The 104,477-nt window shown below is 38.9% G+C and overlaps 2 protein-coding genes across 6 annotated transcripts; one reads left to right on the forward strand and one right to left on the reverse strand.

Annotated features, from left to right (window-relative positions):
• Window positions 1–10,367: 10,367 nt before the first annotated feature.
• On the forward strand, window positions 10,368–65,705 carry PDE6C (phosphodiesterase 6C). The gene is made up of 22 exons (XM_019035646.4): window positions 10,368–10,847; window positions 18,278–18,430; window positions 18,537–18,626; window positions 19,578–19,718; window positions 23,195–23,269; window positions 24,260–24,324; window positions 24,426–24,492; window positions 26,889–26,936; window positions 32,375–32,524; window positions 33,110–33,253; window positions 34,605–34,673; window positions 37,675–37,821; window positions 38,055–38,162; window positions 38,519–38,628; window positions 43,542–43,629; window positions 53,272–53,372; window positions 56,398–56,505; window positions 56,601–56,664; window positions 59,563–59,637; window positions 60,058–60,141; window positions 60,526–60,676; window positions 62,861–65,705. The coding sequence occupies exons 1-22, from the start codon at window positions 10,368–10,370 to the stop codon at window positions 62,917–62,919; spliced, it is 2,577 nt and encodes an 858-aa protein (XP_018891191.3). The 3' UTR covers window positions 62,920–65,705.
• On the reverse strand, window positions 65,357–100,682 carry LOC101123909 (protein FRA10AC1). 5 transcript variants are annotated; one of them, XM_055352510.2, is made up of 16 exons: window positions 100,124–100,329; window positions 99,927–99,996; window positions 99,425–99,544; window positions 97,780–97,856; window positions 96,059–96,154; window positions 95,894–95,939; window positions 92,629–92,705; window positions 90,492–90,575; window positions 89,855–89,939; window positions 85,224–85,269; window positions 83,066–83,179; window positions 81,852–81,894; window positions 78,973–79,091; window positions 74,135–74,173; window positions 68,283–68,361; window positions 65,357–67,376 (listed from the first exon to the last, which is right to left on the reverse strand). In XM_055352510.2, the coding sequence occupies exons 4-16, from the start codon at window positions 97,854–97,856 to the stop codon at window positions 67,334–67,336; spliced, it is 948 nt and encodes a 315-aa protein (XP_055208485.1). In that variant the 5' UTR covers window positions 99,425–99,544; window positions 99,927–99,996; window positions 100,124–100,329; the 3' UTR covers window positions 65,357–67,333. The 5 variants fall into 5 exon arrangements, with proteins under 5 accessions (XP_055208485.1, XP_055208484.1, XP_018891100.1 ...); XM_055352509.2 differs by lacking the exon at window positions 99,425–99,544 and having other exon boundaries at window positions 100,124–100,332; XM_019035555.3 differs by lacking the exon at window positions 99,927–99,996 and having other exon boundaries at window positions 100,124–100,331.
• Window positions 100,683–104,477: the final 3,795 nt, after the last annotated feature.

Genomic DNA, 104,477 nt, shown 5'->3' on the forward strand with positions numbered 1-104,477 from the left:
CGACCTGAAATAAGAGGAGATCGGGGAAGAGGAAGGTGGCTGCCAAACAGAAATAAGGAGTTGATTGGTTCTCAGACCAATCTTTTATCTATAGGGCATTAGGGCTAATTCTGAGCATCCTGAAAAGATGACATCTGTGGCTTCCTTCCCCCCTGCTTCTCCATCTTTTTCCCACCTTCCCCTTCACTCTTGCACCCATTTGAGTCCCAGCAGTGTCTGGGGAGCCAACGGTGATGCATTTTACTCCTAACCGCCGCAGAGCTAGGAAAGCCTGTTTCTGGACAACAAGCTAACTAGGAAATCTTCAGATTGGGCCAGTTTTATAGAAGACTGTGTAATCCCAAACAGCTCAAATAAGTTCTGCTTCAGACCGTCTCCTGCAGGACCCTATGGGGTATGGATCTATGCACGCTGGGTGGGAAAGGATTTTAGGGCACCTCTCTATCTCCTGCCCAATGCTTGGATCCCCTCTTTGGCATTCCAGAGGAGAGGTCTTCCAGTTTTTGCTCCAAGTTCTTTAGTGATGGAGAGCTCCTAGCTTAGCCCAATTGCCTTTGGACAGTTATTCCTGCCAAAAACGTTCTCCTAATACCCCCTGGCCTTGCAGCCATTTCTCCTAGAACACATTCTGGTGGCCCTTGCACACACTGTAGGTTGAATAATGAAGGGTATTTCAGTTCATTTTGATGATGGTTTTGATGCAGCAACAAGTTTTCATTTATTTGTTGGGTGTTTAAAGGTTGTTTCAGAGTAAAAATTTGAGGTGAAAAAAGAAAAAAGAAAGTTGGTGTAACCATTCCTCTGCCCCTCCTCTTTTAATGATAAATCACGGGCCTTAGTGCTCCAGATACCAGCAGAGAAAAACAGTTTACTTTGGCATTCTTTCTAGGATTTCTTCATGATTACAAATAAGTTAATTCAGGTCAACTGATGTTCTTAACTTCAGTACTTTGGAAAAAATCCTCATACATTAACTTTTCAAATATGTGTATATGTAAAGTCAAAAGGAAAAATGTTCATAGTGAATATCTCTGTGAGATAGGATTAGGGACACTGAAAGATTTTTTCTTTGCGCCTTTTTGTATTTTTAAAATTTTCTATGATGAAAACGTTAATCAGAAAATAAAGCAAATATTTCCTTTACAAATATTTTTCTTGCTCCTTTTTCTGTAGGTAAAATTATGTTTTAAATTACATCGTATAGATCATATATAATGTACACAAAATTTCATTCATTTCCTTGCCATGCTTCATGGAGAGACAGACCATGTTTCTTTCATTCATCTTTGTACCTGTCCCCACTCTCCCCACTTTTCCACTGGGTGTATCAAGAGACTTGTTCATAGTAGGTGCTTAATCAATAGATATAATTTCTTTTACTGAAATTAGTCACTCTATGCAAACTCCATAAAACATTTATTTTTAAAGACCTGTTCAGAGTTCACCCTTTCTAATATATAATTCCTCAGGATTTAGTACTTGTAGCAGAGGTGGCTACTTGGCCTTTCACCAAAAAATGTGCAGTCCCCTTCCATGCTGTAAAGTTGGGGACTACCAGTCTGCCAGCCCCTGCCTTCCCCGTCCCCACTTCCCGAAGCTCTATAAGGCCACGACCTTTCTGGCCAGCGGAAGGGGCTGTGTCACTCCCAGGCAGAGCTCAGAAAAGCTGCCTGTTCAATTGTTCACATCCTCTCTTTTCTTCTCTTATCTGCCAGGGTCCCCACTGGTGACTGACTTTATGTGAATGAGAGATGAGCTTCCACTGGATGAAGCTACTGAGATTTGAGAGGTTACCTGTAACAGAAGTTGCTGTTACCTTAACCTTCACAGCATCAAACACATCACTAACTCCTAAAAAAGACTGAAAAGGGTTTTACCATAACTCACAGAACTAATGCAAGACATTTGTGTCCTTACCCTCATGAAAATTAAGCACTTGCAACCAGCTCCATTTTATACAAAGTAACATTTATACCCACATCTGGACCGAGGCCAAGAAAAATGAAAAACAAGGAAGTGGAGCAGCATTTATCTTCTGACTGCATTTAAAAGATGTCAAAATAATTGGTTGAAAAATGGAAAGGTTAGTCAGTCCATGTTTTCAGGTACAAAGAGATATATTAATTTTTTCAATATGGTGTTCTCAGTGGTTGCAGTCATCAGATCATCACATCAATTTGGATAAAAATAATATGGTTTTCACCAACCAAATTGTCTCTGAGATACCTGGTTATACACCCAGTTAAGTGCAGGCACAGGGCTTTCATGAGAGCAAATGTGCAGATGGAAGGGTCCTGTGCAGTTGGCTGCCAGATGTGCCTGAAATTCCTACCTACAGGGGGTCCTTTCCATGATGGGTAATTATAGGAACAGATAATCTGGCTAAGGTGGAACTGAAGAGTGGGTTCAGTATAATAATGTGAAATACACTTAATTAGCCCAGGATATTGTTGATTTCTGTGTTGGTGCTTCTACCTCGTAGGCATATGTTTTGGCTATTGTATAAGCATAACTTCCTGTAGAAGTCATTAACTGCAGCAAAAAAATTTAACAATGATGGAATTAGAAATTACACGTGCTCATTTATGTAGAGTACTACTGAAAACTTGTTTAAGCAGAAAGTTTAAGGAAGTTAAATCGTTCTTTGGTGGATTTTTAAAAAGATTGTCTGGAATTTTTATTTCACTCTTGTATTAGTATTTAACATTTTATGATATTTGTCTAGATTTCAAAATCTTCAAAGAAAGAGTCTTTGTATATCTCCCTCTAGCATCAAGTACGATGTCTAGTTCACCTCATGTGCACATTTTTTAATTGAGCCATATTTAAACTGGTAGTTTTAGAGTAGGTTACTATCACTTGCTGGCTATGACCTTGGGCAAGCTAACTTAATTTCTGTGTGCCTCAGTTTCTCACCTGTAAAGTGATAATGGTACCTACCTTATAAGATTGTAAAAATTAAATGAGATAGGCCGGGCACGGTGGCTCACTCCTGTAATCCCGGCACTTTGGGAGGCCGAGGCGGGAGGATCACCTGAGGTCGGTAGTTCAAGACCAGCCTGACCAACATGGAGAAACCCCGTCCCTACTAAAAATACAAAATTAGCTGGGCATGGTGGCGCATGCCTGTAATCCCAGCTACTTGGGAGGCTGAGGCAGGAGAATCACTTGAACCTGGGAGGTGGAGGCTGTGGTGAGCGGAGATCATGCCATTGCACTCCAGCCTGGGCAACAAGAGTGAAACTTTGTCTCAAAAAAATCCCCCCAAAATTAAATAAGATAATATATGTAAGGATCTTAGGAGGGTACCTGTCACAGAGTATATATTTTGTATGTTATCTATTCTTATTATCCTTTTATTATTACCAGGTGGTTTACATTTCTTAAAAAAATTCTATGTAAATGCAGTGGAGTTTTCACATTGACTTAGTTATCATTTCAGAGTTTATCTAAGTAAATTTATTGTCATTAAAAATATTAGCATCTAAGATTTTGACTTTTTCCTTCATTTTCTCCATCAGTTAATATTCTATCCAAAAAAACAAACAACAAATCTATGCTTTGAATGAAACAGAAGCACTGATGTAAAAATTAAACAGTGAAGTCAACATTTTGTCATGTTAAAAATTTATTCTAAGTGATCTGTTTGGTAAGTTTAAATTTTAAGATATGTCATTTTCCATCCTATTTAATAAATAGTGCTGGGAAAATTGGCTAAATATATGCAGAAGAATGAAACTTGACCCCTACCTCTCACCAGCTACAAAAACTGACTCAAGATGGATTAAAGACTTAAATGTAAGACTTCAAACTATAAAAATCCTAGAAGAAAACCTAGGAAACACTCTTCTGAACATCAGCCTAGGCAAAGAATTTATGACTAAGTCCTCAAAAGAAAACACGACAAAAACAAAAATTGACAAGTGGGACCTAATTAAACTAAAGAGCTTCTGCACAGCAAAAGACACTATCAACAGAGTAAACAGACACTCTACAAAATGGGAGAAAATATTAGCAAACTATGCATCTGACAAAGGACTAATATCTAGAATCTATAAAAAACAAATCAACAAGAAGAAAACAAATTACCCCATTAAAAAGTGGGCAAAGGACAGGGACAGGTATTTCTCAAAAGAAGACATACAAGCAGCCAACAAACATATGAAAAAATGTTCAACGTCACTAATCATTAGAGAAATGCAAATCAAAACCTTTCGCATCAGACAGTATGGCTGTTATTAAAAAGTCAAAAAATAGCAGATGTTGGTAAGGTTGTGGAGAAAAAGGAACACTCATATGCTGTTGGTGGGATGGTAAATTGGTTCAGCCCCTGCGGAAAACAGTGTTGAGATTTCTCAAAGAACTAACAATAGAACTCCTATTTGACCCAGCAATCCCATTACTGGGTGTCTATCCAGTAGAAACCCAAAAGAAAATAAATCATGCTACCTAAAAGACACCTGCACTCACAAGTTTATCACAGCACTATTCACAATAGCAAAGACATGGAATCAACCCAGGTGCCCATCAGTGGTGAACTGGGTAAAGAAAATGTGGTACATATGCACCATGGAATACTATGCAGCCATACAAAAAACAAAATCATGTCCTACGCAGCAACATGGATGCAGCTGGAGGCCATTATCCTAAGTGAATTAATGCAGGAACAGAAAACCAAATACCACATGTTCTTACTTATAAGTGAGAGCTAAACATTGAGTATACATGGACACAATGATGGGAACAATAGGCACTGGGGCCTCCAAAAGGACAAAGGAAAGGGTTGAAAAATTACGTATTGAGTACTATGCTCCCTATCTGGGTGATGGGTTCAACTGAAGCTCAAACCTCAGCATCATGCAATATACCCATATAAAAACCTACACATGTACCATCTGAATCAGACATTTTAAAAAATAAAATATGTTATTTTCTGAAATTGATTTTGTTTTTTTCAGTGCCTGGTAGCAGACAGCCAATAAGAGACACAAAGATCTTGCTAACACTGGCAAGAAGCTCTGCAAAGAACTATCCCAAGAGGAAGAGCTATGGAAATCACAGGACTTCATCAAGAACAAGAAAGAAAGAAAAGGCTGTTGATGTGTGTGCTAAAAGGAGGCTTCTAATATTACCCATTTAAAAATCTTTGATAAAATATCATTTGTCTTAGTTCAGGTGGCTATAACAAAGTGTCATAGAAGGAGTGGCTCATAGTTCTGGAAGCTGGAGGTCTGAGGTCAGGGTGCCAGCATGGTCAGGTTCAGTGATGGCCATCTTCCTCTTCCAGGTCACAGACAGCCATCTTCTCCTGGTATCCTCACATGGAAGAAAGAGGGCTGGAGAGCTCTCTGGGGGCCCTTTAATAAGGGCACTAATACCACTCGTGAGGGTTCCATCCTCATGACCTAGTCACATCCTGAAGACCATACCGTCTAATACCATCACATTAGAGGTTAGGATTTCAACAGATGAGTTTTAGGGGAATACAAACGTTCAGTCCATAACTTTGCTCAACACTCAAAGTAGTTAACAGTGACCCCTTCTCTTGTGTGCTTTTTCTAACTAATCAATTGCCTCGTCCTGTCAATTGTCGTGACACATTTGCTGGATTGTGTCTCACATCTGTCCTTTTCTTTTTCATTCCCAAGCAACTTCACCCATAGACTGCAGAGATAACCTCAAAATCTTTGTTTATGAATGACTTAATTTCTTTATTACATAAAGTATATATGTTCATTGTAGATACTTTACAAAAATCAGGTAAGCAAAAAAGAAGAAAAAAATTAATGTCTTGAATCCCACCACCTTGAAATAACTTTTTTTTCTGAGATAGGGTCTTGTTCAGTCGTCCAGGTTGGAGTGCGGTGGTGCGATCACAGCTCCCTGCCTCCTCTACCTCCTGAGCTCAAGCCATCCTCCCATCTCAGTCCCAGTCTCAGCTTAGACTACAGGCGTGTGCCACCAAGCCCAGCTAATTTTTGTATTTTTTTGTAGGGCGGGGTTTCACCATGTTGCCTAGGCTGCTGTCAGACTCCTGAGTTCAAGTAATTTGCCTGTCTCGGCCTCCCGAAGTGCTGGGATTATAGGCATGAGCCACCATGTCCTGCCTTGAAATAATTTCACTTAATATTTTGGTATATATACCTCTGTCTGTGCATATTAATGGAATTATGCTGCAATACTGTTTGTAATTAACTGCATATCATAAATATTTTTTCATGTCAATAGACTTTAACAATATTATTAGGTTGGTGCAAAAGTAATTGCGGTTTTTGCCACTAAAAGTAATGGGGAAAATCGCTATTATTTTTGTACCAACCTAATAGCTGCGTAGCTTTCTATTTTAGAGATCTAATACCATTTATTTACTCAACCTCCTACTATTAAGTGTCTAGGCTATTTCTGATCTTTTACTTTTATACCCACGCTCATGATAAGCACCCTTGCAACTATATTAATCACATACATTCTTAATTATTTCTCTAAGATGAATTCATAAAAGCAGAATTGTGGGGTCAAAGCCTATACACATTTTTAGGTTGTTTGATAATGAGCCAAATGCAATAAAGTATCTTAATCTGTATCCCAATGTCCAGTATTTTGTTTTCCTCCAAGTTATCTTCCTCATTAAGTTTGTAAAGAAGAACACTAATAATGTTGCCTCCCAATTCAAAAATTTTCCAGGATTCAAAATCCTCAGTCTAGGCTTTGAGGCCCTTCTAATCTGGGCCCGACCCACCTTTCCAGGGTCACCTCTCACTGTCCTCCCTGTATTACCCTACACCCCATGCTATTGCTTCTGACCACTCTTGATTTCTACCCTGTCTTCAGCCACACTAGATATGATCCCTTTCGTGAACTCCGATAGCCATGTACATGTACCTCACTTCCAGCATTAATTGTATTCTGTTCTATGTCTCATGGCTTTTTATGCACTAGTCTTATCTCCCTTCCCACACCACAAGTGCTTGTAATGCTGGGACCACCCCCTGAGTCCCCGACAGTAGAAGTGTAACTGTCAGAATTGTCTTGGTAATGCTGCAGTAACAACAACCCTCAGGTCTCCGAGGCTGAAAACAAGACAAGTTTATTTCTCATCATGCTACATGTCCATCTCGGGTCATCCAGGGGCCTCTGTTACATGACATCCTCACTCTGGGATTCAGGGGCCCTTTCATCTGAAACTGATGTGGCAGCAGAGGGAACAGAGACCTGGAGAGCCTCCCGTTGGCAATTAATTGTTCCTGTCTGAAAGTGATATTTCTGCCCACAAACCATTTGTTAAAATCAGTCATATGGCTGTACCAGAGGGAGGAAGAGTAATCTTCCCATGTAACTGGGAGAAGGAAACAATCATATAATATAAGGGGAACTTGAAGTCTCTATCACAATAGCTAGAATGGTGCCTTGCTTATAACAGAGAATCAATAGACAAATGTTGAAAGAATGAACAAATGAGGCCAGGTGAAGTGGCTCACACCTGTAATCCCAGCACTTTGGGAGGCCAAGGAGGGCAGATTACCTAAAGAGTTCGAGACCAGCCTGGCCAACATGGTGAAACCTTGTCTCTACTAAAAATACAAAAAAATTAGCTAGGTATGGTGGCATGCACCTGTAATCCCAGCTACTCCGGAGGCTGAGGCAAGAGATTCGCTTGAACCCGGGAGGCGGAGGTTGCAGTAAGCCAAGATCGCGCCTGGGCAACAGAGGGAGACTCCATCTCAAAAAAAAAAGAAAGAATGAACAAATGAATGAATCTCTAACTAGTTATAAAAACAAAAGAATGCTGACTATAATAGGATGTTTCTTTTTCAAATTAATATTCACTTTTATAAGATTATGAAAGATGGGCCGGGCACGGTGGCTCACGCCTGTAATCCCAGCACTTTGGGAGGCCGAGGCGGGTGGATCACGAGGTCAGGAGATCAAGATCATGCTGGCTAACACAGTGAAACCCCGTCTCTACTAAAAATACAAAAAATTAAGCCGGGCATGGTGGCAGGCACCTGTAGTCCCAGCTACTCGGGAGGCTGAGGCAGAAGAATGGCATGAACCCAGGAGGCAGAGGTTGCAGTGAGCCGAGATCGCGCCACTGCACTCTAGCCTGGGCAATAGAGCAAGACTCTGTCTCAAAAAAAAAAAAAAAGAGATTATGAAAGTTGAACATATATGGGCATTTTGTTTTTTCTTTTTCTGTTAAGTATAAGTCTGTATATGAAATGCAAATACGTGTTTTTCCCTCTCTGTTTCAAGAGGGAAGGATGAAACCAGGAAATCGTGAGCACACCACATACTTACAGGACAAGTAGGAACTGTATCATGAGTCACACAAAATAACTAGGTAAAAAAGAGTGTCCAAAATTGTTAGATAAGGAGGATGGTTCCATAGGAGGGGTGACTCAGTTGACTCAACTCTCTCCTGGGAAATACACTTCTGCATTATCCTATTTATAATAACACGGTGTTATGAAGTAAATAGTCATCCAAAGAGGAACCTCCTGAGAGTAGAGTTGAGTGTGACATAGGACAGTCCAAGAAAATGTGTGCACCTGACAAGGTGCTTTGAGGTAGCAGATGAAGCTCAATCACAAGAAGTGGCATAACTCAACAAATGACTCTTTCTGTACCCCTGGGAAAACCATGTTTCCCACCAAGAATCTCTCAATTCATGACAGGGAATGTGCAGCCTCAACGGATCTCTTTTTCTTTTGTGACTATTAAGATTACTATCTCTCAGGCTGACACAGGTGGATCACCTGAGGTTGGGAGTTCAAGACTAGCCTGGCCAACATGGTGAAACCCCATCTCTACCAAAAATACAAAAATTAGCTGGGCGTGGTGGCACCCACCTGTAGTCCCAGCTACTCGGGAGGCTGAGGCAGGAGAATCACTTGAACCTAGGAGACGGAGGTTGCAGTGAGCTAAGATCGCACCACTGCACTCCAGCCTGGCAATAGAGCGAGACTCAGTCTCAAAAAAAAAAAAAAAAAAAAAAAAAGAAAAAGAAAAAGATTACTATCTAGAGAGGTAAATCTTAGAGAACTCAATGAAACTCATAGGGTTTCTATTTTTGAAGCAAACTTAAATGTGGGTGTAACAATAATTTTTAGAGTCACTGTAACGTGTGTGTTTTCCACTTAAGAGAATTTGTCATATTAGGTTTGTAGCTTTATTGAAGTGTTTAAAACACCTTGACTAAGTTTGAAACCAACATTTAAGTATCGAAGGCAATTGGTTCATGAATTAATAGTTTGAATTATTAGTTGCATAATAGTGTTTAAATATTTGAGGAAATGTGTTTAATAGATGTAAAAGCTTAGTAAAGTGAACATTAAACAAAACTAAGTAGTGGTAAGTGTTCTTTCTATGCCAGTAGCCCCTGAGACGTTAAGGATCCTAGCAACGGACAAGATATCTATCATCTAGTAGATTTAGTAGACTGTATGTTGTAGCAAAATCGCATGACCGCTGGCTATTACTGTTGAAAACAAAATCCTAACTAAGATACTTAGCAGAAAAACCCAGCCAGCAACTATGTAGGTTACCTTTTGTAATTATAGTCTCTCGACAAGGGTTATTATTCAATTCATGACTTGATTAGGTTTGGATCATTGGCAAATATTTTGCTATGTTCACCTCTTTAGTAATAAGCTTGAGGTTTATTCCTTTAAAACACTTCTGAGGTCAAGCTTTCTAAAGTGACAGGAATTGAGAGGTGAAGGTTCTAGAGAAAGAGGAGGCCAAGCAACCTTGGTGATCAAAAGACTTTTAAGAAAAGGAAAGATTAATATTCACCTTTATGTTGCAGTGATGCAAACTGTTCCATATCTCCCAGATGTTCATTACAGTTGCTATATAAACAAAAAAAATCCAAGCACTTCCGAGGTCTAAATAGTTTTACTTCCTATAGCTATCATACAAGAACGATTCAAAGTGCCCATTGTTGCCAATGTCGTGTCATTCATGGATATGTCAGTGATTCTTCCTTGCTGTGGACAGCAGCCGACATTCAGTTATTTTTCTGGAATAGACACCTCAGCTTGCTACTTGCTGGGCTGATCTAAGATACTCTGAAGATTCGCTAGGGACTTATGAGCTACTAATGCTCAGGGATTTAGTGTCCTGAAGAACTCTTTAATCCTGTGCTTCCTGAATCCCACCCTAAGCCAGGGCCTTCTGTCACATCCCAAGAGTTACAGGCAGTTTGAAAGCTCTGCTTTCTGCTTGACCTTTGGAAGTCCTATGAGGGACCACTTACGGTTTCCTCAGTAATTTCCACCAGGATGAATTTCCTTCTCATCACTCTGCCTCAGGTAGTGCTCTGAAGGTCGTCCTTTCTGAACAAACGCAGCAAAGCAAGCCACACCATGGGTGAGATCAACCAAGATGCCGTGGAAAAATACCTGGAGGAGAACCCTCAGTTTGCCAAGGAGTACTTTGACAGGAAGTTGCGGGTGGAGGTGCTGGGAGAAATCTTCAAGAACAGCCAGGTGCCAGTCCAGTCCAGCATGTCCTTCTCTGAGCTGACCCAGGTGGAGGAGTCAACCCTGTGCTTGGAGCTGCTGTGGACCGTGCAGGAGGAGGGGGGCACCCCAGAGCAGGGGGTTCACAGGGCCCTGCAGAGGCTGGCCCACCTGCTCCAGGCTGACCGCTGCAGCATGTTCCTGTGCCGGTCCCGGAACGGCATACCTGAGGTGGCCTCTAGGTTGCTGGATGTCACCCCCACCTCCAAGTTTGAGGACAACCTGGTGGGCCCTGACAAAGAAGTTGTGTTTCCATTGGACATTGGGATAGTGGGTTGGGCTGCTCACACGAAGAAAACTCATAATGTCCCAGATGTGAAAAAGGTAGGTGGCCTTATGACAGTGGGGCAGAGGTCTTGGCAGGGTCAGGGAGGAACAAATGGGAAAGAGAGATAGTGCTATCCTTGTGGCATTAGTTTGGCAATAACCGGGGGAATGTGGGTGGCAGGGAAGAGGATCACCCAGGCCTAGTGTTGCCAAATTTAGCAAATGAAATTTCAAGTTGCCCAGTTGAACTTGAATTTCAGATAAACAGTGAATTATTATTTTCTGAAGTATAAGTATGTCCCATGTAAAGTTTGGCATTTTATCAGGTGGTCCTACCTGGACCTGGTGCATTCCACACACCCTCCCTTACGCCTCCTCCAGTGCTCTGGGGGACTTTCCTTCTCAGCAACACCAGCAAAACAAACTACCCCACTAGGGAGATGGGCCAACGTGCCCAGATGCCAAGACTTGTGAACTGCTCCCCATGCCTCTCATTCACAGTCCTTTGAAAACATTCAGGTTTTTTGGATGGATTTGCTAGTAAATCAATTCTTTCATCTATCGACCAAATGTGCAAAAAGAAAAAATGATGCCATTTGAAAGTTCAGATGTTCAAATTTGGAATTCATTACATATGTGAATTTAGGTGATGGTTAAGTGCAATTGACCACTCCCACTGCTCCATAACCCAGATCTTTCAAGAATGAATTCCAATCATGTAAGCGGGACATTTGGACCCTCTTGAAGACCAACAGCATACTGCACAAATACAAGGCATTGAGATGCCCCTTATAGAAATAGAAAAACTTTATTCTTACCATTAGAGTACATGTTCATTTTTAAACAATTATAAGATACAAATAAACCAGAGGAGGAAATGCTAATCACCCATCATCCCTCCCCTCAGCAATAATCAAGGGTACCAGCTTGGAGATTCTCCTGGCAGCTCCTTCTCTACACATGTGGTCCATTATTACAGTTTACCATTAACAAAAAGGGAAAAGTGGATTATGATGGAACAGAGTTGAATGGGAACAACTTGTGAAATGCTTTCTGTGCAGGGGTGAATAGGGCAGCTGGAGAGGCAGGAGGATAATCTCCTAAATGCCTCCTGAAGCTGATTATAGGGGGAGGGTCACATGGACCCAAGAGGTGTGGAAGTCATCAAACACGAGCGACTCTCTGCAAACAACCACAGAACACCGCTCAGGTGCAAGGGTTACCATGGGACCTGGTAGGGCTTCAGTCCTGAATAATTCCTCCTTTCAGTAAGTTTAAGCTGGGTTAAGTTTGCTTTTGAGCCTGACTGCAGCTGCTTCAAGTGTCTAAATGGATGCTCATCCTTAGGGCAAAGTTCTCTAGACAACCAACTGGAAGGCAATGCTGCACATCCTGAGGTTTTTCTCATGGGAATACGCTCCTTGAGGGTCCCCAATTGAGCCCATCCCTGCTAGCACATCAAACTTGAAAAAGTGACATTCAGCAATTTTTTGAAAGGCTTTTAAAGAAGAGATGGGTAAAATGATTTCTGCTGTTATACTTTGATGAGCCCAGTTCTCTGTGGTGAGAAGGAAATAAGAGCCTGGAGCTGCTTGGAGGTGGTTTTGGTCTGCGGCTGTCCATGGTGAGCATCACGGCATGGACGGAGCACTTCATCTGGGAGTGGGGAGTCTCTCCTCTCTTCTCTGGAGGACTCCTGGCTGTTCTGGGTGGGACACAGAGAAACGTGTGTTGAAGACAGATACGGTTCTGTGCTCCCGAGAAAGACAGAGACCTCATTGGTTCTTCATTTCAACTGCTTCTTCACATTTTTTTCTCTCTAGAGTGGGGATTTCCAACTCTGGCTGTACATTAAAACCATATTAAGCTGTGTGCAGTGGCTCACGCCTGTAATCCCAGCACTTTGGGAGGCCAAGGAGGGTGGATGGCTTAAGCCCAGGAGTTCGAGACCAGGCTGGCCAACATGGGAAACCCCCGTCTCTACCAAAAATACAAAAATAAGCCAGGCATGGTGGTGTGTGCCTGGAGTCCCAGCTACTTGGAAGGTTGAGATGGGAGGATAGCCTGAGCCTGGGAGGCCAAGGCTGCAGTGAGCTGTGTTCACACACTGCACTCCAGCTTAGGTGACAGAATGAAACCCTGTCTCAAAAAATAAACACAATCCACAAAACCATATTGGTGGCTTTATTGTTACAGCGGACTCTCAAAGATTAGAATTCAGGCATTAGTATTTTTATTTTATTATTTATTTATTTTTGAGACAGTCTTGCTCCATCACCCAGGCTGGAGTGCGATGACGCTATCTTGGCTCACTGCAACCTCTGCCTCCCAGGTTCAAGCAATTATCCTGCCTCAGCATCCTGAGTAGCTGGGACTACAGAGGTGCACCACTATGCCTGGCTAATTTTTGTATTTTTAGTAGAAATGGGGTTTCACCATGTTGGCCAGGCTGGTACTGAACTCCTGACCTCAGGTGATCCACCCGTCTCGGACTTTCAAAGTGCTGGGATTACAGGCGTGAGCCACTGCACCTGGCCCAGGCATTGGTATTTTTAAAAAGCTCCCCCAGCTACTTCTAATATGCAGCCAATGTTGAAAACCACTGGTCTCTTGGGTAAGCAGATACAGGAGGAGGAAGTGAATTTCAAATCAACTGTGGAATATTAGAGATGGAAGGGGCTTATGAAGTCTTTAGCCCAACTCTGTCCTATGGAGGACAGGAAGTTGAGGCCATAGGAGTTGTATCTCCGCCCCGGTCCATGGTGTGTGTCTGTGGATGAGAAGGGTTGGAACGGAGGTGGCTGAGTATGTGTCCAGTGCTGTTTGCCTACCTTACACCCCTGCAGTTTCACGTGCTTTAGCCGCTGCAGTAAGATTTGCAACGGGAAAGGAAGTAGAAACCAATGTTTCAAATGAAATGTCTGATTAATTCTTCCTCTTTTCATTGCACTTGACAATTTAAACAACGTTCTCTGATAAGGATCATATTTTTTATTTCCAGCCTGTGTAGTAGGAATCGTTCAAAGTTAGGTAGACAGGAAGTGGCAGATCTGGGGCAATAACTCAGGTCTCGGAGGCCTCCCTCTTTCTACCATATCCCTGACCACACAGAACTTTCCTCTGGCTAGCAGTGTGGGCGCAGGTGAGGGAAAGACTTCTCACACCTAGACAAAGGTACAGAACTACATACTCCCAACCTTGGAGGGTCCATGAAGGTAACAGGGAAGCCACTAGTATAGGGAGAGGGCTGTGGCATCAGACAGACCTGGGTGAAGATCCATGTCTGTGACTTAGTAACTGTGTGATGGAGTTTCTACCCCTAAGAAATGGAGATAAGCAAATGTACAGATTAAATGTATATAAAGGACCTGACTCATAGTAGATGCTCAATAAATGATAGCTGTGATAATATTGTCATTATGCCAGTAGGCGTTTAGGAGCTGGATATGGTTGGCCAAAAAAGGGTCAATGATTATTGGCTGTTTTAAAACAAGTTGAAGGCAGGAAGACTTTTTTTTTTTTTTTTTTGAGACGGAGTCTCGCTCTGTCACGAGGCTGGAGTGCAATTGCGCGATCTCGGCTCACTGCAACCTCTGCCTCCCAAGTTAGAGCCATTCTCCTGCCTCAGCCTCCCCAGTAGCTGGGATTACAGGCATGCACCACCATGCCCAGCTAATTTTTGTATTTTTAGTAGAGACAGGGTTTCACCATGTTGGCCAGGCTGGTCTTGAACTCCTGACCTCGTGATCTGCCCACATAGGCCTCCCAAAGTGCTGAGAGGAAGACTTTTAACAACAGGAAACTGAGAGATATCCTCTTTAAGTTGTTTTTTTCTCTATTCGGAAAGCTGTCCATAAACTATGGGTGATCCTGATTCTGACTGTGGTTTAAAAGTCCTCCTTCCTCTCTCTTCCTTTCCTCCTCTACTTCTGCTTTGGATCTCAGGGGTTAAGGGTGTTTAATCAGGATTTAGCAATACTGACATCTGATGAGGGATCAGGCCTCCTGTTGCTCTAAACAATGTTCTCCAGCTGCCTTCAAGGGCTTCTCTGAAGAACCATCAAGGGACACACGAAGGATTTATGCAAAGAAACTTCGCTAAGGATTTTTTGAGCTAGTGAAAATAAAACACAAAAACCCCTCCCCCATCCCCATCCTGTAACTTAATGGCTGGTTTATCTAGGGCTTTCAGATGCAATAATAAGCAAGTATCAAATTTTGAAACTTACAAGCCATTTTCTCAAAACAGTCCATTGAACTTAACATTTCCTTGTGTTTAGAATCTGGAATAAAATGGCATTAAGTTTGAAGCTGCAGAGTGAAATGTGTTTGCAAAGAAGTGCTGCCAGCTAAGCGTGGTGGCTTACACCTGTAATCTCAGCACTTTGGGAAGCTGAGGTGGGCGGATCACCTGAGGTCAGGAGTTTGTGATCAGCCTGGCCAACACGTCGAAAACCTGTCCCTACTAAAAATACAAAAATTAGCCAGGTGTGGTGGCAGGTGTCTGTAATCCCAGCTACTTGGGAGGCTGAGGCAGGAGAATTGCTTGAACCTGGAAGGTGAAGCCTGCAGTGATCAGAGATCACGCCATTGCACTCTAGCCTGGGCAACGAGAGCGAAACTCTGTCTCAAAAAAAAGAAAAAAAGAAGTCCTGGCTAACTTCACCCCATGGTGCACATTTCTGGTATTTCGATGATTCCTTTAGTGCCCAGGCTGTGTAAATGAAGGTGATGTGATCAGCATGGATAACAGGGTGGAAGGGAAACAATGGGAGCCGGCCTAGACAAGCAGTGGATTAAGAGAAAGAATCTAACAAAAACTGCAGACACTTTGGTCTGAGGGTGAAGATGCTATGGGGAAACAGAGAGAGGTAACAGATAAAATGGATAGAAAAGAAATGTGGTTCTTGGTGGCATGAGTGAGGGAGTGTGCTGGCCTTCTGGAGGAAGGGTGCTTTGCGGTATGGGAGGCCTACATCCAGCTACGGGCATCTGATTTCTTCAGTGATTTGAATTGGCTAGAAAAATTAAAACTAGACGCAAAATGGTAATTGCAAAAGAACTACTTCTCATTCAGGAAAGCCTAGAAAAGTACTAAGTTTCTCTTCCTAGTACTTACTGAATACTATGTGCCAGACACTCTTTTTTTTTCTAAGTGCTCAGCCTATACTATGTTATTCTATCTTCACATCAGGAATTCTAGGCAGTAGATGGAAGCATTACCCCTATTTTCAGATTACAAAACGAGGACACAGAAGGTAAGTAACATGCCCAGGACCATACAGCTAGTACACTGGGGCCCAGTTTCAGCCAAGAAAGTCTGACTCCAATACCTTCCTTGCCTTTATGCAATGCTGATGCCTCAAGAGTTGGTTTGTGTGTTTCCACTTTGGGAAAGGTATAGAAGAGATCTGGAGTGAGGGGCTGCCTTTATCCCCTTTACATCACATATTTCCTCTGAGAGCGGTACCATTTCTGGTGATCCTCTGCAGGAGTGATTCCCCATTGGGTTGAGCCTAAGAATTACCTGGGCCACGTAAAAGTGCAGGTTCCACTGTAGGAGATTAGGATTCAGTGCATCTGCTGCATCAATCTGCAGGTGATTCTGAGGCATATCTCAGGACTGCTAATCTCATTTGAGCTCTGTGAGTTCTATTGGCCAACCAGCCCTTGTTCCCTGGTGGAAACTCTGGCCTGGAAATGACACACCCAGAAAATTCTCACATTTTTTTCTGTGGGAAACCAGACAGAATCCAGTCTGCAAGGTTTGTGCTGCTTTTAGAAGCACTGCCAACATAGGGAAATGAAAATAATACAACTGTGGGAGGAATACCTCACTAATTTTGGCCAACGAGTCTCAGAGTTAAGGCTGAAGTTCAGTTCTAATTGAAGAAGTCCTAGGTTCAAAGGGAAGAATGTCATGACCCAAGGAAGGCTGGGTCTAAACCCACCGTGAGTGGCTATTCTCTGAAATGATAGCTAATAAGATAATTGCCTTCCTTGACCTTTTTCTCAAGCCCTTCCATTTGTGTGCTTCTCCAGACTCATTACTCAGCCTCTGCTATGGCCAGTGGATTAGAATTATCTCTCGAGTCTACTCTATGAGGTCTGAATCTGGGAAGATCCACTTTCCTCTCTCCCAGAGAAAGAAAAAAAAATAGGAATGGAAGACATAAGCTTGGTAGAACATTAAAAACCTGATAAGCATCTGATGCTGGCAAGAGGGTAGTCCTTGGTCCTTTCACACAGGGTCAGTGGAAGTTAGAATGTGAACCTTTCTTTTTCTTTTTCTTTTTTTTTGAGACAGAGTTTTGCTCTTGTTGCCCAGGCTGGAGTACAATGGCGCGATCTCGGCTTACTGCAACCTCCGTCTCCCGGGTTCAAGCGACTCTCCTGCCTCAGCCTCCTGAGTAGTGGAGATTACAGGGGCGTGCCACCACGCTTGGCTAGTTTTTGTATTTTAGTAGAGACAGGGTTTCATCATGTTGGCCAGGCTGGTCTCGAACTCCTGACCTCAGGTGATCCACCTGCCTTGGCCTCCCAAAGTACCGGGATTACAGGCATGAACCACCCCGCCCAGCCTCAGAATGTGAACCTTTCGTCAAAGTAATCTATGTAAAGAAAAACTGTATGTTCCTGTGGATCCAGCAAAAGGGATTTCCTTTTTTGGGAATCTGTCACATAAAAATAAAAGCAAGAAAGATTAGTGCGTTATTGTTGGTAGTGGGGAAACTATACACAGGCAAAATCAGTAAAGGACAGTTGAGTGGATCGTAAAGCACCCAGGGTGGAGTAGTGTGCACAAATCTAAGAGGTGAGTTCCCATCTGTATGCATTGGTCTTCAGGGAAGTCCCTAAGACATTGTTAAGTGATGAAACTATTATAAGCAATTAGAAAAGGAAATTTTAGAAAAAATCGAAAACTCTTTGTTCAAGCATAGAGAAAGGCATAGGAGACACACCAGCTGTTAGCACGGATTTCTTCTAGTGGGCTAGATTGGAAGGAACTGGGGGCAATGATAATTTTTGCTTTATGTTATGACATATGGGTTGATGATTTCAAGTGCATGTTTTCCCTTTGTAATGAGAGAGAAGCGCTCTATGAACTGTGTCTGTATTCCTAGCTGTGCTCTCCTTCCCTGCATGTACTTGCTGTCTATTGTAACCTTGTGCCTTCCCCTCTCTTCCTCTTAGCACCTCACTTTCCACTTGGCTGTCTGAGCACCTCTTTTCTTCTGGCTCAACCTCAGCCTAACCTAAATAGGCCATAGCTCAGGTTGGCAGTGCTTATTCTGAAATGGGCAATTCCATTCTATGCAGTCGTAGGATGGCAGGTGGAGTGGGATTGTTTACTGGGGACCACTGTACTGGAGCCCTGGTTATCTGTTGGTAGCATTTAAATGAGAGAGAATGATCTGTCATCATCCCTAGATCTACCACTCTATGATTTTGTGCCACTTTGACAAATATGTGACTGTCTCTTTCAGAACAGCCATTTTTCTGACTTCATGGACAAGCAAACTGGGTATGTCACTAAGAACCTGCTGGCAACCCCGATCGTGGTGGGCAAGGAGGTTCTTGCTGTGATCATGGCAGTTAACAAAGTAAATGCATCTGAATTTTCCAAACAGGATGAAGAGGTAATGCTAACCCTGGGCATCTGGTTGGAGGCTCAGGAAATTTATTTGTTGTATAACCAAAGAAAAGATGTCACAACCATAACTTGTTATTCTCTGCCGTCTGTAGGTCTTTTCCAAATACCTCAACTTTGTGTCTATCATCCTAAGGCTTCATCACACCACCTACATGTACAATATTGAATCCCGAAGAAGCCAGGTAAAAGGAAGGCAGCATTAGTCATTCCATGCTGACCTATTCTGACAAAGCCGCCCAGAGACAACAAATTCAGACCCCTCCTATTCCTCCTGGGGGTTTAAGCCACATGGAGCAGATCCCCAAACTTCAGTCCCACGTGTCCTCTCATGATCTTCCTGCCACTCTCCCCACCCACACTCCCCTGCACCCCAAGCTCTCCAATTGTGTGCACAACTGGCTTGGCTTTCTTCAATCTAGATCCTGAGTGGACTTGGCATTTCTGTCTATGAGATGGTGATGACAATTATGGTACCTACTTCGGATGGTTGTTGTGACTATTAGCGATTAGCTCTCACATAAAGCTTGTAGAAATTCCTGGGTCATGGTAAACCTATTAATTTGAGGAGCATATTATTCCTAACTCCATGAGACAGAGGGATAAAGGGCACTATTAGTACCTAAGATACCTAGGTCTGGCCCACTCTCTGGACCTCAGTTTCCTCACCAGTACAATGCACGAGTAGAGGTTGAGAGGGAGGTCCCTTCCTGTTTGAACTCTCCAGGTAAGGTTACCTCCAACTAGCTCAGGATGCATGGAAGGAGGTATGTGGCTCTCTCCACATCAGGGCCAGCAGGAGCCAGTGGGCCACCAATACTGGATTCTCCGCCCAGGGACCATCCCTGCATCCCATTTCAGGGCACTTCCCCTTTGGAGCCAAAACATCTAGACACAGGAACCAATCATAGCTTCTCTCTCTCCATAGACCCGCAGCCTTGCAAAAGTCTACTCATCATCTCACCTAGAGGATCTGAGTAGTTTGTTGGATGTACACATGTTCAAAATCAGAATTGCACTTTCCAATGATATGCATTTATTTTATTTGATGCACCTCATGCTTTCTTGTGGTGAATGCTCTATCTCTCCATAGCATACTTTATTCTAACTGTTTTCTTTTTGATACCTACTTTCAGATCCTTATGTGGTCAGCCAATAAAGTATTTGAAGAACTCACAGATGTTGAGCGACAGTTTCACAAAGCACTCTACACGGTTAGAACATATCTGAACTGTGAACGATACTCCATTGGACTGCTGGACATGACCAAGGAGAAGGTTCTTATTATTCTACACATTTTGTCTCATCTAACATCGCCTATAAAACACACACCACAGGAAATGTGATCCTTAAAAAACAGATACACTATGTAAATAATTAGTCATGATTGATGACAAGAATAGAGGTAAAAGTGTGTGTCTTGGAGCAAAAAAGATGTAGGCTTGAATCTTGGTTTTTCCACTTCCTAGTAGTATGGGTTTTCAGCAAGTCTGTTTTTTTTTTTACATTAATTAATAGACAATTTTTAGAGTAGTATTGACAGAAAAATTGATTAGAAAGTACAGAGTTTCCTCTTCCCTCCCAGTCTCCTCTCCCAGTTTCCCTGTTATTAATATCTTGCATTAGTGTGGTGTGATGAATCAATATTGATATATTATTATTAACTAAAGTCCATAGTTTACATGAGGGTTCATCCTTTGTGCAGTTCTCTGGGTTTTGACAAATGTGTAATATCATATATCTGCTATTACAGTATCAGACAGACTAGTTTCAGTGCCTCAAAGCCCTCTGTGCTTCACATATTCAACCTTTCCTCACCCCTTCCAAACTTCTGGTAGCCACAGTTTTTTTTTACTGTTTCTATAGTTTTTGCCTTTTCCAGAACGCCATATAGTTGGAATCATACAGTATGTAGCTTTTTCAGAATGGCTTTTCACTTTGAAATATGCATTTAAGTTTCCTCCATGTCTTTTCATGACTCAATAGCTGATTTCTTTTTATCACTGAGTAATATTCCACTGTATGGCAGGTTTGTGTATCCAGTCACCTGTTGAAGGGTATCTTGGTTGCTTCTAATATTTAGTGATTGTGAATAAAGCTGCTATAACCATTGTAGGTAGGTTTATATGTGTCTACATGTTTTCAACTCAATTGGGTAAATACCAAATAGGGCAATTGCTGGATTATACTGTAAGACAAATTGATCTTTGTAAGAAACTGGCAGACTGTCTTCCAAAGTGACTTTACTGTTTTGCATGTCTACCAGATGCACTTTCTCACCAGCAGTTGTTAATGTCAGTATTTTGGGTATTAGCAGTCTGATGTTAGTATTTGGGGTATCAGTTGTGGTATCTCATTGTTGCTTTAATTTTCAATTCCCCAATGACATATGATGTTGAGCATCTTCTCATATGTTTACTTGCCATCTGTATATCTTCTTAGAGAGATAGCTGCTCAGATTTTTTGCCCACATTTTATTATGTTGTTTTCTTATCATTCAATTGTAAGAGTTATTTGTATATCATGGGTCCAAGTCCTTTACCAAATATGTGATTAGCAAATACTTTCTCCCAGTCTGTGGCTTATCTTTTCATTCTCTTAACAGTGTCTGCTGCAGAGCAGAAGGTTTTAATTTTAATGAAGTCCAATTTTTCTATATTTTTTCTTTCATGGATTGTGCTTTTGGTGTTGTATCTATGAAGCCTCATTAAACCCAAGTTCACCTAGATCTTCTATGTCATCTCCTAGAATTTTTATACTTTTGTGTTTTACATTTAGGTGTATAATCCATTTCGAGTTATTTTTTGTGAAAGGTACAAGTTCTGTTTCTAGATTCACTTTTTTTACATGTAGATGTTCAGTTGTGCCAACAAAATTTGTTGAAAAGACTATCCTTTGTTCATTGCCTTTGCACCTTTGTCCAAGTTAACTATGTTTGTGAGGGTCTATTTCTGGGTTCTCTATTTTGTTTCATTGATTCATTTGTCCATTCTTTCACTAATACCACACTGTCTTGATTATTGCAGCTTCATGGCAAATCTTAAGTCAGGTAGTGTCAGCTTTTTTATTTTGTTCTTCTTGTCAGCAAGTCTTTTAACCTACCTGATTCTTGGCTTCTTCATCTGTAAAATGAGGACATCTCTCTTAGCAATTGTGAGAATTAGAGATTTTATATATATTTTTTATATATATAAACACTATATGTACATAGTGTCTAGAATTTACATAGTAGGTGGATAATCAATATTATCTTTACCAACTTTAGGTTTTTGTATTCTAAAAAATTTAATTAAAGTAGAAATATTGAAACATGTAATATTATTCACAATATAATGCCCTTGTGTCATCTTCTTTAATTCTGTTGCTACCCTTCTAGTTCAAAATAACTAATGATACCATATTATTTATATATTTTTTCTTTTCTTTCCTTTCCTTTTTTTGAGACTCTGTCTTGGTCTGTCACCAGGCTGGAGTGCAGTGGCATGATCTTGGCTCACTGCAACCTCAGCCTCCCAGGTTCAAGCGACTCTCATGCCTCAGTAGCTGGGATTATAGGCCTGTACCACCACGTCCACTGATTTTCGGTATTTTAGTAGAGATAGGGTTTCGCCATGTTGGCGAGACTGGTCTCGAACTCCTGTCCTCAAGTGATCCGCTCGCCTTGGCCTCTCAAAGTGCTGGGATTACAGACATGAGCCACCGCACCTGGCCTTATTTATATTTCTTCATATTCATGTGATTGGAAGTTATTTTTTCAGAGTAATTGTTCTAAGTGGATAAACATAGGATGAAGCACTAGGAGAGCTGGGTTCTGATCTTGGTTCTGGGACTTTCTAGCTGAGTATGTTGGTTAGGATTCTTTTGGCTGTAAGAAACATCAGACACAGCCAAAAGCATCTCTAACAATATGATATTTATTCTCCCACTTAACAAGGTAGGGCAGCGCTAGTACTGGTTGATTCAGAGATCAGTGCAGTCATTAAAGTCCAGGTGCTTTCTCTTTCTTCCTGGCAAGGTCTCTGCTACCTGCAGCGTGTTGGTGAGGCCTCCTCTTGTGGTGGAAAGATGGCTGTTGCAGCTCAAATCATGGCACATAGACATGACACAACTGGGAGGCATTTTCTCCAAATGTCACTCTCATCAGCTTTTATCTGAGGAATACTTTTTGCCAGTAGTCCCTCAGCAGACTTCTCCCCCTTCTTCATTGTCCAGAGCTGGGCCACATACCTGCCCTTAAACTGATCTAGGCACCTCATGTAGACCACTCATGGGCTGTGGTCTGATGGAAAATTACCACCTGATACTCAAGTCGTATCAGGTTATGCTAGCAAGGAAAAGACAGAGAATGAATGTTGGGTAAAGCAACCAACATTTGGCCACTCTGTGTGACCTTGGCCAAGCCTCTTAATCAAACCAGATTTAGCTTAATTGTCTACGAAAGAATTGCTATACATTGAGTATTTTGAACTATGTGCCAGGGTAGATGTTACATATGTATTATTCATTTAATCCTCACAACAATTCTTTAGTACAAATTCTATTGTTATCCCTATTTTACAGATGTAAAAGGTTAAGTAACATGTTAACAGTCAAAAATTCCTAACCAGTATTGCTGGGAATTGTAGATCTTTCAGCACTAAAATTCCAGAATTACGTAGATTAGCATAAAATATACAAACACATAAAATTCATATAAGATATGGTAGGTCATGGAACAGTGTGTTTAATGATACTTAAATCTAATTGCCTCCAGGAATTCTACGATGAATGGCCAATCAAGCTTGGAGAAGTAGAGCCTTATAAAGGTCCAAAGACACCTGATGGCAGGGTACGTGCAAATGTCTTCCTTGATGCCATCTGTGCATGGTGTCAGGTGCTAAAATTAAGAGGCCACAGTGCATAGAGCACTGGCCTGGGAAGACCTGGAGTAGTAGAAACAGCACTAGACAAGGAGTTTGAGGTTCTAGTCCCAGCTATGCCCCAAGCTAGAGCTGATTGGCCCCTGCCTTAACTCCTTGTTGAACCTCTCCGTTTCCTTTTCTATAAAGCCAGGGCTTGGTAGACCAGTGGTTCTCAACAGGGAGGGATGCATCAGAGCCACCTGTACAACATTTTAAAGAAGTACCTGGGCCCTTCTTCAGATATGTGGGATTAGAATCTCTAAGGAAGGGTTGGGTTAGGTTTACTTTCCCCCTTGACTGCAAGCTTCATGAAGGCAGAAACCCCTGTGTCCATAGCACACAGGAAAGAGAAGGGGATGGACTGTGTCCAGGCCTCAGGTTCATCATCTGCCCCATGAAACAGAGAGAATAATTCTCTAGTCCCTTTCAGCTTTGGCAGTGTAACCTCCTGTTTCTGAGGCACTTGTTCAGATAAGTCACTGATGAAAGGAGGGTACGGGTCACTATATATAATGTAAAACTGACTACAGTTGAGAAATTATGTGATTTGTTCTAGTGAAGTTATTAATGTCAGGTATTTCTGGACAACAAAAGGGATCACTTGAAAATAAAAACAGACTATCTGATGATTTGGTAGCCAAAGATCCCCCCCACCCCAAAAGCTGTTTGGGGGCAATTCAACTTTTTAAAAACAAAATTTATTTTAGCCTGTTCATGTAGATAAACAGCCAATAATATTTCCGGTTTTATTATAAGTTTGTAGTCAGGATATAAGTAGTTTGATAATTTATGTTATAATATAATGTGGTTGGGAAATAAGGTTCTATTTGTAAGAGTTTTAAAGTACAAGTTCCCCAGTGAAAAATGATTTCTTTGGGAAATAACATTATTCCCATAATATCCTCTTTCTTTCTTAGGAAGTCAACTTTTATAAAATCATTGATTACATTTTACATGGAAAAGAAGAGATCAAAGTGATTCCGTGAGTATTGACAGGAAGTTGCTGCCACAGTTGCCGTTGTATTTTTGCACATATTGCATTTCTCTAAATTTCAATGATTTTTTTTTCTTCTCTTCCCCAAGGACGCCTCCTGCAGACCACTGGACACTCATTAGTGGGTTGCCAACATATGTTGCTGAAAATGGATTTGTAAGTTATTGAACAAATTCAAATTTTAAATAATATTGCAAGAAACTCTTATTAGCTAAGAGATAGATACAATTGTGAAAGCAAGAATGCATCCAATAAAAGCTAGATGGGCCAGGCACGGTGGCTCATGCCTGTAATCCCAGCACTTTGGGAGGCTGAGGCGGGTGAATCATCTGAGATCAGGAGTTCGAGACCAGCCTGACCAACATGGTGAAACCCCGTCTCTACTAAAAATACAAAATTAGCTGGGTGTGGTGGCACATGCCTGTAATGCCAGCTACTTGGGAGGCTGAGGCAAAAGAATTGCTTGAACCCAGGAGGTGGAGATTGCAGTGAGCCAAGATCGCGCCATTGCACTCCAGCCTGGGCAACAAAGTGAAACTCCACAAAAAAAAAAAAAAAAAAAAAAAAAAAAAAAAGCTAGATGATCACTTCCTTTGGCATAGGACAAAGGAGAGAAGAATCTTGACAGTCAAATGTAGGTTAACTGGAGACTTCTGAAGTCTACACAGAAATATTTAGTCAGCATGAGAAAGGTTCCTCCATCCCTCAATTTCTTATTCTGCAGCCACACACATTTCAGATATCCTTTGGAATCCAATGACTATGATTTAATGACTGGGTTTAATTCTATCTCAAGTACATCAGTCAATTTTTTAAAGCGTAAATGTGGGGGATGGAGTGGGGATGGTGTGGGATGTGGAACTTTTCAATATTGAGTTAAAAGCTTGGGCCTCTAAGGTCTTGACCCACCTGTAAATGTTCTTCTAACATTTAGAACATAATGTTCTTCAAAGAAAGGACTAAAACAGATAATTGCTGATGAAAAGTTCAGAAAAGAAGAATAGGCTGCTTTTTGTCTCTTCAAAAACACAGTTGAAGGGTGCTCAGCCCATCAAATGATGTAATTTATTCAAGTTAGATCATGAAATTAATGCATGGCATGAAACGTTGCTTAAATTCTTAGGCTATATATGCTTATAAAAACTTTGAAAGATTCTCGCATTTTCTGTGTAAGAGTACTACAAAAATAGTAGACATGGTTCATTCAATTATTCTCAGAAAGCACTTACCTTGGGGCCGAGAGGCAGGCAGAGTTTGGTGAGGTGGGGATTTAAGGAGGGAGCCCACTTAGATCTTGTTAGATTGTTAGTTTTTTAGGACTTTTGTGAGCAAGTCGTTAAACTGTTGGCAGCTTGAAATCTCCCATGGCAAGAGAATTGGGACCATGGAAATTGGCAACTGATACAAGCCAAGGATTTCCCCAATTCCCAGCCAGGAGAGCTGATTTCCCCAGCACCCATTCTGGAGCTCACAGTTCTAGTTCCATCCCATAGATTTAAACAAATCACTTAACCTCTTTAGGCTTCCATTTGTTCATTTTTTTTTTAAAGTATGAACTTAATTGCTAAGATCCCTTCTGGCTTTAAAATGCTATGATAGCTGGGTGTGGTGGCTCACGCCTGTAATCCTAGCACTTTGGGAGGCCAAGGCAGGTGGATTGCCTGAGGTCAAGAGTTCGAGACCAGCCTGGCCAACATGGTGAAACCTCGTCTTTACTAAAAATACAAAAATTAGCTGGGCTTGGTGGTGGGTGCCTGTAATCCCAGCTACTTGGGAGGCTGAGGCAGGAGAATTGTTTGAACCCAGGAGGTGGAGGTTGCAGCGAGCTGAGATCGCGCCATTGCACTCCAGCCTGGGAAACAGAGCAAAAACTTCATCTCATAAAATATAAAAAATAAAATCAAATAAAATGCTATGATTTTAATTATCTCTTGGAAAGACATGGTCTTTTATTAAGATCCATTTGTGATTATGACCCAAGGTACAGAAAACTTAAAATGGCCCAAAGTTGAGTGATTTCTTGTCCTTATAGATGTGAGCAATAGTCTGTGAATTCCACTAAGTAAAGTGATATCTCTCACTGAATCCTTACTTTGGTGTAACTAAAAACTTATCTGGCTGTTTCCTCCTGCCTCTTAACCATCATCTTCTAACCCAAATCTCACTTTAGGAAGAAGAAGAAGAAGAAGCAAAGCAATCCTAGCTTTGCTGCTCATACTGGCTGTAGCAGAGCTAGGATTTCTCAGCTTTCTCCTCCCCTTGGCCTGAGCAGCCTGTTGCTTTGAATTTGAAGGGGATTCCCTGGAGTCTGGGGGAATGGGAAGGGGCAGAGATGGTACCACATATCCTCCAGTGATTTAATTAGCAGCAGGGAAGCCATCTTGAATGAGTTGTTAGCAGCTGTGGCCTAGTTGAGGTCCATTTGCCCACAAGCAGTCAAGAGCCACGTAGGAAATCCTCACTCCCAATGCGTTCTTTCTTATTCTGCTTTGTGGATCAAGAGGGCTCCACTACACAATATTTCAGAACATTTGTCTCCTCTTGCCTTCCAGATCTGTAACATGATGAATGCCCCTGCGGATGAATACTTCACATTTCAGGTAACTGCACTCTGGGTCAGGCCTCACCTCTCGGGGCTGGGGTAGAGGGGTGGATGCTCTCGCCTCTCCTCCACCCCCAGAGTCCGCCTGATGCTCAGGTGTGGCCACAGGCACACACGGGTCCATCTCCCACTCACCCTGGCTGGGCCAGCAAGTAGCAGATTCTTCAGTGAAGGAAGAAAAGAAAGATAAGACAGAAGGCCAGGGAGGGGACCTGCCACTCCTCCATTTGCTCACACTCCTGGTCATTTAGGGCAGTGGTCCCCAACCTTTTTGGCACCAGGGACCGGTTTTGTGGAAGACAATTTTTCCACAGAATGAGGGTGGGGTGGGAGATGGTTTTGGGATGAAACTTCCACCTCAGATCATCAGACATTAGTTAGATTCTCATAAGGACGGCACAACCCAGATCCCTCACATGCGCAGTTCACAAGAGGGTTCACACTCCTATGAGAATCTGATGCTGCTGATGATCTGACAGGAGGTGGAGCTCAGACGGTCATGTGAGCAATGGGGAGTGACTGTAAATACAGATGAAGTGTTTAGTACCCACTGCTCTCCTCCTGCTGTACAACCTGCTGGTTCCTAACAGGCCATGGGCCAGTACTGGTTTGCAGTCCAGGGGTTGGGGACCCCTGATCTAAGGGCTCAACAGTTCCTGGCACAGTATTCATGCTCAATAAACGTTCTCTGCATGCATGAATGGCTGGCTACCTCCTACATCCTGAATCCTGCTCTCCTGGTGGTTTTCTCAGCAGCCCTTCCCTGCAGCTTATTGCAACTGTTCTCAGGAAAATCAACAATTCTGATTGAGCCTTTAGAGCTTCTCCTGCTGTTAGACTTGGTTGTATCCTTCCTTCTCCACTGTGCAGAGACCCACTGCCTGGGGAATCTGCCTCCACTCACCACCAGATGCTCCCAGGAATCAGCTTCTGTATGTGCTACTCTAGCTGACCCACTTCTCCCCATCAGGGCTTCCTGCTGGAACCTGGCTGCAGACCCGAGTTGATCCCTCCCTGCCCCCCGAGTTCATCCAGCCCACCAGAAGGGCCAGCCTGTCATCTTCACCACCCTGTCCCCAACTGTCACCCCCCACCTGTCATCTCTGCCACTCCCTTCTCTACCTGCCCATCCCTCCTCACCTGTCATCTCTGCCACCCACTCCCCACCTGTCACCTCCTCCCAACCTGACTGTTAGAGATAAACTGGCATTTGGCTCCACAGCCTCTTATTTTCTGCCTCTGGGCACTTGTTATTCTGTGTCCTGTATTTAAAAAAACATCCCCTTAGAGCCCTGATCTCAGTCACAAATAGAGACTGCCCTCCCCGGTGGGTACCGTTGGGGTCTGTTTTTCTGTCTCTCTCACATACAGAGCCCCATCTCTGCCTTTTAGGAAAAGCCAGCCTTCCCCAGGCTGCAGCGTGCCACCTTAGCGGCAGAACCACACCACACCTTGGGGAAAGCTGTACACACTTGCTTCGTTACGTGCATCTGCCTGCTCCTCCCTTTGCTGATTGACGTGGAAAACATGTAAACACCATATGGCTGCTCTAGCTCCTTCCTCCTTGCAATTGAAGCTTATTTGTGACCATGCTGTGCCCAGGCCTGACCCCTATATTTATGGCAGGTGGATGTCAGAATAGGATGCATGCCAGCAAAAGGGGGACAATGATTTTCTAGAGTCTGAACCTTAAGCAGTCATTGTCTAAACAGGGAGTGGGAATGGAGCTGGCCCAGGAGAACGCAGGCTGCTCTGAAATGTGAGGCCCTTTGCTTTCTCTCGTGCTCCACTGCAGCTACTGCTCTGATGTGCTCTCATGGCCTGGGCAGAGAGGAGGCCTGGGGCCTCCCTGGGGCCTTGGGGAGTCCCCAGTGTGGGATAAACCTCCAGGCTACAGGGATTTCCCAGTTCTCTGGGAAACATCATTGTGGTGCCCATGAAAATGTGCTTCTCAGATCTCCACCTGTGGGAAGTGTAGCCGTGCAATGGCTGCTGGCCTGAAATCCATGGTCACATCTGTGCTGAGGCCACACGCTCCACAGGCCACTCCCAATTGGTAACTAAGTGTGGCAGGGACAGTAAAGCAGGCCTGCTCCTGGAAGACAGCCAGATCCCCTGCCAGGCAGCTTGGGCCCTAGGAATGCCTAACAGCTCTGCAAACAGTTTCAGAACAGCACGGTGGTCTAAGGGGCTCCCCTCAACCTTCCATCCTTCCGTTTCTCCTTTGCAAAGGGTCGGGACTGCATCTCTGTCTGATGTCTCTCTCAGCACCCACAGCCTCCCTCCCCACTGCTCCTCAATGGCATCACCTGTGCATCATTCCGCACAGCGGACTAGGACGGGTGACCGCCCTCCCCAAACCACCACCCTCCTTTTGTGCTCCGTCTTCTGATTCTGTCTCTCCCTGCTCAGGCCCCACCCTGATTCTTACGATTCCTTTTTGCACCTGAGAAGTTTGATAGACAAGCCAATGATATAAAAAGAACTGCCATCAGAGCAAACCTGCAAAGGCAGTGGTTCTCACACTATGTTTCTTGGGGGCATAATGGATTCATTTCCTATTGCTGCTGTCACGAATTGCCACTGAGTGGTTTAAAACCACACGAAATGTATTATCTCACAGTTCGGGAGGTCAGAATTCCAAAATGAGTCTTCTTGGGCTAAAATCACGGCGCTGGTGGGACTCTTGCTTTCTGGAGGCTCTGGGGATAATTCATCTCCTTGCCTTTTCCAGCTTCTCAGGGCCGCCTGCCTTCCTTGCCTGGTGACCCTTCCCCTGGCAGAGCCAGCAGCACCATCACTCTGACCTTGCTTTTGTCATCATAGCTCCTTCTCCCATTCTGATTCTAACCTCTCTTCTACTTTTAAGGATCCTTGTAATTACATTGGGTCCACCTGGAACATCCAGGCTAATTTCCCCATCTTAAGGCCAGCTAATTAGCAACCATCATTCTATCTGCAACCTTAGTTCCCCTGTGTTGTGTGAGATAACATATTCACAGGTTCCAGAGATTAGGATATAGACATCTTTGGGGGCCATTGTTCTGCCTGCCATAGGGTTCCTCGAAGTGGACTAAGGGGTCTTCCTTTAACATCAATTAAAGTGGTCCTAATTCACAGGAGGAAAAGTGTATAGAATTTCCTCAGTTTTTTGTCCTACTAATTTTTCTTAAACCTTGGCTTCCTTCTGTCACTTGTCTGTCAGTAAGCTCTAACTAATGGCAAAGCACAAGAATATGAACTGGTAGCAAATGAATATTTCCTGAAACACTGAGAAGCAGTCAGCAAAGCTTATTTTGGGAGCTTTAACAAATACGCATGAAGTTCTTTCACACGCATGTGATATATTTTCTATTACTGATTTTGTCCTTGGTTCGTATGATGGTGTAAGTACATAAATACTTCTTATTGTTTTTCAAAGATGCAGGCTTTGCAAGCACTATGCACTGCATCCTTTTTCTAAAGCTTTGGCCGTCAGGAGACAGATGTTGAGGTTTGGTTCCTCTGCTTTTCATTCCATGTATAATGACTACATAGAGTAGTAACAAGTTACTTAGATTGAGCACTTATTACATGCTCAGTCTAAATGTTAAATTGTGGTTCAGGCTATAAGTGCAGTTGGAATTCCAAAACAGAAAAGTTCTTTATGAGTTAGAAAAATTAGAAAGGCTTCATGGGAGAGCCAAGACTTAACAGGGGCCTGTAAGGATGACTAAGTAAGCCAAGGGAAGTCTTCAAGAACAAATAATGTGGTGTGTTGAGTGCTTGTCTATCTTTGCCTTAGCTACATACTGTGCAAATGCTACATCATGGTTCTCAAACTTCAGAGGGCATCAGAATTACCTGGGAAGCTTATTGAAGATGCATGCCCAGGCTGGGCGTAGTGACTCACGCCTGTAATCCCAGCACTTTGGGAGGCTGAGGCGGGCGGATCACTTGAGGTCAGGAGTTCAAGATCAGCCTGGCCAACATGGTAAAACCTCATCTTTACTAAAAATACAAAAATTAGCCAGGCTTGGTGGGGCATGCTTGTAATCCCAGCTACTCGTGAGGCTGAGGCAGGAGAATCACTTGAACCTGGGAGGCAGAGGTTGCAGTGAGCCAAGATTGTGCTGTTGTACTCCAGCCTGGGTGACACAGTGAGACCCTGTCTCAAAAAAAAAAAAAAAAATTAAACAAACTAAAACAAATCTGTTACACATGGTCCTTGGACCACACTTTGAGAAACACTCCTAAACTTTTGTGCCTGCATCCCTCGACTAGACCCTAAGCGTCTTGAGGGCAAGGCCTGTGATTTATTCTTTGTACCTTCAGCAACTGCCCCAGTTCCTGGCATACCACAGAGGCTTGACAAATGTTTACTCAATTCAACACACCACAGAATGAAAGACTATCTTCATGGATCAGTCAGAAAAACAAAAACCACACTAGTATTTTAACGGGAGAATTTTATTTAAGGAATTAGCTAAACAGGTGTTAGAAGACAGAAAAAGTGTAAAGGGAACAGTGAGGTAACATAGTGGTAAGAAGCACTTCCCATCACTCGGGCTTGGGAAAGAAAGGGAAAAGGTTAGAATTGTCAGAAAACAGACACTTGGTTCTAGTTCACGCTATTGGATGTGCTAGAGTACATATAATGGCTGTATGGTCCTAGCCATGTTCTGACACAAAGTAGGAATTGCACATCTAACACCAAAAGATTACTCTTTCTTTTTTTTTGAGATGGAATTTCACTCTGCTGCCCAGGCTGGAGTGCAGTGGCACGGTCTTGGCTCACTGCAGCCTCTGCCTCCTGGGTTCAAGCAATTCTCCTGCCTCAGCCTCCCAAGTAGCTGGGATTACAGGTGCCCACCATCACGCCTGGCTAATTTTTGTATTTTTGGTAGAGATGGGGTTTCACCATGTTGACCAGGCTGGTCTCGAGCTCCTGACCTTAGGTGATCTGCCTCCCAAAGTGCTGGGATTACAGGCTCCAGCCACTGTGCCCAGCCTTTTTCTTTAAATTAAAAATAAACTAAGTGACAGGTGGTTGGGTGGTAGCTAGAAGGGAGGAGTACAGGACAGTCTTGTAGTGATGGAATAGTGTTGTATCTTGATTCTAATGGTGGTTGAAAATCTACACAAGGGATAAATTTGCATAAAACTATATGTATACACACACATATATGTGCAAAAGTAACTGCATACAAATCTTGGTAAAATCCAAATCAGCTCTGGATCATACAATGTCTGTTTTCTGGTTTCGATATTGTACTATAGTTACACAAGACAGTAGAAAATGTATTGTAGTTGTCTAACCATCATTACCATTGTGTGAAACTGGGTGAAGGGTACCTGAAATCTCTCTGTACATTTCTTTTGTAATATCCTGTGAATCTATGATTATTTCAAAACAAAAAGGCAAAAAAATAACTTGAGGTCCCTTCTCGTTTGTAGAAAGGACCTGTAGACGAAACTGGTTGGGTCATTAAGAATGTTTTGTCCCTGCCTATTGTCAACAAGAAAGAAGATATTGTGGGAGTGGCTACATTTTACAACAGGAAGGATGGAAAACCTTTCGATGAGCATGATGAATACATTACCGAGGCAAGTGCAATAATAAGATAATGGAAGTCAATGCAATTCACAAAATAAGAGAGGGCACGTAATTATTTGTTATTCTGGAATGATATTTTGAAGGGCCATTAAGACATGAGTCACACATAGCTGTAACCAATATGTTGTTATTTTGTCGTTTCTATTTCCTGACTTCTATAAACTGCAACATTTTCTACCAAAGTATAAAATTTTAGCTTAACCAAAATTTGGTATAATACTCAGAAAACAGGAAAGAGGATTTTCTTCTTCTTTCTCCCACTCCTCCTTCCTGTTCCCTCTCATTCTTATTCTTATTCTTACGCCCAGCCCCCTGCCTAATTTTTAGGTCCTGCTTGACTATACTGGTGTTGGTAACACCTCTTCTATTCATGGTGCATGGTACACTTTAAAAAGCAATAATTCAGCCAGTTTTATTGTCTGAAGCTGATTATTAGTATGTTTTTCTTAAATTAAAAGAAGGAATGGGGTGGTTGATGATGGAAGGGAGATGGATAGAAAAGCGTGCAGATTGTTGCCTCTAAACCAATTTTCCTTTCACTGAAGAGAATTAGAATCACCTTTTATCCGTTTCAGACTCTCACACAATTTCTTGGATGGTCTCTTTTAAATACTGACACCTACGATAAGATGAATAAGCTAGAAAACAGAAAGGACATTGCTCAGGAAATGCTCATGAACCAAACCAAAGCCACTCCTGAAGAAATTAAGTCCATTTTGGTAAGTGGGAAATTCAGTCCTGTGGACATAAGATGTTACCTAACCACATATTCTAGAAGTCATCTAATTACCCAGGGGTCTGACAAATGCAAATGGTTTACTCCTGAGCTGAGAGAGAGAGACAGGGAAGGAGGGGTTGGAAGAAGACATGGATGGCCCAGTGTACAGAGACCCTTACTGGAAGTACAGCTGCTTGGCTGGAATAGCACTTTGTTCAAAACAGCCCTGGGGCTATGGGAGCTATAGCAAGAAAAATATATATATATTTTAGGAAGGGAAATATATCAGTCAGCTATTGTCATATAATGCTGCATAACAACAACCCTAACTCCTCAGTGTGATGCAGTAATGAACCTCTATCTCTCACTCACATTTGTGGGTTGACCAGGCTTTGATTGACAGTGGCTGGACTTGGCTCCAAGCTGTGAATTTGGTTTGCTCTATGTGTCTCTCATCCTTCTTGGACCAGGAGCTACCTGATAGATGTCCTTCTCACAGAGATGACAGAAGTGCAAGAGAGCAAACCTAATTGTGCAGGCATACTTCAGGTTTTCGCTCACATCACATTCACCAAAATGCTCATTGGCCAAAGAAAGCCACATCACGAAGACCAACCTTATAGATGATGGGGGAGCAAGTGGGTATTTGCTAACCATGTTCTAATCACCACAGAATGAAGGGAAAATATCATGTGCCCACCATCTCTATTTCTTTTATTTCCCTGGCTGAGTGTGTGTGTGTGTGTGTGTGTGTGTGTGTGTGTCTGTGTAGTTTTGCTGGAGTGGGTTGGTTTTGGTGAGCATGTTGGTTTTTGGTTTTGCCGAGTGGTTTGAGTGTAATTCAGTTTGACAGTTTGAGATGTTAAAGATGAGAAGATCTGGGGGTAATGAAGGGAACTGTGATAAGCTAATAGAAAAATAAATGTAAGCCACTCATTTTTTCTTTCCTACATGCAAACAACCCACACCTCTTTAAAAAAAACCAGCTACTGTAATCATTTTGGGGGAATTTTAAAAATCAAATATATTAGATTATTTCTTGAAAAAAGTCTTCATAATCAGGTGCTATAGGTCTTTGTATCCATGACAAAGAATGCATCTTTGCCATGGAACTCATTGTAGTATATTTTATTTATTTACTTATTTTTAGAGATGGGGTCTCACTCTCTCACCTAGGCTGGAGTGCAGTGGTGCCGCTCACTGCATCTTCCAACTCCTGGGCTCCAGGGATCTTCCCGCCTCTTCCTCCCACATATTTTAAATATATCTTAACTAAGATTGTAATAGCAGAGGAATCAGATGGAAATCTTCTCCTTTAGGAATTTCACACCTCAATTGCTTTTACATTTTAGAAATTTCAAGAGAAGTTAAATGTTGATATAATTGACGACTGTGAAGAAAAACAACTTGTTGCAATTTTGGTAAGTGTTTTCTTTCTAACCTTAATGCCTGTTAAATAGAGGCATTATAAATCAATAATATATTAGGACATGCTTTCTTGTTTTTCAAGTAAATGTTGAGTTTTCTCTTTCCTGATATTTCTCAAGGCTAAAAAGAAAAAATTCTTCTAAATATTGATCTTCTGATTCCCTGCTTTTCTTCATCTTTGTCGCCTCTGGTCCAATTCATACAGATAATTTACAATTGTAGGTAGCCTAGACTACTGCTTAGGGGACTTCAGGCACAGAATCTAGGGATATCAAGGCATAGTTTATTTTAATAGCTTTGGATGACACCATGGCCACCACAGAGAACATGACAGAGTTAGCGTGGAGCATGGATCTTTCTAGGCACTGGCACCCCCTGCCATTTCTAGCTTCTCTTCTGGAGTCTGAAGGCTCCATTCTTTCCTGTTGTTGCCAGTAGGCCATCCCTATTATTTTTCTTTGAAATTAACTTTTGCACTTCACTAATTCTGTCTTTTGTTGTGCCCAATCAACTGTTAAACTCACTCAATAAGTTCTTAATTTCAGAGATTTTTTTCAGTTCTAGAAGGTATATTTAATTATTTTGTTAAGATTCTAACTCTGTGTTAAAACTTTTCATCATTTGATCTGTTTTGACTATTTTCCCCTGTATTTTAATAAATGTATTGATGTGTATTGAGGTACCCATCTTAATACCAGAATCACCTGTAGATCTGATTGTACTGTTTATTTTTACACCTGGGTTCTAGTCATTTGATCCTGTTTTAAAGCATGCCTTATGCTTTTAAAATAAAAAATCAGATATTGTAGATAAAAACGTGTAGGGGCTCTGAGTGATATTATCCTTCTGCAAAGAGCCTTAGAGTTTCTTCTGGCAGGTGAAAGAATTGTTTTAGATTTCATTTGGGATGATCTTTTTTGGTTTTATTCCTGCTATTAGGGTGGAGCCCTTGTTTCTAGAATGTGGCTCTTCTGGAATCCATGAAATCCTGGGATATTTACGAAGACCCCAAGACCTTGAATTTCAGAGGATTGAATTCCATCTGATTGAAATGGAAATATCACACTTAATTTCCTTACTAACTGCTATAACCTGTTTTCCGCCGTCTCTTTCCGATCTGTGATGTGAGCGTTCTTTCTAAACTAAGACACATCGACTATCTCACCTTCTCCCTTTCCATCTTTTGTGGGCTGTGTCCTCCCACCCAGGGCCTTTGCTCTGCTACCATAAGACTGTTGGTCTTTGACCCTTTTTTGGGGCTTACTTCCCACCCCCATGTTTTCATGTCATCTGAGGTTCCCTTTTCTCCCATTTTGCTTGGCTCCCCCTTTGGCACCATCCTCTCAGCCTGGCCCAGAAGACCACCCTTTCTTCTCCCCACCTGCCCTCAACAATAGGCATCTTCTTGGAAAACAAAACTTTTATTGACATCCGTGTCACTGGAAATTCTCTAATTTCTTATTTAAAGGAAGAAGGATCTTATGTTGTAGAAGCAATAAAGTGGATAAAGAACCAGTAGACTTCCTAAAAAACCAGCCAATTTTGAATGTAAAATCTACTCAGGGCAAATCCCAAATCATTGTTGCATAAAATTGAGGAACGTAACAAATATTTCAGAGGAGTTTTCCAAAATTATCCTGGCATCATTTCCCAGCTACGTAATTATTTGTCCATCTTCACGTACCTGAGTCTCTCTCCAGGCCTGCACTTTCGTGTTACCTCCAGGGAAGGCTCAGCTGATTTTCTGGGTGTAGCAACAGTTCTGTGCAAGAGTGTGAGGGGCCAGCCCAGGCTCAGGGGCTGGGGGTACCAGAAACCGTAATTTTGTTTTAAATAGCTATATACCATTCGGTGTTGAAATCTGTGTAAATAGAGCATGGCTGTCCCCTGAAAAACATTAAACTTACTAAGGGGAGTGACCTCCCTTTCCCTATGTTTGTGTCCTCCTCAGTGCACTAGTAAGGACATACTACACATTCAAATAAATACCCATTGAACTGAATCTCTCCTGCAGATCTGTCTGGTAGACCCACATAGTTGTTGCTAATTTCTGCCTCTTAGCACTTTCTCACCCACATGGAATCGTCTCTCCGCTTCCTTCTGCCAGCTCAGCTGCATGCATGTCCCTCCAGCATCTCTCCTACTTTAATTTCCCCACCTGTCCAAGGACATTCAGTTTTTCCCTCGGCATGGAGCACTGGCCATACTCTCTGATTATTCTAAGTGCTTACTTTTCACTCGTATATATTTTATAGCCACTTTAATAAGTTAAGTTCGTTAAGGGCAAGATCCATATTTTTATTTCTCAAGTCGCACCAATGCCATGTGTCTACTTGGCTATTTTTTCACATAATCCGAAATCCTAACCAGATGTGAGTTAAATGAAATGTCTGCAAGTATACCTATGTACTGCAGGGCAATCATTGGTTTATCCATCCACTCATTCATTCAACAGGCATTTCCTGAGCACCTTCATGGGACAGGACCTGCAGATTTGGGATATGGCAGCAAATAAGCAGATGATCCCCACCCTCGGGGAGCTCACATTCTAGTGGGAAACTGTCACTGAGCACATAAAGAAAATTCAAGAGAATTGAATTAAGCAGTCGTTTACTGTTTACTGAATATTTCTTGAACAGAAAAAAAGTTGAGTATCAAAAATGAGTAAGGTTTTTGTAACTAAACATTTTATTTTGCATCATAGAAAGAAAAGAGCTACTGGAGTTGGATTTAGAATGGTAATCCATCACTTAGAAAGTCTTTAATATAGCCAAGTCTCAGTTTCATCACCTGTAAAATGGAGATAATCGTGTAGGCCTGCCGTGAGGATAATCTGTGCAAACTGCATCATCCAGTGCCTGGCACATGGTAGTTCAGTGAATCACACATTGTGTTCTTTTATTGTAATTTTGGTTTACACCCAATGTTGGCTATGGGAGTGGAAAGGGAAAACAGATGAATGTAATCTGAAACAACCCATCCTTATTTCAACAGAAAGAGGACTTGCCAGACCCACGCTCAGCAGAACTGTATGAATTCCGCTTCAGTGACTTCCCCCTTACAGAGCACGGATTGATTAAATGTGGAATACGACTGTTTTTTGAAATAAATGTGGTGGAGAAATTCAAAGTACCTGTAGAGGTCAGATGGTATTTAATTTAAAATACTGTGTGATTCTGTGGCTCTGCTTCACTGATGTTTTCTGTGGTTCAAAAGATGGACTCAGTTTGAATTTTAAATTATTATTAACTTTCTAAATACATCAGCTTAACCCCTGTCAACAAGACCAACACATCTTTTTAGATAAGATTGCCACAGACCTTCTAACCTTTAGAATTCTATTCCAAAGTCTGAATGGTGTCATCTTCTTTTAGGTTCTTACCAGATGGATGTACACTGTGAGGAAAGGGTACCGAGCTGTCACTTACCACAATTGGCGGCATGGGTTCAACGTGGGGCAGACCATGTTTACTTTGCTGATGGTAGGTACAGAGGGCTGTAAATCCTTGTAAACCTGCAGATTTCCCATTTGAGCATGATGAGAAATAGGTATGGTCCATCATTTTAGATCAGTAATTTAAAAATTCAGGGCACAAACCCCTCTCCGCTGCAGATGAGTCCCAGTATCCTTGAGCACCGGTGGGATGATCATTCAGACATTCACACACTTACCTTCTTAAAGGAAGGTTCAGTCTTCACCCACAATACTACAATACTCACAACAAATAAAGTGAACTTGCTCGGGAAACCTAGTGGGCCTATTCTCTATTGCAGGCTGCACTTGGTATAGAGATATATTAATTCAAATAAATTATAGATATATATGTTATTTTTTTAGACAGGAAGATTAAAGAAGTACTACACAGATCTCGAAGCCTTTGCCATGCTTGCTGCTGCTTTCTGCCATGATATTGACCACAGAGGCACCAATAATTTGTACCAGATGAAGTAAGTGAACACATGTCCAATGTTGACACATATTGGTGGACATTGGAAAGTACTTAGGGTGAGAAAAACGCTTCTCCCTATTCCTTGGCCCAGTCAATGCCTCTTTGCCATGTTGGAAATTCCAGGGCTGGATTCTATTCCCTCCCAAGCTTCCGCCTTCACGATAACGTTGCTCTTTCTCTCTAGGTGCTTGCGTCCCCCTTTCCTTTCTGTTTTCATTTCCAGATGTGCCTCTGCCTTCTTCCTATAGGCCTTCAGGCTTTCTTCTCTCAACTTTGTTTAATCAGAGTATTGAATTCCTATATTAAAGTGCATGAATCTGGCTGGGCACAGTGGCTCGCACCTGAAATCCCAGCACTTTGGGAGAGTGAGGTGGGCGGATCAACTGAGGTCAGTTCAAGACCAACCTGGCCAACATGGCGAAACCCTGTCTCTACTAAAAGTACAGAAATTAGTCGGGTGTGGCACACCTGGGATTATAGGCACATGTCTATATAGGAGGTAGACATGTGCCTCTGAGGTAGGAGAAACACTTGAACCCAGGAGGCAGAGGTTGTAGTGAGCCAAGATTGCACTACTACACTCCAGCTGGAGCGACAAAGAGAGACTCTGTCTTGAAAAAAAATTAAAAATAAAAAACAAGTACATAAGGTACATGAATGTTAGGCTTACACTTGTACACTCCTATGGAGCACTCCCCAGCTCAGGCTAGAGAATACTACCCCTGGGCTCACTACCCTTCACTTCCCTGGTCTTTTTGCTTCTGCCAAACTCTCCTTCGGCTGGTCTTCTATCTTAACATCAATGCCATCTTTCTCTCTTGCCCCAAGAAAGGAAGTACAATAAGAAGGGTGCAAGCTCTGGGCTCAGGCAGATTTGGATTCACTGGGTCACAAATTATTTAAACTTTCTAAGCCTCAATTTCCTCATCTGGAAAGTAAGAATTATAATAATGGTACCCAGCACATAAGGTTGTTGTAAAGATTAAATGTGATCATGCATATAAAGCCCTCAACTCATGGTAGGATCTTGGCAGTTAATAAATATTAGGTATGATTGCTGGGCGCGGTGGCTCACGCCTATAATCCCAGCACTTTGGGAGGCTGAGGAGGGCAGATCACGAGGTCAGGAGTTGGACACCAGACTGGCCAACATGGTGAAACCCCATCTTTACTAGAAATACAAAAATTAGCCAGACGTTGTGGCGTGCACCTGTAATCTCAGCTACTTGAGAGGGTGAGGCAGGATAATTGTTTGAACCCAGGAAGCAGAGGTTGAAGTGAGCTGAGGTCACGCCACTGCACTCCAGCCTGGGTGACAGAGCAAGACTCAGTCTCGGAAAATAAATAAATAAATAAATAAACTTTAGGTATTATTATGATTACTATTATTGTTGTGATGTCATTGGACTATTCATTCACCAGTATTGCTTGTGGCCAGCCCAGTTCCTTGATAATGGGTTTTAAGATGGTCTATCTGCCTTAGCCACACTTCATTCTCATTTCTGACACATGAACTACCCCTCTCCAGAAGTAGTGAAGTGTTGTAGACAGACTGAATGGGCTTTGGAGTCTTGGGTTTGTGGGGACCAACTACTTCTTGGTTGGGGGATCTTGGACAAGTCATTTAATCTATTTGAGATTCAGTTTCTCAGCCATGAGATGTATAAAGTGTTGACCTCTCAAAGATTGTTGTGAGAATCCAGTGAAATTACATATGTGAAACCTACTTGAGAAAGTGCCTGCTAGGCAGGTTTCACATATATAATTTCATTGAGCGAAAAGCACTTTGTAAGCAGTGACTCCTCATCTTCAGCAATTCTACCTATTATTAGGCTTTGTCTTGAAAAGACGATCTCTATCCAGACTTGAAGCAAGAGACATCTTCATCTCAAAGGTTCCAGCCTACACTGGCCGCTCGCTCCTCCAGAATGCAAGTCCCCTGACAGTCACTGAAGTCCTCATCCTCCTTCTTGATCAGTAGTATACTAGCCAATTCAGTTCCAAAGGAACAAATTGAGCATCTATTGTGTGCTAGTAAGGACTTGATACCTACTGCCTCATTTAACCTTCACAGCACAGTGAAGGGAGGTGCCATATAGGAGGTACTGGTATCCCCCACTTTAACTGGTGAGCTCAAAAGATGAAGTCAAACCTTCCCTAGGTTATAGGAAGTAGCAGGATTGAAGTTGCCATCTTGCCTCCAGGTTTGCAGGAGAGATGCATGCAGCCATACCCTGCCCTCTGCATTGGCCTGGTTTTCTTTCATCATTCCTCCTCTGTAAACTCAACTGTAGGGGCATGTGGTGATGGAAGGGCTTCCTGACTGCAGACTGTCAGTGTGTGTGAATGTCTGTGTGTGTATATAAATAATATATATATATATTTTTGAGACAGGGTCTTACCCTGTCACCCAGGGACTGCAGTGGCATGATCACGGCTCACTGCAGCCTTGACCTCTGGGGCCCAAGCAATCCTCCCACCTCAGCCTCCCAAGTAGCTGGGACTACAGGTGTATGCTACCATGCCTGGCTAACTTTTAAATTGTTTTTGTAGAGACAGGGCCTCCCTATGTTGCCCAGGCTGGTGTTGAACTCCTGGGCTCAAGCAATCCTCTTGCCTCGGCCTCCCAAGGTGCTGGGATTACAGGTCTGAGCTACTGTATGTGGCCAACTAATTCTTTTTTTTTTTTTTTCACTAAATCATTTGTGAGTCGGCTGTAATACTAGATTTCATTCCTAAATATTGCTGCATATATTTATTAAGAATTAGGAGGACATTCACCTACCTAAACACAATACAATGATCACCCTCAGTATTGGTACAATAATATTATCTAATATAAAGTGTTTATTCAAAATTTTCCAATTACCACAATAATGTCCTTTATAGCTGTTTTTCCTTCTAATTCAAGATCTAATCAAGGAGCACACTTTGCATTTAGTTGTCAAATATCTTTAATCTCCTTTAATCTGGAGTAGTTGCTCAACCTTTTTGTGTGTTTCAGGATGTTGATGTTTTTGAAGAGTCTAGACCAACTATTTTGCAGAATATCTTTCAATTTGGATTTAACCACTTGTTTCCTGATTAATAAATTCAGACTGAACATTTTTTTGGCAGGAATACTACATAGATGATGCTGTGTCCTTCTCAATGCATTGTGTCAAGAAGCCCATGATATCAATTTTATTTATGGACAATGTCCAGAAGATCTCTTTATGTAAAGGAACATTTTCTCCTTTGCAATTAATAAGTAATATGTGAAACGTTATTTTGAGATCAGATGAATATCCAGCTTCCCTATAACATTTTTTAACTAATGTTTTTAAACCTAAAGGAATTAAAGATACCACTCCTTTCTGACTAGAATTGAGCTTTATTCATTTTTAAAAATATACATTTTAAATTGCTACATAATAGATATACATACTTTTGGGGTACGTGATATTTTGATACATTCATATGATGTGCAATAGTCAAATCAGGATAATTGAGATATCCATCACCTTGGACATTTATGATTTCTTTATGCTGGGAATATTCAAATTATTCTTTACTAGCTATTTTGAAATAACAATGGATTGTTGTTTGCTATAGTTACTCTGTTAATTTATTGAACAGTAGGTCTTATTTCTTCTACCTACCTGTATATTTGTACCCATTAATCAACCTGTCTTCATCCTTCCCACCTCCCTACCCTTCCTGGCCTCTGATAACCACCAAACTACTCTCTATCTTCAAATAAAGAAAATGTGGTGCATGTATATATATATATAGTATATCTATATAGTACATATATATAGTATATCTATATAGTATATCGATATAGTATATATATACACTATATCGATATAGTATATATATACACTATATCGATATAGTATATATATAATGGAATATTATTCAGCCACCAAAATAATGAAATCTTGTCATTTGCAGCAATATGGATGGAACTGGAGATTATTTTGTTAAGTGAAATAAGCCAGGCACAGAGAGTCAAATATCACATGTTCTCACTCATATATGGAGGCTTCAAAAGTGGATCTCAGAAGATAGAAAGCAGCTTGGTGGTTATAGAAACTGGGATTTACTCATTTTTTTAAAAATCTCCAATGCCAACACAGAGTAGTTGTTTAAATATGTGTTAAAATTATGATCGATTGTAATATTGATCAGATATGGCCTAATTATTCCCCAACTAAAGTATTTGCTTTCCCTGACCTGCCAGTAACCTGGCAATGACCTCTCCCAGCCTAAAGTTTTGTTCTCCATGAAATAAATAAAGCTTCTCTACTAAGGCTACCAGCCATGTTTTTTATTTCTTCTTTCTTTAAAATTATTTATTCTATATTTTCATGAGAGTCTTCACATAATCTCTAGACCTTTGACATCAGCCTCTTTTACCCTGAAGGCATTGAAGAAAAACAGGGTACAAAAGACTGGGGCCCCTACTTATATAAAGCTGTGATCTAATCGTTAATAAATGGGAAGGAACAGGGAGATACATTTATCTCACTGTCTTGGGAGAGGAGAGAAATGTTACCTTATAGTGCTTTTCATCTTGGTTCTATGCAGATAACCTATGGGCCTCCACATGTTTGCTATACGTTTTATAAGTCAAAGTCCACCGCCATAATCCCCGGGGAACTTAAAGAATTTAGATACAAGGAGCTGAACTCCTTAGTTTAAACAATTCAATCATTTATGCATTCAACAAATTAAGGTTTTTTTTTCCAAAAGAGCATATTCTCATCTTCTAAATCTAGAAAATCTTTTCCAATATGTTATTTTTGACCACTTCACAGATAATTGAGTGAGGAGGGAGAAGAGAGACATTAAGAAAAATCCTGAATTGTATGAACCTATGTGTAATTTTTAAACAGCTAGAATCATGGCATGTTGTTTTCCTTCTAGATCCACGTCTCCATTAGCAAGACTTCATGGTTCTTCTATTTTGGAGAGGCACCACCTGGAGTACAGTAAGACTCTGTTGCAGGATGAGGTACGTAAACCTCTCTTTAGGACAGCTAAACACAAATTCTGGATCAAAGCACTAACCCACAGAAAATGCTTGGAAAAAGGGTGGCCTTGAGTTACAGCAGTTGATAGTGTATACCCTTGTTGAAGTCAATTGATAGAAATTGCTATATTGAAGGAAGTAGCTGAGACAGGTGAAGAGAGCCATGGAAAGTCACGGAATCTCTGTGGGTCTGTAGGGAAAGAAGAAAAAAGCTTATGGTGGATGCAAAAGGGCTCCGTGCACCCCAAGCATATGTAAATGTAAAGACGAAAGGAGGCTACATGGTCACTGATTTTCTTATTCATTCATGGGGCATATGCTTTAGAGCATGGTCTATGCCTTTAAGAAAGTCAAGCTTTCATAGTGGAGTGTATTCACACATTCTTGCATTGCTATAAAGAAATACCTGAGACTGGGTAATTATAAAGAAAAGAGGTTTAATTCACTCCCGGTTCTGCAAGCTGTACAGGAAGCATGGCAGCATCAACCTCTGGGCAGGCCTCAAGGAGCCTACAATCATGGTGGAAGCTGAAGGGGGAGCGAGCACTTCTTATGGCCAGAGCAGAAGGAAGAGAGATGCGGGGGAGGTACCACACACTTTTAAACAACCAGATCTCATGAGAATTCACTCAGTATCATGACCAAGGAGGATGGGGCTAAACATTCATAAGAAACACTGCTCGCAAAATCCAATCACCTCCCACCAGGACCCACTTCCAACATTGGGGATTACAACTGAACATGGGGTTTGGGTGGAGACACAGGTCCAAACTATATCATGGAGATAGGCATGACTTAGCCACCATCAGAGAGGCACTGAGCCATGCTCCGAGAGTTCCACAGGGAGAAACCACATTTGTGTGAAGACTGTGGCAGCGGAAAGGGGCAAAGAGGGTGGGATCAGAGATGGCTTTCTGCAGGAGCGGCTCAGCCCCTTGAATTCATTGTGAATTGCACATATTACGTACTACTAATCTTCCAGAGAGGGTAGTCATTCTTCTTCCCTTGATCAATTTTATTGAAGGGATATATGGGCATGTGGAAAGTTGTGGATGTTGTCTAATTATACTTTCTTAAGAACGTTCCAAACCAAAAATGATTAAGGTGAGTCATTAGACTGAGGGGAGCACTGTTTTGTCGCAGGCAGTGAACTTGTTCAGAATCACATGCTCATTAGGATACATGAGCCCTCTGGAGAGTGGGCTTTTCTCAGTTTTAATAATAATCTTTTATTAAAAGCTCAGGGAGAATATACAGAAAGATATCCAAGTTTAGAGAGAATACTAAATTCTTGTAGGTAATGAAAATCCAAGATGGTCCTCATAAGCCAAGCAGGAAAATCTCATAAGGCAGAGCAACTGGGCAGAAAAATGGAAAAAGAAGAAAACTGCTTGCGTTGTTTTAACAATGTGTGATTGACACAGCACCCAACACCATTGCCATCCCAGACCTGCTGTGGCATTTCTAATTCCGCAATGCTCTTGGCAAGGCGCTAACCTCATATAAGTCCAGATGGTGGTTCTCAGACATGGGTACCTGGACCAACTCTTTCGGACTCACTAATTTAACAGGGCGGGGGCAGACAGGCTGTTAAGGCACAGATCCCGGGCCCCATTCTCCACTTACTGACCAGACTCTCTGGAGTTTGGGCCTGGGAATCTGTATTTTGAACCAGAACCCTTTTAATTCTGATATGCAGACAGAATCTCTCCCTGCAGCAGAATTCACAGCATAGGTAACACCTGTTCTATGAGAATTAAAAGAAGGAGCGGAACCGAAAATAACTCAGGAATGTAAGAGTAAATTGTTATTACCTAATTTGTTATAAGTCTTTATTTTGCTGGTTGAGACAATCTTTGGTTTCTGAGTAAGAATTTTCTGTAAATCCCACTGTTTATGTGACACCACAGTGAGGTAGCATCAAATGTCACGTATCGCATAATCATACAGTTACCTACTAAAACAAAATACTGTTTTAAAACAGCTGCCAAATATCTACATGCTTAACACTGGAAGGCTCCTAGTTTCTTAAATGTTTTTCCTTCTGGGATTTGGCAGTTTAGAGTTACAGTTTTCCATCTGAATTTTTTTTAATGTTATTTACTTTGCAGTCTGAACTGGCTTTGATGGCTATATAAAGACTTATTATTCTTTCTAAAAAGGAATATTGCATCTCAGTAATCTATACCATCTTTTCAAGGACCTCTCTGTAATACCATTCAACCTGCTAATTGCAGACTTTTAAAGCCTTGTCAATAGAGTCGCTAGGCAATGCAGTCACACAGAGCCTGTTTATGAGCAGTCAAATTGGACACACACACAAAAAGATTGTTACCTATCAGATATTCTTTTTACATTTTGGGGAGACAATGTAGTTCTTGTATTTTTTTCATTCTCTAAAGAAAATACACACATTAAAAATTTTAATTTTTTTAAATAAGGGAAATCCTTGGGATTTATCCAGTAATTTCAGCATCTGTGGGCATTACTCAGACATTTTGTTTTGCATATTATAAGGCTTTGAACGGCAATGTCCTTCTATCCTAGCAGAGATGGATTCACTGCTTTGAGGAATAGAACTGCCTGTACTCTAAACCAGACAGAAATCAATGCTTTAACCCAAATGAATGGATGGAAATCTTGTTAGCCAAATTTGCACAAGTATAAATTTTAATACTAGAATTTACTGTAGAAATGACAAAACATATTGCTCAGCATAAATAACAAAATCTTGTTATTATTCAGAACATCTCTTTCCAAAGTGTATGATAATTTTATTTATGCTTTTTCATATCAACTGCATCAGCCTGCCCCATTTTACACATAGAAATGTGAAGGAGAAATCAAATACCTTGTGTACTGGCACTAGCAAGGCAAGAACATGTTGGCAATATTCTCTTGCGGGCGTCATAGGCACCATGCTGAAGACTAGAACGGCCTGTACTTTCCCTGGCCTCAGCTAGCTCGAGAGCCACGATCTGAATGAATTAAAGCCATTTCTACCTGTTTGGGGTGTGCTATGCAGAATTCATATTTCTATCGCCATTTTAATAGTCAGGGAAAATAAAAAAGATTCTTTCCTTGAGCAAATGAAAGCAGCTGAGCAAGTCAGGGCCCGTTGCCAGGGGCTGGAAAGTAGGTCTCCTTTCTCGTCTAGTGCACCTGTCTCCACATAATGTCTTCAACACAATGCTCAAAAACAAATGGAATATTACATATTTATACATGTATTCAATATTCATTAATAGTTGCAAAAGTTACATAAGCCCACTATAAAAATTCAAACAATAGGAAAAACATCAAAGACAAATATTTCTTAAATTGCTTCAAATCCTACCATCCAGAAATCGATATTTCATTAACGTCTAATGAACCTCATTGCAGTCACCCTGTGGATATACACAGGAAGCATGGAGAGAAAGGACTCCATGTGTTCCCACTACCCAAGCTATTTTTTTAAGCCAGAGTTGGTTTTTAATCAACTTCATTGAAGTATATGTACAATAAACTGCATCTCTTATTTTATTTTATTTTTGAGATGGAGTCTCATCCTGTTGCCCAGGCTGGAGTACAGTGGCGTGATCTCAACTCACTGCAACCTCCGTCTCCTGGGTTCAAGAGATTCTCGCACCTCAGCCTCCCAAGTAGCTAGGATTACAGGCATGCACCACCACTCCCGGTTAATTTTTGTATTTTTAGTAGAGGCAGGGTTTCACCATGTTGGCCAGGCTGGTCTCGAACCCCCAACCTCAGGTGATCCCCCCACCTTGGCTTCCCAAAGTGCTGGGATTACAGGTGTGAGCCACCATGCCTAGCCTAAACTGCATCTCTAGAGTGCCCAGTTCCATGAGTTTTGACTATTTTATATACCTGGGAAACCAGCACCACCATCAAGATGCAGAACACGTCTATCATCCAAGTAATTGCTCGTATCATGCCCCTTCACAGCAAATCCCACTGTCCACTCCCAGCCCTAGGCGGCAACCTTTGAAATGTTTTCAGTTGCTATGGATTAGTTTACATTTTCTAGATTTTATATAAGTGCAATCACACAATTAGCGCAATAATAGAATAATCATGCAATCAATCACACTCTTTTGCATTGGTTTCTTTCATGCAGAATAATAATTTTTAGATTACTCATGTTGTGTGTGTCCATGATTCATTCCTTTTTTTGGAGATGGGGTCTTGCTCTGTTGCCAAGACTGGAGTGCTGTGGCACAGTTATAGCTGTCTGCAGCCTCAACCTCCTGGGCTCAAGCAAACCTCCTACCTCTGCCTCCCAAATAGCTAGGACTACAGGCATGAGTCTCTATACCTGGCTAATTTTTTGTATTTTTTGTAGAAATGCATTCTTGCTATGTTGCTTAGGCTGGTCTTGAACTCCTGAGCTGAAGCAATCCTCTCTCCTTGGCCTTCCAAAGCACTGGGATTACAGGTGTGAGTCACTGTGCCCAGTCAATTCATTTTTTTTTTCATTGCTAAGTAGAATCCCTTTATCTTAAAAAAAAGGTATTGCATTTGGCTTTATTTGAATTTAACAGAAGAAATGTTTTTGAAATGGAAAGAATTGCAGAACTTCACATGATGGTGTCTTTATCACAAGAAATGTTAGCGCTTAAAGAGCCCTCTAAAATGAATAACAAATGACTATGAAAAATTATGAAAAGTTGTAGCTGAGCATTTAGATGTTTGACATTTTTAAGCTATATGTGTTAACTTTACAGTATCTACTAACTCCCTTCTATGAAATATGAAGGAATTGGTATACTTTTTCCCACATGTCTGTTTTATATTATATATTTTTTTACCATTATCAATATTTATAAAATTACATTTTGCTCTGTAATTTCCACTATTGTTTATTTTAATTCAACTTTTAATTGAGTCCGGTACTTATTGACTCTACATTTTCATATAAATTTTATAATTGATTTGTCAATTTACAAACACACATACACAAACTTGTTGGTATTTTGGTTGGAATTCCACTCGCTCTATGGATTATTTTATGTTCTTGTGGTCATTATATGCATAGGTTTTGCACTTGTTCCCCTCTGAAAATTACTCATCCCTGAGTGGAGCCAACTATCTGCCGAGTACCGTGGAAGAAGGGCAGGAATGAGCTGGGGAAATCCTCAGCTTCCAATTTGTTGTCTCAAACATTCTCTCACCAATTCTAAGGAGCACACCTGTATTAGTCTGTTTTCACACTGCTATAAAGCTACTACCTGAGCCTGGGTAATTTATAAAGAAAAGAGGTTTAATTGACTCACAGTTCTGCACTGCTGGGGAGGCCTCAGGAAACTTACCATCATGGCTGAAGGAGAAGGGGAAGCAAGGCATGTCTTACATGGTGGCAGGCAAGAGTGTGTGAGAAAGAGTGAGGAAGTGGCACACTTAAAACCATCAGCTCTTGTGAGAACTCCCTCACTATCATGAGAACAGCGTGGGAGAACTGCCCCCATGATTGAATCACCTCCTTCCAGGTTCCTCCCTCAACACCTGGGGATTACAATTCGAGATGAGATTTGGGTGGGGACACAGAGCCATATCAACACCTCTTTGATTTTGTTTTCCGGAAGTTGGTAAAGCTCACAGTGAGCAAAGCCCATGAAGCTCCAGGCCTTCTATTTGGGATCTGGCCATTGCTGTCTGCCTTCCCTCCTTCACTTCTTGTTACCTATGGCAATGTCTTTGGTCTAGGAGATTGAATATCAGAAGTCAGTACAAATGTACATCAGCATAACTTCTCCATCAACTCCTCTTTTGCTGTTGTTTTGTGTTGTCAAAGTAGGTCTTGAAAGGAATTCCTTGCTTCTCCTGTGTGCTGGGCACATCTTGAGACCTCTTGCTCTAATTAAAGAATCACTGAGTCTGTGTTTACTTACTAAACAAACAAAAAACCCAACTTGTGTGCAAGTGTGTGTGTGCGTGTGTGTGTGTGTGTGTGTGTGTATGTCCCACTTTGTTCCAAAGAGGATTTGATGGAGCTTCGAAGAATACATACAACACTAAAGAAAAAGAAAATGAGGACTAATGGAAAAATAAGAAAAACGAGGTGAGCATAGTGAAGGCCGTACATACCCAAAATATATATCAGAGATGGGCCACAAATTTGGCCAAAACGTTTATCAGACACAGGCCACAAATTTGGCCAAGTGCTTTCTAGCAACTAATACAAAAACTGGAATGGGATCTTTTATATGAATCTATATCCACAACTTAATAAGTCAATTAGAAGCTCTTCTTTCAAGAACCTCAGGTGTGAAAGGGAGAACAGAGAAAATCTTAAATAATGTAGAATTAAGAAAGAGTTTTTCAATTAGGAGGCTTGTACATGTTTTTAGATAAAAATAAAAATGAGTGAGAAGAAAAAGGTATGCATGAAATGCAGATATGTAGTGCTATATACAAAAGAAGCAGTACTGAAATGGTGACTATAAACCCTTTTTCTTCATTATATCAATTTCTAAAAATCCAGTATTGACTCATTTTGAAAAGTAAGATAGTTTTTGATAATCTATCAACTTTAATACAGCTGTTTTATTATTTTGGATTGGAAAAAGGTATAAGAGTAAACAGTATTTGTCACATATGTTTCTATGTATTTATATATAGCGTTTTCTTTCACGTTTATTAAATCGCAACAAGTGTCCAGGTTTACACTAAGCAATATGCACTAAAACAATTGGTGCATAATAAATTTGATTTATTTGATTTGTTGTAGATTATATACTCTGCACAATCTGACACTTGGTAGAGACGAGGAAGTCTCTGTCCCAAGGAATTGTTTCTCTGAATTCAGCAGTCTGATTTGCTTCTGTAAATGACTTAATGTGCTATAAATATTAACTTGTCTAAAAGTTTAAGGCATTTTCACACATTCCTCCCCTCCCCCTGCTTTTTTTCCTAGTATAGCAATCAAGGTTGGCTTCAAATATTATTAATTTGCCAAGTATGTATCTGAGTCACATAATAAACATCGCTTTGGGAACATAGCAATGTTCATCAGTGAACAAATAAAGGCAGTGATTCCCTGATGTCAGTATGCCACTGGATCACCCCAAGTCCAAAAGGAAGGCCACCATTGTTCCAAAATCAGGGGCAGGTTAAGTGGGATCAAAATGACTCCATTTACTTTTCCCCTCCCTGGTAATCCAGACCAGGTTGAAAATAACCTGTATCCAGATTTGGTTCAGAGATTCTGCACTGATATGTACAATAGGCTTCTGTGAAATGTCCCAAGTAAGAAATTGATTTGGGGGCCGGGCATGGTGGCTCATGCCTGTAATCCCAGCACTTTGGGAGGCCAAGATGGGCGGATCCCTTGAGGTCAGGAGTTTGAGACCAGCCTGGCCAACATGGTGAAAACCCATCTCTACTAAAAAATACAAAAATTAGCTGGGCATGGTGGTGGGTGCCTGTAATCCCAGCTATTTGGGAGGCTGAGGCAGGAGAATCGCTTGAACCCAGGAGGCAGAGGCTGAAGTGAGCTGAGATTGTGCCACTGCACTCCAGCCTGGGCGACAGAGTGAGACTCCATCTCAAACAAAAACAAAAACAAAAACAAAAAAAAACATTGATTTTGATCCAGATAATCTCTCTTTTGTTTTTGTAATTTAGACTGGTTAATACCCATTGCTTCATTCTAGCTATTTTAAAAGTTTAACTGTAGTTGCTATGATGAACTCATTATGTTGACAAAACAAATAACAATTTTCCCTTCTATTACTTATATATGCTTTGCAAAACACCACTTTTCTTGTCCTAGAAAATGTTATAAAAAGATGACTTAAGTGAAGATTTATATAAGGCATAGTGTAGTGTCTAAAACTTGAGTTCTTGTCCAATTATTGCTTTCTAATATTTCAATCTTCTGAAATGACTGAGCCATATTTGGTCTTAGGTTTGCAATTCTATTTCTACCTGGAGCTAGCCTCATAACTTTACGTAATAATAATAATGATACAACGATAAATTTTAACAGTGATTTACAGTTTTAAAATGCATTCCCAGTTGTTATTTCATTTGATTCAGCATTCCACAGATATTAATTGAGCATAGACTAAGTGCTAGGCAGTTAGGCAGGGCAGCTGTTATTATGCCCATATGAGAAAACAAATACTCACAGATGTTAAGTGAAGTCTCTAGGATTATACGACTGCCAAAGTGGGGAAGCCAGGAAATTAACCTGGGTTCCCTCTTGAGAGGTAATGTAGTGTGGTGCAGAGATTAGGAGCACAGACTCTGGAACCATGCTGCACTGGCTTAGACACCAGTTCGGCCACATTCTAGCTGTTTAACCTCGGGCAAGTTACTTCACCTCTCTGTGCTGGGGTCTGTTGTGAAGAGATTAAGAATATTCACAAAGCACTTAGAGCCTGGTAGGTAGTAAGAACTAAGTGAGTGTTTACTGTTATTATTTGGTGTTCAGGCCAGTATTGTTTTTGGCATTATGCTACTTCTCTCTTTATATAGTTTGATAGACTATCTCCTCTTTCTTTCCAGTGGAGTTTTTCTGTATTTTGTAACTGTCAAATTCATTTGGCAAAATCACTATATATCTGTCATTTGGCCTGTATGACTAAAATGGTCTATTTGGAATAACTGGGCTTTAAGAAACCACCCCCAGCTTATATTCTCATTTCCTTTCTTTCTTTCTTTCTTTCTTTTTTTTTTTTGAAACAGGGTCTCGCTCTGTCACCCAAGCTGGAGTGCAATGGCACAGTCTCAGTTCAGTGCAACCTCCAGTCCCCAGGGTTAAGCAATCCTACCACCTTGGCCTCCTGAGTAGGTGGGACCCCAGGCACATACCACCACACCCAGCTATTTTTGTATTTCCATATTTTTAGTAGAGACGGGAGTCTCACCATGTTGCCCGGGCTGGTCTTGAACTCCTGAGCTCAAGCTATCTACCCACCTCCGCCTCCCAAAGTGCTGGGATTACAAGCATGAGCCACCATGCTCGGCCTATATTCTCATTTTCTAGAATGCTAAGAAATGAAGCTGATCCTTATGTGAAGAGATGTAATGAGAAACTCTTTGAAGAAAGGTCTAGTTAAGTCTTGGTAAAATAGAATTGCATGAAAACATTTTAAGGACAATGTGGAAGGATTTCATTATTTTTTCCTACATATACACGAATATGAGTGTAATTTGCAATTTCTGAAAGACCGGTGGTTTCTATGATCACTCTAAAATTACCTGATAGATAAAGTAACATGTCTGACAGTTGGACTTCTCCCAGAAATTCTTTATTGAAGCTTCTCAATTAATACAAGCACATTTTTAATCTATTGTTATTTATTTTAATGGTCCTAGAAGAAAACATTTATTTACTCCAAAAAGTTAAACACTGATTACATGAATATTGGCTAACAGTATCTATTTTTATAGTTTAATTAAATTATCTTACTTAAAGTATAGTAGAGGGGTTTACTTAGTCCATGAGATAAAAACTAAAAGCAAGCCAAAAAAAAAAAAAAGGAAGGAAAACAAAAAAACAACCAAACAAAAAAGTGTTGAAAGACTTTTAGATTTTCTTCTTGTTAAGCATAGTTTCATTTGTTCAATCAGAGGCAAATTATTGATAGCATTTTATTGTGAATTTTCATCTTACAGAGTTTAAACATCTTCCAGAACCTAAATAAGCGGCAGTTTGAAACAGTTATTCATTTGTTCGAGGTCGCAATAATAGCAACTGACCTGGCTTTATATTTCAAGTAAGTACATAACTCTGCACAGTGGAATGCCCTATACTCTGTGTGGTTTTACCTTCCATAAATTATCTGTTGCGTTAATGTTAAAAGGCATTTATTCACACACATACACACACACAGACACACACACACACATACACACACACACACACAATTTGCTCTCCTTTTGGATTACCAAGTAGAGTATCTTCAAGACAGATGCCTGCCAGTAAATTTACTAGACCTCTGGGAACATATTTTAAAAACATAAGCTCCTAATATTAAGTAGGTTGCTCTCCGAAGAAGTTTGAATTGCAGAATGTGCAGCCAAGTTTGTGCCTTGCCAAAAGAGTGAAGCCAAGAGACCTCTCAAGGTGGCTTTTTGTCCAGGTGAATTCTCTATGGTCCAGAATCTGGCATTTTAATGTTTCAGCATCAGAAATTTAATTCTGTCAAACTCTGGGAGCTGAACAATTTTGGTGGCATTGACACAAATTAACCAAACTTACAAAACTGAGTCGTACATAACAGAGAGCCAGCCTATTTACAACAGTAATATTGCCAAGGAGACCAGATACTCTCAGTATCTCCACATTTTCTCATAAGTGAACTATAAAGTTGCTTGATGAAAATGGGTTAGAACAAGATGAACTAGTTGTAGGATTGAAATATTCAGTGGCTTGGGCATTGTCAAATTATGCCTTTCTGATCCTTCTTCATTAAATATTTATTTATTATTTATTATTATTATATATATTATTATACAGGTCTCACTCTGTCACCTGGGCTGGAGTGCAGTGGCACAACCTTGGGTCACTGCAATCTCGGCCTCTGAGGTTCAAGCGATTCTCCTGCCTCAGCCTCCTGAGTAGCTGGGACTTCAGGCTCCCACCACCACATCTGGCTAATTTTTATATTTTTAGTAGAGATGGGTTTCACCATGTTGGCCAGGCTGGTCTTGAACTCCCGACCTCAAGTGATCTGCCCACCTCGCCCTCCCAAAGTGCTGGGATTACAGGTGTGAGCCGTTGCACTGGGCCTGAATATTTAATTATTAAATAGTTCAACGTGAAGACAAATACTAAGAATAATAAAATGGATATCCAAATATCCATAGCCCAGATTTAACAAATGCGAAATTTTGCCATATTTGCCTCAGATTTTGCTTTATAAGGAGAAAAAAACTAGTGATGCAATTGAGGTATTCCACCCCTACTCCACTATGAAAAATCCCTTCCCTTCTTCCACAAAGATATCACCATCTGACGTTGATGTGTATTCATCATTTCCATCCATGTTTTTATATGGTATTGTTGTGTGTTGTTTTTTTTGTTTGGTTTCTTGGTTTTTTTGCGACGGAGTCTCACTCTGTCACCAGGCTGGAGTGCAGTGGCGCAATCTCGGCTCACTGTAATCTCTGCCTCCTGGGTTCAAGTGATTCTTCTGCCTCAGCCTCCAGAGTAGCTAGGACTACAGGCACACGTCACCACGCCTGGCTAATTTTTTTTTTTTTTTTTTGTATTTTAGTAGAGACGGGGTTTCACCATGTTGGCCAGGATGGTCTCTCTATCTCCTGACCTCGTGATCCACCCACCTTGGCCTCCCAAAATGCTGGGATTAGAGGCATGAGCCACCTCGCCCAACCTGTTGTGTGTTTTCAAATTGTCCATAAGTGGTATCATACTGTCTGTACATACCTTTCTGCAACTTGCTTTATTCATGCAACATTGTGTTTCAAAGATTTATCATTGATAATAAATGGAGCTCCAATGCATCCATTTTAACTGAATATTCAACTGTTGAATATTCATAATTAATTTACCCAGTCTTCTATTCATAGACATTTCAATTGTTTCTAATTTTTCATCATTGCCTACAATGCTACCTTGTATGTCCCTGTATATATATGAGAGTTTCTCTAAGAAATGTAAAAGTGACAATGCTGTGGGATTTGCATGTCTTCAATTTCATGCTACATTACAAAACTGCACTCCTGAGAAGTTGTGCCAGTTAGCACTCCCACCCACAGTGTACAAGAGTTCCAGCTGAGTGAGGTGGCTCATGCCTGTAATCTCAGCACTTTGGGAGGCCAAGGCAGGAGGATCACTTGAGGCCAGGAGTTTGAGACCAGCCTGGGCAACATAGCAAGACTCTGTCTCTACAAAAAAATTAAAAAATTAGCCAGGCATGCTGGAGCATGCCTGTAGTCCCACCTACTCGGTAGGCTGAAGTGGGAGGATCCCTTAAGCCTAGGAGTTCAAGGCTCCAGTGAGCTAGGATCAAGCTATTTCACTCCAGCCTGAGTGGTAGAGCAAGATTCTGTCTCAAAAAAAAATAAATAAAAGAAAAAAAAGAGAAAAGAAAGAAAGAAAGAAAAAGAAAAATACCATATCTGAAATACTCTTGAACTCAGCAAATTGAAATTTTATTTTGCTAATATGATGAGTGTGAGATAATATCTTATTGTTCAAATTTGTAGTTTCTTGATTAGCAGTGAGACCAGCTGGACATCCATGTGTTTTGGGTTCCAACTTTTTGTTGGCTATATGTGTTGTGATATCTTATCATAGTTTGGGGCTTTATTTTTAGGTTATGGTCTCTTTTCTCATATGTAATTTTGTATTTACTTTCATTTTTAAAGAGACAGGGTCTTGCTTTGTTGCCCAGGCTGGTTTAAAACTCCCGGCTTCAAGCAATCCTCCCACCTTAGCCTCCCAAAGTGCTGGGATTATAGATGTGAGCCACTGCACCCGGCCTTATATGTAACTTTTTCGTTGTAATGTATTCCAAGTTACCTGTTTTGTTTTGTTTTGTTTTGTTTCCTCTCTCTCTCTCTCTGTATGGTTTGTGCTTTTTCTGCCTTAAACCCTTTCTGAGCCAAAGTTATACCACCATTCTCTGCTCTCGTATTTTCTGGCCCTGTAGACTTTGCTATGTGGACATCACAATGCAAAGTGGGAACGTGAAATCTGAAAAGCATGTATTTAAGATATTTTTTCTCTCTGTTTTCATATGCTAAAATTGTTGCTCACAGCTGTATCTTTTCTAGGAAGAGGACCATGTTTCAAAAAATTGTTGATGCCTGTGAACAAATGCAAACAGAAGAAGAAGCCATCAAATATGTAACTGTTGATCCAACCAAAAAAGAGATTATCATGTAGGTAGTTAAAACTGTATTTCTCTCTTGTTTTTTGTAAAAATAACTTATTTTGTACTTATTTCTATTTTAAAATTTTTTGTTTTCTTCCTAAGGGCAATGATGATGACGGCATGTGACTTGTCTGCTATCACCAAGCCCTGGGAGGTACAAAGTCAGGTGAGTCCAGTTAAGTTTTCTTTTCCGTCACACTGTCGGGTACTGCCTAGGTCCCATGTAAATGTCCACCTAAAGATCTTAGGCAACCTCAGAATTCTGAAAACTTACAAATATTAGTGAGACAGTAGGCAATTTGATTAGGCCCTAGAATAAAGCAAATAGAAGGAGCTTTGGAAGGAAAATGCTTTCTTGAAAGAATTCTTTAACATTGAAACACTGTAAACAATTTATATAAAATTATCCAAGAAATGTTTGAGTTTTTAAATAGAGGAGTGTATTAGCCTGTTCTCATGCTGCTGCTAATAAAGACATACCCGAGACTGGGTAATTTATAAAGGAAAGAGGTTTAATGAACTCACAGTTCCACATGGCTGGGGAGGCCTCACAATCATGGTGGAAGATGAAGGAAGAGCAAAGGGATGTCTTATGTGGTGGCAGGCAAGAGAGAGCGTGTGCAGGGGAACTCCCCTTTATAAAACCATCAGATCTTGTGAGACTTACTTAATATCACTAGAACAGCACGGGAAAGATTTGTCCCCATGATCCAATTACCTCCCACTGGGTCCTTCCCATGAATTGGGAATTATGGGAACTACAATTCAAGGTGAGATTTGTGTGGGGACATAGCCAAACTATATCAATGAGGTAAGTCAGAACAAGATCAGGATGCATCGTTAGTGTTTTCCTCTATCAAGGCTATTTTTGCTCCTACAGTCTCTTCTTCAATGTGCTGTGAATTATAAGAAGGCACTGACTGTGAGATGATGTCTAAGTTTGCCTTCCGCTGAAGTTCTTCCCCCACCTTGGGGAGGCACTAGTCTACCACTTGCTTTCTTACTAATTGGATGAAAAAACCTTCCTTTTTCCTCCAATAATTTCTAGGGAAACCCCTAAGCAGAAGAGAGCCCAGAATTAAATGGATTTAACTGTAAAAGTGGGTTGTATCTTTTTAAAAAGATAGAATTAGAACTCAGTGTAGGGGAGAAAAAATATCTATTTCTCACCCATCCTAGCTTCATGACTGAGGCCCCTGTAACAAAAGACAGATTAACAAGAGAAAAGTGTACACATTTATTTGTTTTACATGTAATACAGGAGCCTTCGTGAGGAAACAAAGACCCTAAGAAACAGTTAAACTTGTATGTTTTATGCTAGGTTGGATGAATTAGATAGTCATGGAGAAATAGAATTCAACAAAGAGGGTATGATCTAATCGTGAGGCAGCTTAGCAAGGCCGATTTGTTCAGATTCTTCTTGGCATCTTTGTGTCTCTGGCTCCTTTCCTCCAGGAATAGGGAGGGCACCTCTTGAATGAAGGTCTTATGATCTGCTTCAGGGGAAGGTCAGAAAATCCTTACCTGGTTTTATGACCTACTTCAGGGGAGAAGGTGGGGGGAAGGTGAGACTGATCTTCCTGCTGCTTTAGTTTCCTCAAATTCCGTCACCTTAAAATATTTTGGGGCAGGGTGTCCTGAACTCCGTCACCATCAAGTCCAAAACCAAACACTTCACCAAACACTTCCTCTCCTTCCACCTCGACGTGCCTGCTCTTCTTCCTCTGTTCTTTATCGATGAGGTCACCGAAGCTAGAAACCTGGGGTCTTGCTTGAGCTTATCTCCCTCATTTCAAAATCATTTATATCAGCCTTGCTAGTACCTCAGTTCTGACTTTTATCAGAACTATGGTGGCAGCCTCCTAATAGATGCTCACATCAACTCCGCAAGTCATCCTCTGACTTGCTGCCAGGATGCCTCTAACCAGAGCTCAACTCAGCCATTCTACTCCTTAAAAGGCTCATACTCCCCATTGCCAGAGGTTTCCAACTTTTTTCCCAAAGAAGCAAAGTCTATTTTCTCCCAACAAAACTTGCCCAAAGATCACTTTATAAAAGAGAAAAAAGCAAAGCTACTTTAGCTTTCATCTCTCTTGGCCTCCACCTTCTTGGGCCCTAGAGCACTTCAGGGGAACCCTAGACTCCAAGAGTAAACAGCACTGGCCTAGAGAATCAAATTCAAGCTTCCCGGCAAAATTTACATGGCCTGTCACTGCCTGTCCTCAACTCACACTCCCAGCATCAATTCCCATCACCACCTCCCATGTCATTGCTTCACACTCTAAGCCTGCACTCACAGAAGCTTTGTACGTTCCATTTTATCTCTGCAAATATTCTTCCCCTCCTCTTTTCCTGGAAAACTACTCGTTCTTGACAATACAACATAAATGCCACCTCCTTCCTTCATGAAACTTATCTTTACTCCCTTCTCCCTGACCCATAGCACTTACACTATTATTGTTACAGCACTTACCACATTGTATACATGACTGTCTTCACTAGACTGTGATCATTTTAAAGAAAAAGATCACGCCTTATTCCTCTTGGCAAGCCTGGCTCACGCCAATGTAAAGGCAGCTAGCAGGTGTTCAATGAACTTGATAAATGTTTTTTTTTAGTGATATAAATTAATGCTGGAATATCCTCACACTGTAATTAGGTAAAGCTACATACTAATGGGTGTATGTCACATGTGCATTCACAGACATATGCTAGATGCTAACAGATAGACAGGACAAAGAACAACCTGGGAAGTGTTAGAACTTGAGGCATAATATTTAATCCTCCTATTTCTCCTTTTCGTTGATAAGAAGTGGTGGCAATAGTAAGTGGGAGATAGATACTCCCAGAATAAGCCTAGAACACTGAAGTAGGAAGAAAAAGCTCCCCTTTCACATTTCAATATAATCTGTAAATAACCTCTTTTTAAAACTTAAGAGCATACGGTTTGATAGCACCTCAAACATTGACTGTAAACTCGATCCTTAAATGTCACTTGTACTAATAAAATGCAAGTTCTCTATTCATAAGTGGATTTAGTGAACCAAGCCTTTCTCATTTGCAGGTAGCACTTATGGTTGCAAATGAATTTTGGGAACAAGGAGATCTGGAGAGAACAGTGTTGCAGCAACAACCCATTGTAAGACCTTGACATAAAAATGTATTACTTATTAAAAGTTATCAGGACAGGCCGGGCGCGGTGGCTCACACCGGTAATCCCAGCACTTTGGGAGGCTGAGGTGGGCAGATCACGAGGTCAAGAGATCGAGACCATCCTGACCAACATGGTGTAACCCCGTTTCTACTAAAAATACAAAAATTAGCTGGCCATGGTGGTGCATGCCTGTAGTCCCAGCCACTCAGGAGGCTGAGACAGGAGAATCACTTGAACTCAGAAGGCGAAGGCTGCAGTGAGCCGAGATCGTGGCACTGCACCCAGCCTGGAGACAGAGTGAGACTCTGTCTCAAAAAAAAAAAAAAAAAAGTTATCAGGACAAATCAGTCTGTTTTGTTCATACATCTTAGAAACCTGTCTTAAAGGATTTATTTCTCTTTCTAGCCTATGATGGACAGAAACAAAAGAGATGAATTACCTAAACTTCAAGTTGGATTTATTGATTTTGTTTGTACTTTTGTATATAAGGTAAGTAAGCAAATTATTTGAATTAAATACACAAACATTTGGATGAGAAATTTTCTTTCAAACTGTCACCAAAATTTAGAAGTCACCCATATGGAAAGCCATTGGGGTGTCACTGTTTCTCCAAAGCAGTTTGAGGTTTTACCCTAATCTCATTCAGGGCTGGAATAAAAGGAGGGAACTCAGATGTGAGCGAATTGAACACTTCCTTAGGCAGGCAGTAAAGACAGCACGTGTCTCTTTCCCAAACTTCATAGGCCCGTGGTTAAAGTTATCCTAGCAGCTCTGAGTGCTGTAACAATTCCTTACAGCTCATTCTCTGCATATGAAAGATCCTGAAAATTAACTGTATGATTTATGTAGTTTCTGACCTAAAATTCTTTTTAGGAGTTCTCACGGTTTCACAAAGAAATCACACCTATGCTGAGTGGTCTTCAGAATAACAGAGTAGAATGGAAATCACTAGCTGATGAGTATGATGCAAAGATGAAGGTCATTGAAGAGGAGGCAAAAAAGCAAGAAGGAGGAGCCGAAAAAGGTTAGATGGGCTCTGTTTTTGCTCCCTGTAATGTAGCCAGAAGCTAGGCTGAGCTTAATGGCATGTGACAAAGGCATAAAGAGTCACTACAAACAGAAAACCTGCTTTACTGGTGCAGACTGATCATTTTAACAGGCCGATTAGTGGTTTTCAGGTCCCCCGGGCCCTGCCACAGACAACATCTTATGTATAACTCCAGATCGAATTGACCGGTACAGTTGAAGTAGAGGTTGGAGCTAGGCTTCTTCATCTTGCTAGAAGGTGGCTCCTCTGCAGAACACTGGGTGCTTAGGGATAATATGTAAACCACAGAATCTGGGGGATTAGAGTTAGGTGAGAAAAAACTTTTTGTCCCAACATTATACATTAGCTGTGAGACCTTGGGCAGCTTAACCTCGCTGAGTTTAATATTCTTCTCCATGTAATGAGGTGGTTTTACAGATCTTCAGCTTAAGGAAGCCCTACATGTAGAATAAGGCTGAAATTGCCGGTCTCCCAAATGTCTCCACATTGGGAGATGTTTTTCTGGCATGAGATTCCTGTGCCATTTTTTTCTGGCATGAAATTTCTATTCCTAAAGTCACTTTGTCAAGTTTAATGTTGTTTTTGGATTCTTAAAATGCTTAGGATTAACTATTAGTTCATCAAATGGCCCAAACATCATTTTGAAAGTGGAATGCTAATTTCTGTCTTGAAAGTTTATCACTCTGAAGGTTTTGTAAGCAATTGTTATTGCTTAACAAAGAAATCATCTCTATGTGGAAAGGCCCTGACATGTTCCTTTTAGGTGGCTCTATTGCATTTAGTGAAATTTTAAATAATTCATAGGAGAAAATATTTTTCTTAACAAAGTTAAGGATGTCCTTCAGAATAAAAGCGGGAGTTTTTGACTCCTTGATATCCATTCACTTATGTATTTATCAGATGTCTTCTCTGTATAAAGCCCTGTGTTAGGCAGGCCCTAAGGAAAGATGGGATCCTTTATCTTGAACAATTTACCATTTGGTGGGGGAACTGAACATTGTGAACCAATGCACAATTAACGATCTCGAAGAAAGCATTAGTGTGTACATGGGCCATGGAGAAGGCTTTCCTGAAGAATGCTTACGCTAACCACAGAAAGCAGGCATTGGGGAGGAAGAGTAAGAAAATATGTACAAAGGCTTGGAGTAGGAATAAGCTTGGTGCAATTGAAAAATTTTTAAGCTGATATAGCTGGAGTCTAGAGAGTAAAGAGTGCGAAGTACATATGAAGCTGGTAGTGCAGGTAGCTGCCAGATACTGTATTGCCTTGAAGGCTGGGCTAAAAATGTTCATGGGTCATTTGAGAGATTTAAGGTAAGATATGATTTGCATTTCAAAACGATAAGTGATTTTTACCAAGCAAGTGAAAAGTGAGGGTATTTCTTAGTACTATTAGATTTAACCTTTATCTCAACTTTATTATGAAGAGATGATCAGGTCCTTTAAGTGACATTGGATATGGATCTATATTTTATTTGCACAAAAATTTACTTCTGAGTTTTTTTGCTACTACATAGAGAATTCTTTGTGGACTAAGATCATTATTTTCTATCACCAGGCATGGAGCTTTGTGCATCAAGCTCAGATTTCCAGACTGCATTGTCTCAGTGAGAAACTAAGATGTTAACTGGCCAACCATTGATCAGCTTCTGTTTTTTATTTATTTAATTTATTTTTTTGAGACGGAGTCTCACTCACTCTGTCGCCCAGGCTGGAGTGCAATGGCATGATCTCAGTTCATTGCAACCTGTGCCTCCCAGATTCAAGCGATTCTCCCACCTCAGCCTCCTGAGTAGCTGGGATTACAGGCACATGCCACCACACTCAGCTAATTTTTATATTTTTAGTAGAGACAGGGTTTCACCATATTGACCAGGCTGGTCTTGCACTCCTAATCTCAAGGGATCCACCTGCCTCGGCCTCCCAAAGTGCTGGGATTACAGGCAGGAGCCACTGCACCTAACCCAGATTTTATTTTTTGAATGGACCAACTCTGAATATTAATTCAAGTTTTTACATGGTCAAACCCACAGTACTTGCTAGGTTAAAATGACTAATTAGTCTACAAAGTTGACACTACTATCATGGGAGTGTTAGAATAAAAACACTGTATATCCACTAACTCCTAATAAATAATATTGCTTTCCTTGATTTTACTAGCTGCTGAAGATTCAGGAGGTGGTGATGACAAAAAGTCCAAAACATGTTTAATGTTGTAATATTATCTAACTGGTCTAAACTTCAAATATCATTTTACCTTTGAAGAAAACCAGAAAACATTAAAAAGAACTTCAACAAATCATCAAGTAACAGGATCTTCAGAAAAACTACCCTGTGACTATGAAGAAAATATATATTGCTAGCCCAAAAACCCCAGGGGCAAAATAAAGTTCAACAAAAGTGCAAAATATGACAAAAATAGGTACATTTTTTGGTGCCAATTTATTTTAAATTAAAAAATATGCAATCCTGAAACTAGTCAAATTCTTTTTTAAAACATTAATTGTATTTATTTGCTAAGGCTGCTATAACAAAGTACCACAGACTGGGTGCTTAACCAATAGAAATGTATTTTTTCAAAGTCCTGGGGGCTGGAAGTTCAAGATCAAGGAGTTGGCAGGGTTGGTTTCTTGGGAGGCCTCTCAACTTGGTTTGCAGATGGCCATCTTCTCCCTGTGTCTTCACATGGTCTTCCCTCTGTGTGTGTGTGTCCTAATCTCCTTTTCTTATAAGGACTCCAGTAGGACTGGATTAGGGCCTACCCATGTGACTTCATTTTAGTCTTAATTACCTCGTTAATGGCCTTATCTCCAAATACAGTCACATTCAGAGGTACTGGATATTGGGGCTTAAATATATGAAATGGGTGAGGGGTGGGGGAGACACAATTCACCCATAACATTCGTAATTGTGATTCATACCTCAAGCCACTCCCCAAACTAAAATCTCTCAACATGTCTTAATAAAAGAGTAAACGCAGTATAGAATGTATAGTGTTCTAAATATGATATAGAAAATAATGATGTCATTTTATTCAACGTCATTCCATCTGAAATGCTTATCTCTTTCCTCTACTTTTACCCTTGATAATAGAATGATGAAGACCAAACTATTTTTTGGCAATTTATTAAAACTATGCCTTTGACCTACACTCCTCCTTCAACGTTTGAAATCAATTATTTTGGGTGTAACTAAGAATATTTTTTACAGTTCAGAACTATTCTTTTCATTAAAAAGATTATCAATGCACAAGATTCTAACTGGATAATCATAATGCAAGTTAAAGCAGCTAATGAATATTATGCATTAAGAAGCATGTGATTGGATTATGCAAGAACCTTATCAAAAATAGTACAGAAAAACTTCAACCAAGATGACTTTCTAAAAATGATTACTAGACCTACCAGGCATTCTAAATATTAAACTGTTAACAGAAACTAAAGGCAATCAACTACTTTGACCGCATGGTATATGTCTGTCTGGATATTCGAGAAATTTAAGATTTCTTCCTTTAGAAAATAGAATAATATAGTTATGCCATATATTTTATCATAGATTTCTTTTTGTCACAAGCTATCTATATTCTAAAGAATTGAACATCAATGAACCTATATATTTTGTAATAGACAAGATAATGTTCAATTTTGAGCAGCCAAGAAATGAATCGCCATTTGTTTTATAAGTTAGGTACTTAGAATTGTCAGACTGCTTCTCTCACATTGGAATGTAAAATTTATGAGGAAAGATTTTGTCTATTTTGTCTGTTTTGTTCACAGCTCTATCCCGGCACCTAGAGCAGTGCCTGGCACAAGGTAGGCACTCAGTAATATGAATGAATACTATGTGAATCAATGTTACAACAAACAGATATAAATAAGGTATGACAGTAAGTCATATGTACACTCAAATGAGTATTGTTTATTAAAGTAATCAACTTAGCTAAGTGATGCATGCTCCCTTATTTCCATTGCTTAAAATAATTTTGAAACTCCACTTCCAGAAGCACTATTATTTTAAAAACCACGTAAGAAGCATTATTCCTTTAGCCCTATGTAATTCTGGACCCCAAAACATCAGTCAGCTCAAACAACTTCCCCTCCTTAGTCACCAGAAATTGTATTGAGGGTAGAGATGTCCACCACTGAAGGTCTGCCAAATACATGAACTCTGCATAAGAGCAAGTATAAGAAGGCCTAACTTCAACACCCCCAGACCAGTGGTCTGCTGACCACCACTGACCGCACTATAGCAAAGTTTGAGATAGGTATGTAAGAGAATTACTTTTTAAACTCATCATGTTAGAGGCCTTTTCAAGACTCCTTAAAAACATGACTCCCATTATCTGTCACTGTGTATGCATGGATTAAGTATTGTGATTTTATATAAATTTATAAATGAGCCTGATGTCATAAACCTACTTGAAATACCAAATACACTGATCTATTTTTAAAGGGTCTTTAGATATTCTTCCTAGTTAAATTCCTAATTTTAATTTTGCAGGAATTTTACTTTCTGACAACCACTAAACAATGGACATATTTTTACCATAAGAATGTTTAACTGCATATATTCTACTACTACTATCAGTCTTGCGGCTGGACATTTCAAACACTTTTTCCCCAGAAATATAGATTCATTTTTACACACTACAAGTAGTGAGGTGAAAAAAAACAATTTATTCAAGAAGTGAGGGGACTATCAAACAATGTTAAACACTGATAAACCCAACACTGATTTACTTTTCTGAAACAGGTTCAGAAATGATTGCATAATTACTTCCTAGATGGTTCCTTTACAGCCATGCCCAGCTCAGTGCCTCACATATAATAGAAGCCTGATAAATATTTGTGGAATTAATGAATAACTGTTTAATAAAAGGAAAATCTCTGATAATAACCATTTTTAAATGATACCAAATTACTCATTTTGCAGTTTATTGCCAATCATTCCGTGTTTAAATGTTATTTAAAATAGTATATCTTCAATAAAATACTTGCTTATGTTCAGTTCATTTTCTATATGTCCTTTCTCTTATTCATCAAGTCAAGCATCTTCTCCTATATCTATCCATCTATTTGCTCTTTATAAAAGCAGATCTTTGCTAGTTTTCAGAAATCAATAAATCCTTTTGAAAATCTGATTTTTGAAAATTTGAAATTTATGGACTTTTCCTCCAAAACACATACACAGAAGTTTGCACATAGATTCTAAAAAGGCTTGGATCTCCTGAAGCACCTCCATAGACCCTTGCGACTAGGACCTTATGTTAAGAAGTTACATTTTATATTTCTGCATAGAAGTTCTATTAGTCCATTTTCACACTGCTGATAAAGACATACCAGAGACTGGGGAAGAAAAAGAGGTTTAATTGGACTTACAGTTCCACATGGCTGGGAAAGCCTCAGAATCATGGTGGGAGGCAAAAGGCACTTCTTACATGGCAGCAGCAAAAGAAAATGAGAAGGATGCAAAAGCAGAAGCCCCTGATAAAACCATCAGATCTTGTGAGACTTATTCACTACCACAAGAACAATATGGGGGCAACTGCCTCCTTGATTCAAATTATCTCTCAATGGATCCCTCCCATAAAATGTGGGAATTATGGGAGTACACATTCAAGATGAGATTTGGGTGGGGACACAGAGCCAAACCATATCAGAGGTATATTCATATTTGCATGAGTGTATCTGAGGCAAGATACATGCCCATAGTATTATTCAGTTAAATTATCTTACTGCATAATCTCTGCCGGGGAGTCAATTTTTGTGAACACATGAACTGTTTTAGACTACTAGGACCTCACTGGCTCCCTGTGGTAATAATTTACTTAATAGTAAATTAAGTTAATAATTTACTTAATAGTAAATTATCCACAGGCTAGGAAGTCAAATTTGATTATAACAAACTCTCTTAAGTGGTAGACGTTAAGAAGGAAGCAAGAGACAGGCAAGCAAAAAACCTCAAAAAGCATCTGGAAATAGGTGGTAATGGGAGAGCAGGTACTTAAAAGAAGGGTGCCAGTTTATCAATGGGAAAGAAAGAAGTTAAAGACATACATAATCTACTTTAATCCTAGTAATTTAAAATAATTGGCAGAGCATGGTGGCTCACACCTGTAATCCCAGCACTCTGGGAGGCCAGGGTGGGAGGAATGCATAAGGCCAGGAATTTGAATACCAGCCTGGGCAACACAGGAGGACTCCGTTTCTACAAAAGAAAAAAATGAAAAACAAACAAACAAATCCAGTATTGGTGGCTCTAAAAAAAAGAAAAAGAAGAAATAATAAAATAAAATAATGAAGGCAAGAGAAGATACATAATGAAGGCAGTGGAAAAAAACCTACAAAATGTAGGAACAATGGAATCTGTCCAGCTCTATCCTCTAGGAGCTACAAATAAAACAGAATTGTAGATAAGCAATTGAAAAGATATTTAAAGGACAGGAAAGTCTTTAATTGAACTAATGAACTTCCAAAGCCTCTCACATTCTGAGAGAACCCGGATTTTTATTTCCAAAGACAAACCACATAAGCTGTAACTTGCAGATAAAAACTTATATGGAATTTCAAATTGCATGAAGTTTAAAACTTCATGAAGTTTCACATTAAGGAGTGGAGGCTTCTCTCTCTCATCTCACAGAAACAAATCCTGAAAATACTCATCAAATTCTTCTTCCCTATTTAAAAAAAAAAAGCATACATATTAAGATCAATAATTAGAGTAAAAAAATTACATGATACATTATATGAGATTAATAAAAATACAATACTTTAAGTCAACATATTGGCTGATTCTGCTATATATCAATATATTCCCATGATTCAGCCATAAAATAATTCTTAGTTTCTAGAATAATCATAACTATACCCAGATTGATTAAAATAAAAATATTTCATATGTTGGCACCTCTCCCTAAATGTATTACCTAAAATTTTGCTTTGAAATACTTGTGAAATGTCATTGCTTCTCTTTACTTTGTGGGCTTAATTTATAACTTCTCTGTTCATTCTCATTTTAAATTATAGTCTGCTCAAGAAGTGAATAAAAAAGAAACTATTTTTAAGGAAAAATGTAAGCCTAAGTTATACTGGGGAATAACTAAGGGGAATTGGGTAAATCTCCTTAGGCTGTAGTTTTTTTACTACACTGAGCATAGTAAATATATTATGTATTTGTAACAGTAAATATTATTATTTTACTTTTTAAAAGACCAGTGGGATAGCAGTATAGAAGTGTACTTCCCATGCAAGGGACTCCCTTGCATAGGTTTATGATAATCACAGTATGATGGAATAGGCTTCTCTGGAAGCTTAGGAAACAGCCATCTCTGAAGAAATCCAAGCAAGGACCAGAGGTTCATCTGTTAAAGTGAACTGATGAAAGATTTATTTACCAGGAGGAAGCTGGATGTGTTGGCTGCTTATGACAATGGCTGGGAATAAGCTCTAATCTTACCAGGCTAGGCAGTCCTTGGCATTAAATAGATCACCATGATGTTGTATTTTTCCATTAATAAAGCTGTGGTTATAGCTTCCTGAACTGATTGAAAAGGTACATATTCTCTATTAATATCAGCACTTACTGTGATTTTTCATCTGTCTCTGGTAGTGGACCCTTCCAAAGTTCAGATTCTGAAGCACTTTCTTCCTCATCAGAGTTTCCTGTTCATTTAAAAAAGATGATTTTTAAAAATCTATTATACTTAAAGCACATTTTGAATTATTCGCCAATACAATTAACTTTTTATTTAACTCAGCTTCAACTTTTATGGCTCTCTAGAAATTTAATTCACTCTCACAGGTACAATAAATTCTTTTAAAACATATATAAATAAGCCAAGGGTTACCAAAGAATCTCAGCAAAAAGGCCAAGGATTTTAAGTCTCATCGAAACTTCTCTAAGTTACAATGAGTTAAAGTAGCAATTCCAATATTCTCTTATAAGTGAATTATCTCTTGCAATATAGTTGTCTCTGATCTAGTTTCTTCTTTTTCTTGGTTACACAGAAGACACACAAGTTAAGATTTACATTTGTAGAGAACATGTTTACATTAGGATTAGTACCTTAAGAACTGAGCTAGTATGTAAGACCAGCTAGTTAAATTATTTTAAAAAAAATTGTCAGACATTTTAAAAAACCAATGCTGATTACATAATGAGAAGAAGCCTGTTTCAGGGAAGAAACTGGCATTCTCACACATTGCTGGGAGTGAAAATTCTGTAAACCTTTTTCTGGAGAAAAATCTGGCAATATAGATCAGTTTAAAACACATACCCTTTGACCAGCAATGCTGCTTTTAGGAATTTGATTACTTACATACATAAATAAGCACCTCTGATACATATGTACAAAGATGCACACTGTATAACAACAACAACAAAAAACCTAATTCCCCACCAATTAGGGATTAAGGACTGGTTAAATAAATACTATACAGCTGTTTAAAAACATTAGCATATCTGTATGTACTGCAATAGAAAAATGTCCATTCTATATCAAATTTTTAAAAAGTTACAAAAAGTATGCATAGTATAATAGATATGTTAAAAACATATGCACATTATATACATACATGTAATTTTATATATGTATTGTAAGTTTGCAAAAGCCAACCAAATTTAACAGTGATTATATTACCTGTGGGCCTGGAATACTTTTACTTTCTATTTTAAACATTTTCAAATTGTTTGTATTTTAAACAATGAGCATGAATTACCTTCAAAATCAGTAAAAACAATAAAGACACTTTATTAAAGATGACAAAATAGACATGTTTCAAATAAATCACCTGTATTAGTCAACTAAAAATTTTAAAATACTGCAAAATTATCAGACAATAACACTATAACCCACAAAGTAGTTACATCAGCAGACAACTCCTCTCCAATAATGATTATTAGTCTAAAAAAGAAATGGCACAAATGTGGCCCGTCAATACAGAATGTCCTTTAGTTAAACACAACGTAAAAATAAAACAGCATTGATTTGTTACGGTGGTTCTAGCCTTTTACCTGTTGGACTCTGATCCCTGAATCAACATGTGTGTCTGAACTTTGCTCCTAACTGAATCTATTCTGACACCAATTCTAGCAAAAATGGCAAAAGTGGGGGAGGGCATTTTGTATTCTAATGATCTACATACAAATGATAAAATTTTAATCTTGAAAACAAGATTCCTGACTCAATGACAGCCATCACTGGAATGGCCAGTGTCCCAAATTGATAATGTGAGGGAAAAAAAGAATTAAAATCTTCTCTTATTTTTATGAAAACTCATTAATATGAGATAAAGAAAGCAGAGAAAAACTAATTAGGCCTAGCAAGGTTATTACTATTGTATTACTCTGCTAATGTTAATGATGCCAGGGAACGAAACCTACAAGGCCTTTAGAAGTGGACAGCTGTTATCCTGTTCCTTTCCAAGAGTACTTCCCACATGCCAGCTTTCTTACACCAGTTTTCAGATACCAGTCAATTTTACTAAAAAATCAAGTCAGTTTAGAGTAACATTATAAACTAACTGTCTTAAAAAATACCCACTAAAAAAGTGGCCAGATATCCCTAGAGAATCAAGTCTACAAGACTGGACTAAATGACCTTTAAGGTCCCTTATAACCCTATGAATCTATAGTATCCTGGTTCCCTGAGGGTTGGTAGTCACTACAAATCATTGCTATCATAACTGTTACAACCTGCCAGGGGCGGGAGGAGTGTTACTAAGGAAATAACAATTGGAAGAACAGGCAACACAAAAGAATGCATCACTGTCAAATCTATTCAGTAATTATTGGTAAGCAGGGATCAGAATTTAAGTCACTGACTTTCTGAGTTGAAAGGGGAACCTGGAGGTCATTTAATCCAACACTTATCCAATGAATGAACCTTCACTGCAACACCTCCAATAAGTGCCAATCCAATCCATGCTGGAACACTCGCTACTCCAGAGGCAACCCATTTCTCCATTCCTTTTGTCAGACAGTTCTAAGGGACAAGTTTTTCCTTAAATTAAGGCAAAAATCTGTCTTTGGGCAGTTCTGCCAACCCAGAGTCATAAAAAATAAGTCTCCTACATAGTAGCAGCCTTGCAAATATCCACACAGTAATTTCCATGTCTACTTCCTCACCTCTTCCCTCCCATCCTTTCACTCTTCTCCCAGGTAAACATCTGCAGTTCCTCCAACATTCTTCCTACAATATAATTTCAAGTTTTCTCCATACCTCAGTTTTTTTCTTCTTGACCTGCTTCAAGTTTTCAATGTTCCCTTTAGAGTGTGGTGCCTAAAATTATATACAATTTTTCCTACATGTTTTGAATAATGAAAGTAGGTCTATCATCTTGGTTTTTGTGGATATTATATGGTAACTAATAACTTGCACTACTGAAGAAATGGCAAATGTCTCCAATAATCATGGTAACAAATGGACAGGTCAGATTTTTATAGACTTAACTTTTGATTTCATCAATTCTAGAGAACAAACACAGGATTTATATGTCTGTATTTTTCTTTTCTCTGATAACAATGATAGCTACAGGTTATCAAGGACTTACTTTGCGTCAGGCACATACTTTACATGTATGTTTTCTCATTTGATTCTGATAATAATCCAACGAAGTAGGTTTCTTTATACCCATTTTACAGACAGAAGTGAAACATAGATCAAATCATTTAATGTGGATCTGTACAATGCATATGCCAAAACTGAGGTATAAAGAATAGACATACAGTTGATTTCACTGATGAACAGTTATTGATTGATGATACAGGTAAAGGGCATAGACTTTGGAATTATAAACTTATGTTTAATCCCAGCTTTGCCATTAACTATTTGACCTTGGGCACTTTACTTCAATTCTTTGGTTCTTGGGCGATCTCATGTGCAAGGTGACTAAAGATAACAATACTTGAAATTTGTTAAGAGGGCAGCAAATCATCAAGTTGTATACTTTAAATATATATATTTTTAAAAATTGAGTTTCTTCATTCATTTAAAGACATTCTCTAGGTCTTGATTTTTCTCATCTACAAAATGAGGATATTATATGCATATCTAAAGCACTTGTTACTGTCCCAACAGAAATTGAGTTTTTCTCCATGGATTTGGTTTTAATAATCCAGATGTCAAATGGGTTAAGAAGGTAACTGAGTATTGTCCAAATGGAAATAAAATAAAGAGCAAAATGTGAGGTCTGAAATTGCCAAGACCATGTAATACAGATGACTGACCACCTGAGAGGATATCTGGGGTTGGCATACCATAACAATGTATATGTTTCATGCTTGCTACGGTAAATAGCTTTCCGGCTGCCAAACAGCAGGTCAGCTTGAAGTGGATAGTTTGTTTTTTCAAGACCAAATTAGCTAGGGGTTTCTCAGATTGGATATAGTCTTCACAGTATTCACCCTGCTTCTACTAGTAAAAATTTGACTTAGCTGAGGAGAGGTAAAAGAGCACTAAGGGCTATTTCTAGGAGGCAGGGAAGGATTCAGAGGGCAGGGGTGAAAGACAGTGGGAAGGAGAAGGCAGGCAGAAGAAATAAAAGAATAATATATATCAGTGATTCAAGAATTTGCCCCAAAAGACTTTTTAAGGATAAAAAATTAGAACTGAAAAAGGGGAATTTTTTCTATATTGCATAAGCATTCACACCTCTCATTGTTGGAAATGGATGAAAACTAAAATACACTTTCCCACTTTAGCCTGTGTACACCTTTGTTGAAGTATGTATCTATGATTTCATCCTGAGATAACATTGGTCCACTGGTCTTATACTTGAATGTATTTTCGAAACTGTCACTACATTTTACCTAATTTAGGAAAGGACCTCCTGATAAATTAGAATTTACGTGGAGAGAAAGAGTCAGTGCTTTAAGACACTTCAAATATGTTGAAAACAAAGTTGGTACAAGCAAAATAATTATAAGGAATATACTATATTCCTAAGAGAGGAATACCTCCATCAACATCTCCCTCTCTGCTAAATTTTTAAACAACAAATATCTTAACATTTCTATTTTTCTCAGTGCAAAATTTCTGATCATTGAATATTTAAAATTTCTTAAGAATTATACTAAATGCAAATAATGTTTATATTTGAGTTTTGAAATTTAGAATAATCATCAAACTTTTTTCCCTGAGTTTGCCACAATAAATATTATTTTAAAGTCATAAAAAATTTTTTTCTTAATTCTTAGGTTTATAAATAACCAAGTGACCAGGTGTGGTGGCTCACGCCTGTAATCCCAGCACTTTGGGAGGCCGAGGCAGGCAGATCACAAGGTCAGGAGTTCAAGACCAGCCTGGCCAACATGGTGAAACCCCGTCTCTACTAAATATACAAAAATTAGCTGGGCATAGTGATGGGTGCCTGCAGTCCCGGCGACTTGGGAGGCTGAGGCAGGAGAATCACTTGAACCTGGGAAGCAGAGGCTGCAGTCAGCTGAGATCACGCCACTGCACTCCAGCCTGGGTGAAAGAGCATGACTCCGTCTCCAAAAAAATAAAATAAAATAACTAAGTAAGCCTAGAAATCTCAAGTTTCTAAATTTCTATAAGTCCAGAGAGTATAAAATGAATTAGATATGCTATTGAACTACACCTTATTATTAGGCCTTGAGCCTACTACAAGTCTTTAAAAAATTCAACATTATATTACTGTTTAGATTCAAAGCTACTGTTTGTTATGACACAAATGGATGTACCCTTTTATAAACCCATAGAAGACTCTTCTCTCAAAACTGCCAGCAAAAAGCTGAACACTCCAGGAGTTCTCATTATTATCTTATGGGTACAATTAATCTTTCTATTGCTGGTTTCACTCAGGTTTGGTTGTTAGGAAGAACACTGACAAATCTGTGATCTATCTCTGCAATTATGCAGGACTTTTTGGAATACATTAGTGTGTATAAATTTCACCTGTAGCTTTACATTGCTATTCAACCTTATTTTTCCATTATTCTGACTTTTTTAACCTTAAAAAAACTTATTGTGTATGTTTTTATAAGTCATTGTGAATACTTTTTGGAATACTGCAGGGAAAAAATAATAAAATTTGCAGCAAATACTCAACGAAATCCAATCTGTTTTGATCCAAACTAGTGAAAACCATAGGCCTAATTTAAATCCATTTCAACCTCATCCCTTTATCTTTCTTCCTTCACATTTTATAACATGAAATTGAAAGATATATCCATTGCATTTACTGGAAACATTTTTAATGCTCTCTATACTTAAAATAAGAAACTTCTTAATGCCCTTAATTGGGGAATAAATCCTATACACTTTTGGCCTTTTTTCTACAGTTTTTCTCATGTACAAAAATAATTAACAAAAACAAAAAATAATTCACATCACAGCAAGATACGATTCATGGGAAATCTAAATTGCAAATACCTCAAATGCATATTTTTATTAAATAAACACTTGTTACTTACTAAGTAGAGAATCTTCAGATTTCTTTGAAGATGAATGTCCTGAAAAGGAAACATCATTGATTTATTAACTATCATCTTGTAATAGTGCAATCATTGTAGCTATAACCAGAATTCTTAGCAATATTCTAGTTTGCTTATAGTCTTACAGATAAGCACTTCACTGTTTTCTAATCTTTCATGTTCCTTAGTCTTATCTCCCTCATTAAAATGTTACGTTCTTTTAGGCAGAGATCATATCTTATGTGCTCATATGGTCTGTAATAGCCAGCACAAAACAAAAAATAATGAATACCTGCAAAAAAAATCTCATACTGCTAAAAAGAAAACCTCACAGATAATTAGCTGCAATATAAGCAATAATTTATTATCTATAGAAATGGTCAACATTTGAAAGCAGTTTACAAATAAATACTTGCTTTTTACAGTATCTTTTCTAAAGTCATATATGCAGGTAAATATTAGTTCTCAGAAACTGATAAGAACACAACACAATTATGTCATAAAACAAAAATTCTCAGCTCTGCAATGGTCATCCAGTGAGAGAAACAGAGAGAGAAAGGCACTGAAGATCGGTCAGTGTAATTTAAAAAAAAAAATCACCACGATACAGAGCTTCCTGCAATAAGACCTCAGGGAAAATATTTCTGAAGGATGATAAAGTAAAAAAGGGCAGGTGACAGATGGACAGTAACAATTCCTCCAATGTTCCTGGATAGGAGGCCTCGTAACCCAAAGTTTTTGGCCCCTTTAGACCAGATGAAGAGTATAAGAACTACAGGGTAAGGAAACAGGAAATGTATTCTTTCCTGTCATCCTCTAATGAGGAACATGATACCTGCTTCCCAATATCCAAAGGTCCATAGGTAAAAAAGATGTTAGGCTTAATTTGGAGGCCCAAGAACATAATTAGAACCAAAGGAAGGAAGCTGTAGATTTTGGCTGAATGTTAAGAGAAACGTGCTAGCAAATACAACTACCTGAAAATGTAAAGCTTTATTTTTGATAGTAGTGGGTTCCTTTTCCCTGGAAATGTTGAACCAATGCAGAACAATCACATAATATACAGCAGTGCCTCTCTCAAACTTTAGTGCATATGATTCGCCCTGGGAACTTGTTACTAGATCTGGAAGGGTCTGAGATTGTGAGTTGCTAACAAGTTCCTAAATGCTGCCCAGAGGACTTTACTTTGAAAAGCAAAATTAAAGAATATCCTTTCAGTCGTGATTCCAGGACAGATCTCTGAAGTTCCTTTCAACTTTGAGAAAATGTGGTTGAATTCACTGATTCACTCACCTACACTTATTGAATGCCTACTATGGGAGCAAGCACTATTAGGAATTAGAGATAACGAAGTAAACATGTCACACAGTCCCTTCCCTTACAGAAAATAAACTATTTATTCCAAGGATACTATGTATTTCTAAAGGAGAAGTGACAGGTATTATTGGAATATGTAAGAGGAACATAATCTTATTTGGAGAAGTGAGGAGAAGGGTGTCAGGAAGGGCCTTTCCAAGAAATTGAGCTAAGCAGAAACCTGAAGGATGACGTAGCTTTTGGGAAAGGGGTGATGGTGAGACAGATAAGATTCTGAACATTTTGCCAAGACAGTCTACCTAAATATCTTGTTCTCCTCATACCTGCCAAAGCAGACTGGTCCTTAAAGTCAGCTACTGATCTTTCTTATTTTTTCTCTCTATCCATTCATTCAGCTATCTAGTTCATCCATCTATTACTTATTTAACATTTTCTAAGACGGTAACCTAAAGCTATGAGAGTTGATGGGATTACACTGGGAGTACAGAGAGAAACTAGAGAAATCTAGGTAACAGCCCCGAGGAACTCTAACAGCTAAGTGTAAGACTGAGAAGGAACTTCAGTTAAAAGCAGCTAAGGAGGTCGGGTGTGATGACTCATGCTGGTAATCCCAGCACTTTGGGGGGCCAAGGTGAGAGAATTGCTTGAGGCCAGGAGTTTGAGACCAGTCTGGGAAACAGCAAGACCCTGTCTCTGCAACAACAACAACAACAAAAAAAAAATTAGCTGAGTATGGTAGTGCGGGCCTGTAGTCCCAGTTACCTGGGAGGCTGAGAAAGGAGGATCACATGGGCCTCCGAGCTTAAGCCTGCTGCAGTGAGCCAAGATTATGCCACTGTATTCCAGCACTCCAGCCTGGGGCCTAGGTGACAGAACAAGAAGACCCTGTCTTACAAAAAAAAAAAAGCATTAGCTAAAGAGAGGCCAGAAAGATAGAAATAAAATTAAAGGAAGTTGTCAACAGTCCAAACGCAGCTGAGATGTTAAGCGTTTATTAATTACTCTTCAAGTCTGGTCCAAATTAAGGTGGTCTGGCAAGAAAGAATCAAATCAATGATAAAGCTAATTCCAGATGATCCCAGATAAGATATTAAAGAGTTCCACATGGTTTTCCTAAAAGTTTGCTAAAATTTTGTTATTTTCTGTTATATACCATAGAAGTTGGGGGTAAAAAAGGTATATTTCTAGAGACTTTGCTTTCAAAGGCACTCTAAATAGAGAACACATAAGAAAGAGATGTCTCAATTCCACCTTGCTTTGGTCTTCTATCCCTGAAGAATCTTCAAAGTCCTTTACTCATTATTATTTATGCTGAACATGAGCTAGTGGGGTGCTAGGGATATAGCAATGAACAAAGCAGGCAGAATCTCTGCCTCTCTTTGGCTTTTACATCGTCATATGTGTAATAATGGAAAGTGTCAGGGGCCATGACAGCATTACAAATGAGAGTCCTAATTTAGATTCAAGGTGGGGGATGAAATCAGGAAAGGATCCTTGGAAATGACATTTAAGAGCTTAGACCTGAAGGATGAGCTGGGATAGAACTGAGAGTTTTAGGAAGAGAAGACACAGCATCCATGTAACCCCTAAAATTGAAAGAGGCTTGACATTTTCCAGAAACTGAAAGGCTACATGGGGGGAGTGTGAACGTGAGGTACGGAGTGGTGAGAAACAAGCCTTGTATAGTACACAAGTTCTGGATCACAGAGAACCTTTTAGCTTTGTCCAGGATTTTGGTTATCAGCCTAAAAACAACAGGAAATCATTGATTTATGGAGAATGGATTAAGAGGAGGGAAGGTGGGATGGCAAGACAGAGGCGGAACCCGTAAGGAGAATATAACAGTAGCCTATAAGAGAAAATATAGTGGTTTGTAGTAGGGTGGAGAGAACTTGAGAAATATATACTCTGGGGGTAAAATTCACAGGACTTGGTGACAAATTAAACATAAATAATAAGGGAAAAGAAAGTATCAAGGATAATCCCCAGATTTCTGATATTAGTTTTTAGGTCAACATAGGTGTCATCTACTGATAGAACACTAAGGGAAAAATGTCTATAAGGAAGATCATGTGTATACGTACGCATAATACGAAGGGTCCAACCTCAGCCCTGAATCTGAGTATTCATCTACCTGATCTACTTTGATTGTACTGAGTAACATTTTATAAAGTAGAGACTAGTTCTTTCATTTGGAATACGCAGTGATTAACATGGTATCACAGTTGTGATAAGAATGAACATATAATACAATGAGGGCAACAAATTTCTTAAGTGACATATTAAATGTTTTACTAGCATATAAGGATAAATAAGTTTTTAAAACTCAAAACATATTTTTAACATTTATTGGTTAAAATTTACCTTAGAGTGGAAAATAATTAAGATAGAGACAAAAAGGCATTCTGCTACAAATGCCATCTCTCAATAAGCAATAAAATAACAATATCTTCCTCTCACCATCTATCAATTTTACGAAGTCTAAAGGTTGGTGACACCATATACTTGAAGCTATGGGAGTAGACAGTATCACAAGGGCACGTAGATTTAAACTCTGCTACATAATGAATATATTACCATGTGCAAGAAGAAGTAAATGCTTCTAAGCATGCAACATAGCTAATGATCTTCATAACTGGAGCAAGAGAGCCCTCTCCTGTCCAAATATTATATTAACATTGGCTTGAATCTAATTCAATTACCTGTCTAGATTAGTCTGATTCACTATAAATTACAGCCGATTGACTCTACTTTATTATGGGCTAAAAAAAGCAACTAGAAGTAACCTTCATAATAGCTAATATGTGCCAAGTACTATGCAAACTGCTTAATGAATTATCTCGTTTCAACTTCTGAGCAATTCTAAAAGGAATCAAGACCATTTTACACATGAAGAAATTGAGTCTTAGCGAGCTTAAGGACTGCTAAAGAAAAAGCAGGCAGTTCTAAGTATATGTGCACAGCACCATGCTAGGCTCTGAGAACACAGATATATGACAATCTTTCTCATTTCTAGAAACTCATAAACTACTAAAAAAAGTCACACAGGCCATTATAAATAAAATCAGTGTTACAATTTTATATTGATTTATAGATTATAAACTGTTTAAAGGCACTGATCAAAGTCCCTTTCACATTCTTATTTGAGTTTCCACAATAAGCTTGACCAGTATGAAGGCCAGGTATGCACCTCACCCCTATACACATAAGAAAAATAAAGCAGTTCAGTGACTTATGCAAAGTAACAAGTCTGTAGGTGACAAAGCCAGGAATTAGAAAACTGTTGGCAATATTATACTATCTGCCAAAAATGAACTAAAATTAACCCTTAATTAATTTAGAGGAGTTCTTAAAACTCCTGTAAGTCACTTTAAGTTCATACCTAAATTCTCAGCCAGTTTCCTCTCAACTACCATAAAATGAAATTCTAAATGCATTCACCAATTAGACGAATGAAATACGGCAGATTATATTTCATGCTCACAAATGGGAGTAGATGCCTTATCTTAATTTCCTTTTACCTTCATCTTTTTTCTTGGAGGCCTCTTCTGCAGAAGATAATCTGGATTTTTTATGTGATGACTCTTCACAATCTTTTTTGGTTTTATCTTTTCTTTTTTTTGACTTGATTTCTTTTCTCCTTTGTGTTAAACAATATAAAATTAAAGTTAACTTTTCCAACTGACCTTTTCAAAAATAACCATCATATGAACAAAAAACCAAAATCAGTTAAAATACTTATTTTTTAAATGTGATTTATATAATAAGGAACGTTAAGTGAGGCTGTAAATATTTTAGGCTTGTATATTAATTAAAATCATTCTATAACATAATGAAGTCTTAACACTGACACAAATAATTATTTTCTATAAGTTCTGTATACGACCATAGTAAATACAAATTATAATTGTATTTGTTTCTTTCTTTCTATATTCTATCACTTAGCCATTGAAAACTAAATTACAAAAAAAGCCTCATTTCCCTTCACATAATCCATATCCACCTACATGTTAAAAAAACACAAATAAGAAGAAACTGCTGAACAGCTCTAAGCCACCAGTAAATAGAAATTTCTACTCTTAAGAATAAAGGAATATAGTAGAAGCATAATGGAATGAAAATGGAAAGGGCTTATTGTTAATTCATATATCAACATCAGGCCACTTATAATTTATACTCTTTTTTTTTTTTTTTTTTTTTTGAGATGGAGTCTCGCTCTGTCGCCCAGGCTGGAGTGCAGTGGTGCAATCTCGGCTCACTGCAAGCTCCGCCTCCCGGGTTCACGCCATTCTCCTGCCTCAGCCTCCCGAGTAGCTGGGACTACAGGCGCCCGCCACTGCGCCCGGCTAATTTTTTGTATTTTTAGTAGAGATGGGGTTTCACCGTGGTCTCGATCTCCTGACCTCGTGATCCGCCCACCTCGGCCTCCCAAAGTGCTGGGATTACAGGCGGGAGCCACCGCGCCCGGCCAATTTATACTCTTATTGTTGCAGCTTTATCTCTTCTAGGGCAGGTTTACAAGGTTGGCAAACAATTAATTAATTTTAATAGGTTAAGAAAAGAAATACTAAATGGGAAAAAGCGATAATGCTGAAATTGGGACTGGCAAGGAGAATAGAGACAAAGGAAAAGATTACTTTCAAAAAACTTGTTCAGTAGATTTTCCAAGTTAAAGTACGTCTACCAAATGCTATAATAGTATTTAATGCATTAACCACTTTTGCATATTTTGTAAGAATCATTTCCATTTTGAAATGAAGCTCAAAAGTCAAGATCAAAACAAATCTCTGCTTTCTTTCAGTATCACTGATGGGAAGGAGAAATAAAGGTTTAGGCTATTCCAGTAATCCAAAAAAGTTCTGGCCAAGTGTGGAGGCTTATGCCTATCATCCCAGCACTTTGGGTGGCTGAGGCAGGAGGACTGCTTGAGTCCAGGAGTTTGAGACCAGCCTGGGCAACATGGGGAAACACCATCTCTACAAAAACTTTAAAAAAAAATTATCCAGGTGTGGTGATGTACGCCTGTAGTCTCAGCTATTCTGGAGGCTGAGGTGGGAGGATCACTTGAGCCCAGGAGGCTGAGGCTGCAATGAGCCATGATCACACCACTGTGCTTCAGCCTAGGCAACAGAGTGAGACCTTGTCTCAAAAAAATAAAGAATAATGAAAATAATAAAAATAATCCTGCTAATTTTAAGAATTAAAAATATTATTTAACATTTATTTTTAACAGCTAAAATACTATATAGGCACATTTATAACAAAGCTGTTATTTTTTGACAACCCATGTGATTGTTCGAAAAAAAAGAAAGCTATTTTAAAATTAATATGCTTATGTATACATTTTATAAAGTTGCAAAAGCTGAACTTTTAACTGTTATCCAGCGAATAAAACCTGACCATCACAAAGGCAAGTTGCGAAGAATCAGTGTGAACATCTTTAATGCCAGGTACTGTGGCAAGCACTTTACATGCACTTTCATTTATTCCCCACAATAGCCTGAGTAGCCTCATTTTTACAGGTGATAAAATTAAGCCTTACAGAGGTTAAGCAGTTTGCCCAAGAAGAAGCCTAGTAAGCGGAGAAGCTGAGATTAAAAACTGAGGTCTGATTTCAAACCCCATAACTGCAGGACACTGGTATTCCCACACATTCAATGTGGCAGATACATTAAAGCTCATTCAATAAAAGCCTGATTTTAACTTTTTCTTTTTTTAGACACAGTTTTGCTCTGTTGCTAGGCTGGAATGCAGTGGCTCAATCTTGGCTCACTGCAACCTCTGCCTCCCAGGTTCAAGCAATTCTCCTGCCTCAGCCTCCCCAGTAGCTGGGATTACAGGCACCTGCCACCACGCCCAGTTAATTTCTGTATTTTCAGTAGAGACAGGGTTTTACCATGTTGGCCAGGCTGGTCTCGAACTTCTGACCTCAAGTGATCCACCCAAACTGGCCTCCCCAAGTGCTAGGATTATAGGCATGAGCCACTGCGCCTGTCCTTGATTTTAACATTTAAAATGAGTATAGAGGTGTCTAATCCTTTGTAAGAATGGCAAACTCCAGCTAAAACACTGTCTAAATGAGACACGAACTGCTTTATGAAGTCTGCTTTACAACATAATTTCTAATATTAAAGTGTCAGAACATTGGCTCCAAACTAAAAATTCTAACATCCATCTACCACCTCACATAGGCCTTTACATTTAAAACTGCTTGGCAAGAATAGGGCATAGCGAACTTCTAAACCCCTCGTTTATGTAGCCATACGACAATGCCAGATTTTCTATATGATCAACCAATTCAACCATCAACCACCTAAGTCTACATTCAGATACTTAGTGCAGGTAAATGACTATATCCTGGATTACTAAACATTAAGAATGGCATTTTAAAAGACATTACCTGTGATGGAAATTTAATTTAATGGAACATTCTTGGCATAACCCTAAAAAGAAAAGACACCACTGAATGGCTGATTTTGAATAACCACACTGCTAATCTACTTTTAATATCATAAATTCGCACTTTCTTTATATTCCATTACTATAAGAGGGTAAACAAACAATCTAAAGAAAACAATCTGACCTTCATCACCTCAAAAATGCAAATATATACACACATACATATAGTAAAAATATTAGCTTGAGGAATTGAAAATAACACTATTTTAGAAAAATGTGTTGTCAATTTGTTCCAAAAACAAACTGTGTTCCACAGGCACGTTAACATGTGTCTCACATCAAAGATATCTAATAATAATGTGAGTATAGTCATTTCCTCTGAAGTGCTCTAAGAACTTTCAAATGCAAAGGAGCTTTTCAAATAGTTCCATAATTGTGGTCTCTCTTTTTTTTTTTTTTTTTGCCTTAATCTCAGTTCACACTGGCTGACTTTTCCTCTTGAGCACTTCCAGAAGGAACTCAGAAATCAGTCTGTATTGACGTGCATACGTAGCATGTGGGGACATTCTTGACTTTTATTAGGTATGAGCAGAAAACTCTGAAGGCACATTTACTTAGGACCCAGAGAAGGCTAAAGGCAATAATATGATGAGGGAGAGGAAGGGCGGACACATGAAGACTAACTTAAAAAATAAATAAAAGAATGACAGACTCTAAAACATGCATCCTAAGGGAAACTGCTGTATTCTGGAGTATTTATTCCCTATGGTTTTAAGACTGAGGTCAAGAACAATTATGCCTTCCTAAAGTTTTTCTTTATTAATACTGTGAAACAGAGTGAATTTATTTATTATCTGTGCTACAACGATATCACTGAGTAATCAGCTAATGTGAGATTACACTGCCTTTTCTGATACTGTGCCTCTTAGCTATGTAATGTGGTGGCATTCTCAAGTTAATGGGGACAGAGCCCCACTCTACAAATTACCAGTTTACATTTGACATTAGAATTCTTTTTACTGAAACACCACTGTAATGTGAAAAATGTAAAAAATTGAGGCTCAAAAGTTCTTTGAGACTTTGGGAAGCTCCAAGAAAAAAGAGCACTTCCAGAAAGATACGTTAAAAATTGTATTTGAATTTTAAAGTCTATATATTTTTAAATTAAAGACAAACTTGGAAGAATCCATCATATACCCCCTAAAATCAACTTACTTAATTTAACAAGTGCATTTCTCTTCTCACCATGCTCAATATAACCAAAATTAACTTCCCAACTCTTTAAGCCTTCTTTTTTATCACAATATTTATTTCCACAGAAAAATTGACCTGCAGAAAGGAAAGGAATATTAGCTATGGTAGTTGGTGACAATATTTATCTATATGATCTAGTATTACCCCTAAAATGTACTTCTAAAATATGTTAATTAGCCATAGTCAGCCTTTAAAAACTGACCAGAGTAATATGTTCAACCAACTTGTATACAAGTATCAAATCAAAGTACTGTTACCAAAAAAATCAGTCACAGAATTCTTGCTTGATAGACTGTATTTAGATAGACATTTTAGTGACTCCCTATTAGGGAATCTTACACTTTGGAAAGACAGTATTAAAGAATGGACGTATTTCTCAGAAAGTTAGTTTAAGGAAAAAAAAATAAAAAAACAAAAACAAAAAAAACAACATACTCACAAATACCCCAAAAGAAAAAAACGCACTTTCCAAAGTACACACACTTATAGCTGGGTGAAACCTTTCAATATTTAATGGTAATAATAGTTAATAGTTTTAAGTATTAGCATAATGACATTTATTTTAAATACTAGCATAGATGGCCTTGAAAACACATTTAAAAGTTCTAGCACTTTGAGGTGAAGTACAATACGTAGTCAAACCTGATACTCTAAATTTTAGAATAACTTGACACTATTATTAACATCACACACATTACCATGTCCACAATATATTAAAACCTCCAAAAAAAGACTAACTGATAACCTGAGAGAAAAAAAGAGAAACAACTCAACAGTAATTTGCTTTGGCAAAAAGACAAGATCAAACTCTTATTAATTTGTATCACAATAATTTGCACTAATAGAAGCAAATCTGTAACCAGCAAATCTTTTTCATAAAAATTAAGAAATTATCAAAATGAATTTAGAAAATTATATCCTAAAAAGACTTATTTCTAAATCAGCCTTTTAAACTCATTCCAAATGAATATTTTATTAAATCTGTATGTTTAGTAGGTAAGGCTTTGTTGTTAAAACAGCAACGAAATTATAACTTTATAAAAGAAATCACATAAATCACATTAGCAGCTTTCTTTCCCTTTCCTAACTAGTCCTTTATTCAGTTATATGAATTTAGAGACTACCCATCAATTTTTTTAAAAGGTAGCATTATAAACTCACCTGAAAATCTCATTCAATAAAAGTACATCTTAAAATTGTGATAGACATTTCAGGATTTCTCATTATTTTAGATAAAAACATAAACTAAAATATAACCCTAAGAAAAGTTAAAATAGTTTTAAATTTATTCTTTTTCCTTAATGTTGTTTTACGGCATATGCAATTTCACACCTAACATATCCAACTTATGGAAGATATATATGAGCCACAATGATAGCATAAATATTTAATCATTTAAAAATGTAATCTTTCCATTTAAAAGATTTTTTAAAGTAAGTTTAAAATTATTTCCTTATGCTACTATATAGTTTTCAGTACTTTAACACTTAAAATGCAATTACTCAGTAAGGAGCTAATTTTATAGCAAGAGACAGTATGGAGATACACAATTTCCAGGAAAAATTTAATGAACAGATTTACAATAATGCATAGAAAAAGCATTTACTGATTGCCTACCAAACATCTGGTCTTTTGCTATTAGACTAAGTATCTGGGCTCAATATAAGGGACTTCCAAAAATGAGTACTAGCCTGCCCCAAAATTCTATTGGGTTTAAAGTGATATTTAACTTCTACTTTCGAAATGTGGATTTGGCTGAAAAACAGTAATACCAATTCATTATTCCAAAAATTAATAAAGAAAGGAAAAAAATAAAGCTTTCTTTTTTGTTGAAAGTTGTCTTGCTATGAAATCTTTAATTTGTAAAATATTTTCTACATACTTAGAAATATGCAGAACATTCAACTGAATGTTCTAAAGGCAAAAGTATAAAGGTAATAATCATTAAAGCATTATATTCTGACCTTTGCTAATAATGTATCATGAATACACCTTCTCTAATTTTACTTTTGTAGATAATAATTTCTTGTATATGTCAGGAATGATCTTAATGACTCCAATCCAGTAACTTAACAAAATAAGTTTATCCTATTAAAAAGTAAAAATTTTAAAGAATTACCTTTTCCTGAAATTACTTCTTTTTCTACTCGCCACCTAAATCCAAACTGATAATAAAAAATTACATTTATGCCAATGTAAATTTAAATTATACAGAAATCTAAACATGGAGCCAACAATGACATTCACCAACCTAAAAAATAAATGTAATTCCCATCATGACAGATTTTTCTCGTCTTATAGGATTTGAAGAAAATACATTGAACAATTACCAATTTATCTGTTAAGAACAATCTACTTTAAGATAGCTTAAAAGTTATAGGTGCCAGGCCACAAGATACCTAAGTTAACAAATAATATATCCTGTTCTGTAAGACTGACAAGAAAAAAAGAGGTTATGGTATAGTAAAGAGGTAGTATATTCTAGTACAAAAAAGTACAGCCTTTGGAGTCAGATTATTTACATTTGCATTTTAGCTCTACCACTTAACAGCTGTATAGTACTGGGCAAATTAATCTCTTTTTTGCCTCAGCTTCCTCATATATGTAAAGTAGAAATATGAGTACCTACTTCCTTGGTACTCATAGAGGTTTAAAGATGTTTAAATGAGATAATACATATGAAACACTTAGAATAGTAACTAGTATACTCCAACAATCATGCTTCTTGGTATTTACTCAAATGAGCTGAAAACTAATGTCCACATGAAAACCTAAATATAGATGTTTACAGCAACTTTATTTCTAATTGCTGAAACTTGGAAGCAACCAAGATGTTCTTCATTAAGTGAATGGATAAACAACTGTGGTACATCCAGACAATTAATATTATTCAGTGGTAAGAAGAAATATCAAACCATGAAGACATGGAGAAACTTAAGTACATATTACAAAGTGAAAAAACCCAATCTGAAAAGACTACATATATATGATTTCAACTATATGATATTCCAGAAAAGGCAAAACTATGGAGGAAGTAGCAAGATCAGCAGTTGCCAGGGATTAGGAAGGAGGGTGGGATGAACAGGTGGAGCACAGAGGATTTTTAGGGCAGTGCAAGTATTCTCTATGGTACTATAATGGTAGACACATGTCATTACACATTTGTCAAAGCAGTAGAATGTACAATAGCAAGAGCGAACCCTAATGTAAGCTATGGACTTCAAATGATAATGATGTATCAATGTAGGTTCACTGATGGTAACAAATGTACCACTCTGGTGTGGGATGCTGACAGTAGGGGATGTTATGCATGTATGAGGGCAGGGGGTATATGGGAACTCTGTGCTTTCTGCTCAATTTTGTTGTAAACCTAAAAATGCTCTAAAAATTAAAAGCAAACAAAAAATACACTTGGGAAGATTACTTGAACCTGGGAGGTGGAGGCTGCAGTGAGCCATGATCATGCCACTGGCATTCCATCCACCCTGGGCAACTGAACAAGATCCTGTCTCAAAACAAACAAACAAAAACTACAACAACAACAACAAAAAACAACAACAAACAAACAAAAAACCACTCCAGTCTAGAAACATGCATACCTGTACCCAACTCAAGAAGCTCTTGTCACTCATTAGGTCTTAACCTTGGGAAAGTTACTTAACTTCTCTACTTCCTCTTCATGTATAAAAATGGAAATAGTAACAACCTTAAGTTCACCGGATTGTTATAGTAAGACAGAGGATTCAGATAAAGTGTTCAATGCCTTGCTAACTTCAGTTTGTTGTGGGGTTTTTTTTTTTTTTTTTTTCAGCCTTCCGAATAGCTAGGACTACAGGCATGTGCTACCCTGCCTGGCTAATTTTATTTTTTATAGAGACAAGGCCTATATTGCCTAGGCTGGTTTTGAACTCCTGGCCTCAAGCTATCCTCCCACCTCAGCCTCCCAAAGTACTGCGATTACAGGCAAGAGCCACCGTGCCTGGCAATTTCAATTATTTTTTTAAAAAATCATCAATCTATTACTTGAATTTGGCAATTTTGTATTTTAAATGCAAATAAAGGCTCAAAATATTTTAAAATATTCTGATTAAAACCTAACAAAAACAAAATCCTCCAAATCTAGGGGAAAAAATAAAATTTCCGGATAACTCTGTTTAATTCTATTTTTCAGCCTATATATGTATGTGGAGATTGCTTGCCATCCAACATATGTTAGGATGTCTACTGAAGCACAGCCAAGTGTAACAGCAATAGTTTCCAAACTTTCTTCTTCATTCATTAATCTATTCAACAGACAACTTATTAAGCAACTACCTATTGGGCTTGGCATTCCACTGAGGATAAAAAGTGATTATTAAAATAGTGTGTCACCAAGAAGATTATAATCTTATGAGGAAATAATAAATGTAACGAAATAAATTACATTGTATCCTACTAGTTAAAGACTGTATATTCTTTCCTGACATAAATGTCCTAGTTTGGATTAAAGCTGAAGTTATTCAGGATTTGGTGCTGAGCCTCCTTTTCTTCTCACTCTGCACTCATCACAATGAGGTCACGTACGCAAGCAGTAAACAAGAAGGATTCTGACTTTATGACCACCAACTTGAACTTTTATGTATAAGAAAAATAAACTTTCCAGCTCATTTAAGCCAGTGGTTTTTTTCGGGGAGTCTTCTCTGTCCTTGCAGCTGGACCTAATCCTAACTGATACACTGATCCAACTAAAAAGGGGAAATGCAATAAAGAAAGGAATAGGAGTAAGAGGCAAAGGTGGAAATTCACTAAAAATGCTCTAAAAGTATCTACTATATATATTAGGAGCTGGTTTTAATTAAATGAATAATACACTGTCTTTGTATAAATAAAGAGAAGAGAAAATGCATCCTAGTGAGGGAACCAAAGGCATTACTCTTTCTCCAACACCTCAAACATGGTATGCCAAAACCAAACTCATTATCTTCCCCCCACAAAAAAAAACCTCCTCCAAATTCTGTATTTTTCTCAGCATCCATGGTCAGAATCTGCGAGTCATATCGGATTTCTTGCTGCATTTACTCTCATGTACAATCACTCATCATGTTCTAGCAGGAAAATACACATTTTTTCAAGATTATTTTCTTTAAAGTACGATTTCTAGTGGTATCCATTTTTTAAAAATTGAGAACTCAAATATTTAATTTTTATTTATGTATATTTTCTCCCCTCAACTAGACTAGCTTTTTCTGAAGAGTAGTCACCATGTATTAACCCGCAGTACCTAGTCCAGTTTCAATAGATAGTGAACAACAACAACAAAATACTGAAGAATTATGATGGTATTAGGAGGTGGGGAAAAATAAATGAAAAAAAGAAAAAAAACAACAACTTAAGAACAATCCATGAATAAGCCAGGGCTGAAAAATCTCCTTTGTTACATGCTCCTAGAAAGACATAATTTTCACACTTGATTTACAATACAGTAACTTTAAGTAACTCCAATTACTGTGGTGATTTTTGAACCAGATGTGGTACAGAGAAGACAGCTGTGAACCAGAGTCCATAACTAGTTCATAAGAAACAGCAGTTCTGGGGATATATTTGGGGATATATTAAGTGCACGGGTTTATAAATAGGGTATACAAAATGAACATTATTACTATTTTCTATAAGAAACTGTGAAGCAACACACATATTAAAGGCACTACTGAAAAAATTATTAAATCAACCCTAGTTCTAATGAGATCAAATGATTTAAATGACAAATAAATCTTCATGATAGATAAATATAAGATAGCTTTTTAAATAGGTTTTTTTCTTAATACAAATATACAGTATCTATAACACATATTTATGCAACATCCCCTCCTCTCACATTTCTAACTGAGGTCTGCTCCTGGGTCAACTTTTCCAGCTATAATTTGATGTTTGAGACAGAAATAAAAATAACTTTTTATTTTTTAGAGTCTCACTGTCACCCACACTGAAATGCAGTGAAACGATCATAGCTCACTGCAGCCTCAAACTCCTGGACTCAAGCAACCCTCTAACCTCAGCCTCCCAAGTAGCTAGAACTATAGGCATGCACCACTGCACCCAGCTAATTTTTTTTAGTTTTTGTGGAGACAAAGTCTCACTATATTGCCCAGGCTGGTCTTGAACTCCTGGCCTCAAGCAATCTTCCTGCCTCAGCCTCCCAAAGTGCTGAGACTACAGGCATGAGCCATCACGCCCAACCAAAAATAAAAATATTAACTAAAGTAAGATGCAAAGTGGGAAAGGAAATCTGTCATTACTAATTAGCACTGATTGAAATGTTAATTTTACTAGAATAGACATTTATGTAATAGAAGATGTGCATCTGGATCTCTATAAATGGTAATCAATTTTTAAAATCTATCAGTTTCAAACATCATCTGTGAAATAAGACATTATTCTGTAGAGTTAAGTCATTCATTACAATCACTAGAGGCTCTAGACTAGAGTCAGGATGAAACAGGATCCAATACCCACTTGCGTTTAATTTTAGACTTTTCATGCCTCAGCTCACAAACAAAAAAAAAGCATCCTTGTCCTTCATAAATTTCCATAGGCCTTTTGTAAACTCCACAGCTGCAGAGGTTAAATGGTCCAAATAACACATCATAAATGCAGGAAAACTGAGTCTAGAATTAGCATCTTTAAAAGAATAATGTGGGGCATGATAGTATAATAAAAGTTAATATTTTACTTGAATAACAACCTCTTTCCATAAATATGTGGAAAGCATACCTTATTTTCTTTATATTTACTGAGATCTGCTATGCAGTATTCCTTAAATAATTTATCATAGTATTTCTTAGCAAGTCTCTTCTCCCTAGACCCATGAAAATATAAATATTATACATTTAGAAACTCAACCATGGTTTGCTACTTTCAAGTGATGTCAAAGAATACATACTACATAAATATTAATGTTTTAAGAGAACTATTACTTACATGTGCATGGAATATCTGGATATTAACTATTAAAAGTGGTTCACTCAGGGAGGGAAATTGGAGAACTGACAGTCACAAATAAGAAGGAGAATCACTCTTCACTGTTTACCCTTTGTAATGTTTGGATTTAAAAAAACATTTTCAGGTATGACTTTTTTCCAAAACAGCAGCATATAATAACATATTACAAGATAACACACAATACTGTAAAAAAGAATGTTATTTTTTTGAAGACTAAGTCAAACAATGAGAAGTCAGTTAAAACTGCCAAAAATTACCAAAAGAACCAAATAATCCTAGGCTTGATTTTATGTCCTTCATTCAGAACTGTTCTATGAAGGGGCTGAACACCTTGACTAAAAAACCACTCAGAAAACAGGAGAAACAGGACTAAAGCATTTGATGCATTACACCTCTGATGGCTAATTACCAAGTCATGTCCATTTCGTCCTCCTCATTCCATAGGAATCTATGATTTTCTCGTATAACATCCAAGTCTGTCTTGTCATTTTCCCTGGAAAACAGAACTTTTTCAATTTAATACAAAAACAAAAGTAGTCAAATTTAGGTTAAATAGCTCTGTGAGTTTTGGAAAATTTTATTAAAAATATAATACATGAAGATAGTTTTTTGGTGAGTATATATTTGTTCACATATTTATAAAAATATTTCAGTATTTTCAAAAGGCACTTATAAAAATACTACTACAGAAGCAAGTTAAATGGATAAGGAATCTGTCTGTAGCATTGGTTTCAATTATACAAATGCTGCTAAGTTACCAAAGCTAGAATGAGAAACCTGACTAAACACTAAATGAATAAAGTGAATGAAAATAAGTTTCATTCTAACCAACCACTCTGCTGAGATTTAATTTGAAAAAATATGAAAAGTTTTCCATATCTCATTTTACTACAGTTTCCTAGGTAGAAGAATGAGTAAAGGAGGAAGAAAGCCAAAGGGATTGACCTTTCAAAATAAAATGCTAACAGTCTGGGGGTAAAAAAAAAAAAAAAGGAAAAAAAAAGTGATTGTTGGGAGATACAGGATAAATTGATAGGGGAGATAAACTGGGGGTAAATGAGGTGGTACTAAATTTTCTCAGAGTCCTACCAACTCAGAAAATTGTTAGAGGGGAAAAAAAAAACTCACATAAAACTGAGAAGTTCTAAGACCCACACACACTATAGCAGCACAATTCACAATTGCAAAGCTATGGAACCGACCAAAGTGCCCATCAACCAATGAGTGGATAAAGAAAATGTCGTGTGTGTGTGTATATATATATATACACCATATATATATACACACACATCATATATATATATACCATATATATACACACCATATATATATATGTACACACCATATATATATGTACACACCATATATATATACACCATATATATATACACACACCATTTATATATATACCATGGAATACTACTCAGCCATAGAAAGGAATGAAATGATGTCTTTTGCAGCAACTTGGATGGAGCTGGAGGCCATTATTCTAAGTGAAGTAACTCAGGAATGGAAAATCAAATATCATATGTTCTCATTTATATGTGGGAGCTAAGCTATGAGGATGCAAAGGCAAAAGACTGATATAATGGACTTTAGGGACTCAATGCGGGGGAAGGCCGGAAGGGAGGTGAGGGATAAAAGACTACATTTTAGGTATAGCATACAGTGCTCGGGTGATGGGTGCACTAAAATCTCAGAAATCACCACTAAAGAACTTATCCAGGCAACCAAAAACCACCTGTACCTCAAAAACTATTGAAATAAAAATAAAAATTTAAAAAAACAAAAACAAAACAAAACAAAAAACAAGTTCTGATAGAAGAGCCTTAAACATGGGAAGGACTTTGATGTGCAAGAAATGCTAGACTGAGAGTTCTTGTTTACCTATCTTTTAAAAAGCAATCCCAAACATCAAGGTATAAAAATTTCCTTATTTCAAAGATCCTTGCCAAGAAGACACATGAGTATTCTTCACATATTCTTTTATCACCAGGGTTGTGCCTGGCTCAGCAGGTAAAGAGTCTACCTGAGGCCTGTCCAAAAAAATGGGATTCATGAAGAGCTACTCAGGAGCTGTGGATGGTATCTCTACCTTATAATATAAAAAAGAAACTGGGGCCAGGTGCAGTGGCTCACACCTGTAATCCCAGCACTTTAGGAGGCCAAGGCAGGTGGATCACAAGGTCACGAGTTCAAGACCAGCCTGGCCAAGATGGTGAAACCCCGTCTCTACTAAAAATACAAAAATTAGCCAGGCATGGTGGCAAGGAGCCTGTAATCCTAGCTACTCGGGAGCCTGAGGTAGGAGAATCGCTTGAACCACAGCGGCACAGGTTGCAGTGAGCCGAGATCAAGCCACTGTTCTCCAGCCTGGGCGACAGAGTGAGATTCCATCTTAAAAAAAAAAAAAAAAAAAAGAAAAAAAAAAGCACACCGGAATAGAAAGCAGGGAAGAATGACAGAATCAGAAGGCACAGTAGCTGTGGGTCCTTAAAGTTTTCCATAACCCACATTCCCTTCTAGGTAAACTTCCTGATACTTACCCCAAACGCTTGAAGTCTTCTTTTTTGCCACCATAGTATAAAATATAGTCATTTACGAACTTTGTATGTCTTTGATACTGAAATGCAAAAAATTAAGGATTTTATTCTCTTAGGAGCTGTTTGGTGTCATAATATATTGCTGATTGGGGGTAAAAAAAGCATAATATGAGTCTATTTAGCTTTTTAAAAATATTCACATACTATACATGCTTACACATTCAGAAAATCCAGAAGGGTATATATTAAATTGTTGAAAGTGAAGATTGTAAAGTACAGGCTTTCTTTTGACTATTTTTCAAGCATATACTACTCTTGTGATAAAAATATATCTCCATCTGGGGAGAAAGAGAGCTTCTTATTCTATTGCTGAACTGCATATAGCCTCCTACCACCACTCATTCTAATAATCACAATATGAAAAATTTAAAAATTATAGTTTCTAAAAGTAGACAATTTATCTTTCATTATCATAAAATATAATTTATCGATTTTAGTAATGATAAAGCCTCTAAATAGAAGATGCAACTTTTATAATATTAAATCCCAACATTAAACTTTCAAAAAAAGCAAATATAAAAAATCAATTTTTATAGTCTTTTAAATTCAAAGAATAAAACGCCATGTTTACTTTCAAAGCAGTGTAACAAAACATATGAGCATTTTACTTTTTGTTTTAAAAAGCTCAACAGCACTCTCTCTAGAGCCAAACATGCACATAATAGCTAACCTCACCTTCTACAATACTCTCTGTGACTATTACATTAAACATATATAGTGATTTAACTGATCATAATGTGTACTAATAGACAATTTAATCAGATTATGGTATTTCCATATTGTAACAAACCAGTTACTATTTCAGGGGAAGAAAAAAAAGAGAGAGACAGAAAAACCAAATACCTGGAGATCTGGATTCTAGCTCTTGATCTACCACTAACTGGTCACATGACCATGGCAAGTCATGTAACCTATTAGAGCTGGGGTCAGCAAACATTTTCTGCAAACGGCCAGATGGTAAATATTTCAGGCTTTGCAAGCCATATGGTCTCTGTTGCAAATGCTCAGTTCTGCCATTTTAGCATGAAAGCAGCCAAAGACAACATATAAATGAAGCATGGCTGTATTCCAATATAATTTTATGTACAAGAACAGGTGGTGGGTGTAACTTTTGCTTCCGGGAAGATGGAGTAGGCAAAGATGTACTTCTCCCTATTCCTCATACTAACAACAACTAAAATCCTTGTACATTATATTTCAAACATAAAAACACTCTAAAAGGTGGAAGGAAGAAGGTGCCCCGCTAGGGACCTCCTGAAGACCTATGGTATGACATGATAGCGAGTTCCCTAGGTTTCTTTTTGTCTCATGTATCCTAGAATTGGAGGTAAAGAAGGTGACAACCTGGAAACACCAACAGACACAGACTAAAAAATCGTCAACAAAAGCCTGTTCTCTCTAACCAAATGACCAAGAGTCAGCCTAGCAAGACAACTTTGAGACAATAACTACTCTACTCTTGTCAAACAACCCAGAGAAAACTGTGGCTCCCAGTCAGAATCGCAATTATTAAAAAGTCAGGAAACAACAGATGCTAGCAAGGCTGTGGAGAAATACGAACACTTTTACACTGTTGGTGGGAATGTAAAATGGTTCAACCATTATTGAAGACAATGTGGCAATTCCTCAAGTATCTAGAACCAGAAATAACATCTGATCCAGCAATCCCATTACTGGGTATATACCAAAAGGAATATAAATCATTCTATTATAAAGATACATGCACATGTATGTTTACTGCAGCACTATTCACAATAGCAAAGACATGGAACGAATCCAAATGTCCATCAATGATAGACCAGATAAAGAAAATGTGGTACATATACACCATGGAATACCATGCAACCACCAAAAGGGATGAGATCATGTCCTTTGCAGGGACATGGATGAAGCTGGAAGCCACCATCCTCAGCAAACTAACACAGGAACAGAAAACCAAACACCACATGTTGTCACCCATAAATGGGAGCTGAACAATGAGAACACATGGACACAGGGAGGGGAACATCACACACTGGAGCTGGTGGGCGGGGAAGGGTGAGGGTGATGGGTTGATAGGTGCAGCAAACCACCATGGCACATGTATACCCTATGTAACAATCCTGCACGTTCTGCACATGTATCCCAGAATTTAAAGTAATAAAATAAAATAAAGAAAAATAAAATAAAATAAATCCTCACACACAAAACAAAAAACAAACAAACAAAAAAAACTGTGGCTCCAACTCCACCTATGCCAGAAAAAAGAGTACCCATACTTTCACTCTCACCAGGCTATAACTAGGTGCCCCCAATGCGGTAGGTGTCAGAGAAGGCAGAGCAAATGTTTAAATGCTAAAGGAACAAATGGCAGATGAGATCCATGGAAAAGCTAGCTATTGGGTTAGGAGATAAGAAGAATAAATCAATTAGTGACACAATGGTACTTCTATAACTTAAAAGAAAAACATTGGAATAGCACAGTGAAACAGATGATTACAGGTAGGGGGCGTATCAAATTGACACTGTCTCCTTCTCCCAATTCTGATCACAACAATAAATACCCAAAAATACTTCAGTTTTTGCTTGGTATCTCTTAAATTCTGCAATATTCTCAACAGCAGTATGGATGGCCAGCGTAGCAGTTAGTGCTATCAGCCAGTCTTATTAAAAAACTGAGTTGACAAATGGCTATAACCAGGAAGCAGGGTTTATCTTAAAGATAGCTTTAAGTCATGCCTAAAAATTAAAGCCATGGCAGGCCTGAGGACAGTCCACAGGCAGGCCTCATTTTATTTTTATTTTTTCCTTAGATCCAGGGACAGACTGGATAGACCTAATTTTAAATACAAGTTTTATAGAGACCTTAAATAGCAAAGAACCAGGTAGGAAGAGAATAAATTAAAATGAGACTAAAGATAAGTATAGGAAAAGGAAATGTTGAAAGCTTGAAAAAACAATTTGGAAAATATATTTGCAGATTCATGTACTTTATAACCTATTTATAGAGTACTAGTAACATGTTTTATTATTTTTGTCTCTAAATCTTTTCTATATATTAGTAAAAGAGAATTGTACCCAAAAGTATAAATGGCAAAATCCTACATCACTAAATACTTATATTTAAAAATAAAAAAGCCTATTTGACTTCACAAGATTTTATAAAACAAAAAAGCAGATTTTAAAATATTCTACTAGTTATAAAAATCTGGAAATAAAAAAAGGATACAGCATCCATAGCTATGAGATGAAACCTTCTATTTCTTGCTTCTTCCCTGTTAAAACAAATTTTTTTAAGAAAATTCAAAATGTTTATATTCAAATTAACATAATCAAATCCCCTAGTCCGAAGCAACTTAAACCAAGAAATAGAATTGACACTGAAATACCATACCTATCCAGCAATTCTGCTGCAACTTGTTTATGGGCCACCTTTCCATGTTTTTCTTTCTGAAATGGTTTTTGGAGCAGTAAGTCGTCTTCAACTGTCCTGGTATATTAAGAAGAAAATAAGAGTTCACTTTTTTCAAAGGTTATTTTCTAATTCTTTATATTTTCATAACTGGAATATACTTTAAAGAATGTAAGTCTTAACTTTAAGAAGACTCACTGATCTTTAATGAGATATTTTACATTTCCTTAAATAGCTTAATTAATACCTTAACATTATTTAATACCTATAACACGGGGAAGATGAAACTAACAAAAGCATGGACTCTAGTGTCACATCACCTAGGTTCCTGATTCAAATCCTAATTCTGTCAATTACTAACTTAATCTTAATAAGATTCAATTATTTATCTCTTTGTTTCTTCATTTCTCTATCTGTAACATAGTGATAAGGAAGTTTTTGGTAATTAATGATACGCAAAAAGCAAGGCTGATTATAGAGAACACAAACCACAGATCCAGCTCGTCCAACCCATGGGCCTCATGTGGCCCAGGATGGCTTTGAATGTGGCCCAACACAAATTTGTAAACTTTCTTAAAACATTAAGACACTTTTTCACATTTTTTTAAACCTCATCGGCTATCATTAGTGTATTTTACGCAGGCCCAGCACTGCTTCAGGCCAACAATGTGAACCAACAGATTCACAATTGTGTGTGCTCCACTGTAGTATGTGGCCCAAAACAATTCTTCTTCCGATGTGGCCCAGGAAAGCCAAAAGACTGGACACCCTGCCATAGACTGTCAGCCCTAGTTATAGTGATGAATATAATCCTGGAGCAGAGTATCCAACTAGATTTGCTCAAATTCTATTCTTACAAAGTAGTATTTTTGAATGAAAAATCTAGAAAATGTAAAGCATCAAAAATGTAATTTATTATTAGTACTATCCTTTATTGCAGAGACTGAGTATCCTATAAAAATGTTCAGACCCTGTTAGTATGCCTAATATATTGCTCTCAGTGTGAAATAATAAGCCAATTTCTATACATTTGCTTAAAAAAATCAGTCAACAGCCGTGTAAGTTTGGTTAGTATACATCAGTCAACCACTCCTGAGTCAAAGTATAAAATTGAGTTTCTATGCACTAAAAGCTAAGAACAATGCTCCTACGCACAGCAGCTCCAAGACGTATCCCGCTTATAATGCACAGGCTTTATGTGCTAAGAGTTTTTGTCTCTTGCAATTCAAAAAAACCTTCCTTGAGTTTCTTCCCGTGACCTCTTAGTCTGCTCATTCATGTATGCGTAAGAACTGTGCTGCATTATACTTTCATCCTCCATATTAACTTCACTTTGAAGGCAAGTAATGGCAAGAGACCACCATTCAAGCCCCTTCTGAGCTACAACATTTGCAAATAAACAGTCCTTGACAGTTGAATGAAAAATATATGTAATGAAAAGGTTTCACTGATTTCTTAAGATTCCAGAAATCTGAAACTCTTCTTTCCCTTTCAATAAACCCCTTTGCAGAATTAATTTTTATTTTTCCCACAATTGTTCTCCAATTTTTAATCAATGTATTAGCTTAATGAACAAAAATTCATTCACTAGAGCAATTGTCTTCACATGTAAACACAATTCAAAAATTTCACTCTTGTTTATTTATACTTCATATTAATCTAGAAAGGATGTGAAAAATAGATCAATAAAAAAAATTACTTACCTTTTTTTCCTTTTGCTGGATTCTCCACAGTGTTCATCATCACTAAAATCAGAATCATAGCCTCCATGACCATGCATCTGTAAAGGAGTACAAAGTCAGCTATTTAGAATCTATGTTGCCAATTGTCCAGGAAACAATAATTCAAAAATAAGTTATCTTAAACAGCCACAATAGTTTTAAAGGATCATTGTGGGCAGGTTCCTATTCACAGGCCATCTAGCCATCTAAAACTTTCATTCGCTTTTAAATAAGAGACATACCTTTCAGGAAATGCATCAACATTTTTCACCCTTAATTATCATTAGGTGAACAAAGAAGCTACTCTTTGATCTTTTCACTGAAAAACCAGGCCTAGAAGCTGCAGTGACTGCTTACAAGGTTTAGCAATCCTTCACTTTTGATTCAGAGTAGTAATAATCACTGTGTGTTTATCACCAACTTTGTTCCAGACATTGTGTTAAATACTTTACAAACAACACTTCTAATTCTGTAAGTTAGAAAGTTATCTTCATTTAGGAATGAAGTAATCAAAGTTAAGTAAATCTATTTACAAATCCAGTAAGTGGCTAATCTGCTGTACTTGATTCTTGTGCCCACAATTTCAATTACTCCAAATTTCCTCTCTGGAATATGATTTACTATATTCCAGGAGAATTACAGTATTTGTGAACAGTACATCATCAATTGATGAAAATTTTCCTGTAATCTTTTTCAATATATGTAGAGATTTCCATTTTCTTTTGAGTTTCTTTAAGGAAAACCACTTTGCCCTTTGGATTAGTCAGCTTTCTCTTGTTTCATTTTATTTATCTAGTTATTTTTGGAGAGTCTCGCTCTATTGCTCAGGCTGGAGTGCTGTGGCGCCATGATGGCTCACATCCTCAACCTCCTGGGCTCAATCAATCCTCCCACCTCAGCCTCTCCAAGTAGCTGAGACTACAGGAGTGCATAATCACACCTGGCAAACTTCAAAAAAATTTTTTTTTGTAGATAAGGGGTTTCGCCATGTTGCCCAAGCCGGTCTCAAACTCCTGGGCTTGAGCAATCCGTCCACCTCAGCATCCCAAAATGCTGGGACTTCATTTTAGAATTGAAATTCTTAGAAATGCTGGAAGACCTCAGTTGCCACTCAATTGTATTGGAAGAAGCTCCTAGTTCCAGCTTTGCACTGAATTTGGAACACACAGTAAGACGGAAGGATGGACTATTTGATGTCATACATAACTAATTTACATGGCTGGAAGGAACAGTCCAGGTTAAATGATATATCAAATTGTTAAAACTAATATAACGACAGCAAGTGCAGCTGGAAAAAGAGGAAAGAACTCTCTAAACTTCATTGCATTGGATCTAGGATAAACGACATGTTTCTAGTCCTGGCTACCTTGAATAAGTCATTTCATCTCCCTGGACTTCATCTATTAAATAAGGTAGCTACATGAAATAATCTTTAAGTTGTTTAAATCTTTAAATAACCTTTAAAGTCTGTAATTCCATTTTCAAACATAGGTGTGTGGGTATATACCTCTCTTCTCTGCCCCACTAAAATCCTAGATAGGAAGATGCTAGTTAAGGTTGGAGATGAAGGTTTGAAAGCCAGAGTTCCAACTCCACCCTCCCTTACATCTGTTATTGCCTTACACACCTGGATTTTACACCCTTTTTTAGGTCAACTCCAGCTGTCTTATCACATCTGTTCAAGCCATATTGTCCTCTCACTCTTTGTCCTATGTCCTCACGTTCTTTACATCTTGATGGGGGACAGCTGTAGTGTGGAGTTTAGAGATATATTCTAGGATCAGCCTACTAGATTTCACTGCTTGGCTCTGCACTTTTCGTCTTTCTTTTGGGCCTGTTTCTTAACCTCTCCAAGCCTCAGTGTCCTCATTTATAAAAAGAGGCTAGTAAGATGGCTGACCTCATACGAATGGAGATTAAAAGAGGTGCCTGCCTCATCTAAAGGGTTTTAACGGTGTCTTGTACAGTGAAACCCAGTAAATGTTACATCATCATCATAATCTTTTCCCTCGCCCCAGGACACCACTTCCTATTCTTGCTCCCACTCTCCCATTTCTTTATTCGCTGGCCGCTCCATCCAACCCATACCTATCTTAACTCACTGGTTGAACTAAAAAGCTCTCACTCACTTCAGGCTACGAATCAACTGACAAGAGCGGGGAGAAACTCAAAAACGGAGATGCCAGGTGTCTCCAGAATCTGTCATCCAAAAAAAAAAAAAACCAAAACAAAACAAAAAAAACCCGATCAACTAGTACTATATGAAAAACAAGTTTTGAGGTCCTTCTCCCTGATGCCAAATATACCCACAGCCCTCCTCACACACCCTTTCCCTTCCTCCCTGTGTGCCAAGTTCGCCCCCGGAGTCGTCGTTTCCTTCTTTCCCGGCAGCTACAGCGACGACCCACGGCCTGAGAGAGCCGCTGCAGGACAGGTCCCGTGCGCCCGGCCGCGCAGCCTCGCCACAACCACCGCCGCCGCCGCCGCCGCCGCCCGCAACCCGCCTCTCCCTACGGGTCCCGACTGGGACTCACTTCCGGTCCGACACGGCCACGTGTTACATCGAAATGGCACCGTCCCCCGAGTGCGCCGATCTTGTGCTACAGCCAGAACAGCTCCGGGAAACAAGGGCAGCGGGAGAAACGGCCCGGAAAGGGACGAAGAGGCTTCCAGCTTTCGCCAAGTCGCGGCTCCCAGTTTTTCCCTGGGCCTCCTTCCTTTCCCCTCTAGGGAATCCGGCATCTAGTACTGCTGGCACTGCTTGCTGCTTAGCCCACGCCTCTCATTTGAAAATATATTTTGTTTTACCCTGCCTATCACCTGCCGTCCTCTCTCTAGTAACCTTAGTAACGCCTCCTCGGAGGATCCTCTCAGAGCAGCTCATCAGCGCTTCAGATCAGCCTCTCCCTCCTTCCCCCAGTAAAACAGTTCTCATAATTAGAACAAAAATATCTCTCCATCGTTTCGCCACCCACACAATAGATACCATTCCAAAAGCAGTGCTGATGGCAGAAGAGCTCATCGAATTTGTGAGGAAAGAAAGAATAGGAGGCGAGATTTCTCAGGGTTGAGGATTCTCTGCCGACAAGCGACCTGGCACATGCGAAAAGGGATCCAAAATAGAATCTTAAAAAGAAGAAGAAAAAAGGCAGGAAAAGTTGGATTATTTTAAGCGCCACTAGGTTCTTCCTGTGCTTTGCCTTTTCTACATCACGACGCCCCACTCTTTCCAGTCTAGTTGTTTGGTTCATGTCTTGTCTCTCGCTGGCATTAGCAGCTATTCATTTTTTGCTTCCTCCTCAGTACCCAAAACGGTGCCTTGGAAATCACAAGTGCTAATTAAATATTTGTTGAATTGAACTGGCACGCTTCTGGCGTTTACAGTGGGCCCTTTTTAGAGAAAACCTTGGCACTTAATGCACAGTCATTTTACATCTTTTGCCCTAAACAGTAGATAACGATATCCTTATCAGTTCAAGTCTCTAACCCTGACAATAAATTATAGATACGTTCTGCTTTATCCATTGCACTGAATGTGATCTTAAAAGGCTATAAGATAAATTAAATTATTGTAAATTAACTTATTCCAAAATTCAATCAGATTATACTTCAATAAAAACTTTTACTAAAAAAAGTGAAAGCAATAGGAAGCCTTACAATTTGACGTTATAGTATATGGAATTATTTTGTCAAGCAGTTTCTTTTTTGGTAAATATATCAAATATATAATTATTTTATTGTTAATAAAACTAAACAGACCTATACCTCATATCCAATTTCCTTTCTATCCATATTTGACATTTATTAGCATTTTTCTACCATCCCTAGCATCTTCTTGTTTGTTGCTTCATTTTACTCTTCCAACAACCCTGTGCTGCTGTGTTATTAGCCTCATTTTACACATGAGGAAGAGAGGCACAGAACCTAAAGCCACAAACCTGGTGAGGGTCGAGAACTGGGTAGTACTTGTGTCTGTCTCTCTATAAGACCCAGTTTCTCTCTCTCTCTTTCTCTCTTTTCTCTCTCTCTCTCTCTCTCCCCCACTTCATGGATTGTGTGGGAAGTAGCTTCTGGTTCCAACATTTCTAAGAATTTCAGATCTGTTGCTACCAGTCCATTCAGGCAAAGATTTCCATTTTTTACTTTGAGACAGCAGTTACTGAAAAAGAGTAAATAGAAAATATATATTAGGCATAGATTGCATGATCTGAACTAGAAATAATACAGGATAGAAAACCTACCTGCTTAGGAAATCTCAAGTTAACAATTATAGCTCAACAACAATAAAAAACACAAACATTTATTCAGTGCCTACTCTGGGCAGGACACTGCCCTAGACATCAGGGTTACAGGTATGTAACAGCAACTCCTTATCCTTGAGGGTTGACTAGTAAGAAAGACAATGTATGGAATAACTACAACAATATATTCTATCGTATACCAAGTGTCTAGTACATGCATGAACCTGTTGCCCCTAATTTATAAAATATGTTATTTCAATGGATATGAAAATTTAAATGTGCACTAATGCTATGTAACTCAAAACAACAAAATACTATATTAAGTATGTGGTGAGGATGAGGGAAGTTGGGTGATGATGGTGGTGATAATACCAAGTAATAATTCTGATATAAACTATGACTGTGCATTCCTTTTTTATTCAAGACCGAGTCTCGCTCTGTCACCCAGGCTGGAGTGTAGTGGCGTGATCTCAGCTCACTCCAACCCCCACCTCCTGGGTTCAAGCAATTCTCCTGTCTCAGCCTCCCGAGTAGCTGGGACTAGAGGCGCACACTACGCCCGGCTAATTTTTGTATTTTTTTAGTAGAGATGGGGTTTCACCATGTTGGTCAGGCTGGTCTCGAACTCCTGACCTCAGGTGATCCACCCACCTTGGTCTCCCAAAGTGCTGGAATTACAGGCGTAAGCCACCGCGCCCAACAAATGTGCATTCTTTCTTTTCTTTTCTTTTCTTTTTTGAGACAGGGTCTCACTTCATCACCCAGGCTGAAGTATAGTGGTGCCATCTCAGCTCAACCTCCACCTCCCGGGTTCAAGCCATTCTCCTGCTTCAGCCTTCCCAGTAGCTGGGACTACAGGTGTGAGCCACCATGCCTGGCTAATTTTTGTGTTTTTAGTAGAGACAGGGTTTCACCATGTTGGCCAGGCTGGTCTCGAACTCCTGACCTCAAGTGATCCTGCCTTGGCCTCCTAAAGTACTGGGATTACAGGGGTGAGCCACTGCGCCTGGCTGAATATGCATTCTACTAATACTGTGTGTCTTTGAGAAGATTGCATTTTCCATGTTCTTTTTATAATATGATGCTGACACTTCTCTAACATAAGCTAATACCTATGGCCACAGCTTTGAATCTGGGCATGTCAGTGACTATAGCAGAAGTAATGCTAAGACACTTCTGATGCTAAGTTGCAAAAGGTGTTAGAGCTTCTGCCTGGGTTTGTCACTCTACTTCTTTAGCTGACATGGAGTGGAGCAGAGATGAGGTAACTTCACTGAGCCTCACCCAGATTGCAGACTAATAATCAGAATAAGTATAATTGTTTCAAGCCACTAAGACTTTGAGGTTGTTTGTTATATACCGATAAATATCCAGAACCATCTGCTGTCTCACTTAACCTCCATAACATTTGATGTTATGGAGCCACGCTGGGCTTTCTTTGTTTGCATGCCTCTTCAAATTTACCATTTCCTCTACCCAGAATGGTCTTCAACCCTTTCTGTTTGCCTCCCTAACTCCTCTTTATCCTTCAAAACTCAACTTAGGTGAAGGAAAGGCCTTTCATGAGCACCTCTCCCACAGACTAGATAGGATTACTGATAATATGCACATTACTTTCCATTGCACTTAGCTACATACACAGTAATAATTTAGCCCTGTTTCCCTCACTGAGATGCAAGCTCCACAATGGCAGGAAGCATACCTCTCTTTTTCAGTGTGGAATCCCCAGTGCTCAGCACAGTGCCAGACACATGATAGTTGCTCAGAATATTTATTGAACAAATGAAGTGGGTACTATTATTATCCCTATTTTACAATAAGAAAACAGATTTTTAAAAAAAAATTATATAACACTTCCAGAGTCATGAGTAAGCAAATGGGGGCACAAATATAAGTGACTTCAAAGCTCACACCATATATATATGTGTGTGTGTGTGTGTGTGTGTGTGTGTTATGGTTTGGCTTTGTGTCCCCAGCCAAATCTTATGTTGAATTGTAATCCCCAATGTTAGAGGTGGGGCCTAACGGGAGGTGATTGGATCATGGGGGTCGTTTCTAATGGTTTACCACCATCTCCCTAGTGCTGTCTTGTGATAGAATTTTCAAGAAATCTGGTTGTTTAAAAGTGTGTAACACCTCCCTCTTTGCTCTCTTTCTCCTACTCCTGCCATGTAAGACATGTCTGCTTCCTCTTTGCCTTCCACTACGATTGTAAATTTCCTGAAGCCTCCCCAGCCATGCTTCTTGTGCAGCCTGTAGAAATGCAAGTGAATTAAACCTCTTTTCTTTACAAATTACCCAGTCCCAGGTAGTTCTTTATAGCAATGTGAGTACTAATACTAAATATATACATATATATATATATATATATATATATATATATATATATACCCACACATATATGTATATATAGAGAGATAGGTAGAGACAGAGTGTTAT

The sequence above is a fragment of the Gorilla gorilla genome, chromosome 8, assembly GCF_029281585.2.
Source record: "Gorilla gorilla gorilla isolate KB3781 chromosome 8, NHGRI_mGorGor1-v2.1_pri, whole genome shotgun sequence".
Classification (NCBI taxonomy): Eukaryota; Metazoa; Chordata; class Mammalia; order Primates; family Hominidae; genus Gorilla; species Gorilla gorilla.

Excerpts from the sequence above, each read along its gene's own strand:
- PDE6C (XM_019035646.4), top strand. The coding sequence starts at position 10,368 with ATGGGTGAGATCAACCAAGATGCCGTGGAAAAATACCTGGAGGAGAAC. Across the intron at positions 18,431-18,536 it reads TTTCCAAACAGGATGAAGAG|GTCTTTTCCAAATACCTCAA; the intron begins GTAATGCTAACC and ends TGCCGTCTGTAG. Across the intron at positions 37,822-38,054 it reads AATTCAAAGTACCTGTAGAG|GTTCTTACCAGATGGATGTA; the intron begins GTCAGATGGTAT and ends ATCTTCTTTTAG.
- LOC101123909 (XM_019035558.3), bottom strand. The coding sequence starts at position 97,856 with ATGCATGGTCATGGAGGCTATGATTCTGATTTTAGTGATGATGAACAC. Across the intron at positions 92,706-95,893 it reads ATCTCATAGCTATGGATGCT|TATCAAAGACATACAAAGTT; the intron begins GTATCCTTTTTT and ends TTTGCATTTCAG. Across the intron at positions 79,092-81,851 it reads AAATTAAATTTCCATCACAG|GAGAAAAGAAATCAAGTCAA; the intron begins GTAATGTCTTTT and ends TTTAACACAAAG.